The sequence below is a fragment of the Spinacia oleracea genome, chromosome 5 (genome assembly GCF_020520425.1).
Source record: "Spinacia oleracea cultivar Varoflay chromosome 5, BTI_SOV_V1, whole genome shotgun sequence".
In the NCBI taxonomy this organism is placed as follows: Eukaryota; Viridiplantae; Streptophyta; class Magnoliopsida; order Caryophyllales; family Amaranthaceae; genus Spinacia; species Spinacia oleracea.
In genome coordinates, this window is record NC_079491.1 from 13,461,967 (window position 1) to 13,606,145 (window position 144,179).

At 36.3% G+C, this 144,179-nt stretch overlaps 9 protein-coding genes and 1 non-coding gene across 14 annotated transcripts; 6 read left to right on the plus strand and 4 right to left on the minus strand.

The window, feature by feature from the left end:
* The first annotated feature begins 3,656 nt into the window (after positions 1 to 3,656).
* Positions 3,657 to 21,608, plus strand: LOC110794608 (truncated transcription factor CAULIFLOWER A). The gene is made up of 8 exons (XM_021999575.2): positions 3,657 to 4,140; positions 17,257 to 17,335; positions 17,524 to 17,588; positions 17,693 to 17,792; positions 20,326 to 20,367; positions 20,459 to 20,500; positions 20,928 to 21,037; positions 21,144 to 21,608. The coding sequence occupies exons 1-8, from the start codon at positions 3,956 to 3,958 to the stop codon at positions 21,256 to 21,258; spliced, it is 738 nt and encodes a 245-aa protein (XP_021855267.1). The 5' UTR covers positions 3,657 to 3,955; the 3' UTR covers positions 21,259 to 21,608.
* A 4,113-nt stretch (positions 21,609 to 25,721) lies between these two features.
* Positions 25,722 to 27,830, plus strand: LOC110794662 (uncharacterized). The gene is made up of 3 exons (XM_021999629.2): positions 25,722 to 26,216; positions 26,384 to 26,469; positions 27,220 to 27,830. Exons 1-3 carry the CDS (start codon positions 25,865 to 25,867, stop codon positions 27,496 to 27,498), a joined length of 717 nt encoding a protein of 238 aa, XP_021855321.1. The 5' UTR covers positions 25,722 to 25,864; the 3' UTR covers positions 27,499 to 27,830.
* A 3,841-nt stretch (positions 27,831 to 31,671) lies between these two features.
* Positions 31,672 to 47,236, minus strand: LOC110794610 (ADP,ATP carrier protein ER-ANT1). The gene is made up of 3 exons (XM_021999576.2): positions 46,755 to 47,236; positions 44,050 to 44,421; positions 31,672 to 32,246 (listed from the first exon to the last, which is right to left on the minus strand). The coding sequence occupies exons 1-3, from the start codon at positions 47,025 to 47,027 to the stop codon at positions 31,941 to 31,943; spliced, it is 951 nt and encodes a 316-aa protein (XP_021855268.1). The 5' UTR covers positions 47,028 to 47,236; the 3' UTR covers positions 31,672 to 31,940.
* Positions 47,237 to 55,010: 7,774 nt separating this feature from the next.
* Positions 55,011 to 61,149, plus strand: LOC110794611 (hexosyltransferase GAUT11). The gene is made up of 2 exons (XM_021999577.2): positions 55,011 to 55,636; positions 59,363 to 61,149. The coding sequence occupies exons 1-2, from the start codon at positions 55,487 to 55,489 to the stop codon at positions 60,812 to 60,814; spliced, it is 1,602 nt and encodes a 533-aa protein (XP_021855269.1). The 5' UTR covers positions 55,011 to 55,486; the 3' UTR covers positions 60,815 to 61,149.
* Positions 61,150 to 61,435: 286 nt separating this feature from the next.
* LOC110794612 (isoaspartyl peptidase/L-asparaginase 1) lies at positions 61,436 to 63,813 on the minus strand. The gene is made up of 4 exons (XM_021999578.2): positions 63,581 to 63,813; positions 62,676 to 62,909; positions 62,449 to 62,535; positions 61,436 to 62,170 (listed from the first exon to the last, which is right to left on the minus strand). Exons 1-4 carry the CDS (start codon positions 63,746 to 63,748, stop codon positions 61,703 to 61,705), a joined length of 957 nt encoding a protein of 318 aa, XP_021855270.1. The 5' UTR covers positions 63,749 to 63,813; the 3' UTR covers positions 61,436 to 61,702.
* Positions 63,814 to 63,911: 98 nt separating this feature from the next.
* On the plus strand, positions 63,912 to 63,985 carry TRNAI-AAU (transfer RNA isoleucine (anticodon AAU)). Its single transcript has one exon. It is a non-coding gene; the product is annotated as a tRNA-Ile (tRNA).
* Positions 63,986 to 64,469: 484 nt separating this feature from the next.
* LOC110794613 (uncharacterized) lies at positions 64,470 to 86,829 on the minus strand. Of its 4 annotated transcripts, XM_021999580.2 has the most exons (27): positions 86,524 to 86,824; positions 85,179 to 85,919; positions 83,288 to 83,396; positions 83,024 to 83,121; positions 80,711 to 80,836; positions 79,351 to 79,419; positions 79,080 to 79,202; positions 78,849 to 78,998; positions 77,190 to 77,318; positions 77,021 to 77,100; positions 76,746 to 76,840; positions 75,430 to 75,497; positions 75,185 to 75,286; positions 75,057 to 75,100; positions 74,149 to 74,256; positions 73,750 to 73,825; positions 72,946 to 73,082; positions 72,694 to 72,853; positions 72,367 to 72,546; positions 71,610 to 71,726; positions 71,202 to 71,357; positions 67,359 to 67,526; positions 67,147 to 67,259; positions 65,807 to 65,930; positions 65,258 to 65,353; positions 65,116 to 65,178; positions 64,470 to 64,987 (listed from the first exon to the last, which is right to left on the minus strand). In XM_021999580.2, the coding sequence occupies exons 1-27, from the start codon at positions 86,671 to 86,673 to the stop codon at positions 64,925 to 64,927; spliced, it is 3,645 nt and encodes a 1,214-aa protein (XP_021855272.1). In that variant the 5' UTR covers positions 86,674 to 86,824; the 3' UTR covers positions 64,470 to 64,924. The 4 variants fall into 4 exon arrangements, 1 of the variants encoding a protein (XP_021855272.1); XR_002535078.2 differs by lacking the exon at positions 64,470 to 64,987 and having other exon boundaries at positions 65,110 to 65,178; positions 65,258 to 65,382; positions 86,524 to 86,826; XR_002535079.2 differs by lacking the exons at positions 64,470 to 64,987; positions 65,116 to 65,178; positions 65,258 to 65,353 and adding an exon at positions 66,555 to 66,815 and having other exon boundaries at positions 86,524 to 86,826.
* A 12,539-nt stretch (positions 86,830 to 99,368) lies between these two features.
* Positions 99,369 to 101,255, plus strand: LOC130460887 (uncharacterized). Of its 2 annotated transcripts, XM_056828624.1 has the most exons (5): positions 99,369 to 100,086; positions 100,159 to 100,269; positions 100,356 to 100,637; positions 100,714 to 100,967; positions 101,060 to 101,255. In XM_056828624.1, exons 1-5 carry the CDS (start codon positions 99,508 to 99,510, stop codon positions 101,169 to 101,171), a joined length of 1,338 nt encoding a protein of 445 aa, XP_056684602.1. In that variant the 5' UTR covers positions 99,369 to 99,507; the 3' UTR covers positions 101,172 to 101,255. The 2 variants fall into 2 exon arrangements, with proteins under 2 accessions (XP_056684602.1, XP_056684601.1); XM_056828623.1 differs by having other exon boundaries at positions 99,369 to 100,269.
* A 145-nt stretch (positions 101,256 to 101,400) lies between these two features.
* Positions 101,401 to 105,996, minus strand: LOC110794614 (protein MICROTUBULE BINDING PROTEIN 2C). The gene is made up of 5 exons (XM_021999581.2): positions 105,563 to 105,996; positions 105,171 to 105,248; positions 104,168 to 104,488; positions 102,454 to 102,672; positions 101,401 to 101,954 (listed from the first exon to the last, which is right to left on the minus strand). The coding sequence occupies exons 1-5, from the start codon at positions 105,725 to 105,727 to the stop codon at positions 101,787 to 101,789; spliced, it is 951 nt and encodes a 316-aa protein (XP_021855273.1). The 5' UTR covers positions 105,728 to 105,996; the 3' UTR covers positions 101,401 to 101,786.
* Positions 105,997 to 140,171: 34,175 nt separating this feature from the next.
* LOC110794615 (dof zinc finger protein DOF5.4) lies at positions 140,172 to 141,876 on the plus strand. Its single transcript, XM_021999582.2, has one exon. The coding sequence runs from the start codon at positions 140,621 to 140,623 to the stop codon at positions 141,638 to 141,640; it is 1,020 nt and encodes a 339-aa protein (XP_021855274.1). The 5' UTR covers positions 140,172 to 140,620; the 3' UTR covers positions 141,641 to 141,876.
* The last annotated feature ends 2,303 nt before the right edge of the window (positions 141,877 to 144,179 follow it).

Genomic DNA, 144,179 nt, shown 5'->3' on the forward strand with positions numbered 1-144,179 from the left:
AAAATTAGGATTTTTTTGGTATTTACTACCTTAAAAATACACCACTTTTGTATTTACTACCTTATGAAAATTTTATTTTAAATTACTACCTTAAAGTTCCATTTTTTTTGTATTCACTGCCATTTTACAGTTTTCTCATTTTAAAATTGAGATATCTCTTTCGTTTCTTAATCATTTTAAGTGATTCAAAGCTCATTCTTCTCATTTATATGTAAGGATTCCATAGGGATCTTACCTTTTAACATTTCGTAAAAGTTTAAACAAATTAAATATTATTTTTAAAATTTTAAAATATTTATGAATTATCAAACGAATTTTTTTGAAATGACGTTCTCAATGATATCCCTATAGAAAAAGGAAAATAATGAACTTCGAATCACTTTAAACGATTAAGAAACGAAATAGATAACTTAATTTTAAAATGAGAAAACTATAAAGTGGTACTAAATAAAAAAAATCTGGAAGTTTAAGGCAGTAATTTAAAATAAAAATTTCATAAGGTAGTAAATACAAAAGTGGTGTATTTTAAAGGTAGTAAATACCAAAATTTCCGAAAAATTACGACAAAAATATTTGCCTTGATCGGCTTTTTTATATAGGTAAGACTCTATTAGATCTATAGGATAATATGGTGTTTATTGCGCATTTTCTCGTAGGGCTAAGCATGAGGGAAAATAGGGGGCTGGCGCCTGGCAGGGGCCGACCTCCTTATGATATGTTTAAAGTTTAAATACTCATTATAAAGCACATATTTAATACTCCATCCGTATTTTGATAGGGGTTACAATTACTACTTGCGGCAGTATTAAAGCATACTCAAAGCAATATACATTGTAATGTAACAAATTAAATTAGACTCAGAACGAGTTATATAATAATCTAAGTAATCCATATTTCAATTATACTAGGCATCGTCAGGGGCACTAACTAGTACTAAAATATTACATAGAGCTATAAGATATTATAGCCAAACAATGAGAAACTTTACAGCTTAAAATTATGGTAGTTAGAAATTTGATGTGACAAATTTAACTACACCACCTTATACCTAACCATTGAAGTTACTCTAATCATTCTTGACCAACTAACTTCCACCTCGACCACCAAGTTACACCTCAAATATCCATCGGTGAAATTTTCAATAAATCACTTCTTATTTATTATTTTACAACTTTTTTAAAAAAAATAAAAAAATAACTTTCTTTATGATGAAAAAAAAGCTTTTGGGAAATGTTAAAAAATATGACAATTGTTGTCATCCAATGAGGGGCGAATTTTTAGCAACACTCTCCTTTTTTTATATCTTATATGAGTTGTTGAGCCTCCAATTTGAGATGATTTTATGTGTCTTTGCGTCCTAATGAGATATTCTTTCTAAAGTTTGTCATATTCTTCAAACAACATGTCATGTTCTTATACAATGTCCAAAAATCATAATTAATATTCTTCCAGAATCATTATAATCAAATTAACATGTTCTATTCACTTGTTTTTTGAATTATTCTAGAAATATGGACCCGGCCTTGGGCATAAGATGTCGTGGCCTAAAGCCCAGGCTATTACATTTTAACTAAATACTTGAAATAGAGCATGATTGGCCCCTCCTAGCACGGGCCCTAGGTCATGTCACCTCTTGCCTATGTTCAGTCGGGTCTGTATTTATAGAACAGATGAAGTACATCGATAATAATACTACTTTCTCCATTCCACAATAGATGCATCATTTCTCATTTGCGCACTATTCATCAATCAACTTTGACAACGTTTCTTTCACTGTTGTATAAGAAAAAAACATAGTCAAGTGAGATCTTGTTAAATTCGTATTAATGCAAGGATTCCAAATATCAACTTTTTTTAATTTTTACTTATACACAATTAGAGATATTAATGTTCAAATAAGCGCGTTGGCATGTGTACAATTAGAAATGATGCATATATTGTGAAACGGAGGAAGTACGTTTTAGAAATTCACAAGACGAAGAACACTGGGACCGATCGAAGACCCGAAATCAAATTGTTGATAGAAAACTGGACCAAAATCACTTGCTATCGTTCGATTTCCGGCCCAGTCCAGTCCGGTTTCTGGTCCGATATAAAGTTTGCAGCTTTGCACATTCCTTTGAGTTTAGAGCACTGGTTTTTCGACACGTCTACACATAAAGCATTTTAAGCTATATACTTGGATTTTGTTATTGGATTCTTGTGGGTCCAACTGCAAATATCAAGAAGTTTTTATTATATGAAAATATATTCCAGACCCCAAAAAATCCATTATACGGAGTTTACGTTTCATTTTTAGTAACTCCGTATTTGGGAGGACAAAGTTCTGAATATTCTCCTAGTTTTTAAAAAATTATACTTGAGCTCTATTTTTTGAGCGATTTCCTTCAATATTGCATAAAGATCCAACAATTCCCTAAATACGTTACTTTTTAAGTTATTTCCCACCATACCGTCCACGTAAGCAAGGGAGAAAGAGAAGTAAATTTTTTTTTCCGGTTCAGCATTGAACCGCTATATGAGATAGCGGTTTCGTTTTAAAGCAAACCGCCATCTCAGATGGCGGTTCAATGTTATAAACCGCTATCTCAGATAGCGGTTTGTATTAAAACAAAACCGCTATCTCAGATGGCGGTTTACTTAATTGTAAATTATTTTTAACATGAATTACAGTTTAAATAGAAATATAATTTAGAAGTAACCTCTTATGACATCAATTGTGTCTGTAGCTCAGTGGATAGAGTGTATTGTTTCTACGCAGGAGGTCGTGGGTTCGAATCATACCTGATGTGTTTATTTCTTTTTAACCATTTATTAATATTAATTATAAACATTTCTAAATTTAACTTTTCAACATTAGTGTCTGTAGCTCAGCGGATAGAGTGTTTATTTCCTAACCAAAAGGTCGTGGGTTCGACCCCTAGCTGATGTAGTTTTTTTTTTTAACCATTTATAAATAGTACTACCTACGTGATTATAAACCGCTATCTCAGATAGCGGTTTGCTTAAGTCAACCGCTACCTGAGATAGCGGTTTAGTGTCGCTTCGTTAAAAAAAAAAAGACCGATTTTAATGCTGACGTGGACGGTATGGTGGGAATTAAGTTAAAAAGTGGCGCATTTTGGGAATTTGACGTTTTTTAAACAATATTGAAGGAAATCGCTCCTATTTTTTGGGATATTTTTTCTTCTCAATTTCAGTTCAGTTAAAGATTAATAAATTGAGTTCAGTTAAAGTTTACTATATCCAGTTCAAATCAATTTAATTTAAATACTACAAATTCAGTTCAGTTTAATTCAGAGATTTTCAATCTAATAGAACAAGGTCTTACTCTATCTTTATATCCCTCTTTGTATACACATTTTAACAATCAATACACGTAATTTATAAAAATTTAAGGATAGAGAGAATACGTATATGATTAAATAAAAACCGGTATATTTAATGGACCCTATAGGCCCGCTTTAATTTTCAATAAAAGCATAAAAAACCAGAAAAATCCAAAAGTTTAGACCAGCTAAAACAGTACTAACCAACCAGAACTCGACAACACATTTGACCAAACCACTCTGGTTTCCAAAAACCACTCATAAAACCACTCACTTTTCTCATGACCCCAAATCACAACTCTCCCTTTCATACTTAAATTTTGATTTTTAATTTTCCCCCAATTCGAAAAACTTGCATTCCATTCCCTCGTGTCTTCCTTCCTTGCCTCATATACTCCCTGCACATTTATCTGAAAGATTATAACATTACTACATTCATACCTTAATTAGCAATACTTATAGTACTATTTATCACCTATTAACATCCCTCTTTCTCCCTCACTCACACGATCACTTATTTTCTCTCTCTTCCTCCCTATCTATATATCGTGTCTATTCATAGTTTGCGTGTGAGGGAGAAAGAGGGATTGTTCCACGAAGAGAGAGAAAATAAGAAAGTGGAAAAAATGGGGAGAGGTAGGGTTCAGCTGAAGAGGATTGAAAACAAGATCAACCGGCAAGTGACGTTCTCCAAACGTCGTATCGGGTTGCTTAAAAAGGCGCACGAGATCTCGATACTCTGCGACGCTGATGTTGGTCTCATCATCTTCTCCACCAAAGGAAAACTGTTCGAGTATGCTTCTGATTCCTGGTATGTAACTATATCATCTTGCTAATTAGTTTGATTATATTATGTTTTTCTTCAATTATCTTGCTGACATAAACTGTGACAATTATTAAGTTCCAATTTTCTTGGGTGCAATTTTATGGTATGGAGGAGAGAGAAAGAGGATGAGTACGGAATAATGGGAAATGTTTAGTACGGATTACGGAGTATATTTATCCTAGGTAGCTAGATCAGGTGGTTTCTTGATTTCTTCTGTTAAACCTAAATTGTTCCATTTTTAGGCACCTATTAGATTTATACGAACCATATGGATTAATTAATTAATTTCCATGTCAAGAACATGATGTTTGAATTAATCCCAAATAATTTTGTTGATGTCAAATATACCCACATGAATTTTATTTTGATGGAAAATAGTTTATTACTACTTACTTATTTTAATACAAAATGCAAAAACATGTTAATTATATTTATTCATTATTTTTAGCTTTATTACTCATCCATAATGAAACGTTAAAACTATACATTCGTATTAGTTTCATTCGCTTAAAGTGTACCACAATTTAACACGAGTATTAAAAAAAAAGTTATAAAAAAAATAAAGAATACAACAAAGTACCACATATAATATAGAGTAATACTTGTATATTTAACTACAATTATATTAGTTAATATGAAGAATATTGAAATGCTTAAAGGTTAAAAATTAAAATAGGTGCCTATCTTAGTCATCCAAAACCAAGAATAAGTACTTTTATAACTTAATTATGTTTGTAATACTTCCCAAGAATAGGTACAATTGCAACACTCTATACCTCTGTGCGTATTGTAATGTCTTTTTTTCTATCAGTGTATGTATAATATTTCTTACCTATCTTCTTGAAATTGTTTGCTTAATTCGATACTAGAGCTATACATTTAACAAATGTCCTTCGTACTAAGTATTTTGGTTCGCCTTAACTTTATACCCATTATTATTCTTCCTTTCAATAAAAATAACATTGTAATGAATTCAATTATGTATAAATATTATTAATTGGGGACTTAGAGCACAATAATTTGGAATGAAGAATAACTTTTGGCCTTCAACAAATGATCTCAGTACGTATTTTCACATAAAATGAAAAGTATGATTACGTTTTGACCATATTGTCATATTGTAGGAGTAGTACGAATGACCGAAGCAGTGGTCCATTTATTTATAGTATATGACGTCGTACACATTCCCCCAGAATCTAAAAAGCTGTATATTACGGAGTACAAATGAATACCCCGTTTCGGATCTTCCAGAAATGTCGTCAAATCTTTAAATTTTGTTTCCTTTCAAATCATAGAAAATGTATTGTACGTACTCTCTAGTCAATTTTACTACTCCCTCCGTCCTTTAATACTCGCACCGTTTTGACTGAACACGCATGCCGATGCACAACTTTAACCACCAATATCTTTAACTACATATTATAAAAACTTATAAAAAATTTAATATTTTGAAAATATATATTAAGATGAAGCCAACACTATATTATATACTAACATTCTTTTTATATACTAGAAATAAAATAGGGTCAAAGTAAATTATGTGAATAGTGCAAAAAGTCAAAACAGTGCGAGTATTAAGGGACAGAGGGAGTAAAAAAGAAGTTGCATTGTTTTTTTTCTTAACCACTTTCCATTCACACATATTAGTTTAATTAGAATTTTGGCTTAAGGGTTAGCATTAACAGCTTGTGTACAGTAAGTCATAATTTATAGCTAAAAAGTGAGTTAAGGACTTAACGACAATAGCAATAGAAGAAACTTTAATGAAGTTTGTTCTCATGCCATATCATTATTTTACAAACCATGAATGTAATGATACTTATACCAATAATAGATAAACTATACGGTTTCCAGTTTGTATGTGGGACATGTTATCATTCATCTCATTTAAAGAAAAAAATAATTAATATGTTTCACATACATGGCAAACACAAACCACTTAAATTTTAGTAACCTTGAGTTTTGTAACTTTTCCTAACATTAATAATGTTTGCTACAAACCTCTAAAATTCAATACAAACATCTTGACAAACCTCTTATTGCCACAAATTATAAGGTACACCCGGTTGCATGTAGAGCTACATGCAACAAGGTCGTTTCGTAATTTTTTACCCCCTCAAGAAGCACAAATTTTAGTTGAAAAACACATTTTTACGGTTTAAAAACACATTTTTAAGATTAAAAGCACATTTTACAATTTCAATGCATATATGTTTTTTCAAATACTATAATACAGAGTACCTTCTTCCCAGTGGCGGACCTTGAACGGTTTTACGAGGGGGCCGGTAGAAAAAATTAAGCAATATACTATGTAATTATACAATTATATACAAAATTTAGGGGGGGCCGTAACTAAAAATACACTACAAAATTTTCCGGCCGGGGGGGCCAGGCGCACCCCAGCTTCTTCCAATTAAGAAAAAACCTAAATCTAAAAGGTGAGAAATGTGAAAAAAAAATATATATATATATAGTTGCTGAAAAATAGAAACTAACAAAATAGGAATTAGAATGAAAGGAGAACTGAGAAGGAGACATGAAAAATTCTTAAAGAGTACATAATGAGAAATGTGCACGGATTTTTATTTTGTTCCTTTAACAGAATATTGTAAAAAGAACAAATAAAGACTGAAAGAACAAATAGAGAGACTAAAAGAACAAGTCAAATAGCTTGGCCCACAACAATATGTGATTCTGAATCATCATTAGCATCATTCTGTTCTGAATTAGCAAACACATTATTCATAATATCTGAAAAAATATTAAGTTAACAAGTATAATAACAAGAAAAAGAACACAATCAAAAGACCAAAGGATAAATAGAAAATAGTACGAAAAATAACACCATAAAATAAAAAGAACAAATTATGAAATGAAGATGGTCTATTTTTCTACTATAATTAAATTTTTCTTTTAATACGAGCATATGTTCTTTAATTACGTGAAATTGTTCTTTACTGGAAGAAAAAAGTGTAATTACATAATCAAAATCTTCAAAATCAACGAAATCAATGAATGCAATGTGTAAGGATAAACAGAAAATAATACGAAAAATAACACAATAAAATAAAAAGAACAAATTATGAAGTGCAAATGAAATTGAAAATAATAGGAAAAAGAACACAATGAAATAAAAGAACAAATTATGAAATGCAAATTGTCAATTTTTCTACTATAATGAAATGTTCTTTTAATACGAGCATATGTTCTTCAAATACGTGAAACTGTTCTTTTTTGGGGAAAAAAGCGTAATTACATAATCAAAATCTTCAAAATCAACGAAATCAACGTGTTATTACATAATAAATCCATTAAAATCATCAAAATCATCAAAACACGATTATTACAAAATCAAATTCGTCAAAATCATCAAAAACCTGATTATTAGAAAATCCAAATCATAAAAAAAAACAATTTATTATTACAAAATTGAAAAATTACCTCCCAAAATCTGATTATCAGGTGCAGAATTCAGATTTGAAGAAGAAAAATCAATTGATTTGATTGCAAACTTTTATTACTTTCTCTCTCTAAAACCCATTTTAGAATACCTAGAAAATTCAAAAGCATAAAAATCCAGAAGAATATATACTCGCAAGAAGAATAACGAATCAAATAAAAACGCGAAAAATGGAGCTGAAAAGAACAGAGCCTTTAATGTTCTTTTGTAGGGATGTCAATGGGGCGGGGCGGATGCGGATGTAGGTCCCTCCATCCCCATCCCCACCTAAAATTTTCATCCCCATCCCCGCCCCATCACCCATGGCGGGTACAAAATTCATCCCCATCCCCGCCCCAACGGGTGTAAGCTAAAATCCATCCCCGCCCCGCCACCCAACTGGGTATCCATCCCCGTCTTATCCCCGCTTCATACCCGCGCTAATACCCGCCTAATTTTTCTTATTTAGCAAACATTTGCCATATATACGGAGTAATTAAAGTTAACTATAGAAAAAAATACCTTATGACTAAAGTAACCTATATAATAAAAAAAAATACTCGTCATAACAAAAAAAATCCAAACAAAAAACATAAAAATCTCACCTAAATTTATATTATCACCTAAATATGCAAATAAATCCAAACTCACCCCATCACCCATGGCGGGTATAAAGCGGGGCGAGTGGGGATGGGGCAGGGCGAGTGGGGATGGGGCGGGGCGGGCGGGGATGGGGCGGGTTCAACACAAAATCCACACCCGCCCCATCACCCATGGCGGGTACGAATTTTATACCCATCCCCGTCCCATCACCCGCCAAACCTACCTCCATCCCCGCCTACTTGGGGCGGATGCGGGGCGGGTCTCCCGCGAAACCCGCCCCACTGACATCCCTATTCTTTTGTTCAAGGAAATTGTTCTTTTGTTCAAGAGAATTGTTTTTTTTTTCTCATGATTTAATGAAAAACGCGCGTTTTGTGTATTTGTTACTCCCTCCTTCTTAAATATTAGTCATGTTTTGATTTTTCAACTCGTTTCAACTTAATATTTAAATGTAAATATCTTCAAATATGTATGTTAGAAAACTATAAAAATTTTATATTATTAAACTATACATTAAGACGAGCAAAATAAGATCTCACATGATTATGTTTGAAGTACGTATTGGAAATAAATCAAAAGATTCTCTTCATTTGTGAATAGTGTTAAGATTCCAAAAGGGACTAATATTCGAGAACAGAGGGAGTATGTCGTTTTGATCCTGGTGCACCTAGATCTATGTACACATGCCTGCACCATCAAATTTGCGAATTTAGCATATGAAATCTAAATATACATCCAAATCAAATTGGGGAAATAAAATTATTTCCTTTGTTCTTAGGAAAAATTGATGGAAATAAGTCAACCTTTAATGTGTCCGCAAAAGAATAAGTTTACCTTTTGATTATACCGGAATAACTCAACTTTTATATAGAGCTGGCAACGGGTTGGGTTGGGTCGAAATCAGGTCGACCCATTTATAAACGGGTTGAGATTTTCCCAACCCAACCCGACCTGTTTAATTAAACGGGTTGAGATTTTCAACCCAACCCAACCCAACAATAAACGGGTTGACCTGAAATTGACCCGTTTAAATTTATTTTCCACTTTTAAGTGTAAATTGACTTGACTATAGAATTGTGAGGTGATATTTTTGTGGTATATCTCATAGCAAAAAATAATACTTCAATATGTATTTGACATGAATCAAAACTTCAAATAATTGTTCAATGTTGAAGGAAAAATGAGAAATAAAATCTTTCAAATAACATTCAACAAATCTATATTACATACTTTCTTGAACTTAAACGGGTTAGGCGGGTTGTTTCCGGGTCGAACATTTCAACCTGACCCAACCCATTTAATTAAACGGGTTGGGTTGGGTTGACCCATTTAATTAAACGGGTTGAAAATCTTGACCCAACCCTTTATTATTGGGTTGGGTTCGGGTTGGGTTGGTGGGTTAGGTCAAATTTTGCCAGCTCTACTTTTATACCCCAACAATTTTAAACAAGTCAGATGACCGGCGACTTGTTGTATCTTCGTTCAATGGGTCAATTTTGATATTTTTCACGGTATTTTACAATTTTGAAGCTATTTTTTTTTGTTTTATTAATTTTTTAAGCTTGTTTTTTATATTCATCAACCTGATTTTTGAGTAATCATCTTAACACACTTTTCGAGGCATATTTTTGAAACATTTTTTGAGCCATATATAATTCTTGAGATGATATTTTAACACGTTCTTCAATGTACGTTCTTCGAGATGACTTTTTAAAACATGTGATACTTTTTTTGATGCAATTTTTTGACACGCTTTCAAATACTTTTTGGCACGGTTTTCGACGTGATTTTTTGACGCGATTTTTAAAGCGTATTTTTTACCCACTTTATGAGGCCACAATATATGAAACGATAAAACACCTTAAAAAATAAAACACGAAAATAATAAAAATCAAAATAAATGAATTTTGGGATCCCCCCCTCCCTCAAAACAGGCTTAGGTATCTTATTTTAAATATAAAAAGGAGAAAAACAACAATTACCTGTCACGTCATCATCCCAACTGTTTTTTTGAAGGTACATCACCATCCACCTCATATAACACGTTAAAATAAAAAGTGATTTGTTTAAATTAATAGTTTATAGAGGTCGACATAGTCAAGTAAAATCAAAAGGTTAACTTATTTTTGCGAAAGGCTCAAAGGTTGACTTATTACCATCAATTTTCCCTTTGTCTTATTCAGTTGACACGTATTGATTTTAGCACTATTCATACACCATTTTTTGACCGGCTTTTTTTACATTTATGCCTAAGGTATATAAAATATATGGCATGTGAAATCTTGTTAAGTTCGTATGAATAAATATTTTCAAAATATCAACTTTTTTTATTTTTTTATTTTACATAATTAAAGATATTAATAATAAAAAAATGTGCACCATACTTTGGTTTATTATTTCTTGCTATTTTTATTGTTACTTTTATCAGTTTTAAATTTTTAATATCCTGTGAATATGCATCCCTTAAATTGATTTTTTGTTCAGTACCATTAAAACAAATATCATGAATGACCCATGTTACTTCATGGTGCAAAATTTTCCACCAAAAATGTATTTCCTTCAAAAATTCCAACCTTAATAATTTTTTACTTCCTATTATTTTTTATGAATTGATTATGTATGAAAAACTAATATTGTTTTATAGATTATTGCAATAATAGATGTCACATAATAAAATTTTGCTAAATATGAATTTTTTAATATTTTATTCTAATCGATATACTCAATATTTTGTAAAAGTAACATATTCAACATATTAAATAAGTAATACTACCTACATAAATTGCATATTAGATGATTAAATTAGCATATTCAAGATTTGTTAATTTTTTTTTATAATCAAATTAATTTATTGATAAAAAGTTATATATCTAAATAAAGATTTGAATCTAACAAATACATAACAACCGAATCAAAAAACTTTCTTTCACCATAGCTACGATCGTAGTATATTAAACATTCTGTATACCCTCTTTTATATCGTTGTGATTTACAGCAATCCTCGACGAAGAGGTCTATAGATTTGTTGTAGCCATGACAAATATGATTTCCATCTGATTCGTCTTATTGTAGTCGAGAGATTGACCTTCTTTTCGACCACGCACAAATTTTTACCAAAGAAACAACCTGAACTAAACTAAACACACACAACTTAACTAGAATCAAACCTACCAAAGGGTATTAACTACACTGAAACTATGTAGTTTTATTGAGATCTATCGCAAAAAAATAAAACAGAATTGAAGAGAAGGGGCGGAAATAACCAAATTTCCGAAAAAAATTGGCTATTTCCGCCCTAAAAAACTCTAGTTTTTATAAACCTTAAAAAAATTTCAAGATTTGTAAATTATACGGCAGCTTAATGGAGAAAAACATACCAGTCAAATATTTAATTAAAAATGGTAAAATGAGATAAGTTTCATATTATTAGAAAATAGAGTTACTTCAATGTTAACAACTTTTTAACAGTTTTAAAATAATACTTCCGTAATATTATGTAAAACACAAAAGTTTTACTATATACTCACTATTTTGTGTTTTATACCAATCGACCGTTGGCATGAGTGGTTAAGGGCATCTTGTGCTGATGCCCTTAACCAAGGTCTTGGGTTCATGCCTTGGGTATAGAAAAAATCTCAACTGGGAGGAATGTTGTCCATCGAGGTACCCATGCAAACTTCCGCTAGAGATTAGTTCACTCGCCGAAGGTGGTAGAACTCCTCGTAGTAGAACAAAAACTATTTTGTGATTAAATTTGAGCAAGAACTACCACTAGACTTGAGCAAGAACTCTCATAAATTTTCGATCACATTCCATCTTTCTACCAATCCGAAAGATGTAATGTGAATATTAAATTTGACTCTCACATATCATGGCATGTGTTACAATGGGTACATACGGAGTATATGGAGTTTATTATGTGAATATTGTAATATCCTAGATATATACGAAATTACCTAATTAGCCTTCCTAATGTAATATATATACACCTTGAGACTTAATGAGAAATCAAGAGCTTGAGTATTATTTGTCATGGTATCATGAGCCTAGGTTAAAAACCCTAGTTTTTTTGTTTTTTTTCCGCACAAATTTGCTTGCAGTCAACGAGAATTTGTGGTTGATGCAAATTGGTGAGAATTGTTTGTGATTTCCATCATCAGTACGTCTGTATCTTTTATTTTCTTTGGTTTATCATGGGTGATGATGATACGTTATCCAAGCCAGAGGCTCCGATCGATCTCGACTACTACCTAGGATCGAGTGATGGTCCGGGAGTTGTGATTACGCCGGTCAAATTAAGGGATGCTTCGAACTATGATGAGTGGGCTAAGGCGGTGAGGCGCTCGATGATCTCCAAATTTAAATTTGGCTTTCTTGATGGTACGATTTGTGAACCAACGACTGATACGAACAAGATGAAACATTGGATAGCTATAAACTCCATGCTGGTGTCTTGGATTACGAATACCGTGGAGGAAACTTTGAGGTCCACGATTGAGGACTTTGACATTGCGGGTGAATTGTGGGCACATTTGAGAACGAGATTCTGTGTGGTGAGCGGCATACGTGTATGCCAAATCAAGACCGCTTTGAGTGAGTGCAAACAAGCCTCGACAGAAACTGTTACAGAGTTTTATGGTCGTCTGTCGAAGTTCTGGAAGGAGTATGTACAGTTTGCTCGTACCTGTTTATGCCAAAATTCGTATGGGGGCGACTTTCGGCTAGGGTCGACACTAACTAAGCAAAGAATCAACGACACAAATAAAGAGGCACGACACAGAGGAGTGTTGACGCGGAAAACCCAGGAACAAGGTAAAAAACCGCGGATAGCTATGAGGCTATCAATCCACTAAGTATTCTATATGATTGTTTATGCTTTTCTTTCTGAGAATCGATAACTAAAATCTCAAGTACAATAATGAATAATGAAACAGTTTATAACTTAAGAGTTTCGGTGCTTGAGTGAACGTGGCTTGCTTATCATTATCTTCGTCCTTTTATAGGGTATTCTCAACGGTCTAATCGGTTGAGAAAATCCCACAAAGATAGGAGTATCTTCATCACACGTCTCTTCAGCCTTCAACTGCTTCCGCGCTTCTCGCGTGAGTCTTGGACTCGTTCTTGCTAGCTTGACGGCGCTGCCTATCATGGGCTTTAGGTCAACTTATCTTCATCAGCCCGTTTCTCGAGGACGCGTCTCAGTTGCTTGTACTTTGTCGCCTGTCCTTCGTCGGCTATACCTCGTTGTATGATGCTACGTCGGACGTATCTCCCTGGAGCTGTGTTTACCTGCGACACGATATGACTTGGCTGACACGACATGACCAAACGTTAGAACGGTTATGTCGTTAGTCCAAAAAGTGGGATAACAGTACCCCGAAGTGTTCCTGTGGTTGTTGCAAGTGTAACATTGCTGGGCAGGTCGGTGTTATACGCGCCGAAGATCATCTGCACTTTTTCTTGATTGGACTTGAGAATCATGACGAGGCTATTCGTGCTCAGTTCTTGGAACAAGTACCTCTTCCTTCTCTTGATGAAGCCTATAATTCGGTGATTAATACCGAAAGTATGCGTGCAAAAGGAGTCAAGGGGCAGCAGAATGTAATGGCATTCAAGGTCGAATCAACGTCACGATATATGGATGCAAGTGACAAGTTAAGCGACAAGTTTTGCACTCATTGTAATCGAGAAGGGCATAATGTGGAGAGTTGTTACAGTTGATCGGATTTCCCGATTGGTGGGACGAAAAGAAGCGTGGAGGCAGAGGGCCCGGTCGTGGTGGCAGGGGGTCTGGTAGCTGCGGTACGCGAGGTGGCAGAGGCAGTAGTGCTCGAGCCAATGCTGTGACAACAGGAGTGTCTGGCACTAGCTGTGTCATGGACAACAACTCACAGACGCAAAATCACAGTGGTACAACAGCTTTCTTAAATGGAATTGCAGGAGTTTCCAATGAACAGGTGCAACAAATCATGGACATTTTGTCTAAACCGAAACCGAAGTTGCAAGGTAATGTAGACTTACGTTGGATTGTTGACACAGGTGCCTCGAATCATGTTACGGGTAATATTTCCTTAATGAGAAATATCATCACATCTGGCAATTGTCCGGTAGTGTTACCGGATGGTCAAACGGCAAACTCAAATCAATATGGCTCTGTGACATTGGAGGGTGGTTTGGTTCTTGATAATGTTTTACATGTGCCTAGATTAAACTGCAATTTAATTTCTGTAACTCAATTAAGTGACGAATTAAATTGTTCAGCTCAAATCAGATGGTGCACATTAGCAGCAACGTTCTGCGAGTGAAGCTCTGAGTGATGAGACAACAGCAGTGACTGAAACACAACATACAATTTCAGCAGAAATAAATAGGGATAATGTGGGTACGAGCAATACGGAGTTGAGTATGAGTATACATGTGGGTACCAGTAATACGGAGTTAAGTACGAGTAATACGGAGTTGGGTCGAGGCAAAAGAGAGAAATTTCCGTCTTCCAAATTACGTGAATACACAACATATACAATCCGGAAAAAATATAGTACTTCTGAAAGTCCACCAATGTCATCGTCTTCAGGTACTCCATATCCTATCACCTATTTTGTTAATTATGAACGTTTTTCGTCGAAACACAGAAATTTTATTGCAGCATTGTAGGAAGAAAAGGCACCTAAAACTTTTAAACATGCAATGCAACATCAAGGGTGGCGTGACGCAATGGCAGCCGAGATTGCTGCCCTAGAGGATCAGGGTACTTGGACATTGGAAAATTTGTCGGAAGGGAAGAAATCCCTCGGAAGTGAATGGGTGTATACTGAGAAGAGGGACGAAGACGGGAATTTGTTGCGTTTAAAGGCACGCTTAGTCTGTCTAGACAATCATCAGGAGGAGGGTCTAGATTATAATGAAACCTTCGCTCCCGTAGCAAAAATGGCTACAGTTCGTACTTTCCTTGCGGTGGCAGCTGTTAAGAATTGGGAGGTGCATCAGATGGATGTTCATAATGATTTTCTTCATGGAGATTTGGAGGACGAAATTTATATGAAAATACCACCTGGTTTCCAGAAACATAATTCGGACAAGGTGTGCAGAATGAGAAAATCGTTGTATGGATTGAAACAGGCCCCCCGGTGTTGGTTCGAGAAATTGTCTACGGCTCTGAAGAAATATGGCTTTCAACAGTCATACTCAGACTACTCTTTGTTTACGCTTTCCAAAGGTACGTTGCAGTTAAGTGTGTTGATTTATGTAGACGACAGATTATTGCAAGCAACAGTACTTTTGCGCTAGAAAGTTTTAAAGCATACTTGAGTGAATGCTTTAAGATGAAGGATTTGGGAGCTCTGAAGTATTTTTTGGGGCTGGAGGTGGCTCGTAGTAGTCATGGGTTCTATGTTTGTCAGAGAAAATATGCCTTGGATATAATTTCGGAGACTGGGTTGTTAGATGCAAAGCCTGCGGATTTTTCGATGGAGCAAAATCATAAATTAGCGTTGGCAGACGGGGCAGACTTTGCAGACGGTGAGAAGTACAGGCGCTTGATTGGGCGTCTGATCTATTTGGCAGTAACCAGACCATATTTGGCGTACTCGGTTCATATTCTTTCACAGTTCATGCAGTCACCCAAAGAGGAACATTGGGAGGCGGAGTTGCGAGTTGTGCGATACTTGAAAAAGTGCCCCGGACAAGGTATTCTACTTCGTTCTAATAGTGCTTTGCAGTTGGAGGGGTGGTGTGATTCAGATTGGGCGAGTTGTCCGTTGTCTCGTCGCTCCTTGTCGGGTTGGTTTGTGTTGCTTGGTCTTTCTCCGGTGTCTTGGAAAACCAAGAAACAACATACCATCTCTCGTTCGTCGGCAGAAGCAGAATATCGTTCGATGGCCGCATTGACGTGTGAATTAAAGTGGTTGAAGCAACTACTACAGGATTTGGGAGTGTCGCACAAGCAAGGTATGAGCATGTTCTGTGATAGCCAGTCTGCACTACATATTACACATAATCCAGTATTTCATGAGCGGAAGAAACATATTGAGTTAGATTGTCATTTTATTCGTGATGCAATCCAGCCATCCAGGAGGGGGTCATTTGTTCGTCGTATGTGTCAACAAAGGTCCAGTTGACGGATATTTTCACTAAAGCTTTGGGGAAGGCGCAATTTGAGTTTTTTTAGACAAGATGGGCATTCGAGATCTTCATGCTCCACCTTGAGAGGGATGTTACAATAGGTACATACGGAGTATACGGAGTTTATTATGTGAATATTGTAATATCCTAGATATATACGAAATTACCTAATTAGCCTTCCTAATGTAATATATATGTAATATATATACACGTTGAGACTTAATGAGAAATCAAGAGCTTGAGTATTATTTGTCGGCATGCAATATAATCCGAAGAATTGCATAAAAAATACTACGTACAAAATAACCCTTGAAAGCACAGTGGAACTCGAGTAAGCCAAAATCATGCATGATTAATCCTAAATGCTCTAAAACTAAATTAATTGAGACCAAATTACATCCAAAATATATACAGAGTACAAACTAAGACTTATCACTTTTGTATAATAAATTAAAGTACGTCTTAGATAAAACTAGAAAATAGGCTAACAATAGATGACAAATTTCTATATAAGTTGATAAAAATGCTTATAACCATGACATTAAGGGATTAATGTTTGCAAATAGGGTAAAGGTTAAGTATTTACTATTTAGGGTTAGGTTAACTAATTTTATTAGGTTTGATTAGATGATTCAGGATTAAGTTCTGTTTTAACAGATGTGGTCAGTTCAATATTAAAGCTCATATTTTGGAACTATTGAGTTATGGAGTAGCATGTCCTATGTTGGTTTTGTTGTTGTTGTAAAGAGAGCCACAAGAGCAATGATGTAGACGGGACTTTGACATCAACGTTAGTATATGTGGCATGTGGTTCTAGTATTGAATCTCGTCTAAACCATTGTCTATAGTTTTTGATCTGCTTCAAAAGTGGTTTGGATACTAATTTCCTATTTAAGTTGTTGAGATGGTTTATGTTGATGTGTTAATTGGTTGAACAGCATGGAGAAGATCCTGGAGCGCTATGAAAGATACTCGTATGCAGAGAAGCAGCTGACTGCTCCTGATCCTGAATCCCGTGTACGTATGCTCATTTCATTACTAAATCAATTAATGTTCCAACCTAATTAAATTAAATTAAATTAAATTAAATTAAATACTCCGTAGTAGAGCAGAGGTTTCATATTCAATATTCAATATTCAAATTAAAATGTGGTTCAGCTAGCTAGCTGATAAATGATGCATGCATGCATGCATAATACTATTAGGTAAGCTGGACACTGGAGCATGCAAAGCTCAAGGCTAGGCTCGAGATTCTGCAGAAAAATCAAAGGTAATTATTAATTAACTTTGAGACACAACATAGTATAGAGCTGCTAGCTTGATCAATTATCTGATGAAAATTCTAAGTTATTTTGGGTATGATATTAATTGCAGGAATTACATGGGAGAAGAACTTGATACCTTGAGCCTCAAGGAACTTCAGAATTTAGAGCATCAGCTTGACAGTGCTCTTAAACACATCAGGTCCAAAAAGGTACTTTCATACCTGCATTTCCTTAATTATGTTCTGAATTTAATTAGAGCACCAGCTTGACAGTTCTCTTAAACCCTATGTCCCTAAATGATATGACATACTTGATTTCAATGGTTTAAACATGCCTAGTTGTTAAAATATATTATTGATAGGGAAAATATAATATTGTGTTGTGTTGTATTGTGTTCATACGTTTCTATTTATAATACAAACTAGATCTCCTACTCTTCATAGGTTTCCTAATTCATATAGACTTCTACCTTATATCATATAGCCTAATTATAACATAACTCTACTATATTCAATATTCTATCATATAGGATAACTGCGTTATCCTCAATACTAGTACAAGATCTTAGAATTCCCAATAATTCTCAAAGGGGTTAGGAAAATAGGAATTTAAGTAAGCCCGAATGGAAGTGCATGACAGGAACAAAATGGTGGGCGGGTCTACGCCATTTAAATAAAGAAATAGTAGTGCCAAGTAATATAGGACAAAGGAATAAGGAAAGTGTGTCAAGTAAATGAGGATGAGGGGATTATATTTGTCTTGCCAATGGGATGTGATTTGATCTGGTAGTAGTATCACAGTTCACATAATAAAACACAAATATTAAATAAAAGATCTTTACTTGGCATTCTTATTATCAAAGTCCAAAAGATGACAACATTAGCCATTAGGACTTCAACTCTTCACTTTTCAGATACATTAAGTTTAAGAGATTACTGTAGAATTCTGCAGAGATAATCAATGATACAAAATATCATCATGCATGCAAACACTGAATATGAAATTAAGACTTGAGAGCCTCACCTAAGTCTTGATACACTTATATAATTGGATGATGGTTGACGTTGTTGGTGTTTTTGTTGCTGCTGTTGCGGCTAGCTGCTACTGTTCTATCAGCCTCACCTAAGCGTTGTTACTTATGTAATTGGGTGGTTGTTGGAGGTTTTGCTGTTGTTGTTGCTGATGTTGCTGCTGCGGCTGCATGCTGTTCTGCCAGCCTGACCAAGCCTCACCAGTAATAAGAATGGAGAAATCCATTCCCATGAAGTGACTTTACCTCACATCAATTTCTTCTTATCTTTTGTTTTATACAGAAACTAGATTAAATCCCGTGCACGTACGGATTATATATGAACGGTTGTTTACAAAATATTTAACTGAATATCCCAAACTACTGCATAATTATAAAGTTTTGAATATACTCATTTAAATTAATATGCTAATGTGACCAACATATTGAGTGAGTATGTTTTCCATATTAATATACCGATTTGACTAATATATTACCAAAATATATTTAGCAAAATTATTATTACGTACTATCTATTATTGCCAGGGGCGAAGCCAAATCTTTTGTACAAGGGGGGCCGGAATTTTGTATTGGAGTACTTGTCTAATTCCCTAAAATAAAATACTACAATTTCAATAATCAATTCAACTATCTTTTTGTTGTTGTTTATTATAGTAAAATATAAATTGACCAAATTTTTTTAATATTTGAAGATACGAATCCTAAAATACTTGAACACCATAAACAAAGAAGTTTTAAGTAACACCGGATAAGTACCGTTATGTTTAAAGTAGCTAGGTAACGAAAATTAAGTAACATCTATTAAGTATTAAACGTATATATATTTTGTTGGGCAACATACTTTTTATCTATTTCCATTGAATACTTCATGAAAAATCTAAAGCACTTAAAAAATGTAATGAAAACAATAAAAGAAGTTTGAGAAACGAACATAAGTTCAATGAATTTCGTAAACAAGAAACGATAGATTTATCAAATATTACAATAATTAAAAAAAAAAAAAACAAAACAAAAAAGAAATGCTAGCAACTGGATTCGAACATGGAACTAGCACTTAGGCAGCAAACATCAAATACCAACTCAGCCAAGGAAAGGTAAGTTGTTCATTAATGCAACTTTTACAATATATTTTAGAATCTTAGGGGGGGCCATGGCCTACCTAGGCCCCCACATAGCTTCGCCCCTGATTATTGCCATAATTTATAAACTAATATTTTTTTTCGATACATAAATAGTTTATAAGAAAGGATAGAGAATAAAAATAAAATAAAATAAAACATATATTTTGTTTAGGAAACATATTTGTAGACAAACATATTTGTGGGAAAAGAGCAATGAAACATAAACAATAAAAGGAAGAATAGAGTACATATTTAGATTTGGGAAACTGGTTGCTTGGACTAGGTTTGGTTCGGGTTAATTTAATAAAGCCATATTCGGATGATGAGTCGTTTTGTTCTATTCTGTTTCGGTTCAGAATACTTTGGTTCGAGTCATGTTCAAAGTTCAAGTCTATTGTGAGTACTTATTTTGAATGAATGGTCATTTTGGGTTGGTTTTATTCGGGTTGGGTCTCTTTGGTTTAGATCAAATCATGTCATATAGTTTCAAGTACAGTTTGAGTCTTGGTTTGGTAATACAAGAAACTGTTGTATAAATTTGTAATCGTTGAAGGAAAACAAAAGAGTTAACAAACCTGTTCATCTTTGCAGAACCAAGTGATGCATGAATCAATTTCTCAGCTTCAGAAGAAGGTATAAAGCCCTAGAGAGATCATGTAAACCCGAAAAAAAATGCCAAAAATTTGTAGCATGCATCCTATTTAACTTCATTTTTATACAACAGGACAAAGCATTACAGGAACACAACAACATGCTAATCAAGAAGGTACTCATAATATCGTCCAAATTTTATGTACTCAGACTCCGTTTGGTAGGGCGTAAAACGTTTTCATTGTGAAATGATTTTTCAAGGAAAACAAAATTCCAAAATAGTTTTCCTTTGTTTGGTAAACTTAAAGGAAAATGGGAGAAGATGGTGAAGATTAAGGGGAAGAAAGGAGAGGGAGGTAAGGAGGAAAGAAGGAAAAGTGGTTTCCCTCCCTTTCAAATGTAAAAGGGTTTTCCACCTTTGAGGGAGTCATGGAAAATTGTTTTACATCCCTTACCCAACCAAACAACGTAAAATGATTGAAAAGAGGAAAATCGTTTTCCATGAAAACGTTTTACGCCCTACTAAACCTGGAGCCTCAATTAACTTGTTTTCGAAACGTTGTGTTGCTAAAGATAAACAATGTACATTGAATCAAATACAGGTGAAGGAGAAAGAGAAGGCGTTGGCGAAGCAGTCAGAAACGGATCAAGAAACATATGACCTTAACTCATCTGGTTTTTTGTCTCAGGCTTTGCCTTCATTGAACACAGTGTCAGTCCTACTAACCTCTGATTAATTTCTGCTAATTATTCGTCTAATAATGTCAATGAAGTTATGATTATTTACTGAATATGTGCAATTAATGCTTGAAATGCAGAGGAACCTGCAGCAGTGCTGTAGAAGACGATCAAACAACACAGCAACCAAGTCGTACCAACAACAACTCTACCATTATGCCGTCCTGGATGCTCCGTCATATCTCCGAGCAGTAAAAGCAAACAGATGTCAACAATGGAGATTAGTCACCAAAAAAGGAAGCTAAGTTATAATGCATATGTGCAACTTTGTAAGAAAGTATTGGGTTAGTAGAATGATGATGATGATGCAAAAAGGGTATAAGAAAGAGAGGTGGTGATGGGTTTTGTATATTATTTCCGGGTAATGCTGAGACTTCCATGGAAGAGTTGAATGAGTAGTATTAGCTGAATTTGGATCCATGGGTATTGGAGAAATGGATGCAGCTTAAATAAAGGTACATTGTTGTTGGTACTCGATCAGCAGCATGATTAAGCTGATAATGTATATATATATATATCCATCTATTTAAGCTGTTTTTAATGTATTTTGCAGTCAATACGTACGTACATCTTGTAGTTGTTTGGTTTAAGATAACTAAGGAAATGAAATCAGTCACTTTGATGGAGTATTTAGTTAACAAAGGGATTGAATTAATCCCAAAAACCCAACTCAATCACCTGAAAGGCTGAAACCCTCCAATTAAAATTTGAAAATTTGTTACCTCGTCCGTTTAGACGTTTCTTGTACAAGATCAAGCGCGAATTTGAGTGTATTGTAAAATTAGCATCATCACGTAGTTTACGTATTCGCACGGGACTGCCATGGTATAAGGAAGTAAGGAAGTAATCAAAGTTCCCCCCTCAAAGGACAATGCCTTTTAGCATATGTGATGTGTGGGTGATCTCTTGTATGTAAGCAAATCATTGTAAGGAAATAACTAAGAATCCTATTGCTCGCTTCTGCGTAACTATGCATCCCCTTAGCCCTTAGCCCTTAGCCCTTAGCCCTTAGCCCTTAGGTTCCGTTCGGGATTATAAGATAGTTTCCACAAGCGACAAATAACTAACTTTAAAAAACATAAGAAATAAATTCTATAAATAACTTCAACTGAGTGGCCACACGCCTTTTTTCGACGAGAAACGAAACAGTTAAGGTCGTTCGAATCTGACTATGGCGCGCCTGTCTCGGCCGCGATAGCTCCATCACAGCCGCGACGGATGCCACACCTAAGTTCTCTTTTGTCCCGATATTTTCAAGAGGCGGCCATGTATTAGTTAGTTTTAAGCTTAAGTTAGGGTATTTAGAGAGAGAAATTCTCCATTTTCTAGAGACAGAAAGTGAGAGAAACTTGTTGAATGCTTGGATTTTGAAGAAGTATACTTGAAGATTTGGATACTCCTTGCAATATCAATGCGAATTTCTTATTCTCTCTTGTTGTATTGTTTAATTTACTTATTTTTTTGTATTGTTTCACTTTTACTTACCTATTTGTCTTAGATTAGTGTTCAATTTCACGTTAATAGTTGTAATATCTTTTTTTTAGGGGAATTAGTTGTATTATCTTTGTTCTTTCTATTTAGAATGATTTATTTTCTTTGTGTTACCACCCGGTTCACCCTCGGGGCTAATCCGGATTTGGGGCAAGTTCCGGTTAGATAATTTTAATCCCCTCCCAATTGTTGTTGCGGGGTTCGAACATGTGGCCGTCCTTACCAAGTTTAACCCCAATAACCACTGAACCAACAGACAATTTGTCTTTACAATGGTTTATGAATAGTTATTTTATTTGGGAATGGGTTAAAGCCATTGATGAGCTTATTAACCTATCAGCCATCCCACTCATTTTACTATGGAGTTAATTCCCCCATTATTTTACTACATACTCCATACTATACTACGTAATTCTTACTTTTTTCACCTTTCTCTCACACTCACCCTACTTTCCTTTAAGCATAAGGCTCCGTTTGGTAGGGCGTAAAACGTTTTCATTGAAAACGATTTTTCCCTTTTCAATCATTTTACGTTGTTTGGTTGGGTAAAGGATGAAAAACAATTTTCCATGACTCCCTCAAAGGTGGAAAACCCTTTTCCATTTGAAAGGGAGGGAAACCACTTTTCCTTCTTTCATCCTTACCTCTCTCCTTTCTTCCCCTCAATCTTCACCATCTTCTTCTATTTTCCTTTAAGTTACCAAACAAAGGAAAACTAGTTTGAAATTGTGTTTTCCATGGAAAATTATTTTACAATGAAAACGTTTTACGCCCTACCAAACGGAGCCTAAGTCAATAGTGGAGTATTTAGGTAGACTTTTGTAAATGGTTGAATTTAGGTATAAAACAGGAATACGGAGGGAAATAGATAGGATGCTACATTAATGGCTAAGGCCCGGAATTCTTTATATCTCGCCAAACTCATTCTACAAGGGATTATTCTTAACAAAATATAGAGTACAAAAAGAATTGCAAAACTGTGAAGCTAATAATATTCTTAGCCGGCTTTCCCGAAAACTAAACAGTATGAATGAAATGCCTAAAATTCAACCATTTACAAAATGTAGTCCATCCATAATTGTATTGACTTAATTGTGGAAATGTAATACTCCACTGTATGTATGAAAGGTTGTTGATTTTATTCAACAGGACACAAGCCTACCATCTGGTCAATACCGGCACAATGTATGTGCCTCCCATTCATTATACATTAAGAACGAAGAAGATTTAACTAAAGAGAGCACGCGCGTAACCAAATCATCCCTCATTTAATTACATTCACAAGTTCACAACTGTACTTGGATTTAGCTAGGGCAAGTCACTGTTTCATAAACGGTTTTCACAATATCTATTTTCATCGGTTATGCAAACTACTCAACATATTTTCTAAAATGTTATTAACTTCAGAATTTTCAACAAATTTGTGTTATTATATGATTCGCCTTAATTTGTTCAGTACTTTACTCCCTTCGACTCAAAAAATACTCGTACAATTGTGTTAGATCGGAGTGAACAACCTATGTTACGGAGTACTAAAATGTATGCTCGACTAAGCTTGTATATTATTCATACACCTACTTATTATATTAAATAATGAAATATGGTATGAGTGACAATTTGCAAGTCCTTGAATTGCAGGACGGTTTAATGAAGCTAAGTTTAGACTTTTTCAGAGCTTTTAAAAGGGGCAACGTATTTACCGGGTCTATTCAGGGGAGCTAGGGCACTTGTCCTATACTCCTAATCTCCTATACCCCAACTTAAGCAACTACTAGAAGTCAATAACCCACAAACATTACGTCTAATGGTACTAGCGTACGATTTAACCATGTTTGCTTCACAAGGTCAAAACTAAAGATGTTGTGGGTCAGGCTGAGTTGGAATTCGGGTCGAGCCCATGGGTCTAAATGGGGCTGGCCCACGCCAAACCCACTCTGTATCGTGCCAAGTCGGGTCAAAAAGTTCAAAACAGGCCCAGACCCATTGGCTGCCGACCGTCGCCTAAGCCTAATTTTACTAAATTTAGTGTGTTTGGTCATGTCATGTTGAGTTGTGTCATACCTTGTCGTGCTTTTTCAAAAAAATATGGTCCAGACCCAGCCCACAACTTCGTCCTCGTGCCGCGCCGTGCTTTTTTCATGCCCTTGCCAGGCCGGGCTTTTTCATGCAGATCGGGCCTCGGGCCGGCCCATAATTTCTTATCTACCATAGTCGCGTAAATCTATCTCTTTTCATGTAGTCCTAAAATAAAGAAGAATAAAGTCATAAATTACAAAAAGGGGCATCTATCCTTCCTTGTTTTGATAAGAACCAAACAGGAAGGTTCTTCAGTCAAAGCCAAGGAATGATAATATGGGTTCATTCATGCTGGTTCACAATTGACTTGTTTAGTTTAGACCCCCCAACATATTGCTTGTCGGGTAGGACCAACAGTTACTTCCCTTAATTATGTTCAAGATTCACGAATGTGTATATGCTCTCAAAGTCAATAGGATCGCAAAATGGGTTAGATTTGGCACCACCCAAACCCAAGTCCGGGCCAAGACCCGTCTTATATTAACTCCGACCCAAAAGGCCGAAACAATCTGTGGCCACCTCTATTAAATCAAGACAGTTAGTGGGTTTTAGTATTATATCATACACTTTAGCTGAGCTGTGCTTCTGCTGTACCAATTCAGTTGAAGGACACATCTACAAAGATTATTAAGATTATCTTGTATTCTATGATTAAGACTCGGAAAAATCACCGGAAAACTAAAGATTTTCAGAGGGGTAGGATGCACATCACGGTCGGAAAGGTCAAAAAAATGATTGAATAACAAAAACACAAAACTAATCAATCCAACTAAGAAAATTAAGCAGGCGTGGGGTTTGTGCTTACACCTATACCTTAATGGTTAGCACGTTTAATGGGTTATGTCCCACATTAAGGGAAAAAACCCTAAAGAAACAAAAACAACCAACCACAAAGTCACACCACAACTTAAACAATGGAGTCTCAAAGTCTTCACAGAATCTAAACACAATGGTGAGCACGTCTTTCGCCTCTAGATGTCTGCCTAACCACATTCTGTCCTTTTCTGTCTTTTCACTTACATAAACTTGACTTAGTCCCCCTAAATATGTACCATCTTCTAATACTAGTACTAATAATTGATTAACAGATTTTGTCCCCTCTGTAAAACTTATAACTATATATAGTATAGTTTTTTCGACATTCTTTCTGCTAATACTCAAATCTGAAAAACACAAATTTCTGTATTTTGAGTTCTGACACTGTCTTTTCCCTCTTGCACAAAAATAAGAGGAGATGGTGAGAGTACATACCAAAATTCCGGGTTCCTGTTTCGGAATAAGTACAGCTCAGACTCGAGTGCGTTCAGGTCGTTCACCACCGTTGCAATCCAATCCAGCTTATAATTCCATCAGAAGTCACAAGGATGAGTACTATGAAAATGAGTATGGGTCGAGCTTTTGCAGTGACACGCCCATAACCAGTGAAGAAAACTCTGAAAAGGGCGAACCCAAAGAGGGAAACAGGATCATGGTCGTTGTAGATGTAAGCCAACAAGCTAAGGGTGCTCTTCAATGGGCATTATCCCATACTGTTCAAAAAGAGGACACTGTTATTCTTCTGCATATAGCCAAGCCAACAAAATGCGGTAAATTTTACTCCATCTGTCATTAATAGTAGGTCATATTTCATTTGTCAAAAATGGAAATATGGAGTGTACGAAGTACTTATTCAGAGGAGGGAGTATCTGTTGAATAATACATACTATAATTCACAGCAGGTTTGTCTAATTATCAGCATTTATACTAAATGCAGATTCACAGTCTGAGAGTGACATCGATCCAAAAGCTTATGGACTTCTTTACTCTCTGAGAAGCGTCTGCCAATCCATAAAACCTGGGGTATGTCTTTTTAGTCTGATCAATTACTGTAGAACAACTTAGCCTAAATCATAACAAAAACATAAAATATAATAAAAGAAGATATAAAGTTTTCGTCAACAGATGACAAGAATCAACCCAGAGAACATATGCTCATCAACTGAAAGTTATTTTAGAAAATCTTAGGTCTGAAACTCTCACGGCCTCTTTGGTAGCTGGCCACAAAAAGGTGTCAATGGGAATGAATGTGTAAGTAAATTTTTAATGAAATTCAATATCTATTCCAATGGTGATACTAGTTCACTTTATCTATTTTTTCTTCATAAATTTTTCATTACCATCCATTACCATTTGGGGAATGGTATTGGGTGGGAATGCATATTTATGAAGAACACCAAGAAGGCTTCTTACTGTGGACATTGTGATGTTATTTTTCTTGCCAAATAACACTTAGATTTATTCTCAATCCTACCGGCTACGAAAACAGGCCATCACAGAATACAAATCTGGTACATCACAAGGAGTTACTTAGATTATTTGAAAATAAAATGACAGGAAACTAAAATGTTTATTCAGAGTCTTAGAGCATCAAAATCATCATATATATTCAGACATGTGTAAAACAAAACTGCTAAGCTCCACATTATCTCCAGCATTAACTACTCAGACAAATCCTCTCTTCCTTTGCTTTTAAATGGAATTATTTGGATGATACACCAGAACCTCAAATCAGGTTGTAATGGAGTCAATCTGGTTCATTTCACTGAGCAGGTACAGGTGGAAATAGTTGCATTGTCAGGGAAGGAGAAAGGTCCAACAATAGTGCACCAAGCAAAGGAACAGAAGGCGTCGTTACTGGTATTAGGCCACAGAAAGCGATCAAAGGCATGGAGATTTTGGATGAGGTGGACAGGCAGAAAAAGAAGCGTTGTGGATTACTGCATACAAAATGCCGATTGCATGACAGTCGCTGTAAGGAGGAAGAGCAAAAAACTAGGAGGGTATCTAATTACCACTAAGCGTCATAAAAATTTCTGGCTCTTGGCCTAGCTTTTTTTAATTCATAAACAGTAGCCTCAATGAATGTCTAACCTCGATTAAAAGAGGGTTAGGTGTCTATAGATGATCATTCTATTTGTAAATCTGAAAATTTCTTCAATAATCCTCTGTTCCATATTGAATGACTGACTTTCAAGGCTCAGGTCACTTATCAGTAAATATTTGAAAGAAGACATGGAGGGGTATTGGACCACTTATAAGCCTAAGTAGGGTTTAATCTTAAAATCACAAGCAGTGGGAAGAGAAACTCCCTAAACTTATGAGGTGGTTACGTCTCTCCTCTTCTCCAATTTGGGACAACTCGCAAGGGAAGAAGACATCTATTTGAGACTCGAGAACACCCCCCCCCCCCCCCCCCCCCCCCCCCGCCCTTACAAGAGAGTGCTTTAAACTTGAACAAACTAGAAAAGTAAGCAACAACTATCCTCATTGGGATGAACATCCAATAGAGGTCAATTCGTTCTCTAGTTGCATGATTAAATGTTCAAATTAACGAACCAACTTTGACTTTGAATCTCTCACTATGTTAAATCTTTGAAAGAAGATGTGGGCTTGGGCACAACCATGAAAGAAGAGAGTTGAACCACTTACACCACTTACATGCCCAAGGGAGAGATTCCAACTCCAAAATAATCGGCAAGGGGAGTAGTAAGGACTGAACTTATAAGGCGGGAGCAAATCAAGGAAAGAAATTTAAATAAAATTTTATAACCTTCAAATATTAAAAAACCAATAATAAATTTGATTAAGAAAGTAACTAGACAGATAAACTACTCAGATCCACAATAAGGTCAGCCTCACCAAAATGGGGCTCAGTAACCCTAATCAAGCGTTTTACAAGGCACATTTGGAAACTCCTATTAAATAAACTTAAACAAAAACTTAAGCTAAAGCTACTGAAAAGAGTAGCATGGATCAGTCTACTGCCAACTGTACTTCCTGAAAATATGATTAGATTTAACTCAGGTCTCTGGAAATCTAAAAGTGGGTTCTGTTTTATTTTATTTTATATGAAAGCATGTGTATGCAGTTCATATCCTTAACTCCTTCAGTTTAATTTCATCACTTTCTTTCCCATAGGCCAAGATGAGAAACTATAAATCCACATGTCCTATCCTCTTGATTTTTTTCGTCAATAAGGTCTTCAGCAAACAGCCATATAGTTTCTCTGTCTCCAGAATTTCCAACTCACTAGTCATTATTACTGAATACTGTTGCTGATATTAGGCCAAAGGCACTATCAGTGAAAACATCAATGTTGAGTTATGGCTTTATCGTTCCTCTATCAAGATAACTGTCAGAAACAAATTGACAACTACATAAATCACAATCCAAAGCGAGAGTGTGGAAACAAATGGGAAGTGGGGTCTGCTTTGGCATCAGTCACCAGTGACTTTTCGCTGCTGGTGTTTGGTCCTCGGGGCTACAAAGAAAAATTTATGAGCAGGTTTTTGGGTGTGCTTTTGGTTGTTAACAGGAATTACCTCAGTCTTCCCGCATTTTCTTGGGGTCAGTCACTGATCTGGACCCTCTGGATACTGGAGACAGAAGCCATTAAAAAAAACCACGCATAATTGGTGGTCAGAGAGGTTGATGAAGGTGAGGATGATGATATCAAGTGGGTCAGTCAAAAGCAACAGGACAAAAAGACACAGATTCGTTGGTTAGTGCTTTGTAGGTAAAGGAGGGGTAAAATAAGTGTCAACAATCCAACATATCACTGTTTGGAAAATCACATTCAACAACTATCTTTACTGAGGAATTCAAAAGTCAGGCCTATGTTACTGGGTTCAAATAATCTCCTATCGCAAGTACTAGAAGTGTTTAAAGAAGGCCCTATAAGAAGGCATCCTTGATGTCTTTTCCAGGTTTGCTAGGATGTAGTGAAAGAAGTTGTAGTTAAGGCGTCAAGAGTTTTGTGAGGCTGGAGTGGTGGGTAAGTATGAATTCGACATACATCACCCTCATTCCCAAAAAAAAGTAAGGTCTCTGCAAGTAAGGGATTATTGAACTGATAGCTTGCGCATTACTACACTCCACAATATATATCAGATCTCAGAAGGCTTTCCTTGTAGACTGAATACATTTAGAACCCTCCACCACGAAAAATGGGATTAATAACAATAGTTGTTAAACATCAGAATACTTCAAGCAGAATCACTTCTAGTCAAGGCCATAATCATCTAGATTCTAGAGTCTAAACGCGCTTTCACACAAGGGAAATCAGAACTGTAACCTACTCCGGCTGTCTAGCCGTCTAGGCATCCTACGGATGTTGAAATAGACAGAAGGAGGTTTTTGTATTTCTTGTAAGTTAAAGGAGATATCCAGCAAAGGAACTAAAGAATATACTGCCTCTCATTGTCTCGAGGAGTACTGGTCTACTGAATTTAGCAAACAGCCAGAGAATGGCAACCACATGAGACTTATTTCAATAGTTTTATGTGTCCCTTCTGTACAAGCCTCAGCCATTATATGAGCAATTTGACAAGCACCAATATGTTAACTGCAAGAACAAAATAACATATGATCTTCTGTCGCCAGAAAAATAAAAGGCTTCACATCAGAGAAATATGAAAATCTACTACCACGTCAAATAGTGAAATGTGCTTCTTTGAGCTTTTCAGAGCACGGCAAGTGTTAATTCTTTAGAAAAAGTCTGTGTTTAAGTTTTTCATCAAAACACCATCAGTATTTAGTCCGTAACAAAGCACAAATGGTTTCCAGTCCTTACTTTCAAAATCTATTCAGAGATTTTCCATTAACATAAGTACTAGTATGGTGTTATCAGTATGGGTGTGTTTAGGCCCTATTCTGTTCACCTTATTTCCACTTATTTCAGGAAAAAAAAGTTCAGATAAGTTCAGTTAAGTTCAGATAAGATAAGTTCAGGAAAAATATGGGTTGACCAAGTACAACTTATAACTAAAATAAGTTTTAATAAGTTCAGATAAGTTCAATTAAGTTCAGATAAGATAAGTTCAGAAAAAATAAGTGAAAATCACGTGAATAGAACGCACCCTTAGATAATTAGAAAGGCAACCAGATAAACATAAGAGGCAAAAAATGAGAGAGTGAATAAGAAAACGTCTTACCCGTCAACAAATCATATAAAGAGTCTCCAAAAGTTACCTTTTTGTACCTGAGACGTCAGCATGAAAAAGATACCAGATGAGTGGTAGTCTTGTGAAGCCTTCAACACTCAGAACTCCAGAAGACACTGCGATGTGAAACTCGTAATTATTATGAAGTGCAATGAGCACAGGACAAAAAATTATAAGATGTTCTTGAAACTGAAAAACAAATAATCATTTATGCTACAGAAGAAACTCACCCATGGTCCTTGGAAATTTTTCACATTCTATATCAAAATGTGGAGCAATTCTATTGACAGGTAGGCATAATACGAGGCTATTAATCTATAAGATGCTAAGAAAACCACCTTGACAATGTAAAATGCTTCAATAATATCTGCCAGTATGATCCACCCTTTACAAATCTGAAACCATAGTCCGTTGACACCCTTTTATATTTGATATTGTATCAATTACTACTGCAACTTCGGGTATGAAAACAAATATGCTGCTCCGCATCTCTTAGTAAATGAAGATGAGGTTACGCTACTTCTTACATCAAAGACAGCTATTATCTGCATATATCTAACTATAAGAATAGCTTTACTGCAGTCTACTGATCAAGAACGAGAGGCGGAAATAATCAATAAATGTTTCACATAACTATCTAAAGTAGAAGATCAGAAAGTTTAGATCAACAAAAATGAACCAAGTCTACCGGGAGTGACTACACAGAACAGACCATTTATAAAAGAAGTGCATTCAGGCGAATTTCAAATTAAAAAGAAACAAAAATGAAAAGCATCAGACATTAAGACAGTTTCATAATGAACCCCATGACTATCAAACACAAAACAGACGAATACATTACTTATGGAAATGAAGGAAACAATACAAATATTATAAGTTGACAACTATAGTCACTCCTGTCTTTAAGTACAAAATCTAGGCAGAAGATATAGATCGAACCCAAAACCCCTCCACAAATGAGGCACATCAGACAGGTTGTTTTGTTTCAGGAACATTATGATCCATCCGCAGCAAAACTAGCCAGATTATATTAATATGAACAAGGAAGCACACCAATGCATAAGGATAAATGAGAGGAAATTCCATTGATATAATCTGGTGAAACTATACAAATGATACAATTGGGAAGGCCTTTAAGTAAAGGGATCATGAACAAACATTTGTGGAAGGCATCAATAAAGAATATTCAATGAGTATGAGACTAACATTTTCTACACTTTTTGCTTTGATTTTCCTTCCATGTAGTTTAAACCCCTTTATGAATAATCAACTGGGATACAAAAAATAATTTTGGAGCTGTACAGGAATAAGAATTCTGTACACTTCATTTCACATTTTTTGGCAGGGCTCAAACCTATAGCCATGTCCATGAGCAATACGGTGCAACTTATCATAGCCTGCTAACACACCAGCCCCTGCCATACCCAAAAGGATGTTTGCACTGACACCCCGGAACAGAGCATAAAATCCTTCGTGACGAATAATCTCACGTAATGCATGGAATGCATTATGATACCTTACAGACTCCCCAGATGTAAGCATCATCCTCCGTCGCACGGTGTCAAATGGGTAGGCACAGATTCCAGATGTAGTTGTCACTCCCCAACCTAAGAAAAAGCTAGCAAAGAAATTATCCTGTAACAATCCAAAGGTAAAAAGAAATCAGAATTTAGAACTTCGATGGAGCATATGATAAGGTGGATATTTTAAAAGAATACCAGAAAGTACAACACTTGAACTACTTTGATATAAGAACTTATGGTGGCACCTGAACGAAAGTTAACAAAAAGAAGAACTACTCTTTTGGTCAGAACCGGTGTGTTTCAAATCCTGTCTTACAAGGAACTTAAAGATGACCTAACACGACAACATGCATGAACCGGAAAGAAATAAGTGGGTTAGCGTTGAGATTTTATGATACTATTAAATGAGTCAACATGATTAATACATTTATTTAAATGGGTTAGGTTAACGTGAATACATGTACAACATGCTCCAACCAATATAACTTGAACATATACTCCCTCGGTCTAAAAATAAATTTTTTTGTATACCTAGTCACTTTATATGACAATTTCACCCTTCTATCGTGTAAATTGGGTCTCATAAAAAGCTTTATGTTTCTTTTATACTACTATAGTACTATCTACCATAATTTTTTTATTGTTTCTTTTTACACAATCTACTATTAAGCCTACCCCTCCCTATTAAATCTCTTAATCTTGTAAAAGAAACAATAGAAAAAGTATGGTCATAAGCCTACCAAGTACCAATATAGTATGCTCACTTATCGTAGCACATAATTTTGGAAGGTAAATTGTTTTGTTTATCAAATGTTACTTTAACAAGAAAAGGTAGATGTGATAGAGATAGTGGGCATTATTATTATTATTGAATGGTTAGGGAGGTAGCACGGGAAGAAAAAGGTAATGAAAAACAATAGGCCGTTGCCTATTTAGAAATGGGAAAACTAAACTGGGACAAATGAGAAAGGAAAATGAGAAACTAAATTAGAATAAAGTGAGTAGTACATTTTAACACAAGGTAAAGGTAAGAGTAAGCATTCTTTGACTTATTTCTAGAAAATTTCAGTATACTCGAAGGTTAGGAGTAGCTAAACCTTAATTGATTTAATGATATAACATAATTAATTAATCATACAAGAGAAAATGATCCATTTGTTATGAGGCATAAGACGGTGCATGGTGAATGTCCTGCAAATTAATAGTAGCTCCCCATGTTTGACAATTCACTTAACAATTCACATTGTATCATTGTAGTAAATAGTCAAATTTGTCATACTACAATAGTAACAAGTTTCTCCTATAAATACTTACTTTCAGATTGTAATTTTTCCACACAACTAATACGAGTACTATATCTATATTTTGCTAACTTACTTTCTGATAGTAAATCTCTCGGTTTCTTTCTATTACCTCACAACACGTTATCAACACCTATTTTTCCTATATTTTACATGATACTCACAATTGAGAACGAGTGGTATATGTTTTTAACAAAATGTTTTTGAGGAGTATGCTCTATAATCGCCCAACTGTGGGACATTTTATATCAGAAACCCACAAAATAATTTTGAGTATGCTCTATAGTTGTCCATATTTGGGATCCTCTGTATCAGAAACTCTAAACACCCGTTTTAATCATCAAAGAGAGTTCACATTGCTATCGGTCTAATGAGCAACCTGGTAAAAGGAGAAAATGATTATGTATTATATTTATGGCACTTGGTGGTTGTTTTTTTCTTATTCATGCATAGTTGTATATATGCACCTTATGTACTTCTTGCATGCATAATAATATTAGTCATACATTACCATTACATAAATATACTATTTTTTTGCATGCCTACATGCATATAGCTAGGCTAGACTTAAAATAAAAACTAATTATTTTTATAAAAACGATGTAGCCTTTATATTCAGCTACATCTTTATTTTTGTTTTCGGACCCATGATCTCTTAAACGGATTAGGGTTCTCGGACCATTACGGCTTGCATCAAGCGGATATTCTTTTACAACTTTAAATCTATATATCTACTACTTTTTTCTCAAATTTACAGTGACACATTTTTTCAACAACAACAACAACAAAGCTTTAGTCCCAAAGTATTTTGGGATCGGCTAACATGAATCGTCGTAGGAGATCGTCATAGTCACCAACCAAACCAGAAAGGAGCGGGAAGTTAAAAGAATAAACAAGGAAGAGGGAGAAAGTGGAATTAATGAAAGTAATATATATATATATATAATATAATAAGGGATAATAAAAATAAGTAAAGTTTAACATAAATAAATAAATAAATAAGTACATTTAAAAATAAATTTTTTTTTTAAAAAAAAAAACGCAAGAAGTAAAAATAAGAAGAGTCAAAATGGAAGTTGTATAAGTCAAATGAACCCATCAATGTATATTCTCTCCCTCCACTCTGTCCTATCCAACGCCATATTTTCCTCAATCCCAAGAAGGCTCATATCGTGCTCAATCACCTTCCTCCAAGTTTCTTAGGTCTTCCCCTACCCCTTGCAATTCTATCACTTTGCCACCTTTCTAGCCTCCTAGCCGGGGCATCACTTGATCTTCTGCTTACATGCCCAAACCATCTTAAACGATTTTCCATCATCTTAAACTCAATCGGTGCAACCCCTACTTTCTTCCTAACAATCTCATTCCTCAAACGATCCTTTCTTGTATCACATCAACCGTAACATGCGAAACTCTGCCACATTCATCTTATGCACGTGATAATGTTTCACTGCCACTATTCCGTATCGTATAACAACGTCGGTCGAACTGTTTTGCGGTAAAATTTTCCCTTCATTCTTTTGGGAATGCCTGGATCCCATAGGAAACCCGTGGCACTTTTCCACTTCAACCAACCTGCTTTGATTCTATGAGCCATATCGCCATCCAATTTCCCATCCTTTTGGATAATAGATCCTAAATAACGGAACATTTCAGAGCCTCGGACATTTTTTCCATCTAAGGTTATCGCCCCTACCTCTCTGTCTTGGGCTCCACTAAACGTACACTCCATATATTTCGTCTTGTTTCTACTCAACCTAAAACCCCGAGATTCAAAACTCCAACTTACTTTCCACTCATTTTGTTTCATCAATCAAAACAATATCATCTACAAACATCATACACCAGGGTATACCATCTTGAATTGACCCTGTCAATTCGTCCATGACTATAGCAAAAAGAAACGGGCTAAGTGCAGAACCTCTTTAGACTATTATATACCAGTTTACTGTAACAAATTGTATATACAGTTATGATTTATCCTCTATAAAAGGAGATTACCCGTCCCATTTTCACCACACAACATCTTATCTCCTTCTTACTTTTTATCAAAAACCACACAAATTTTCCTACATTTTTTCCAATCAAACATGTTTCCGGCCGGCGACCCAAATCCTCCACATGTCTTCACCTTCAAGGAAGATTTAAGAAAATTAAAACAATATTTTGTTTTAATGATGGCTTTAGTAATCCTTCTTATGACAATAATGATTTTCATAATTTTTAACAAATGAAGATCTCCATTTCTGTTTCTTTCTGGCGAGTAGGAACAAAATGCATAATGTTTGTAGTACTTCAATTTTCCATTTTTGATGTATTAATTGCATTTTGTTGCACTTTAATTTTTACATGTAATATTATTATTATCATTGTTATCCTATTTATGCGTGTTTAATTAACGTTATTATCATGATTTACTTGATTATCTATGCATAATTCAATAAACTAAGGGGGAGAAGAAAAGATAACTTTTTCAATGATAGTTAATTATTATTGTGAATATGATTAATCTATAAGTTTGAATGATTCTTTGATTGTAGTTAAAATGGGAGATTTGATGAAAAGACAATTCAATGTGCTAGACTTGTCTAGGCACAATTTTCTAGAATGGACAGTTGATGCACGGATGAACTTAAAAGCCCGGGACCATGCCATAAAAGACATAATAGTTCCAGGCACCACAAAAATCAAAACTGCAACCGAGCAGCAAAAGGCCAAAGCCACAATCCTCATAAGGCATCATTTACATGACTGAAAACTGATTATCTTTTAATGAGAATCCCAAAGAGTTGTGGGACAGCCTTAAAAGAATGATATGGACACCATAAAAGGGTGCTCTGCCAAAGGCTCAATTTGACTGGACGAATCTGATGTTCCAGGATTTTAAATCGTCAGTGAATATAACTCCACGTTATTCAAAATTGTATCATTGCTAAAATATTGTGATCAAGCGGTCATCATGGATCGAAAATGTTGTATCGGTCGCAGTTGGGTTCGGTAGCGGTGTCTCGGTAACAGAAATGATGCGTTAGTCGCGGACGGGGTCGCGGTTGTCGCAGTAGGAATTTGATTTAATGACTTTTTAGGTGATTTTTTTAATAACTTAATTAACCCAATATTCTATTTAATTAAATGACTTAAATTCTAAGGAAAAAAACCTCAAACATAAGGCCTCGTTCAGTTTTTAGTTTTAGTTTTCTAAAATCAATTAAAAAAACTACAACAATAATAATAATAGTATAAGGAGATAGAGTAAAATTTATGTACACTTTTGTTGTTGTTACACCTGGCAGAAAATTCTCTCTAAGATATGGTGAACAGCCGGCAGCAAATTCTCTTTCTCTTTAAAATACAGAAAATGGTGAGAGGGAACAACCGGCACCAAACCAACAAGGCACGTGATAAACCTAATTCATCTTCACCCAAATAAATATTTCATTGTAGGCTTTAGAGTTTAGTCATAAAGCCCATGAATTAAGTCACCGCCGAGATACCGCACGTGAGAAATACGTTGTTCATTCTTCTTCTTCTTCTTCTTCATTACGCCGCCGCCATGGAGCTTCAAATTTCAATCTGTTTCTTCTTCTACAAAGTTCGCGAATCTTTTTCTTCTTCTTCTTCTTCTTTGCTTTATTCTTCCTTTTTTCAATCTAATTCTCAAGGATGTTGTCGATTCGTGATAATCACGTGCGTCAAAATGGCTATCATTTAGAAAAAATGACAGTGGATCAAAAGGAATATTTATGTGTGGAAAGAAACATATTCATGAGAAATTCCCAGCATATTCTTCGGGGCTATATCGTATAGATATACGACCAATTGAAATAAATATGATATCTAAGAAGTTAGATGACAAGAATTTTCTCCCCCACTATGGCATGGCCGTTTTTGTCATCTTGGAACAGGAATGATGCACAAGATATAGCAAATTCAATTGGGTATTCAATAAGAAATGTTAAAATACCCTGATCAAATGAATTGACATGCTCTGCATGCTCACTTGGCAAATTGATTATAAGGCCATCCAAAAATAAATTGTCACTGAATCTCCATCATTTTTAGAAAGAATTCAGGGATATATTTGTGGGCTAATTAATCCTGCAAGTGGACCATTTCGATATTTTGTATTGATCGATGCTTCAACACGATGGTCACATGTGAGTCTCTTGTCGAGTAGAAATGGTGTATTTGCATTCTACTTGCTCAGATTATCAAATTAAGAACTCAACTCCCATACCATACAATAAAGAAAATAAGAATCGACAATACTCGGGAATTTACATCTCAAACTTTTAATGATTATTGCATGTCGATTGGAATTATTGTTGAACATCAAGTGGCTCATGTGCATACACAAAATGGTCTCGCTGAGTCACTGGCCAAGAGACTGCAATTGATTGCAAGACCATTATTAATGCAATCCAAATTACCTTCATCTGCTTGGGCCATGCTATTTTACATGCGGCAGCATTAATGAGGCCGACAGCTTATCATGAGTTCTCACCACTAAAGTTGGTATATGGTCGAGAACCAAATGTCTCACATCTAAAAATATTTGGTTGTTCCGTGTATGTTCACATTGCTCCACCCCAACACATAAAAATGGGTCCACAAAAAAGGTTGGGAATTTATGTTGGGTATGATTCCCCCTCTATAATTAGATATCTTGAGCCAATGACCGGCAATTCATTTAAAGCAAGATTTGATGACTGTAATTTTAATGAGTCAGTATTCCCAACCTAAGGGGGAGAGAAAGTGGACCCACAGAAATGTGGAAGATCAATGTATGACAGTTAAGGAAAGTCATACACAATCAAATCATGATCAATCACAACCATGATTCTAGTAATTGGCAAAGTCAAAGATTATTGATTTGCCTTATTAGTCATCGTATATATTCTGTGATCTTCAATCATAGCCTTATTTGTATAGATTGTAATCAATCAATAGCTGTAATTATGCTCTTGTATTAGTATTTAAATACCTCTGCTTTCAATGAAATATTCAAGCTTTCTCATATCTCTATATGGTATCAAAGCCATTGATCTCTAAGTTTTTTTTTTTTCATCTTCTCTTCTTCTCTTGCCATCATGAATCAATCTGTTATTCCAAATGTCGAGGATCCCACCAAACCCTTAACCATCCTCTATCTCCATAATACCATCAAACTGAACTCTACAAATTATATAGCATGGAAAACACAAATGCAAGCCCAACTTCTCGGCTATGACTTATATAAGTCTGTCGACGGCACTTTTCCTTCTCCTCCTAACACCATCACCACTGAAGGAGGAGAATTTGTGGACAATCCGGCAGCCTCCACATGGTTTCGTCAAGATCGTCTTGTCTTTGGTGCTCTCGTTGGCTCACTTTCACAAGATCTTGTTCCTCTTGTTTCACAAACTCGAACTACTGAAGAGGCATGGAAGATTTTGGCCTCCACCTATGCCAATCCATCTCGGGGGCACTTGAAACAAATCAAGGATAACCTTGCTCATATTACTAAAGGTAATTTAACTATTACTAATTATATGCAGGCTATCAAACAATGCACTGATCGACTTGCCACTATGGGTAAGCCAATGGATCCAGAGGATATTATCGACAAAATTTTACAAGGTCTTGATTATGAAACCTACAAGCCTATTATTGATGCTGTGAATGCTAGGGACTCCATAATCTCATTTGAGGAGCTACATGAAAAATTAATCACACGAGAGCTCACTGCCAAAAACAATCTCGTGGCCTCCTCAACTTCTTTCCCTGCCACTGTCTTGGCTGCTCATTATCGCCCCAACAACAAAGGCAAACAACAATGGGCTCCACCCTCACCTGCTCTCTTGCCCACTCCTTCGCCTCCTCAACAAGGTTCTCGCCCACAACGTCCCTTTCTTGGAAAATGTCAGTGGTGTAGAGGTGCTGGCCATGCTCTCAACCAATGCCCAATGTTCAAGGCTCAATTTCCATCAATACAGGTTCCAACACCAACCCAAGCCCGGGCTGTTCAAGTTGGTTTACAACCTCCTCCCTTTACACCACAAGCTTATATGGCAGCTACTGCTGCTCTCACTCCGTCAAATGCGTGGCTCCTGGACAGTGGAGCCTCTCACCATGTGACAAATGATCTCAACAATTTATCTCTCCATGCTCCTTATGATGGCACTGAAGAATTGGTTATTGGTGATGGATCGTCTCTCCCCATCTCGAACGCTGGTTCTTTCTCTCTCTCTACCCCTACTAAAAATTTCAGTTTCTCTAATGTTCTACATGTTCCTAACATTTCCCGTAATATCTTGTCCATTTCTAAATTTTGTCAAGAAAATAATACTAGCATTGAGTTCTTACCTTTCCTTTTCCGTGTTAAGGAGCTTTCGAAGGGAACAACTCTTCTCCAGGGTCCAACTAAAGCTGGGGTATATGAGTGGAATCCGGGTCCTCCTCGAGTCTTCACAAGTTTCAAAAAGCCCATTCACTATTGGCACCATCGGCTAGGGCATCCCTCTATTAATGTTCTTAGAACTTTAAAATCAAAATTTTCTCTTCCAATATCAGATTACTATCTCTCTGATTGTAATGCTTGCAATATCAATAAAAGCCACAAAGCCACAATGCTTGCAATCCAAAAAGGAGATTGAAATAATATGGAATTAAGAACAACTGTCAATATTTGATCTACGAACAAATTCACGTGAACAAGAAGCCAAGAAAATTGTTCATTCAAAAAGTGTTGTAAATCAATTGCGTGATGCATCCACGGATACAAAGAAAGTGACAAAGTCACACATACCAGCAGAGAATGCACCTGCACGCATTAAAATCCCAATTGATAATAAGGCTATCAAAAATGAGTCTATAGCACGACGAAAACGTGGAAGGTCATTTGGTTCAAAAGATTCTAAAGCAAGAAAAGCAAAAAGGCCCGATGGAGTAGCAAATGAAATCAATGTAGATCCTCCAAGAGAAGGTCATGAAAGACCAAATGAGAGGAAAATAAAGATAAAGATGATTCTCCTAAAGAGGAGGAAGAAACCATAAAAAAGTCGATAATGATGAATTTTTTTTTCAATAAACTATGTTTCAACCAAGAAACATTATAACCGGAAAAATATTATCGTAGATCAAATATTTGCTTACTCCTTGCAATTGAATTGATATCTGATGATGATGATCCTGAACCAAAAACAGTGGAAGAATGCTGTCGCAGACATGATTGGCCAAAATGGAAAGAGGCAATTCAGGCAGAATTGAAATCCCGTGAAAAACGAGAAGTTTCGAGAAAACATCCACTACACCAAAGGGTGTAAAATCCATCGAACACAAGTGGGTATTTGTGAAAAAAAGAAATGAGAACAATAAGGTTACAAGACACAAGGCAAGGCTAGTTGCCCATGATTTTTCTCAAATACCAAGGATTGATTATGAGGAGACATATTCTATAGTAGTTGATGCAACTACACTAAGATTTCCGGTAAACTTGACAGTTTCGAAAGAACTGCAAATGCGAGAAATGGATGTTGTAACCGCATATTTATATGGGTCACTTGACACGGATATTTATATAAAGTTCCTGAAGGACTAAAATTACCAGAAAACCACAAGCCTAAATAAATACTTTCCATAAAGCTGCGAAGGCCACTTTATGGGCTAAAACAATCTGGAAGTATGTGGTATAATCGTCTTAGTGAATACCTTGTGAAAGAAGGATTCAAAAACAACCAAATCAATCCTTGTGTTTTCACTAAACGATCCCAGTCAGGATTCGCTATCATTGCAGTATGTGGATGATCTAAATATCATTAGAACTCCAAGAGAACTTGAACAAACTGCAAAATACTTGATGAAAGAATTTGAAATAAAATATCTTGGAAAAACCAGATTTTGTCTTGGACTACAAATTGAGCACTTGAAAGATGGAATTTGTGCCCATCAATCAAATTACATAGAAAGGGTTCTAAAACGCTTTTACATGGACAAAGCACATCCAATGAATTCTCCAATGATCGTCCGATCTTTGAATATGAAAGATGATCCATTCAGACTTCGAGATGAAAATGAAGAAATTCTTGGTTCTGAAGTACTATATCTAAGTGCAATTGGCGCTTTAATGTACTTAGCTAACAATACTAGACCCGATATTGCTTTTTCTGTGAACCTGTTAGCCAGATATAGCAATTCGCCAACAAAGAGACACTGGAATGAAATAAGACATTTATTCTGTTATCTACGAGGAAAACCGGATTTTTGTCTACTCTATCAGTCAAGAAAAGATGTTACTCTCATTGGATATGCACATGTTGGATACTTATCGGATCCACAAAAGGCCAAGTCACAAACTGGATATTTGTTCACTAATTGAGGTATTGCAATATCTTGGAAATCAACGAAACAAACATTGACCGCCACATCATCAAACCATGCGGAATTAATTGCTCATTATGAAGATGGTAGAGAATGTGTATGACTTAGATCAATGATCAGTAATATCCAAGGAGAATATGGAATTAACTCAGTAAGTAACAGAAAATCCAACCATCATCTACGAAGACAATATTGCATGCATCGCACAGGTAACTGAAAGGGTACATCAAAGGCGATCGAACAAAAAACATATCCCCAAAGTTGTTCTTCAAACACGACCTCCAGAAAGAAGGAAAGATAGACGTCCAAACAGATTCAATCATGTGATAATCTTGGAGATTTGGTCTCTTCCTTCAAAGAGGTTTGAGCAGCTGGTACACAAAATTGGAATGCGTCATCTTCGTGAGCTATATTAAATTGAGGGGGAGTATTATATGCACTGCACTATTTTTTCCTTCGATCAGGTTTTTGTCCCAGTGGGTTTTTCCTGACAAGGTTTTTGATGAGACAGTATGCCAAAGCATATAATCACAAAAATTGTACTATTTTCCCTAGCTATGGTTTTTGTCCCACTGGGTTTTACCAAGCAAGGTTTTTAATGAGACAACTAATACGTCGTAAGGATGGACATTTAAGGGGGAGTGTTATGAGGCATAGGACGGTGCATGGAGAATGTCCTGCAAATTAATAGTAGCTCCCCATGTTTGACAATTCAATTGACAATTCACATTGTATTATTGTAGTAAATAATCAAATTTGTCATACTACAATAGTAACAAGTTTCTCCTATAAAAACTTACCTTCGGATTGTAATTTTTCCACACAACTCATACGAGTAATATATCTGTGTTTTGCAAACTTACTTTCTAATAGTAAATTTCTCAGTTTCTTTCTATTACCTCACAACACCATTATTAAAAGGAAAAATTGACACCAGCAGTCCAGGCCGCTCATCTTTAAAAGGTCTCAACTTTTGATTATTCAAAGGCGGTTCCAACTTTAGGGGTCTCCACTTTAAACGGTCCCCAACAAAAATTAACCTCCTAAACCGGTTAATTGTGCCATGTGTCAGGTTCATTTTGGTTGTTTATTTTTATAATAAAAAATTATTTTTTATTTCATGTAAAATATATTTTAAACTAAAAAAAAAAATTGAAGTTTCTTTTAAAAAAATATTTTAAGTGTTAAATTTTTTTATTTTAGAAAAAAAAATTAAGCCCCTTTCGTGACTAAAAACTCCATATGATTTATATAAATAATTTAAATAAGGTCTCAACCGGAAGTAAAAAAATAAGCCCCTAATCAAAAAAAATTTAAAAAATACTCCTTAATAATAAAGCCTCGGTCCAAACTTATAAATAAAAAATTAAGTTCCTTATCGGAACTTTAAAAAATTACTCTGCTTTCGGCTCTTTTTTTTAAAATAATTAAAAAAAATTAATATATATTATTTTTTAAAAAAATATCTAAATTAATAATTTTTTTAAAATCATTTAAGTTTTAAAAATTAACAACCAATGATATCGCGCCACGTGTATAGGAAATAAAAAAAACAAAAGGAAAAAAACTTGTTAACAAGTCACGAAACCCATTTAAAATTGACACCCCTTAAAGTTGGGACCGCCCAGGAATTATCAAAAATTGAGACCTTTTAATGAAGAACGGTCATAGACTCATAGTTGGGACTGGTGGCGTCAATTTTTCCTTACTAAAATTTTCTTGATATTTTAAACAAGCTATATAGGTCAACATAGCTAATCCACTTAATAAAACGGGTCGGTTTAGTCTCGAAATTTAATTAAACATGTTATGTTAGTATCAAGGTTTTCATTTTACATGTTTATTTTGTGACACATACATGAATTTGGCATGGCACGGCCCATATGTCAACTCTGACTTGCGGAGAGGTCCAATAATATCAATATCAAATCCAACGATTCCAAAAGGATGATTGTTGCCAACAACGGCCGAACATGGAGTAAAATGGCATTCCATGAGTCGCACACATTAATCTTTTTCCTCCAAACTAATCAACCGATAAACAACAAGAAAAAAGAGAGGTCCAAACACATTGAATACAAAAATCTTTTTTCTGCCACTAATATTTGGCTCACAGTTCCAAGCATTAATATTTTCCATTCACCAGATAGGAGCAAACTTTAGGCTGCATCAAAGGTCTCCCCAGTATAACACAACTAAGAAGACAACTGAAGGAGAAATAAAATGCTCTGCGAAAAGAAAAGTAGAGTAACTAACCTCCAGCGGCCCGATCAAAACAAGGGGCTTCAAAGTGTCATATATCCCAAAGTACAAACCCCGATAAAGGGTAATTCCAAAAATTGATACTCCAAATCCTCGATAAAGCCCTCCAATTCCATCGGTTGACAATGTTTTACGGTAAACATCAACCAATCCTTTAAACCGCCGTTGTCCATTCATAGAAGTCCCCAGTGCATCAGTAGCAAGCCGTGTACGTGCATAATCCAGATGATAGAGAAAGACTGAAGTTGTTGCTCCAGCAGCACTTCCAGAAGCCACATTTCCAGCAAACCATCTGATGTAGCCATCTCTTTCCTTAGAACGTCCAAAAAGACTCTTGAAATACCCTCTGAATGCAAAATTGAAAGCCTGCATGCATCAGAAATCCCAGTTCACTAGGTTTTAAATGAATAGAAAATAGAACACATGAAGGATTGCAAGCATGTTTCAACTCCACTTTGATCATTACTTTTTCTGATTTCAGGGAAGGCAGGGGGTCAGCACTGCAATGACATCATAACTTCTAAATATTTGTTATTCCAAGATAACTCCCAGTCTCCAACCAAATGCAGGGACATCAACACAAAATAAAACAGGCAATGACCATTGTAAGAAAAATGAGATTCATTCTCTGCATATCTAAACTAGGACTTCTCGATCCAAACTTTAAAACATTGAGTGGACTTCCATGGAATGGAGAATCACACACAGAAATAAGCTGAAAATTTCTCATGCATGAATTACAGCCTAGGTGAAGGCCAGGAAGAACAAACAGATATTTGGTTATACCCTTCAGACATTAGCAACCAGAGTTGGCGAAAACCCAGCTTGAATACAACTCAAAAAGCCAAAACCCAATCTAAAGAAAATGGTGGATGGCAAAGAAAGGAAAAAATTTGAAAAAAATTTGTGTTAGTCTGTTAGCCTCAAATCCACAACTTTCTCCAAAATCATGTTGTACACTTCAACTAATCCCAAATCAAGCTTAAGCCTTGACCAATTGTAAGATATTGAAGCCCATACAAGCAATAAAACCTAACCTGCAACTTTTCAAAGTAAAATAATCTAGACCTCCGCCCTTGATTCTTCAATCTTTTCCAGAAATATTGTTACCTTATCTACCAAATCCTCAAGCAATTTGAGAAAATCCATCAAAATGAGCCTCAATTGAAGTCTTATGTGAATCACTGAATCCTAAATACAAGTTTCTGAAATTATACACCTTCATCGAAGGGAAGAAAGTTTCCACTAAAGCAACTTCCATCTTTTGCACTCTCCAAAACCCAAGTTTCCTGCAACAATTTGCTTCCGCCTATCCACCTATGCAGCTAATTGCAGCTTGCTTGTTTCTATTACCTCTTTTAAGTAATGTGTTAACATAATATGACTATTTTTCTACTGACACAAGTTTTTCACCTCTGATTTTCTAGGTTTTTGTTTAAAGGACCACTTGGGATCAACATCTACAAGTGGAAGCATATTGAAATTTTTCTTTACAATATACAATTCATTCAAGAATCGCCAACTAGAGAAATAAGATTCCCAACTAAAACTAATTCAAAGCTCGTGAAGAAGTGTGAGTCTCTAAGTAGCACTTCCCCTTTTTTTTATTGATAAGAAAAAGGATACATTAGGAGGCCCTCCGCTCGAGGGTGACTCCTAAGTAAATAAGTAGCACTTCCTTACTTCAACTAAGCCTGGTCGTATAAAAACAAACTTAAAGTACTTCCTGTCCAACAACTATAATCAACCCACATCTCAATACACTTGTCTAAACATAAAGTCATTTCAACCAAATCTAGTTAAGGTAAATAACTTTTGACCCCTAACTTCAACTCTTTTCCGATCAATGATCAATCTGTTAGCAACAATCTCATCGTGTGAGAAATCTAAAGTTTTTCCCTAACTTTAACTCCTTTTCTTATCGATATGTTAGGAATAGCCTCGTTGTATGAGAAATCTAGTGTTCAACCAAAGACCCTACCCTTCCTTAGGTCGCACCCAACATGATATACACGACAAAAGGTCACATTGTTACCTAAGACGGCTAAGAACATCTATCAACCAAAAACTACAAGTCCAAGACAAAAATACATAAATCCCATCTCCTACATTCCTTGGTACTTCTATTCATCAAGTGAAAACGAAATTGAATTTCAGCAACACCCAGTCACCCACATCCTAAATTTTTAATCTTTCCTTTGCTAGCGGAAATCTACACTTATCCACATCATTACAATTAATGAACTGACAAACAGATCAATATCCACATCCTAATTTCAAATTGACAGCAAATCTATACCTGGTACTTCATACGAAAAACAAACCTAAAGGTACACTGTTAATCGTTCTTCATTCTGTTTTCTCTCCCCTAAATCATCTCCTTCCCCATTTCCTTCCCTATCTCATGTTTACAGTTTTTCTCCCTTCTATTCATAAATTCATAAGACTAATTTTATGTAATGTATTCTTCCTGACTTCCTATCTCCACAAATCCCACAAAAATCAATTGAAAACAGTATGAATAACCCCCATTTAGCACGTCCTCATTTTCCATATCTTCCCATGTTTCATCCCATTAAAGAATGCCGTCAAAAATTAACATCAAACAGATCACAAAACCCAAAAACTAACATCAAACAAATCATAAAACCCGGAAATAAATTCCCATTTCCAGCAAACATTAAGTAGAGAGAAAGTACCTGGGTAGGAAAGTAGCGGATGACATTGGCTTGATTACCCCTCCACAAAGCGAGAACACCTTCTTCACGGAGAACCCTTTTAAAGCAATCGGAAATACCGAGATAAGGAGTTTGAAGACGGCCTTGCTTTACCAATTCGCCTTGGTTTTGTAACAGCAGCTTAACTCTTTCAATTGGTGATGCCGCTGTCTTTGCCACCACCGCCGCTGTGCCTCCCATTACCCAATCTGCCGAGAACTTCTCTCTTGTTTTTATTGTTGTGGTTGTGGTCATTTTTTTCGCCGCCGTAACTCTCTCTCCTCCTCGGTGATGTGAGGTGAGGAGGTGGAGCGGGAAAAATGACGGCTGCGAATTAGTGCGCCACCGAACGATGACGGGCAATGTTTACCATGAATTTGAGTTCATGGTGAATTGGTGATGTATGGCCCCAGACTCCCGGGCTTAACTTTTGGTTGTTTCTTTTTTATGAAAAATTATCCGCGCTATCAAAAGAATGCTGCAAATAATTTATAAAAACAAAAAAAAAATGCTGCAAATAAGCAATCTCATGCAGGAGATTAGTCCACTCGTAAAAAGAGCGGTGAAAATGAAAACTCCTCATAATACAACCAAAAATAAAAAGACTGCGGTAAATTTGTGTAAACCCAAAACACAAATACACAATGCATACAGGTTGGTATTTCTCTGAGAGGGTCTAACACTCTAACCTGGTTTTCTTTATCCTTATGAAAAAAAGCTGATCAAAATTCGGGTCGGTTGGGGTTTAACACAAAATATCATGCCTAAACCCATAAATTTGATGTGGGCTTTGCTGGCTGAAATGGAGTTTCGGGCCGAGCTCCGATTTTGGTCTAAAAATACATATTTTATGCTACCCAAACCGTACTTTTCGGGTCGGATCAGGCCAACGGGTCGGACTATAGATGATCAGGTCTAGTCAATCCTTGTTTAGCTTCAAGATCAGTTTGATAGCATCCGTTTGATTGTTAGGTTTTAAGGGTTTGTGACTTTGTGATGATCGGATCAAGTTTGGTATACATAAATAACCATTGAGTTAGAACTGATGTTTGCCTACCTTGAAATTCAGTCAACGTCCAGTTAGTTTGGTGCTTTTTATCACATTAGAATTTGAGCAACTTTTGCCATGAATATGAAGGTAGAATCAATTGTGGCACACAAACAAATCTCTCTTTCTCACACACACACACAAAAGACACCAACAAATCTCTCGGTCTCATTTCTTTAAATTAAGAAAGCTCTTGTTTCCAGCCATAAGCTCGTGCCTCCACTTCGTAAATTCAATTTGGTGAAGGGGGTGAAAATGCTAGATTGTGCTTCAACAGGGATGACACAACTAGTATTCTCAACTTAGATAATCAGCTTGACAAAATTATTAAAGAACGTTGATAATGAACTAGTAGGGATATCTACATATAGAGCTCTTAATCCCAGGCCCGGCTATAGGGCGGTCCAACTGGAGCTACATCACAGGGCCACAAAATTTTGAAGCCCAAAATTGTTGGTTAAACCCAACACATCATACGGTTATACTTGCATCTTTTTAGCTTCTTTAATAAACAACAAAACAACTTTGTCCTAGTTGGTAGGGAGGCAAAATTAGGGATACAAAAGGTCTTGCGCGCACAAGGTGTACAATAAATTTATTGTACACCAAGATAACTTTAACCCATTTTTTTATAACTTTAACCTAGTTTTGATTAACTTTTATATTAGTAAAAAAAAGTTGATAGATAAACATTTTAATGGGTTAAATGATTAATGTTAGTGATTTTGAAGAAATAAGTTTTACTAAAATGAAAAAATTTATCACTAAAAAATAGATAACTTTTACATATATAAGCTTAACTTTTACTTTGGTGTACAATATTTATTGTACGCCCATTGTAAATAAGAATTTGTGTTAGGGATATGGCAACCCGAGTTCGAGACCCAACAACCTTCTCCTTCTCGCTTTATTCTAGTTTTCCTTAATAAAAAATCACCTTTTATCAAACATTTTCATTCTTTTCTCAAACTACCCTCGTAAAATGTTATACATATTATATATTATCAATACGACACTATATTTTGTATTAAAAAAAATTAATATTCTAAAATTTTCCCTAAAAATTAATAGGGGCCCAATATCTGTATTTAGCATAGTGCCACCGACCAAATAGTCGGAGACGACCCTGCTTAAATCTTAATCCATAATATGTCCTTCGTTTGTCTGCCACATCAAAGCCAATCAAGGAAATTCTTGATGACAATTATGTTTTCACCTCTGTCTAATCTCTTACCTTGTCACAAAAATGTGTTCTCTATATGTGAATTGGACTTCTACAAGTCACCAAGCTACTCTCAAGGATTTTATTACGAGCCACCAGAAAAGTATCATTTTTTTGGTAAAAGGTAAGAATTATATTAATAAGCGCAAAAATATGACAAGCCTACGAGGCCTAGGCCCAGAAGACAACATAAACTGTTTACAACCAAAACAACAAGAGCCCAAACTATTACAAAGAAGTAGGGGTGTCAATTCTCAATCCGACCCAGTGAACCCGATGGGTTTGTCCGACCGTTTAGAATCCGAACCGTTTAGAACCCGCGAGTTAAAATTCGAAATCCGATCCGATCCGATTATATTCAACCCGAATCCGACCCAACCCGTTAGTATTGATCCGATTAAGATCTGAATCCGTTAACAGACCGATCCGTGACAATCCGGATCCATTTAATCCGATCCGAAGCGATCCGAAACCCGTTTATGATCCGATCCGTTTCAATCCGAATCCGTTCCAACCCGAGGAATATCCGTTTAATCCGATCCATTTTTAATCTATGACCCGTTTAATCCGACTCGTTTCAACCCGTGACCCGTTTAATCCGATCCGTTTTTAATCCGATCCGTTTTTAATCCGTGACCTGTTTAATCCGAACTAATTCCAACCATCGATATAATAATATATTCAATAACTTATATTACTAATCTTAAATTCTTATTACTTTTAAAAGTTAGTTATTATTTTCGTCCCCTAATTAAGTCATCGATATGATAATATATAATTTGGAACTAAACTGAACCAAATTCCAACCCGCTACCAAATAACCCGATCCGATAATTACCCGAACCAATATAAAACTGAATCCAATGTAACCAGGCTAAATTAGTTTCAATCCAACCCGTTTTAGTCTGTTACCGATTAATCCGATCCGATATGAATCCGATCCGAAATGAATCCGATCCGATATGAATCACCCGAACCCGTTATAGTCCGACTAAACCCGTTAACAATCCGTCGTATTCCAATCCGATCCGATCCGACCCAAACCGACTACAATCCGACCCGTTTACAACCCGATCCGATATGAATCCGTGAATAAAAACTCCGACCCGATCCGGTCCGTTAAGTTTTCAATCCGATCCGATCCGACCCGTTAGCCAAATTAATCCGTTCCAATCCGATCCGTTTCAACCCGAATCCGATGAGTCGGACCCAAACCCAATCCGTTGATCCGATTTGACACCCCTACAAAGAAGCAATCCAAGATCTATCTATAGCAGATATTTTCTTGGGTAGAACAACCCGAACTCTACCCTTCATCAAGTCTTTGATGTGTTTAACAGTAGCCTCCACTGTAGGGATCCTAAAATTCCAAAAGCCGTCATTTCGTACTTTCCAAATCTGGTATAAGCAAGCTATAACAGCAGCAAAACATACTTGCTTCCTAACATTAGAGCATCTCCTTCTGAGACCCAATTACACCAAGGTACTAACTGCATATTAGTACAACAACCATGGCCAATAAATGTGCATGCCAAATTGAAACTACTCGAGATTTGACTGAACCCGCTTGACTATATTACGAGCTACTGAATTTATATCTTAAAGCATAGGGAGTATGACTTGATCATATATGTTAGGTGTCTTAAATAACAAATAAAGTCACAAAAAGAAGACATATTAATTATAAATAATTGTTTTAAATAATCCAACCTTTCAACAATTTTCCGTTAATACTTTAACCTTTGTTTTATTATATATGTTCCAAAAGGGAATTCCTAAGGTCATTATCATAAATGATCTTTTGGTGTCCCAGAATAGTCTAAAACACCCTTACTACTAACAAGTAATATTAACATCAATTGAAAAATAAAATAAAAAGTATAAAAGGAATTAGTCAATCAAACTTAATGTTACTTAAAAATTATATTAACATTAATTATAAAATAAAATAAATAGGCCTACAAAATTTAGTCGATCATATTTAATCATAACAGACAAAAAGTCAAAAACAAAAAAGAAAACTCACATTCAAACACTAACCACAACCAAATGCACTCCTCATCAATCACATAATTTATTAAGTTTCCTTTCAAATACTTTATTAAGCCACATTTTCGTATTATCACAAATAAATATTTTAATTATTTTTTCTTAAACAAAATTCAATCAAAAAATATTCCTTAATAAAAATAAATCCCCCAATTATTTTGATGTCTACTTTTTCTGTAAACAAACTTTGCGAATTATTTTTTTCTACATAACATAATGTTTCTTCCTCGTTTCTCCTCCGCCTTCGCCTCTGCCTCCACTCTATCCCCCCCCCCCCCCCCCTTCGTTAAAAATCCAAAGAATTTGATTTGTATAAAAAAGGGTAAAATGGTGTAAATGAAAATGTAGATTTTGGGTTTTTACTTTGGTTTGGAGAGATTAATGAACGTGATCGAATATCTTTTAATTATTGTTATTATTATTATCAAACATTATGCTTCACTGCTTTGGGGATGGGAGATTGGGACTAGCAGTGGCGGAGCCACGTAGGTGCGGTGGACCCCCCAAAGAAAAATTGAAAAAAAAAAAAACTATAGCTGAGATCTAAGAGAACAATTACAATATAGAACCGATCGCTTAGGTGATACTAAAACAACCAGCCTTTTGAAGCAACTTGTCTCTTAGATTTTTGAATAACCACGGGGTAATCCTAAGAGACCGGCCTTTAGAATCAACTGGTCTCTTAGGGTTTTGAATAAGGAATCAGCCCCCGGATTCAATTCAAATTAAAGAGATTAGTGATTTAAACCCCTCCTCTCTTAAATTAAGTTATTCTTTTCACTACGCATATGAAACTCGTAGAGAATTGTAATAATTTTGTAGGTATTTGATTGTAATAAGAATATTTATTATTTTTAGGACGATACATTTTTTTAAGTAATATTTATTGTGTGTTGTGGAAGATCACCAGATACAACACTCTAATAGTCCTGGATACGCCACTACCGACACCCCGAACAAAAAATCCTGGCTCCGCCACTGATTGGGAGGGAAGAGAGATCAGATCAAGTTATGGAGGTAAAAAGGAGGAGGAAGGAGGTAGAAAAAAATTAGAAGTAATAATTAAAAGTTGACCTTTTTTGTAATACCTCGTATTTTTCTAAATTTATAAATATATTTTTATGTATTTATAAAGTATTCTTACGATTTTTAGAATTTAAATTGCATTTAATATGCATTTAAGTATGGTTTAAATTAAATTAAATATTTATTATTATTATTATTATTATTATTATTATTATTTAATTTCGAAATAAAATTAAACAAATTTATTATTTTATTATTCAAGTCGGGAATTTATTGGTTCGTATTTCAAAACTATTTAAATCAAATTCTGAACCCAATCCATTCAGTTGGTGAACCCAACAAAGCTTTTAAGCATTTAATCCTAATTAAACCCAATTGCTAATCCCAATGCAAAAACCCTAACCTAAGCCCACTAGGGATTAGGAACCTATAAATATAACCCCTCCCTTCACTTGATCCCTTCTCTCCTCTCTTTGCTACCTCTCTCGTCCGGCTCTCTCTGTTGCTCGCAAGCACGAGCACCCTCGTTCCTTGCCTTGATCGTGTGTGCCGCGCCCAGCCTTCAATTCGCACACCCTCGTGCCTCGCTGCACACTCGCCTCCCGTCTCTCTTTCTCTCGTGCCTCACGCACAACCTCCCTCTCTCGCTTGCGTCGCACAACAGCACAGACGTGCTGTCGTTGTGCGTTGTTGTTGTTGTAACGAGTGCTCGCTCAGCGTCGCCCTCGCTTGCCCTCACTTTCCCTCACTCGCACTCGCCTCTCCTTGCCCGCGCTCGTGCGCGCCGCCCCTGTGTTGTCGCCGCCTTCACCTCACGCACACACGACCTTCGTGTGTGTCGTGTGTTTGTGTTTCGTATACTCCGTATACTTTTATCCCTATTTTAATTTCGTATTTAAATTATATTATTATTACTATTGTTTTAATTAATTAAACTTCTGGGAACGGTTATGAACACCGTATTATGATGTTTTGCGTATTTGGATTCATGAATATGATTTTAATTAAAAGAGTTATTATTTTTAGATTTGGTTATTTATTAAAGCTTGGATTTTTAATGTCTAAACGTGATTTTTATGGTTAATCAAGATTAGAGTTTTAATCTTAATATAATGGTTAATCAAGAATGCAGACATAAGAAATAGGTTGTGTTTGGTGATCCGGAAATTGAATCCTCACATTCAATTTCAAATATAATATTTGTGAAGTAGTAACCATCAATAACAAAATTAAATATATTTATACTATACTAAAGTAAAATCCACCAAAACATATTTTTCCTCATAATCACATTAATTAAGTTAAACTAACTAAATGATATCTTCGGGCCCGACTCTCTCTCATCTCATTCACGGTCAATCGAGATGATAAATCTTCAACATCATCCTCTCTCTCTCTCCCCATTTTCTCCCTTCTCTCTCACCGTCTAGGGTTTCAGTTTAATTTCTTGGCCGTTTAGGCTGGAAATAGTCTCATTTTTTCGGAAATTAGACTATTTCCGACCCTTCTTCTTGGTTTTTCATTGTTTTCTCTTTATATTTTGTCTTTTTTTGTTTATTTTCCGTTAGTTTGTTCCCAATTTATTCTTGGGTTGTTCCCAATTTATTCTTGGGTTGTTCCCAATTTATTTGGGGTTTTCCTAGACTTTTCTAGGTTCTTAATTCTCATCAATGGATGTGAATTTTATTTTTAGAGTTTCAATAATTGGGAAGGAGCTTTGGATTCATATAGGTTTAGGGTTTTTCATCAACTCGTCCACCTGGACAATTCGTGCTTAGATTGTGAAGGGCTCTACTTAGAAGATGCGAAAGCATCGAAAATCAATGCTCGCATCAAGCTAGAAGCGGCGGAGTACGAGATGAGTTTTAGGATGCATAATAGTAATTTTTTTGATCGTAAAAGTTATGTATTTTCTTTGAATTTGTGGTATGCAAACGAACATTTTTACGCATGCAATGCACGGGAGCATTATATATATCATAAAGTATGAAAAATTTACATCGCTCGACATACTATTTTTAGATATCATAAAATATAATTATTTATGGTACATTCACAAATATTTAGTTAGTGGAAGATATAGGGGTGAGCACAACAGGGTACCCTGTCAAATTTCCAGTAACCGGAACCGGAACCTGTTGCAACAAGTTCCTGAAAATGAGAACCGGAACCGGAACCTGTTGCAACAGGTTCCTGAAAATGAGAACCGGAACCGGAACTTGTTGTAACAGGTTCCGATTCAGGGTACCCTGTCATTTTAAAATTTAAATAAATTGTTGTTAATTTATTGAAGAAAAAGCTATGACCGATTAAGCACTAGAGCATCATCCAATTAAGCTATGACCTTTTACATGTTATTTTTGCAAAATTAGTATTAATATAATACAGAAAAATTATGTTGTGAAAACAATTCAAACATAATTTCATTAAATAATATAGTAATCAAGACTCCGTTTGGTTGGGTATAAAACGTTTTCATGGAAAACGAATTTTCCCCTTTCAATCATTTTACGTTGTTTGGTTTGGCAATGAATAAAAAACAAATTTCCATAACTCTCTCAAAGGTGAAAAAACTTTTTCCATTTGAAAGGGAGGGAACCTACTTTTCCACCTTTTCTCTTACCTCCCTCTCCCTTCTTCCCCTCAATCTTCAGTTCTTCACTATCTTCTCCCATAATTTCTTCTAAGGAGCCAACCTAAGTAAAACTAATTTGGAATTGTATTTTTCCTTGAAATTTTTTTTCTATGAAAAATCATTTTACACTGAAAATATTTTACAACAAAACCAAACATAGGTTAATTATTATTCATATAATAATCCAGGCATCGCCAAGTCCAAATACTAGTTATTTGTATAGGAAGGACATAGAGCCATAGACTACTAGACTTGTCAATAGAGATGGCCAAAGAGCACATGTATTCATGTGATGTGGAGAGGCCCTTCTTCCTCCTTCCCTTCCCCGCCAATGTGAAGAAACCACACTCATAACAATAAGACCAATTTCAACATTTTTTTCTCTTTTAAATAAATAAATAAAGTTGGAGAAATCTCATTCCATATCTGTACTTTCTTCTTTTTCTCTTCAAAATCATTTGCTGCTCATAAACCCAAGTTAAACGAAAAGTAAAGAAAACGGACCAACTTTAAACCCCACATTTGATCATTCATATCTGGGTGTAATTTTCATCAAATTTTGCGAATTCAGACTTTTCGGCACAATTTTCAACAAAAATACTGTATTGGGTATTGTTTATTTTGAGTTTTTGATCAAATTCGGTGCTCTGAGTTGGTGATTTCACTCTTGATTGATGGTGGGTTCAGCTTAGATTGTCCAGTTTTCGGGGTGATATTTTTACCTGGGGCGGAAAATGCGGAGACGGGCAATCGGCCGCCCGGTTCGAAGACGGATTTCGAATTGGATCTGGGCACTTCTTGGATTGTTCTTCTTTGCTGGAATTTTTTTGTTTGTTGTTCAACATAATCATCATTATCAGGATCTTGTCTCACAGCCGACAGTGGTAATTTTTGACTTCTGAATCCAAATTTACTTATTTTTGTTAATCAAATTAGTTATGATTGCATATGTTGGAGTTAAATGCTTGTCATATGAAGTTGGATGTTGAATTTTTGATAGATTAAAAGTTTATTTGGATTTTTTGTTGTCACAATTTGTTGGTAGGTCAATGGTTATTTTATTGGCAGTATCTTGATAGGTGAGATGTCATAGAAGTAGTGATGGATTATTATAAACTCATTTCTTGGCAGTTGTTCATCCCAAGTCTTAGGAATCCGTTGGAAACTTTTATTGTGCTAGATTTGTATAAGATATGTATCCAAGTTCAGTTAATTAGATTGATATAGTTTGAGATGCTCTTTTGTATTGATGTCAAATTTTGAATACAGTGTGAATGGTTGATGGTAGCATACTATCATTTGAATGATTTCTTATATACAATCCTTCACTTAGATTAGTTGTGTGGATTTTGGGCGGTTTTGCCTTGCTCATCCGTTTGTTGGATGGATGGATTTCGACTATTTTTCAAATCGGAGCTTTGTGCTGCCTTTAAGGCTTCAAGATTTGGTAAAGTTTCTCTTAAAATGGGTGATGATATCATACGATTCGTTGCTTTTGCTTTCGGGTGTATTTTTAATAATGTTCTTCTATAGTTTATTATGCTTTCATAAGAGATGTCATGTTCTCTGATTTTGGATTTTTATTTGCAAATAATTCCTTTTGTCATGTTAGGATTTTGTGCTTTCTAATGTATACTCAAGCCTACTGCGTCACCATCTGAAATGGTTGGTTGAAAAATATTCAGTCATCTAGACATGATTCACATTAAGAGAGCTTCCTGTAGCTGTAGCCTGTAGATTGGTGTAATTTGGTTTTAGGGTATGGAAAGAGATGCTAAAGGATGTAAAGTTCACGCCTTAAGAGTTTCATTTTATCATTCTGTTCAGCTGTTCTGTTCGGTGGTTATAATTATGATGCTTCATGAATATTTCTTCCCCTGTGTGAACAAAGTTTTGTTTCACTGAATTTCACGGAGTATGTTTAAAGTAGTAAAATACTGTCCCTCCTTTTATGAAAAGTTTAATGCCTTCATTGGTAGCTTCCGTTTAGGTCTAGGGTTTAACTGGTCTTTGTATCAGGCACTGCCTATTACCCTTCTCTAACACTCATTGAAGCCCTGCTATCTTGTGAACTTTTAGTGGTTCTTACTTCACTTGATCTCTTTTATTTTCCCAGTCTATTACTTTTCTTGTAAGAATGATCTAGGAATGAGAAAGAGAATGCTTGATCGTAGTGTATCTTTCGTGCCATTTTTCTCTTGTTCTTATACCTCAGAGTGGTAGTTATGCCAAAGTAGTGCCAAACTCTAGCTCAGTATATGTATATGTATATAGCTACTATAGTTACTCTATAATATCACAACGGCAAAAACAATGATAAAGCCTTAATCCCAGAAGGATTGGGAGTTACTCTATAATGTCAATATTCTAAATTCAAGCTCTAGGAATTCCAGTTAGTAATAACAGCTTGATGAATGCTAAGTCTTCATTCCTATCGAACTTCTCTACTGTAGCAGAAAACTCTTGTGTATTGATAATTTGAGATGGTTTCTTGATATCTGAAAATGATTTCTTCTACCACTATCTACTCCTCTTCTTACAATGAGAGATGCATACAAGGAAATGAGTGCCTGTTATTCATTCCTTTGATTAGTAATGGCTACTTTAACTTCAACTAAGTCCATATCCTCACTTTTAGTATTCTTAGTCATATTGTCATAATGAATTGGGTCATTCCCTTAACTATTGTTACATATAGAACCAAATTCAGCAACCTATATATTATATGTGGCACAGGTATCAAGAACCAACCAACAGTCTCTGAGGGTGTGAAAATGGTAACCTCTGCAAAGGAGAGATTTTAAACGTGCTATTTTCACTATACACACCCATTTGTCTTTTTTCTTTTGTTTTCGCCGAACTACACAACTCTTTGCTTGTTATCTCATTCCACCTAAATAAATGACTTTTACCCCCCATTTAGATTTTATTCTTAATGATTGCTACTAAACATGTCCATATAGTGGAGTTTCCCAATTAACTGTTTACTCCCTCCAGGTCTCCACCCCCAGTAAGCTTCCCGTTTCTCCCGAGCACAAGTTTTTAGGAGAGAAATTGCAGCGGGGTTTTGTTGATTAAAAGTGAATAATTAAAAAAGGTAATGGGTATAGTTTAATTCCGAGGGTCTCATAGGAGAGGTGAGAGAAAGTAGGGATCAAAAGTGAGGAGGGAAGAGGATTGGAAACAATATTTTTTTGTGGACCCACCCAAAATGAGAAATTGTAAGTTAAATAGGGAGCACACATTTTGTGGAAAATGGGAAGTTTACTGGCTGGTGGAGAGAGTAGTTCTATTGCGCATTCTTGGCTTAGATAAATCATGCACCTATAATCATTTCAAGGGCTTGTGTTGGATTTCCAAAGAAATGCAACGCTTGATAATTCTTGGTGTGAGGGTACCTATATTCTTCACCCCCTTCATGTTGCATATGCTGTGAATCAGGATTTTGGAAGTATGAAATAAATTTCTCGTGACCCACAAATCCACAATTTTTCTGTAATGTCGACATTGATCACTATTATCATTTACCTGGATGTCCTGGAAGCTTGTTACTCATAATTCGAAGTTTTATGTATTATCCAATTATTTAGGGTTTACTTTTCTCTTCTGTATGAACCATTGAACCCCTTATCAATTAGATTTCCCAATATGTATTTGGTTTCCCAAACTAAAGCTTTTTGGCAATATTTTTTATTCATGTGTACTTCAAGGACATGAGTTGAGCTACTCGAAATTAATATAGCTTGACCTTGAATCTATGTTTGCACCATATTGATCGCTCTTGCTGACAATCCAGATTTTTCTAGAGCTTTTCCTTCTCTTAAGTCGTGGTTGTACGGTGCATAATTGTATCTACACCATCTTGACCTTTATGCAAACCACCTTCTTACTGTTATGCATTTTCTCTCTGTGTGAAATGCATGTGTTATGTTTGATTCAGATATAGCTTAGCTTTGTGCATTGAAACCTCAAAAGCTAAATTTTCATGTACTCAACCTTTGGTTAATTAATTAGTTTTAGACAGTGGTAAAAGATTGCTTGCTGATACGCAATGGATGAAATTAATATGAAATGAAATGAGACGCAATAGTTATTTTTTGTGAATATTGAAAGAGATTTTAACATGATTCTAGAGCCCATATGATAGAGTGAAATATATAATTCGTGGTAATGCAATGCATGGTGTATCCGAAATTTTGCAATGCATCTTCAATAGCAATCATTTTTTTTTTTTTTTAAATGTCCTTTCCACACCTCTACACTCTTGGTAGAAATGTCCTTCATTGTAAGTTAATAAAGAAAAATACATACTTGGAGTCTTGGGCTTCCATAATCCTTACATGACCTTGTGCTTGGCATTTACCTGAATTAGTGGAAAATACATATACGTTGTTGGTCTGAATCAGTACAAATCTTGTATGTTTTTCTCGTCCAATTTGTATTAAAATATTGTATGTGATTATACACTACTAAAATCAAAACCATGAAAGTACGTGGTCATTCCCATCTAATTGCCAAATGTGCCTGTAATTATCTGGAATAGTTTCAGCGTTGCAATTAGCCTATTACTTGGCAGTGTCTTACCAGTGGCCAATGACTTGATATGGCAGGAAAAAGATGATGTAGTAGAGCCTATTCGGGAGCGACTAAACTTTACCGACCAGTTATTAAGCTCAAATTCAGTTGCAAGGCAATTAGCTGATCAAATGACCCTTGCCAAGGCGTATGTTATCATTGCAAAAGAGCACAACAACCTTCAGCTTGCTTGGGAACTCAGCTCAAGGATCCGAAGCTGCCAGCTTCTGCTTTCAAAAGCTGCTATGAAAGGAGAGGCTATATCACTTGATGAAGCAGAACCAATAATTAAAAGCCTGTCATCTCTCATCTTCAAGTCACAGGATGCACACTACGACATAGCTACCACAATAATGACTATGAAATCTCACATCCAAGCACTCGAGGAGCGTGCACATGCAGCAACTGTTCAGAGTACAATTTTCGGGCAGCTGGCTGCTGAATCTTTACCAAAGAGCCTACATTGCTTGAACATCAAACTGATGGCTGATTGGTTGAAGAAGCCACCTCTACAGCCACTAGCAGAGGAGAACAAGAACTTTCCTCGTCTTGTGGACAACAATCTGTATCATTTCTGCATATTTTCTGATAATTTGCTTGGCGTCTCAGTGGTTGTCAACTCTACCGTCTCCAATGCTGACCATCCAAAGCAGCTAGTCTTCCATATAGTTACAAATGGTATCACGTATGGTGCTATGCAGACTTGGTTTCTTAATAATGACTTCAAAGGTGCAACCATAGAGGTTCAGAACATCAAAGAGTTCACTTGGCTAAATTCTTCTTACTCTCCTGTCCTCAGACAGCTGCTTGACCCTGATTCACGGGCCTACTACTTTGATGGGTCACAAGATTTTGGGGTTGAAACTAAGTTTAGGAACCCAAAATACCTTTCATTATTAAACCACCTTCGATTCTACGTACCTGACATATACCCCCATCTGGAGAAAGTAGTTTTTCTTGATGATGATGTAGTTGTCCAGAAGGATCTGACACCACTCTTCTCATTGGACTTGCATGGAAACGTGAATGGAGCTGTCGAAACCTGCCTTGAAGCTTTTCATCGGTACTATAAATATCTCAATTTTTCAAATTCAATAATCAGCTCGAAATTTGATCCTCAGGCTTGTGGATGGGCATTTGGCATGAACGTGTTCGACTTGATTGCATGGAAAAAAGCAAATGTGACTACGCGCTATCACTACTGGATGGAGCAAAATTTTGACCGATCATTGTGGAAGCTAGGTACTCTCCCTCCTGGACTTCTCAGTTTCTATGGATTGACAGAACCACTTGATCGAAGATGGCATGTACTTGGATTAGGATATGATCCAAACATCGATAACCGTCTGATAGAGAGTGCAGCTGTTGTTCACTTCAATGGGAACATGAAGCCATGGCTAAAATTGGCCATTAACCGGTATAAACCTTTGTGGGATCGTTATGTGAACCAGAGCAGTACATACCTTCAGGAGTGTGTCACAGGTTGATTAGCAGATACTTTGTTTTCTTTTTTCTTGGACGTTTTGCTGGTAATCTCTGTAGCCTGCACAACTCAACCGATTGTAGAGTCAGAAACAGGATTTTTGTCTTCATTAGGATCTTTTATTGGTACACTTTAGTTCCTCAGATATATGTTTTCTAATAGAGGAAGTTGGTTTTACTGATACAGGGGGGCCACAAATTGTACTGGGGGAAAAATTGGTGCTGGTTATTCTTTTTTGGCTGGTGGTGAATCTTAATTTTTTGGCCTTTGATATAGTTAGTAGATTCTTATTGAATTTTGTAGCAATGTGTAATAAATTCATAGCAATTTTGGTTTCAATTGTAACTGTTCTCTGATAGATGGTACTCATGGTAGCTATTTGCTTTAGAGATGTCAAATTGACCGTACACTGGTTTGGCAGTTCCTCTGTACTGTATTGTGCTTGAATTTTGGGATGTTATGCTCATTCTCCACTAGATGGAAGATTAGCACCGATCGAGGATGGAAGTTGATGGTATCAGATCACTAATGAGGGTGGTTTTAAAATTGACAGTTCGCGAGCTTTGAAACTAAATTACTTGCACAGAAGTTCTGATATCACTAGCATTAACTTGAATTCGGAGTATAACAACAACATCCTGAATTTCATTTGCAATGAAAACAATGTCATATGAAGAGTACAATATGATTACATGTTCAGGTCAAATGGAAATAAATCTAAGTCTGCATAATTTCATTCCTTCCAGCTGGTTTGCTATGCCAACTGATGAACCACTAAGCTGTCTGTTTCAGAAAATCTCCATTAGTCCTGTAAAGAAGAACACCTCTACAAGACTAAAGATACATATATTTTTAACACAGAAAGCCCCTTTATCTTGAATTATTAGGTCATTCAATGTATTGCAATCTCAAAGGAACCATTTTGAGTGGCACAAGCACGAAACATCCCAGCAGTATTGAATGGCATAGCAACCTCTCCTGTGGCTGATACAGCAATTAGCCCAAACGTACCTTCCGGGCCACCATTTTTCACGACATAAGCAGCTGCTTCTTTCAAAGAAAGACCTTTGTATTCCATAAGTGCAGCCACATCTCGAGCAACTGTACCACGTATGATGGTTTCCCCACGCCCCGTGGCAGAAACAGCACAATAGGTGTTTGCATAAGTGCCTGCACCAATTATTGGGGTGTCTCCAACCCTTCCTACCATCTTGTTCACAAGCCCCCCTGTTGATGTAGCAGCAGCCAAGTTACCATCACCGTCAACTGCCACACATCCAACTGTGCCTAATTGGCTGTCACCATTTTCATCGGGCGTTTCTACTTCCACTTCTTTCTTGATGGGTTGAGTGTAGTCTAACTACAAAAACACATGTATCATCCATAAGTCATCAAACTGGAAGCAACAATGCTCAGCTGGATGAGTATTTAGATTTATTTTTTTACAAAAATTTAGATGGTTTAGCTTTTATACTCACAAACCACAATCATGTTAAAATGATTGAAAGATAATCTACTCAAGTTTTTAAGGATTGTTCAGAGGATTGTGCCAATATGTGGTGCAACCATTTTACTAGAACTTTTCCAGAAATCAACCATTTTAAGAAGTTTGGTATTAAAAGAGACACATGATTATACCTGCACCCTGTCTGCTTCTTTAGCTTGTTTTAGCCTTGCAACATTTGCCGGAGTGATAAAATGACTTGGTTCCAGAGTTTCAACACCCTGCTTGAATAAACTGAATCAGGAGTATGAAGATGGTCAATCAAATTAACTGAAAACTGACCTCGCTAAGCTAGATGCTTAAAACGTACACCAGTGCAGAAACAAAAATGGCAGAAAAAGAAGGAAATGGGCGCACTCACTTGTTCCCTAGCAAAAGCCTCGGCGCCTTCAAATGCAAGATATACATGAGGAGTCTTCTCCATAACTAGGCGTGCAAGAGAAATGGCATTTACAACAGTCTTAAGACCAGAAACAGCACCACATTTCTTGGTGTTACCATCCATAATACACGCTTCCATTTCGACAGAGCCATCAGTGGTCAAGACTGAACCCAGACCAGCATTAAATAAAGGATGGTTTTCGAGTTCACGTACCTGTTAAAGATCACATAACATCAACATTGTCCTAGTTTTGTACCAATATAACCAAAGTAATAAGGGGATTAAAAGGCCCTTTTCCTGCATAATAATATTATGAAATCATCTGTTTCACTTAATTAAACACAGTAATCAAGAAATGAAATCATCCATAAAAATTATTAAAGTAAAAAGAAAAGGAACTTAATCAAGATTTATCAGAACTACCCGATTACAATTTCAAACCATTGCACCTTCAGCCCCGTTCATCCGGGATTAGTTGTCACATTGTTCCCAATTTCTCTTAATTTAGAATACAAGACGATTTAACAACCTTTATTTTCTCCTGATAAACTCATCGGGTCATATACAAGCTCATACAAGAAAAGAGACTAGCCACATATAAGCCTAGTGAGTTATATTCTATAACCAATTGGTGGTGGCTCATCAATCTTATATACCAAGTAATAGTCAATGAAACTCTATTTCTTTCACGTGGGATCATTAGTCCAACTCATATATGGGATAATCTTCTTAAATAAGATCTAATAAGTTTCAATGAGTTCAAATAAGTTCAGATAGATTCAGTTCAGATAAGTTCAAGAGATTTCAAGTTAAAGGACCGCAACTGAACTATACGTCTACACATCAGACAAGACATGAAAATACTGTAAAGAGAGAAAAGTTACCACAAGTTCGACGACATCAAGAGGAGAGTGGCCATGGGTAGCTTGAAGAGCAGTAACGGCAATATCGAGGCAATGTTTAAGGGCAGTTTCGCGGGCTTGTCGTATTTCTGGAGGAAGATTAAGAGGGATGTCGCCTGCTCCTCCGTGCACAGCGATTGCCCACCCCATCACCTTTCCTCCCTCTCTCTCACGTTTCCCTATAAAAAAGTTCGCAGTTTTGCAGAGATCAAATCGTAAACTCAGCTTTGATAATGGTTATATTAGTTTGGAAATCAGTGCCTAAGTATATATATATATATATTATGTTTAACTACCGATTTTGTTCACAACTGGCCCATTAGCTCAGCTGGTTAGAGCGTCGTGCTAATAACGCGAAGGTCGCAGGTTCGAGACCTGCATGGGCCATTATTTTTGTTTATTTTGGGTATTTCTTCCTTCCTTTTTTCCTTTTTGTTTGTTTATTTTGGGTATTTCTTCCTCTATTTTTTTTTTTTTTTTTTTTGTTTTTTCGGGTGTTTTTTTGTATTTTTGGGTATTTCCTCCTTTCCCTTTTTATTTACTTTGGGTACTTCTTCCTTTTAACATACTTCGTACTCCATATGTTATATGATGTAGCATAATGTAGATCTTGATTTGTCATCCACTTAAATATATATTTGATTTAGCATAATGTGGATTTTGATTTGTCATCCACTTAAATATATATTTGATTTAGCATAAAGTAGATCTTGATTTGTCATCCACTTAAATATATATATTTGATTTAGCATAATGTATATCTTCATTTGTCATCCACTTAAATATATATACATGTAGATATTGTCGTAAATATAGGCAGAACAAATGTGGATTCACGGAGTCAAAAGTGAATGTTTTGGACGATTGAATGTTAATAAAAAGTTATGAAAAGCAACTATGTACATTCATCTCAACCAGATAGGAGTAAAAATAATTTGGACAAATATATACCATTTTAATTGAGTGAATGAACCTGAAAACTCATATGTACACCTGGTCTGTAAAAATATATATTCTGACAACACTTCCAAGTAAGTAAATTTGATCTTGTACCATTATACTTTGTACAGTTCAGGTAAGACACATGTGTATGTTTTTGTAGTTTGGCAAACAGGCGGTGACCCAACAGATTTGTCAGTGAAATATCGAGGCAGTTTGTCCGGTCAGTTGCTTGTATTCCGATGAAACACTCTGGAAATAGATCTGCTCGAGAGGTCAAGCGTAAACTTTTCAGAACCAAATATCTTTTGCAAGAGTTGAGGATTCATATATTACTTGTCAAGCTGCTGAGGATGGCATACACACACCAAAGGCAAACATCCGAACTCATGTAGTTTCTGCGGGGCCAGGATCTTGTCGCCAGTACAAGTCTTCCGCCTCTAAAACACCCTGCATAAGTGTTTTTTTTTTTTTTTTTTTAGGGGGGGGGAGGCAGAATGGAATATAGCAACAACAATATTTGTTAGTGATCAAACTTGAAAACATAGTTTCTCACTGACTGCAGAGATCAGGCTAACCTTGATAATCATGATTGCAGCATCCTTGTGCAACAGTTCATTATACTCTTGACAGGCGAGTGTCTGTTACGATGCAGATATGAAGTTAATGAAATTGCAGTTAAAATGAGAGTTTAAAGAACATATTGGAAATTTGACATACTTGGACACAGTTGGGGCAACCAACATCTTCAGAACAGTAGCATGATGTAAGCATATCCAAAGCAGAAGTCAGCAAATCATTGAAAAGTGGTTGAATCTACCCCATATGAAAACACCATACATTAGCTGGAATCAAACATGAAACTCCTGTAAAGAGCAATTCCTATTTGGCAAACTGAAAATTGCTAATATAGCGAGAGAAAGTGTAATGGAAGATACAGACATCAGAGAGTCCATTTCCAGTCTATTGTCCAAAATCAAGTGTATATTATATACTGAAAAAAAGAACACGATGATTATCTAGAACAGTTTCTTCTTTTCCTTAGTATTAATGTTACCAGTACAATACCCTATCAAGAAATATCTACATAGTATGAGGGAGTTAGGGATAACAAACAGAACCATCTTCTCAATACAGATGTATGACATTCCCTCAAAAAAACAGAAAAGATAGGACATATCTGCACATCTTTTACTCTTACTATCCATTACGAGGTACTGTTTGCTAATTTTTAAAAGTAAGAAGTTATGAAAAAAATATGTCAATTACCCGCATTGAAAGTCCTGTTCCTCCAGGACGTTGGTCATATAATAAGATTCTTTCTGGTATATAACGGGTTTCATGAGGATTTGCACACTCTGGAGCTAAATCCGAGGAGTCGCAGATTATGTACCTACACATTTACAAGAGAATAAATCAAGGTAACAGAAAGTTTATGGAAGAGCACAGAAACTAAATTGTCCTTTAGAAGAAGAAAAGAAGAAAACAAAAGAAAATGAGGAAGCAGGCTTTAGGAGTACATTTTGAACAAACTCTTCATTTCAAAATCTATTATGATCTGTAGCCCTAATTTATGCAGGCATTGCAGCTCCTTTTGAAATATTAGATGAGGAGCCAACAATGATTATAAGGGCACAAAAGGTTCAGGCAACTATTATCACCTTGTTTAGAATTATATAGACAGACAACCTATGTTACCCGGACTCCTCATTTTACCTCAAGTAGCCTATCCTCCACATTCCGACATGGGTATGGACACCCCAACCCTTAAGTTTGGGCTAAATCATGGAAAATTTTCACAATTCTGCAGGGAATACGTACCCGTGTTTCACACTAGTACCCTAAGTCGAGTAATATAGGACACAACTCATTGCAAAGGCAAGGCACTGTTTGTTATCACTAGTGGATACAGTCCACCTAAAGTATCAACAAGGTGCAAAAGATCAGGATAAATAAATGTAAACCTAGCTCTTAAACAGTTAATCTCCTATAACATAATGCAATTAGGTCCACTTACCCCCCACCGGCTCACCCCCTTGCCAAAGAAAGATACTTTTTTGTTTTTTTAGAAATAGTTTTGAGCACCCGCTTAGCATAACCCTTCACTGGGCTGAAGTTAAAGTTTGGCAACGGAAGCACCTAGGTCTTGAAGCCCTTGATCCTCACCCTTACACCAACATAAGGAAGAGGAACATATCGGTTGCTTCAGTTTATTAATTTGAGAAATGCTGGGTAGAAACTGAGATAGTCTGGAATATATGCTTGAAATTTTCACTACCTGTCAAATATTCTGAAGATTAGATAATTGGATGACTGAGAGTGGTTGGTTCATAAATTTGAAAAGCTATAAAGAACTTTGACTTGAGAGTCAAACTGTACCCACATTGGAGAGTTAGAAACAGTAACTCTTGAAGACAAGTGAGGAAAACAAGAGAAATAAAAAAAAAATCACATGATTCAAAATCCATGTTTCTGTTTCAAACAAATACCCACAACAGCTATATTGTGCCTTCTATCTTTTAACTTGGGGTCTTTCTGTCTTGCAGCTTAAAAATAAATAATCTGAAGAAAGGTGAACTACAGAACATGAAGGTTTGACGACGACTTACAATGGAACAACATTGAGGATAGCATGAGACGCAGCATGTAACCCGGAACGAAAAGAAAATCCCTTTTGCTCCACTGCTGTTTTTAAAGACGTGGGAACTCGAATCCAGACAGCCTGTCACAAAAACTTTTGTGGTTGCATGAAAAGACTCCAAGACGTGAAATAAACAAGAGGCTAAAGTTAAGACACGAAAAGATTTGAGCTTGTATGCACCTGTGATTCATATGAATATTTGGGAAGTACAAGATCAACTGTGTCAAGTACTTTACTGGTTCGCTTACAGATTTGACGAAAACCAAACCAAGTGGTGGTTACTGTGCAGGAGTTTGTTAGGGCAGTTGTTCCATGAAACTGCATCTTTGAAGCTCTCATCTGATATGCCTATAAGATCATGGATGCAGTTAGTCAGCAACATTTAAGTAAAGGCACATCTAAAATTATCAAAGGGAAAACAAGGCCAATGATGTATAGGGCATGTGAAGTACGAGTAGGGAATGGGCACAGTTTGCAAGTTCATTCAGACTCTAAAGCTAATCAAAGTGGCAAATTTTTAAAAGAAGCTTCAATTAAAATGTCTGTCTCAGGAATAATGGGATTAATTGGTAATGACGAAGAAGAGGGGAGGTTGAAGGTGCTGGTAGTGTGGCCGAGGTTGAAGGTGCTGGTGCTGAACTGCTGATAGTCGGACCCCTATGTGATTGAAAAGTTTCAAGACTCTCCTCTATGATCTTGCTACCTTGGCTTCAGCCTTCAGCTAACTGGTGAACCCTGCTGTGTCTGTAGAATAAAGGAATAGCCATGTCTTTGTTGAACTGTGTATGTGTTAATGTTGAAAATAAGAAATCATAAATAACGTACTTATATTAGCGTTGATAAAATTAACTGTTGAAAGAATGAAGGGAGGTTCTTTATTTCCAACACTCCTCCATGAAGAACTTCCTGTGAACACCAAGCTTTTACCTTAGGCGGTCGAAATTTTCTTTCGGAAGCGTTTTAGTGAATATATCGGCTATTTTCTGAACTGCAGTGAATAACTATGATTTTTCCTTCACTTTCAGCTTCACGGACAAAGTGATGTTTTGTTTTCAATGCAACTAAGATGAAAATTATTGGTTGGACTTACACAAAAGACTAAAAACTATTTTTTGTAGAAATACCAATATTCATTCTTGCAGTACAAATATATCTATCAAATCATAGGAAATTTCTAAAACATAAAGAAGGAACAGAAAAGTAACATTTGCAAATGAAAAATTAACCCAGAGGCCACCATTATATCCCACCAAAGGCGTATGCATTTCCAACATCCAGATCCTTTTAGGAAAAGAGACAGAAATTTCACGAATAGAAACAAAAAGAGAAGGTGAAGAATTATTCTTGCCTTGGCTATTTAAGGCACCTACGGCCCCGGTCGGTATCGTTTTTTGTTTCCAGTGTTCAGTTTTTTACAAAACTAAAAACCAAAACATGCAAACCACAAAAAGCAATTTCCTGATTTTTGTAGTCAGTTTCCAAAATCAATATGATTACTATAAGTATGACTATCTTTTAGTTAATTTTTTTTTCTTTTTGATAAACATCTTTTAGTTAATAATTCAATCTAAATCACATGACTTTTACAACCAAAAACAAAAAACTGGAAACTGGCAGTGGTACCAAACTATTCTTAGAGTTATTCGAGAATAAAAAAGTCCACACCACATATTAAAGAGGTACTACTAAGTGATGACCACACAAAGTCTTGTCATCACTCTTCAGCCAAAATCTTATAGATACTGTTGAATCTAGCCTCAAATTTTGAACCTTAGTTGTCCTTAATCAAATACTCAGTACAATGATAACTCTATGTTGCTATCAGCTTTGCAGTATCTATGGTTCCAAACTTTCTCCCACGGCAGCGGCTATGTTGACTAGAAATTGGATCAACTTCTAACCTCCACACAGAGAAACAAACCCCAATCCTCAATATCAGTCCCAAATGAACAACGCTTAATGTCATTACTCAAAGTAATTCTTCCTGACCCTCCAACGTTCAATCTTAATACCCCAAAAATTTAACCATTGAACCTGTTAAAAGAAATTGTCTCAAACCTTTCATTCTCATTTTGTCTGCCAAAGCCTTGAATGCATTTTCAAGAATATTCTAATTTTGATCAAGATCCCTGACCATCAACATCCACCTTGTGTATGTTGTCAAACTCCCTGTCTCCCTCATTTGAAAACTCACATCCCCAAACACCTCTTCAACTACATACACACGAAGCATGAAGAAAATAAACCATGCCCAGTGGATGTACAATTATTTTATCATTCATATTCCGTACAAGGACGCATGCATGAAAAGCCTTGGAATGTGGGACTAAATAAATGAAAGTTATACTGGAGAGTTCAAGTTACCTAGATGTGCTCGTCAGATCAAAATATTCATCCAATTAATTTAAGCAACAATTATAGAGGAATTAAATCTTATACGGCGGTTGGTGACTAATTCACAGTGGCGGATCCAAGATCTGAAAAATGGGGTTACGAATAAAATTTCCTATTGAAATTCGACAAAAAATTGGGTCGAATTTCGCTATAAAAAAGGTCCAGTTTACATTCGTTGTAATAGTTCGTTCCAAATAATTAAAATCCAAACCCACAATATACTTCATTTTTGTTGTCAACCATTTATTAGTGTGTTTGCGCATCTCAAATAAATAATAGAAAAATTAAAAAAACAAAGGGAGTAGTAGGTATAAGAACCACTAAAATGAAATTGAGAGCCTGTTAAAAATCAATAGAATTTAAAGATGATACTACGTGTCTGACATCTAGCATTGTGTACATGATTTATATTTTAGAGAAAACTATATAACCAATACAAGTATGCAACTAAGTTCAGCTACATATAAAAGTGAAGTTCATCACAATATATACCGCTACTTTTTTAAACGAGTGAAATAAGGAAATACAAATTTATACCGCTATTTCTTTATATATTAGGTGCCTTGAAGTATTAAAGAATTGAAAAAATAGAAAACTAAAATAGTTAGACAATGGAAGAGTAAAATCATTCTATAAATGGGAGAGAAAATCATTTAAGTGTTAAACAATGGGATAGAAAGACATAAGAGCTAAAAAATTCAAAAGGAAGACAGTGAAAGAATGGGGGAAAAACAGCTACAAAGGGATCGAACCTTAGATCTCCCTTTCAGTGTTTACATGTGCAGAACCTTATACCAACTGAGACAAGCCTGTTTTTTGAAAGATTTAGTAGCGGATTTATTACATGAACTATTAGTTTATTAAGCTGTTTCGTTATGTATTTTGTTCGCGGATTCAGGGAATGGGGGGGCAACTGTACCCCTTGTACCCCCTAAATCCGCCACTGCTAATTCATTGCTAAAAATGTCTGGCTTATTGGCGATACAATCTCAAACTTTTAGAATGTAAACAGGGTCTGAAGAAAAAGAAGTACACAGTTCCTAGTAATACACAAAGTTCCAAAAAGATGCACAGTATTTAGATTGTTTCACACACAAAAAAGGTCGTACCCAGTGCACAAGGCTCCCACTATTTAGCGCAGGGTCTGGGGAAGGTCCAAATGTACACAACCTTAACCTTATTTCCACATAAATAGAAATCAAAGTAGACTTCAAAAATTGTGAATTGGCTTTAACAATTCAAACATGAAACTTCATAGTAACATATTCCAGCCGATATACTTGACACTCTTTTTCCAATTTCCAATAAAATGATGTAGTAAGGGAAAACGTGGACCTACATTACATGGGGAAGGGATTTTTTTACAAAAACAGATCACTGGAAGATAAGGCCGGACATCAGGAAGTATTGAAGACGGTACTTATTGAAGTATTGAACAGAGGGAGAATGACGCTAGCATGACAATGGCACCTTAATTGACGAACAGAAGCAACTCAAGAAATTGAGGGGGAAAAAAAAAAAAAAAAAGGAAGCTGGCTGATGAAATATTGAACCTAATGCACATGTATGTAAGAACAGTGAGTAACATTGACCAAAAACATCAGAGTAGGGAGCTGAAGTTCAACATACAAGATCACCTCCAATGACATCAATGTCAGTGTAGTCACGAGTCTGTGTATAGTACTTTACATCTGCTCTCTGGCAAACTGCAATCTTACTCGATAAACCCAACTCCTTCACTAAATAAGTCTTCCCCTGATTCATGTAGATTGCCCCTTCATATACCTGGGTGTTACAAAGATTTAATAAAAAAGTTGCATAAGAACGTATAGCCGGGTAGCAGGCATGTAAACCAAAGATAACCATCATAGCATCAACCAAAGGTCCATGTCAAAGAAGTATTATTTAAAATAGTAGTGTAAGGTTCATTTATTTGACAGTCATGGATATTTTCCCCTTCAAGTTCCCAAGCAAGAAGTAAAAAAAAGTATCCTTACAGAAAAAAAGGTACAAAAAGTATGATCAAGTACAGCTAACCTGGAAAAAAGCCCTGCTCTCTTCAATCTCTTCAAGAACTTCATTTGTTTTCCCATCAATTACTTTGTATTTCTCAGACTCAATTGCGCGGATACTAATTGAATGAGAAGGTGATTTCTGGTAAGATAAAATGAACAAATATAAAACAAGGTTTGACAAGCTGTTATTTTGTTTAGAAATATCACCCGCAAGATGGAAACATAAACAGATATCCGTATGAAGAAAACCAAATATTTTTCAATCAACCCCCCACCCCCTCTTATAAAATCCACAACTCATCAAGTCAAGTCATTCACAGGATTTTCAACAAAAAGACAAGCATCTACATGGAAAGGCTCTGATAAAATTTGTTATTTATGTCAGTTCCTACTATATATAAGTCTATAACACTAAGGTGAGGAACCGATCAAAGAAAATAGGAGAATCAAAGAGAGCACACAAGAAGAGAGGAACATAAAGAGTAAGCATTAACAAAATAAAACAATCAGTGTTACTATATGGATGCCACACAATCACACAATGTTTATATAGCATACTTCCCCTATGTACACGAAAGTTGCCTTTGTTTATGATAATCTTGCCATCTAAAAATTTCTTTCCCAATCAATATTCACGACTCAATTTAGATATTGGCCTTACCAGCCCGACAGTTCACAAAATGGGCCTCAACGAATTCACGATCCTCGTAAATCGTAATAATTCAAAATATTTGATTTGGTTTAGGGGGTAGCTATGAACTAAGACCTGAGCACCATACCTCTTGGCCAATGTAGCTCCATATCTTTGCTGTTGACGTGCGAGAGGGATCAGCAGATAAATATCCCCTGGTTTCAAGCGCTGTAACTGCATTATTTAAACCAGAACCAAAATACTTTCCATCATATATCAAACTCAGAGGATGCTCTATGGCAGCACAAATGAGGTGCTGCTCAAGAACCTGCATGAAGGACATGATCAAAGAGGTCAGCATCAAGCTTGTGATTCTGAGAGGAAAATAAAAGTTAACTAGCTATAATAGTACTAACTGGAGTACTAAATGTTGCACATTCAGAACATAAATTTGTTATTGCAGATTTGCAGATACCTTTGGGTTTTGAGCATCTACATGGCAGCATTCTACAGGGCTTTGAAATAGTTTTAGAGGAAACTTCATGAAATACTGATCCAGAGGTCCTTCAAATGCAACGTAAACAGCAAGTGATGGTTGTCCCCTTCTTCCAGACCTACCTGCTTGCTGCCGCAGACTGAAAAATATGACGAAGCAATATATCAGAATAAAACAATAACACCAAGTTACATAGATAATATAGTAACAATTAACGATGACAGACTTTACCTAGAAATACTACCAGGAAAACCTAGATGCAATGTCACATCAATGTGTCCAACATCAATACCCAACTCAAGAGCATTAGTTGCGGCAACTCCACAGAGCTTCCCATCAAAGAAGTCACTCTCTATCCTTCTCCTATCCTGCTTCATCAAAAGACCAGTCATAAGAGAGGACGATGTTGAGAAATAATAAGCACAGATACAAAAATAGGAATTTCATGTAACTATTTTTTGTAGTTTGGCCTGCATTTACAGACCAGCTGAATGGTGTTCACAATTATCAACTGCAATAAGATCTGGCCTCATTAACCCCTTTTTAACAATATACCACCCCTGAATACACCCACAAGAACTCTCAAGGGTCCAAGAAGAAATAAATGATCAACCACGGCAGTAGCTGACTCAGACAAAAACAATAACTAAATTGATTGTAGATTATTCATTACCCAATCCTCTAGAAGCTTCCAAAAATTTCCGTAAAATAAATACCAAAATGATCAATGCATGCTCAGGGTATAACAGATTCACAATTATCTCCTCCAAAAGTTTGCTTCTTTGAACTGCCAACATATTCATTCTGCGAATAAGTTCCTTTAACATCAAAGGTGTCCTCGAGTTTGATGGTGAGACTCTTCAATTGACCATTAGCCTAGCACCCTCTAGGCTTTAGGACAGCACTGGTTTGGTCAAGGAATCAGTGCAAGGAAAATATTTTGGTATGCCTCAACATAAATGAACTTTTTCTTCTTTTTCCTAAAGACTTGTTTGATAACAGAAAACACCGAAATAAAAATCTAAGTACACTAACCTCAGCAACATAGCCACCACGATAAGCACAAATGGAATTGGCAAGATGAGGTGCTGTATCTTGAAGAATCTCACGTCTGCCAGAGAATAAAAGTTAAAATAAAACAGCCCAATCATTTGCATCACTATGGATAGAAAAACCCAAAACACATCAAGATGCATCTTAATGCTATAACAAAAAGGCACAAACATCATATTGAAATCAATGCATGAAGTCATGAACAGGTCCTTTTTGCAAGAACCATGTACAACCTCTTCATACTTGCATATTTACATACTTACATATACCTAAACAACAAAATGAACATAAAAAATCCACAAAATTAGACTTTCAGATGCTTTACAAAAGGATATTCTGGAACATGTAACAGATACACAAAAGCATATGAGATTGACTTACGTGTAAGATAAGACGAGTTCACAAAGTTTGCGTGTTTTGCAGAATGCAATGCTACGAAGTCCATGCTGCACCATTTCAGCAAAGAGTTGTGAAACCTCAAGTATAGGGCTGCAAATACAACAGACAAAAGATGCTTACCAGATCTCAAGAGGTTCACAAACTAATATTGATACTAAGGAAGCAGCATGAGCCCAAAAGAATAGTCAATATTAATTTCTGGAAAATTTGTCACTTACTGCCTAGCAAATTAGACACTTTACACTTACTACCTTTTGAAAAAAAGGTTGTGAGTTACGACCTTTTATACCACTTTGGGATTACTGTCGCTCCATATGTCCTTTTAAAGTTAGTTTATCCGGCAATGACGTCATAAAACGACTATTTTTAAATTAGTCGTTCTATTAATAAATTAGAAAAGGGGGAAAAAAAAGAAACCATTTGACTTCTAACTAAAAATCTCAACTATCCATTGTTTATTAGTTTACAGAAAAGATAAACAATGGGGTAGATAATTAGGGGTTAAATGTTTTTTTTGTTTTGTCTTTTTTAAAAGTTAGGGTGTTATTTATTAAAAAGTGCAATACAGATTAAATTACAAAGCCTTTTATGATGTCATCTCTAAGCTAAAATAATTGGAAAAGGACATAACACATAAGGTATTAACAACAAGAAGGGTTTCAAAAGGTAGTAGTTCACATTCTTTTTTTCCCAAAAGGTGGCAAATTGACTAGTTTTCTAGGTAGTAAGTGACAAATTTTCTTTTTTTGTCGAAAAGGAAAAAATATCTGGTCCAACAAGTAAGAGTTGTATTACAGCCAACTACTTGAAGCCAGGTCTTAAATACAGATAGAAATGCTTTGTCCAACCCAATATCCACCATTTCATAGTACTAAGAACTTAAATTTTACCTAGACCTTTTTGTGATAACGGTTTTGGTTCTTGTGCCAGTCACCTGGAATTCAGAAGAAACATGATCAGCATCATATCATAAAACTGCCCACTACAATAAAGATCTCAAAGACCATAGAGCACTGACAGTTTTTGGACACAAAGGTGGATTCCAAAGAGTAAAGAGCTTTGGAGCTGAAGGACTACCATCTTTGTCAATCAACTCCATTGTTGGTAAATTTGCAAGCTCCTGAATAAATAATGATAAAAAAATATTAAAATTAAACTAACTACATAATAGGGAAAGAAAGAGAACTGACATAACTTTGAAACTAACAACTGAATTAGAAAACAACCAGATTGATGAAGCCACCAAAATACAGATAAAATTACCATTGCATGCTCACGGGGGTTGGCAGAAGTTGCGGTAGAAAAGACAAAAGAAGGATCAGAGCCATACACTGCACGAGGAAGGCAATTCTGGATTACTATTGATGCTCCTATTCTTATAGGTCTATACCAGCTGAGAATAGGATGCAAATTCTATAGTCATAAAGGAACCTTAAACCGATTACATGAAACACATTAGTTATTACTCCTTATCCACATTATATGATAAATTCATTATATGTCACACCAACTTCTTTTGATCCAGTAAAGTCAGTTGTTGACTTTCATAAAAGTGATGACAAGTAAAATAAATTAATACGGTCATTATAACTAATTTTGACCTATTACTATAAGTTATCATTTATTTAGTAGATTAAAGCTCTAAAAGAAAGTGAGGCTATTTAAATGGTGACGGCCATTAAGCCCATCTAGTTGGCTACTTGGAACCCTAAATCTTGGAAAGCCTTATCATCAGAGCTCTTCAATTACATTTTTCCATATTCATAAAAACCAAAGCTACCCAAGATAACACAAATACTCTCCAGAGCTACCGATCTACATCAAAATTCCAGTATAGAAAGAAGAAGAAGAAGAAGAACAAGAACCGGAATATCGTATCGTTCCATTCTACACGACCCTCCTTTATTGAGATCAAGCCCCGGTGGCCCTCAATCAAGAAACCCATATTGGCGTTACAAGATCGTCAAATTAATTTGTGGAGAAACATATTAGAGATTCTCGTTATAACACAGTTTATTTAATGAATTCAATACAAATATAATTATGATGAATTGCAATATAATGAGTATTTGGGTACAATCTCTAATATGTTACTCCACCGAGTTATCTAGACAACTATTTGGATGCATCACTAATTGATTTGACGATCTTTTAACGCCGATTTTAGTATCTTGATTGAGGGATATGGGGCATGATTTCATCAATGATGGCCGTATAAAATGGAATAGCACGTTGATTTACTGCTTCTTGTTCTTCTTCTAAACAAGAATTTTGATGTAGATCAGTAGCTTAGGTTACTTTTTTCTCTTGAATAGCTTTGGTTTCTATGTATATGAAAAAAATGAAATGGAAGTTCTCTATTTATAGAGCTTTCGCACCTAATGGCCATCCCTGTTAAATATCCCCACTTTTTTATATAAGGCTTTTTAACCTACTAAATAATTACAATAATTAAATAATTACAATAATAGGAAAAGGTAAGTTATTAAGACCATATTAATTGGTTTTACTTGTCATTTTACTCGATCAAAAAAAAAAAAGATGATGTGGCATAAAAAAATCTGCTTACAAATACATACCATGCGAACATAAGCGGCGTAGTCTCCTCAATATAAGGGAAGTATGGCATCCAAATGCTCCCTTATAAGCATGTGCTTCATCAAAGACTACAAACCTGTTTGGTTAACCAAGAATCACAGCATTAGAGAATTTATAACAAATACTTTCAACGTCCATGTGTAAAACAGTGAAAGAGTAATAGAAGTTAAATGCGCCAGAATAAAGATAAGCAGATGAAAATTGCATAATAGATAAGAGGATAAAGAACAGTTATCAACAAAGATTTACTCCTTACTTAAGATTTGATAAAATTCGCTGAAACTGTCCATGAAATGGCAAGATTGACATATGCAGCATATCTGGATTGGTGATCAGCTGTAACAAGGGTGAGAAGACTATCATCATCAGACAGCCCGGTGATAACAGCATCCACGATCTTACAAAGTTAAAAATAGTTGGAGTACCAGTCTGGCATTGTCACGAAGCTGATTCCTCTCATGTTGAGGTGTGTCACCATCATACACACCAACTTTGACATGTTCAAAGTTTCTAGTCATAGACAGCAATGCTCGCCACTGATCCTGGGCTAAGGCCTGGAAGCATTACCGAATCAGATTATCTAGTTGGACATAAAGCAGCTAAATGCATTAGTCAGTAAACTATGAACTCTAATCAGAGCATGACATGGATAAATGTGACTTAAAACTAGATGCATGGCACTGAGTAAAAAAATGCAGCAATTGGATGAACGAGTATTTGTGTGTCAACAACTCCACATATGACACTCTTACATAACGGCTGATATGGTAAGATAAAAGTCTATAACCGGTATCATGTGATTTAAAACATGTTATGAGAAGACTTTTCACAGAATAGCAAGTAGAAAATCTGCTATGAAACGGGCTTACGTAACGGAACATCCTTGCTGCATGGAACTCCCATAACCTTTACACTCCATCACCTAATCCAAGGTGCTCCAACTAACCCTTTAAGTGGGCATATTAAAAAACCGGGACCACTTAACAGAAAAACAGAAAACCCTAGTGTTGATCTGAGGTGAGGATGGCTCAGTGCATTTAACTTGGCTAAACATTTGCAGCAGAAGTAGAACCAGATCCTTAAGCTGAGCTAGCCTGAAATGAGAGAAGGCCCATCCTCTAGGAAATTGAGCTATTGAAGTCTTAACTTGGATAATATGATTAGCACATTAAATAGGATCACATTTGGAAAATGTAACAGCTGGAAACTTCCTCTATTAATCCAGTTAAACTTTTTCCATTCCATATCATTTCAATGTGCTGAACTACGCAGAGCTCTTAAGTGGTAGCCCAGCTCTGGAAAACCAGTGATGATTAGGCCATTTTTTTATCAGAGAAAATGGGTGGTGGAGTGTCGGACGTACGGGCTTTGGAGAGATCCACCACCATTTGCGTTTCCACCCCTTGAAAAATTAAGGTGTTATCCACCCCATAGAGATCGATGGAATAAGAGAATCAATCTCCCATCATCACCGCTACTGAGATACATTACTATGGATAGGCCTGGGAGAACTTGAACCCATTCCAATATTACTTTTGATGTCAAAAACTGTCTCATCTAGTCATCCAACTCACCTCAGTCAAATAAAAGAGCATAGAATATTTTAATCTCCTATTGAAGTCCCTAATCCAACAAGGGATCCCCTACATGGGGAATTATTTGAAGAAGAAAAACTTTGAAGCAAGAAAAATTCTCATATGACAACCCAGTTAGCCCAACAAACATATTCAACAAAAGCTTTAAGGGAAAGTTTATAAAGATAGAGGAGTAGACAGAAAATGTGATCCATCCTCTCTCCAATGGACACCGATTATTATGGAGAGCCTACCATTAAACACATCAAGAAAAATCAACACTTGTCAATTGTAGACACAATCTTGCCAAGAACACAGTACAAAAAAATCAAGCAGATGAAGTAAAGCAAGTAGTTCATCCAACTCCCACCCATAAGCATGCCCAGTAAAGTGGAGATGTTAACACATACTTGGTATATGTGACTGTATGCTCACGTGTTTGGCCATTTGGGTGTATAATTGGGTACATGCTTGTATAGTTGTATGTACACGAGAAAACACAGTGTTTACCTTAGTAGGAAACAAATATAGCGCACATGATAGCCAATTTTGGGATAATGCTTCAAGTACTGGTATATTGTAGCAAAGAGATTTCCCGCTAGATGTCATGGTGGCTACTACTACATTTTTGTCACACAAAGAAGCCCTTATAGACTCGACCTGAAAAAGGAAAAATTAATCCATACTAGGATTCACAACTTTAAGCAAAACATTATAAGACCCCCATACTGCCATGCAGACCTGGTGGCTATACAGCTTTGTAATTCCCAGAGTCTGCAGAGCAGATTTTGCATTTTCTGATAATTCATTAGGGATGTCAGTGTAGTCTGCTACTCTTGGTTTAATTTCTTCTACATGTACTATCTGCATCCAAACAAGAGCCCATAGCAATTAACAAGGCTGAGTAACAAGCTTTAAGAACATTATCAAAGTGCCCATTCAGCAAACTGCAAATCTTTAAAGGCTTTACAAGCTTCTTATAAAAATTGCCTCCATACATTAATGAATATACCTGTCCTCTAGACCCGATGCCCTTCCTAAGATGTTCAAGCATCAACGTGGGTGAAAGCGGATGAGTCTCCTGCACAGCCAAGCTAACTGATTATCAAAATAAAGAGTAAACCATATTATATAGAGTAAAGAAATAGGAGCTGGCTTCCATAAAAACACAAAGCAAAGATGACAAGTTTGTGCGAGGTGAGCCGTTGAACTCTTTTCACACAAGAAAATCCAAGAGTCATAAGTTCATAACTGAGAAGGGTAGGGATGAGAAAGGTCTAGGCGGGACTGTTGACCAGCATCAAGGCATAAGAAGAGCGAAAAAAACATAATACTTAAATAAAATTCTGAAAAGATCGGTTTTCAACTTGTTCTAATACCATTCTTCAACTTATTCATAATCAACAATTAATTGCCAAAAAGATTTCCCTTTGAAACACAAATAAGAAGTAAAGATGAGAAAGAGTCCAACTCTATCCCAAAAGTGAATGCACATTGGACACTTACACATGCTGCCCCTTCATCTTTCTACCAAGATTACTGGGAGGGGGGGGGGGGGGGGGGGGGGGGGGGAGGTGATGCAAAACACTTCCATGAAAACCTTTCTGACTCAATTACACAAGACCAACAGAATCACACTGATTCACACATCAATTTGTCATTGAAACTAGACAAAACCACAAGTCACGGAAAGAATAAAACGAGGCGAACAAGTGATACCTTGGTAGTAGCTATCGTAAGGAACCAATTGGTTACATAGTTACATTAAATATGTACAACGAATAAATGCCAGAACAAACATTTAGTAGCTAACATAAGGAACCAATTGGTTACATAGTTACATTAAATATGTACAACGAATAAATGCCAGAACAAACATTTAGAGCCTCATGATGGTGTAGTGTCAACAACAAACCTTCAATCAAGATAGCTCTTTGTCAAAAAGGTGAAAAGGAGCCTGAGAAACAAGAATTAAGATGCACCAAAGACTGCTAAGGCTACACTCTCTAGAAAAATTAACAGCAACCAATGTTGAAGTATGAGAAAAAGAAACATACTGGAAAAAGTAGTTTTTCTCTTAAACTTCTCAGCTTAAAACAACATACTAGAAAAAACTAGTTAGTTTATCTCTTAAAAACTTGAAGAATAAAAGTATCCTGGCACACTTAAGAGAGGGCAAAGGGGATTGGCACAGTGATGCAACACCCACTCCAGTTCCCAAGAACTTGGGTAAGAGTACCCAATCAAGCACTTCCCTATGAACAACACCCCTCCTAGAACAATCCATGTCATATCACTGTATAAATAAGAAATAACAAAGCAAAAAAGTGTCTTAGGTGGTGTCCTTAAAGGAGAGTAAGAGGAAAACATACACAACACCGCACTGTAACAGCGCTCCTACTTTTTGATGCTGTTGTTCCATATGAGGATAGATCAGTTTTCTTTACAGATGAGATAAGCTCCTCCAGCGAAAAAGCTTTCTCATAGATTCCATCAGGCTGCATAACAAGATTCGTAACTGGATTACAGCTTTAATAATAAGCAAATTGGCATCTTAGAATAGCATGCAAATGCATAAAAATAATGAAGAATGCTTCAAACACGCTTAGAAGACAACATGATAAGAGGTGGCCTATCTTAGATGTTATGAATGATAAATTATTCTAACACTCATATACATGAATAAACCCCTTTGGCGAGGATTTTGAAGATCATCTCGAGGTAAAGAAGTACTTCTTCGTCCCAAAGGGCCAACCTTTTTCTTCTTTTCAGTCATTCATTACATGAGAAATCACTACAAGCGATGAGGGTACATGATTAAAAGAACAGAGAATCCAATATTTCAAAATTGTATCTAGAAGGACAACAATCGGGCATAACTATTATGGGGAGCCCGCATGGCCTAATGCCTAACACTTTAAGTCAAAACCAGTTTTTGATCATTTTTTCAGGTTAATCTTACCTTCCTCCCCAATTCCCCATGCATTTTTAGGGCCACTGTAGAAGTACTAAGTATTGGACGTATGATGATTGTCATGTGAAAGCGCAAAAGCTTACAAAAGACCCAGATCTTGAATCTCCGACAAAGATTAAAAATGAATGAAAAATATCTAACTTATATTGAAACTGTCCTTTGCAAGATGTGGAAATTTCAAGAAGATTGTGGCACTAGGAACTCTATTATCCTACTATCATCATAGCATGTCAACCTATCTTCATAAGATAAATCCATCCACTATATTTGTTATCAAAAAGGACTTCACCCCAAACCATCCTACAAATGATTAGAACTATTGCCCATAAAAAGTGTCCCCATAACCTCTAATTTTTAAATAAAACTCCAACTCCTCAGGTGAATTTCAAGTCCTTCAAAGCAACAGAATATCTCCCACTTCATCCCGCTTCTCTTACACAATTTTCTCCAGAACTTGCTCTTAGACAAAATACTATAATTAAAGTTATGGTCAAACTAATTTATCTCCACCTTATCTTGTCTCTTAAGCTAAAAATTATAAACCCCAGGTTGTAAAAGCTCCTATTCTCAACTTCCCGAGCATTCAAGGATTGATCCCAAACTACCCTGCCAGGCTAACAGTCAGGCCCTGTTCTATTCACTTGATTTCTACTAAGCTGATATTTGTACTGATTAAACTGATTTTACTGATTGAACTAATTTTTACTCATCCACTAGTATACTGTGTTGTATTAAGTTACTAAATATTACTGATTAAGACTAAGTTTTACTGATCGAAACTGAATTTTACTGATTACTCCCTCCGTCCCGGAATACTTGACCTGTTTTCCTTATCGGGTCGTCCCTTAATACTTGACCTGTTTCTAAAAATGGAAATATTATAACAATATTATATTATTTCTCATTCCACCCCTATTAACCCACCTACCCCCTACTCCATACAAAAAATAATTAAAAATTCAACCCCTACTCTCCCCCAACCCCACCTTTTAACCCATCTCCCACTAACTACATTAAAATAATACCCCACTATCAACTACTACCTATTAAATTAAATAAGTCAATTCAAGTCCCTTAAACTCTGTGCCGGTCAAACTGGGTCGAGTATTCCGGGACGGAGGGAGTAGAACTTATTCTTTTAAGGGTGAAGAGAACTGAGCCTAAGTTGATTACCAAACAATTGTTAATTTGATTGAATATAAGAAAAGGACCATTATACTTCTCAAGATTTGCAATTCCCGTAACCTTCTTCATTTGGAAAGTGTAAAAAAGTTGTTTTCCATGGAAAATTCCACTTATATAGAGAGACTAGATATGAACTCACTATATGAAAAATTTCACTGTTTTTTTTATCTAAAGTGAAATCTCAAAGAGTTCAATATTGTGGATCCCTTAACTGAGGTATAATGATGATCAGAGTCTACAACAACAATATACACTATACAGTGCTAACTGTAGCAATAACAAGAACAAAAGAAACAATAATAACATGCATAGACCATAGTAAGTTAGTAACATATGAAACTCCGTTTGCAAAAAATAGGCGTATGAAGAACATGGAAGCTTGGAAGTCAAAAATGCAATTTATATCATTGTATTTCTTTGGTCAGAAGTACCACAATTTTTTTCAAAAGTTTCACCAAATAAACCATCCAAAAGGACCAAAACATAAAAAAAATTGAGCAATATAAAGGCTCTTATACTTACATACCACAAGTAATCTGAGACCTTCCTTTAAAGTTGTTCTGAAGAGTATCTGTCTTCTCTTTATCGAACTGATTATCTTTGTGACAGGAACCAGTTTTCGAGCTTTGAACATGAAGAAATAAGGAAATTCAATATCCTGTGCTATCATATAAAGAGATTATTCTATATTCTGGAATCTGAAGCAGAAATAAGGAGTTTGAGGAATGTAAAAACACATATCACTCAGGAAAACAACAAAGACAAGGATCTCAATGTTCAAAAACTTTACCTTTCACATTGCTTTTAATTTTGTCAGTCTTTTCTCTTGATAAATTAACAATCACAATAACATCAAGTGACATGTTACTTTCTGCTTCTTGGTCAATAAAATGCACAACCTGGAATCAAACAACACTTCACAGTTAAGGACTGTGGATAAACCAACACAATAGTGGATGTTAGTTAGCTTAGAGGATACAACCTCCAAGGGGATAGTAACAAAGACATTGTCTAAAACTTACCTACATCTCTGACCAAGGTGTTTCATACATTCATGCATTAACAAAGTATGAACAATGGAATCAAAGGCCACGTCATAGTAAAATCATGTATATGCCACAAATTTATCCATACACATGCATGGGGAGATCATGTAAAGTGATATAAGACAATATTATATCCATCAGAAGAATGTTCAGCAAGCTAATAATAAAAAAAATAGCTATAATGAAAGGTTTCATTTTCCTAGGGGACTCAAATAATCCCGAACACTGATTGACCCAGATACCGCAAAAAAAAAAAAGCACAGAAGGCCAAAGCAGGCTCCACAAAATCTTAAATCCATTTCTTTTTACTTGACCCATATCGACTTTTGCACTATTCACATACTCTCCTTTGACCGCTTTTTGTGATTTATCAGTAAGAAAATATATAGCCATCTGGGATCTTGTTAGATTCGTCTCAATAAATGCTATCTAAATATCAACTTTTACTTGTTGATATTAATGGTTAAAGTTATGCATTGATAAGTGTGATAAATGAAACAGGTCGAGTAAAAAGAAATGGATGAAGTATTTACTAGTGATATTCAATTGTTAAGGACCTTGGAAATAGTCACACTGGCATAATGAATCTCATATTAGTCGCGGTCTTTCACATGAAAGACAGAAAGAAAGTTTATTTTACTGTGATCCTTGGGCAGCAAAAGGGGGACTTCACTGTATGTGCAAAGCCATCTCAAAAAGAATCTCAGAAATATGACCATGGGTATACTATGTAAAACCAATGAATTTGAGAAAGCAGGCCTCCATGGATCCATGTCTAGTTAAACCAGAACATCTACGTAATCCTTAAGTAGTGACTAATGCATGAATCAATGGACTGCTTCTGATATTGGTAAATGGTAAACTTAAAGTGTGGATCCAGCACATTCATTCAATTACTAGGACAAAGATTGAAACAATGCACTAAGTTGGTTACAAGTTGACACCTAACTAGGTCTTGTTAGCTAATTGAGATAAGAAGCTGATTCTAAACTACCATCCTCATTTCTGCTGACATGCCAGTTAGAATCTTTCTTATAGGAAGTCGTAAATGCACAAGGCTAACTGATCCTTCAGACTTGTGCTGCGCTCGTTTGAATCAACTTCTATTTTTTTCCCATTATAGCCAGACTTAGACCTCAATTTTTATGACACTGATTTTCCATCAGAAACATCTTCGTGAATATATGTAAAGCTTTAAAAAGCACCTGGTCAAATACATATTAATTTTGCAGGATGGTCGAACACATAATAAAAGTGACAAGAACACCAAGCCCTCAGGACCCACGTCAAATCTCTTGGAGAATGAGCAAGCAAATAAAACCTACACAAGAAAACTGTAATTTGTCTGCAAATTTGACAGCCGTTATCGTAGTATAACTGCATATAATCATATACAAACACTTACAATAAAACACAAAATACAAACACTGCACAAAAATTCTACAGCTGAGAAAGCATACATAAGCTTGTCCTGTCTTTACCAACAAACAAACTAAGAGAAAGTTGGCTGTGTGCAAAAACAACGAAAATAAACCAGGAAACACATTCTTAACAATGCACAATAAAAATAGCAGGGGTTGTATCACAGAAGACCTAATAAATTGGCAACAAATGCAAATAAGTCTGCTAACAAACCTTAGGGCAGAGATCTGGTAGGCGCTTCAAATCTTCTACACTAGCACAGAAACCAAGTTCACGAAGTCCATCAAGTGAATTCTTGACAAGGTCAAATGTAACTGTTTCATAATTCACTTGTAGAAATCCAGCAAGAACGTTCAAGAATGTAAACGACTTCATCATTACTGTTAACCATGTTGGGCAAAGGCATGAACAAGAGGGCTGGGCTGGTTGGGAATCCTCCTGCATGTCAACCTTACTCAACAGCATACACTTCCCAGTTTCTGCATCCGAAAAGCAACCTATATACTCCAAAACCTTAAGGAACTTTTCACAAACGTCTTTATCTAGAACATGCTGTTTTGAGGAATGCAATAAACTAGATACAAGATCTTCAGGAATCCCCGCCTTACTTTCAACTTGGGAAATCTTTCTACGCTTTCTTGCATAATTACTTGTATGATTCTCGTCCATCATATCACCTTTACTTTTATCAGAAAAACAATCTGACAAACAACCAGGTTGTTCTTCAGAAATCACTGAATTGCTTAGATAAGACAAATCTTCCATCATATCACACCAAGCTGATTCTGCTAGGTTTGAAGTTTCACTTTGTGGAGTAGTCTTCGAGGCAACTCCAGATCCCTCAGATTGTAGATTTTGTGATTTTTCTTTCTTTGTAAACGGCATAAGAGCAATAAAATCTCCTGAGCTAATGGAGTGACTTCCTATTTGACTCTTAATACCTAGTTTCATACCCTGACATACACAAAGGATATCCAACAGAAATGAGCATCAACAACATAATTCTCCATAAAAAGCGCTTCAAAGGTAGCATATTAAATCACATAGTACTTGACAACTTGTCAATATCCCATGCTTGAATTCCTTTCTTTGATCTCATAATCTCTAATTTCAAATACGTTTTCCCATAAATTGTTTTCCCTTATTCCACAAGACTATAAAAATGAGACCGAGTATCATATGTTATCCATAAAAATCACTAACCGAGCTCATCATCTCATAGCATTAATGGGGTCACTATAATCCTTAAACATGATCAACCATTCAATCCCCTAGGCAATCACCCGTTTCCCCGGGCGAGGGTTCGCACTATTGGGTTAGAACTTAACCTAACCCAAATGTCATTAGCTAATTCACATTCAGTCCTCAATAAAGTTTGCTAATTTTGACAAATGAATAAACAAATGCATTTGCACAATGCTCTACAATTAACCTATGTAACCATTGGAAGCAACAAATCCCATATTTCAACTTATAAACCAAAAGCATGAAATTTTTATAGATTTATACTACCAACAAGAGTAACACCAACAAGAATAACAGCAAAATTGAAGAGTACTCTGAGGAAAAGGTGGAAGTCAGACGACGAGGCAGGAGGAAAGCGGTGTTTCAAGATGAGTTTGAGGTCTGCAATTGTTTTGGTAGACGAAATTGAAATGGTGATGGATTCTCCGCTTAGGCTGCGCACCAGGATTTCTCTCTCCTCCATTCTCAGCGCGCGCGCTCGGTCTCTCTGTCCTCTGTTACTGTGGCCTCTGGGTGTTTAGGTTTTGGCGGGGAAGTCAGGACGGTGCCCGGCGTTTAACGGCTTGGGAGAACTTGTTTGGTTAGCCAAAATATAGGAACTAGAAATTTTATGAATTCTTGTTTGTTTTTTTTTTTTTTTAACAAAAGCTAACTAAACAAAATTACGGAAAATTTGAAAAGCAAATTAAATCTCGTGAAGTCGTGATGCTCCAGTTGCAAGATTATGAGCTCGATCCACCCTCTCCCGCTCCACTTTGAGAATGCTGCACCAAGAGAAAATCTTACCAAGGGTCTTGATTTCTGCTATGGTCCAACGAATCTGCATATCCTATGAATTCTTGTTAAAAACAACAAACCATGTCAACAACTCTAATCTATTCTACTATCACTCAAATAAAAAATCTATTCTACTAATGTTGCAACAATTTACACTATATGTTAACATTTTAATTAAATACTTTGTATTAAGTAAGGGTATTATTCACATTTTACATGGATATCAAAGTGCTCAAGAGTTGACTTATACTCCGTATAATAGAGATAGAGATATTACAATTTAATTAGTAACTTAATGATGGTATTGTAGTCTTTTTACGTGGAAAGTAAGTTATGCCTTCTTCCCTTCTTAAAGATGATTCGATGGTTAAGTGTCAAACCGTTCGGTTTTCTTGGTAAATAACAATTGACTAGTTTTTGAACTCGTGCATGTTAATAAAAAGTTGATTGAGTAGTCTATATAATTTATTTATTTATTTTTAAAAAGAATAACGAAAACAAAATTTTGATGAAATATTTTATTGAAATTGGGACGTAAACTAATCAAAATAATTGTTTGGAAGTACATAAAAAGTAATTTCCGTTAGAAAAGAAGAGGAAAAGCTACGTAAATACGGAGGAGTAACATTCATGAGAGGAAATGACGAGGGATAATGAGGAAAAGAAATTATTATTCCAACAACAACAAAAGTGACACATGTGGTAAAAAAAACAACATTTCCTAATAAGTACTACTCCTAGGAGTACGAAATAGTTCGTATATTTAATCAAACGAACACTTTATATACTAGTGGAAGGCACGTGCGTTTAGAGATGGCAACGGGTAGGATCTGGACCGGATCCTCTAGGATCCAGATCCAAATCCGTTTTTTAGGCAAGGATCCAGATCCTACCCGGATCCGTTGGATAATGAAATTGAGGATCCAGATCCAGATCCGACGGATCCTACGGATCCGGGTCCAAAACGGATCCAAAACGGATCCTAACTTGTTTTTTCATCAAACGTCCCTAATTTTAATTTCAACCTTAAAACATAGTTTAATAATTCTTCAATAACAACGCTACTTGTCCATAGTTCATACAAGCATTCACTAAAATCAAATTTAACAATCCAACATAAATAATATTAAAAGTTCAACAAACTAATTCTTAATCCTTAACAAACTACAATATTACATCTTTCATTCTTCACTTGATCTACCAAGAGTACCAACTCCAAGAGGGCTATTCTTCATCACTACTAACATCATCAATATCCTAAAACAAAGAAGAAAAACAACAAAATGAGCAATGACATATTGACATATTAGTAAAAAATTATAGACAAAAAAAAATGATGACATACTACACACCATGTCAATGATATCTTGAGCTTCATTATCGTAATCACAATCTTCATTCATTGTGTATGACGAGTTCTTCCAATCAAGTGTGCCTTTGCATTTATAAACCAAATAAAAAGTATATTAGAGAAAAATATAAGTTATATAATAAACGTAAGAGAAAAAAGATAAATATATAACTCTAAATATTACCTTTCACATCATCAATCAACCAACTTTGCAAGCACATCAAAGCCTCCACGATTTGAGAATGAAGCCTAGAACGGTGAGCACTAATCACTCTTCCACCCATGCTAAAAGCACTTTCCGAAGCAACCGAAGACACGGGAATAGCAAGAATGTCCTTGGCAATTTTTCTCAAAGTTGGATAATTTGTGTCTCTTTTCCACCAATTAAGAACATTAAATTCACTATCCTCCGCCATAGTAGCACTCTCCAAGTAGTTATCAACCTCACTCCTTAATGGCGTTGTTACTTTTTGTCTCTTTGATCTAGCAAAATCATCTTCATCAACACACTCATTAAATCCTCTCTTTAATGGTGATGGTTGTCCATTCAATACATCATTCTTACTTTCAAACTCACGAACAAGTTTATCAAGGGTCCTTCTCACTCTTGCCATTTCACTATTGGCTTCATCTCCATATAATTTTTTAAAATAATGAGCCACACAATCCATTTTGTTTCTAGGATCTAGAATAGCCGCAATGGCCAAAATCCCATTAATTTCCTTCCAATATTTGTCAAACTTATCAACCATACCCATAGCCATTGTCTTAATGACCTCATTACTATCATCTTGCACCCAATGATTCAAAGCAACCCTAATCTCACAAATTGTTCGGAAAAACAAATTAGCCGTAGGATGATTTCTATTGGAGAAAACTTTGGTGGCCTTGTAGAATATTTCTAACTTTTGACAAACAATAGTAGCCATCTTCCAATCATGGTCACTAGGAACGGAAAACTTAAGCCTTTTATTTAGACGTTTTAATTTATTAAAAACATCTTTGAAAGGCAAACTAGATTCAAGCATCAAGTAAGTAGAATTCCACCTAGTTTTCACATCAAGACCAATCCTATTTATTTTAGTCATATTCAAAACACGACATGCATCCTCAAATTTCTCAATTCTTTTAGGGGTAGACATCCAAAAAGCAACACACTCTCTTACTTTGGAAATAGCATGATCTATGACTTGTAAACCATCTTTGACAATCAAGTTTAGAATATGAGCACTACACCTCATATGCAAAAATTCTCCATTTAACACCAAACAACTAGTCTCCAATTTGTCCAACAACACATTTATCATTGCATCATTTGTGCTACAATTATCAACAACTACAGAAGAAATTTTGTTTTCCAAAGAATATTGAGACAAACTTTCCATAAGAATCTTAGCAATGACCCCATTTGTATGCGGACTTGGAACATAACAAAACCTATATAATCATGACAAAACCAAGATTAAGAACATAAAAAATCAAAACTCTAAAATGTTAACCATTATAAATGCAAATAGGCAAATAACATAAGTTGGAACAAAAGAAAATTACCTTATTGTTCGATTATGCAAAATCCATTTAGCATCAATGAAATGGGCTGTCACGGCCATATACCCCTTCTTTTGGTTGGAGGCAGTCCACATATCAGTTGTTACCGCCACTCTACCCTCGTTAGCAACTAACAAAGCCTTAAGAGAACCTCTCTCATTGTTGAACATCTTCACCACATCACTTCTCAAAGTGTTCCTCGAAATCATCTTGAAATCATCATTCAAACTCTTGACAAAACTCCTAAAACCAATGTGATCCACAATTGACAAAGGATATTCATGTATTACTACCATCTTAACCAACTCTCGCCTTGAAACATCTTGATCAAATGTCACTTTCTTTACCTTTTCCTTAAGTGCCAAAGAAGTGGTGCCATCATCTTCTTTCTTAAACTTCAATTGTGATTGACCACTTGCAAGCCTCAAATGCTTTCCCGTACAATGGTTTTTGGCATGTTTGTTGAGGTGTGAAGTTCCATTGGCTCCCGAGTATGAAAGTAAGCTATTACAATCCTTACACTTGGCCTTTTTAATACCATTAACTACCACCACATTAAAAGTTTCCCAAGCTGCAGAAGTCAATTTCTTACTTTTCTTATTACCACCAGATTGTTCTTCCTTGCTAGTATCAACCCCAACCTCAACAAACCCTTCCAAATCATCCTCTTTATCAGAATCAGCCAACATAACAAATGGTTCCTCATCAGGGTGACTAGAACCAGCATCACTATCTTTATATGACATTTTATCATCCATAATTATGATTTACAAACAATAATCTGAAAAACACAACAATAAATTCAGCAAATAACCAATCAAATAACTATCCTTATTAAATGTGATTACATTGCCGTGTTAGTTTCAGTGTGGGTTTTGTATTGCAATTTGATGCATAGTTTTTTTTTAACTCTACAGTATCTGCATTATATCGTTCAAATTAGTATGTTCGCAGCTCTATAGTCCGTAGCAAGTTCTACAATCATTCTTTCTCTATCCATACGAGTAAATAAATAAGCAAAATAATTCGAGTAAATAACGAACAAATCGAGGCAACAACATAAATCGAAACAATTTGAGTAAATTCATCAAAATAATTCAAGGAAATAAGAAAAATAAATCGAACAAAAACTAAATGCACAACCTAGCTTCGGTACACTATGCAATGAAATTTAACGGTTGATAATACACACTTGTAACTAGTCAATTTAAAGGGGATACAAAAAACTAATAATGTTATTGAACACTTTAACATATTTTTGCTATTACCGTAAAACACTTGACACCTAGCTCATCAGTATTTGTTCCGTAAAAAACAACGATTTTGGTTCGAATCAATCCATATAAGCTTGATCTTGATAGACTAACAATTTTCATAGTTCTTCCAAACAATAGACATGATGGTCAATTATTTTTCGTATTATTCGTCGTTTTATTTATTGATAAATCAATTACATTATCAAATAATATATGATTATCATAAATATTCTAAAATTTGTGTGGTGTAGATATCATCGATCATGTTATAATAGTAATTAAGGTATGTTCACCTGATTCCGGCTCGCTGGTTCGTGGCTCGCTGGTTCGTGGCTGGTGTTGTTCGGTTCAGGCTCGCTGGTGTTGTTCGGTTCCGGTAGTGGAGTTCCGGCAATGGTGAGAATGAGTGAATGACGAGAGTCAGAGACTCAGGGAGATACACGAAAGAGAGAGAAACGAAAGAGAGGGTGAAGGTGTGAAGCACTGGTGAACGGCGCAATGGACAAAAAATTTTAGGGTTTCATTTTACCACTTAATTTTATATTTTAATTTTTTTTAAAAAAACGGGTAAACGGATTCGGATCCGGGTAATGACTTAGGACCCGATCCAGATCCGTTTTAAAAACCAAGGATCCAGATCCTACCCGGATCCGTCGGGTCCAAAAATTGAGGATCCATATCCGCTGAAAACGGATCTGGATCCACGGATCCGGGTCGGGTCCATTACCCATTGCCATCCCTACGTGCGTTACAAGTTGAGTAAGATACTAAAATTTGTACATTATGCAAAATATATTACAGTTCATCATTATTGATTACATTGACTTAGTTTTTCTTACATACAAAAGTATGGTTAGAAGAAGCTTAATGATACAAGACATTCACAGTGTAACACCTAGTCATATTTCTTTTATGCCACAACATAAGTTGTTTCTTTGGGCATTTTGCAACAAAATATTTTTCTTCATTCCAAAACATCCCACAACTTGGACTTGCAGCATATCCAAATTAGTGTGTGGGGTACATGTTAAAAGGAGCTTAATAATGCTTATTCAAGGTGTACACCGTCAAAAAAAAAATTAGCATTGAAGCGGTATATTGAATTAAATCTATAGAGTCACGTTGATTCCGCTTCATGCATCATTTGCTTCAATAGTATTAATCTGAAACAAAAATAATTTAACATAATTGTTATCAGCATATAGAACTGAAAAACTTTAATACCTCATTTTTAGATACTTCGTAGAGTAAGTACTTCATATTAAATAATTTTGTATGGAAGAACACTTCTTTTTACATTTTTACTAATATCTATATATATATATATATATATATATATATATATATATATATATATATATATATATATATATATATATATATATATATATATATCACTATAAGAATAATATTGTGTGTCGTAGATGATAATCAAGCACAAAATTGACCGACAATACTACCACCGAATTTTCATTCAAATATGTAAAATAAGAATTCCGTACTATTAAAAAATGGGGTGTTGGTGCTATGGTGGTCAGTGAGACGAAGAATAATTGTTAGAAGAGGAGAGGGAAAAAATGGAGAGAGAGAACTTCATGAAGTGAGAGTTAGTGATTAGATAGAGGGATAAACACAAGGAGAGAGTCAATAGAGAAAGCAAAAATGAAAATCCAGGCTTTTTTTCATAAGTTTGTAAAATCAGAATAATGTGGCAAGTAAAAAGAACGTACCTAGGTGGCGGTTACTTTAGAAGTATCATCTTCTTTCTCTTGGTGGGTGGAAGTTGTTAATTATTTCATTATCTTCTTGTTTGAGGAGGGTCATTTTTTATGCTTCTACTCTATGATCTTGTTGTAGTTTTTCCAAAGCTTTTATGTGATGTATTGATTTTCGTTGTTTTTGTTCGGCTTTAGTTGGAAGTAGTACTCTTCAGTGGATGAGCGAATCCCCACAGATGATATATCAATGTTATCATCCTGTGTTTGCAGCAGAGTTAGTAGAGTTAGTTAGTGTTTGAACTTCATGTAAAAATAAAGGAAGTTAGTGATATTAAATACCTTGTCACTAAGTTGCATGAGTTTTCTGAGCTTCCATTGCGAATATTTCTTCTGCAGTCTTTCCAAAAATGGTTGCTGAGATGTTACTAGTTGAGTCTTTGAGTTCTATGGAGAAGAGACATATGTGGATATAACTAAGGATGTAAGTCATATATATAAAGCAATTAAGTTTAAGGTTTTGTGGAATCAGTAAGCATTGATAACTAACTGATATTTTATATTCAACGGTCAATTAAATAGCCAATACAATTGTTGTTCCAAGGATGAATTATGAGACTCTGATTATAAATTATAATTGACACTAAAGATAAATTTTTTTTACAATAAAGTACTCAGTATTTTGAGAGAAAGTGAGGATAGTGGTCATCATTCGCCAATAGACGAAGAAACTAACTCTCCACAAATAATCGAACATACATACTGCATACATTTCGGTTTTAGCACTTGTTATGCGATCCTAACAGCAAAACATGACACATAATCCAAAATAGCAACAACTAGACAAAAATCATTTTTGAATCATCACTTAATAGTGTGCCATCCTCTATCATATCAAGCATTTCAGCAAACATATGACAGAAAACAATTATGTGAATCCCCTATTGATCTATAGACTAAATTCTCAAATCTTCAATAAGGACAACTATAAACATAACAAATCAATGATTAAATGCAAACGAATTAAACAATATAGCTATAGAATCATTTTATGAGCATTTTAGCAAATTGTTTGCGCTACTGTGTATACCTTGCTTCTACTACACGCTCTTGCCCCGAGAAGTTTCTACAGTTGGGGTTTGCAATTGAAGCACATGCCTTTAATCCAAAATGATGATGTATTATGTACAAGTTTCAATTTAAAAATATAACTTTTCTTCCCTTAAAATGTAAACATCTTGTATAGTTGAGTTGTTCCTTTACCTTTTTAGATGTCAAAAGTGAGTTGATTGAGATAATATCCTATGAAGTCGGCTATTTCATTAAGGGTTCAAGAGGGGCATTAGAATTATCGTGAATCATAATTTCAATTTTGTCCTCATTTTGTAGTAATCTGTGTAATCACATTAGTTGGTTGGGGAAGAAATATATAACAAATGAAGGGAGTTATTTATTACCACTCTCGAAGAGCCTCACTTTTTGGAATGCTGACAATTATGAGGAAAGTGCTTGAAGATCTTGTCGCAAAAGACGTGACTTGAAAACATGAAGAAGTGATATGTTAGTTACAGTTGGTTCTTCCAAAAAATATCACAAAGAGTTATTACCTTGTTACAAGACATGAATCTTAGCTATCTTGAATTCCCATGTTAAAGCCCATTGTGGAGGGTATTCACCATATAATATACATAAATGTCACACAAGATGTCATGTGTTAGGAGCCTTTAACATTCAAGGATACAAATATTGTATGTGTAGGTGTAGTAATAGTACGAGTTTAACATGATAAGAAACAATTTTCAAGCGCATCCCAGTAATGACCGGCTTTGTTTGGATGATCTGAGTGATTTTTTGTCCCTCGTTAGAAGCAAAATCATCCTATAATGTCAGGATCACAGGCTTCACTCTGGGAAAAATCAAAGAAAACAACATGAAATTAGTTAGTTTAATTATAACAAATGTATAGATACATGTGCTTGTAGTATATATTACTTACCCTTGATCAATTATGATAACTTCTTGGAATTTTGTTCCAGGGTGTAGTGTTTTGACAGGGAACACAACGATTGTTGCGGCTACAACATCTGATACAGAATATGAAATTAGTGATGTGTAATTTTTTTCCCCCAAATTGTATGTGTTTGTCACTCTTACCAACTTGCAACGTAGAATCCTTATACTATTCAAGCTCACTAAATGACACGAGGCTAAAAGAGGCAGGGATGGTTTTATCCTCTGTTTCGTTCTCTGGAACCTCGCTTACATGAGTTCTTGTGGTGATTATCCATAGGTATTTGTGGTTGACAATGCGGTGTTTCTCAGCAATGGGCTTAACTATTGCATTCGAAATATAGTACTTATCAAGGATGTCTAAAGTTTTTACAAATGAAGCAGTGTCCCGACCAAAAATGGTAGCTTGAACCCGTGTTCCCTACAAAGTACAAAGGTGGTAAAAGTTATTCGAACTTACCTCTAGATGTTATGGCATAAATGGAGTACTTGGCACAATCAAATTGAAATGTATGATGAAAAGGAGAATGAATATTTGCACCTTTCCATCAATAAAGATTAGTCTTTGATAATTATGTGTCGTATTGAAAGATGGTCGCTCATGACTTTTTCATTACTCTTACTTTGACAGTCCAAATTTCTTTATTGGGGAGTAATGTTGTTGATGTAGTTACATTTACGTGACATGGTTTTTGTACCTGTAGCAATAAAGGTAGACGTATAGGTCAAGTTCAAAAGGTCATAGTGAACTAATATTAATGTCAAGAAAAGAAGAAATAACACACCTGCTAAAATAATTATTAAGGAACACAATTTAGACATATGCAATATCAAACTAAACAATTTTTGCAAGAATTAATATTTCTTTGTATACTACGTTTCTTGTGCAACCAGTAATAGAGAAGTTGTGCTTCACTTGGAATTGCAAGAACTTTGATGTTGTCGGAGGTTTTGACCCGTGATAGTGCAACATATAGTTGTCCGTGCGCAAATGCGTTATTTTTTGGTAAGTAAATCATTTATGTGATCAACCTCGTTATTTTTTGGTGTTAGTATAGCTCGATTGATTGATAGTTCTGGAGATGAGACAAGTCTGTCTAAATGTGGAAACACATACTCAATCAAATGATTTAAAGAGGTTTTTCATCTTTGAACGGCACAACCATAGGAGGAGGAAGTTTTATCATATCAATCTTTAATAAGTAGGCACTAAAAGAGGGGTCTAAGCCTCTCATATTTTCCGTTAGGCTTATTTTTTTGTAGGGTGTGCCATAATTTAGATCTGGCTAAACTCGTCTCTATAAGTTCTTCTTTTGATGCTTTAGGTATTACAGACAGTACTTGGCGGAAGTCGCCTCCGAATATTATAACTTTCCCTCCAAAAGGAAGATTAGAATCATTTATGTCTTGTAATACTTGATCTAGAGTTTCTATTGTTTTTTGGTTGCTATTGTAGCTTCATCCCATATAATTACTTTTGTAGCACGTAATAATTTTCCGAGTCCTTTTTGTTTACGAATGTTGGAAGAATTTATTTCATCGATGTTGATAGGTATTTTGAACCTTGAATGTGATGTTCTAGCAAAAGGAAGATTGGATGCCGCAACTCCAGAAGTTGCAGTAGGTAGGGCTATTAATCCTTTGATCTCCCAGCAGCAAGAATTTCTACGTACAGATATGTCAAACTTGCAACACTAAGGGCTTGTTTGGTTGACATGAAAATTTAATTTCTATAGTAAGTTGTAATTCAAAGGAAAATACTTCCCTTGTCAAAAACATGAGAATTTCCTTAAATTGTGTGGTTGACAACATGGAAATTAGGTAATTGACCAAGAGGAGCTAGGTAATTTACTTCCCATGTTTTGTAGAAATTTCAATTTCACATGAATTTCAACTTCCTCTATTTTTTATTTTGTTTTTTGTCAACCAAACAACTTCACCATCTGTAAATTCTCATGGATTCTCATTTCCCCCGTTTTTAGTTGTCAACCAAATAACCCTTAGAATTATACGAAGTACAACGATTAGTTAACATTGATTTTTAATGAAAGCCCTCAAAAATCGCACTCTTGATTGACACACAATAAATCTTAAAAGAAAAGTTTAAAAAACTGTCCAACTTAATACACCTAAAAAATGGAAAAATTAAGTTCATTGATATATTTAGGAAAATAATAATATAAAATACACGTAAAAACAAAGATAAAATAAGAAATATTAAATTAAATCTCACATTAGTAATGTCAACCGACACTTAACTTTGTCATGCATTCCTAATTAATTCAATCTTTTATTAAAAAAAAAGTGTGTCGTGGGATCTTTTGTGGTGATGACGTGTCACGCGTTCCTCGGAGGTATCAAGTATGCGCTGGCACGATCTTCCTGCAACCTGCAAAACAAGAATATTCTCGTAGGAATATTCCCTCCGATGCCTAAGTAAGTATAGGCTAGAGAGAGAAGTAACTTTTAGAGAGAAGACAGAGCAAAGATAGTTTAATGTAGGTGGGAATGAATTGAATGCCCCTTTCACCTTGGAAATTGGACTATATATAGGGCTAGGGTTTTGCGGAAGTGCCCAAAAATCCTAGCTATATGACTGGCTGACCTTTAGAGATGAAAACATGTGTCCTTATCTGGTACATTTTGAAATAAAGGGCTTTAAAGTGCCTTTTTAGGACTGGCCCTGTCAAACAAGTTGGGCCTTTGTGTCTAAACAAGTAGAGATACATTCGAGCATCTTGCATATCTGTTGGGGCAAGTTTTGAGATGCCACGTGTCATTATGTGAGAGGTCCACGGTGGATTCCAACGAAGTCACACTTTTTTGGCATTTATGGAGGACATGTGTCAAGCTATCATTGGGACACGTCATAAAAAAATATGTATTTAAGTCTCGTCCCGTCATAAAAAAATAATAATAAAAAAGCATCTAAGAGTTGTAAACAACGACAACAAAGCTTTTAGTCCCAAAATGTTTTGGGTCTTCTAACATGAATCGTCGTAGGAGATCGTCATTGTCACCAATCAAACCAGAAAGGAGCGGGAAATTAAAAGAATAAACAAGGAAGATGGATAAAGTGGAATTAATGAAAGTAAGATGAGGGAAAATATAAATATATTACAGAAAAAATATTACAACTCTCAACTCATCTAAGACTTGTATGTATCAGAATTTAAAAAAAATGTATCATATGCTTATAATTAATCAACTAAAATGGAAACAAAATCAATCAAAATTTTTATCTAATAGTCCAGTTTCCTTTATTTCAAACATAACATTATACAAATTCATTAGGGAATCGTTAACTTTCACTTACTCCATATATGATTCGCTATCATAAAAATCCCCCAAAAAATGAAAAATGTTACCCCATTTATACTTAGATTTGCTTGGATTTTTAAATTTTCATATCATTTTGGAATGTAAGATATGGAAAACAAATCACAATAAAATACTTTTTCTCAAATTTTTATCTTCCATAAGTTCTCTTACGAGCGACCAAACAAACATGCTAAAACTAAAAACTAACAGTCCTACAACTTTTATGGAGAACTTTGCAATTCTGCATAAAAGATCGCTCCCAGCATTGTTTCTGTTAGCACTTCCAATCTTATGATTAAACTTGTGAAAAAATGATTAGCATCACTAATTAGGTTTTAAACACAAAGTTACTAATGATATTTAAGCCCTTGATTTGCTAACTTTTTTTTTAAAACCATTTCTAGACCTTAATTAGCTAACTAATAATTGAGGAAATCTGAATTACCCATTTATTAGTTGTTAAACTCTAATAATTATATGCAATTATTCAAATTCAAATATCCAAACCCTCTTAATCACGTAGTTTTACCGTTAGAATTAAACTCCCATTTCTTGTTGCTACCATTTCAATTTCTTTCATCCTCTCCAACATAAGTGAAGAAAACAATAAAACGAAAAATGATTCATAATGTGTAGACGTTGGATGATCAAGAAGTTAGCCAAGAAGTTGCAAGCCAAAGGTAACCATTTTCACATTATATTATTGTATACTCGTTCGTTCTTTTAGTTCTACCCACTTTTGTTTTCATCTATACTCCGTATTATTATAAGAACTACTATATGCATATATAAAGTCTGTATGGAACTGTAGTTAAAACTGAGAGTTTGTGTATGACAGCTCACATTAGAATCTTCACTTTCTAATTTGTAATTAATTTTTTGTAATTTATAGTATCATCATGGCTCATTCGCGCGCAAAAAAAAATTCTATGGCATTTGGATGAAACCATGGAAGGTGAAAGTGTGAAACATTTAAGGGCAATTTTTTTTTTCTTTTTAATAACGGAATTTTATAATATGAAAGTCTTAATAATCATCATTAGTTTTAATAATCAGTTGTGGTCATCAACCATTTCTTCTAAGAAATTATTTTAAGAGTTTTATTGTTTTATATTCAGTTCTTTTAAACAATCTTTCAGCAGAATTCAACTGAATTTTATGAACACCATTATTCTAAACATGTCACCCACAACTCAAAAAACTGAGGCAATTTAGACAAAAAACAAAGAAAAGACAGCAAAAATATTGATGATAGATTCTGTAAATTCATCCTGAAAATACACAAGAAGAGAGAAAATACAGTCCATTTTCTCATCTGAATGCATTACCATTCATTCCTTTTCTCAGTGATGTGCAAATGTTCATATCTGAATGATGAAGAATTGAAAAACCAGAGAAACAGAATTGCTCTTCCTTCCTCGGCTTCATCCTCTCGAGTCACAACACCGACTAACCGGGTTTCTTCCCCTTCATCATCAGCTTCTCAAAGAGAGGTTTCCACCACATTCTTCTCTTCTTCACCAAGAACAACACCAGAGGCAGAGGCAAGAGTTGACACTAGTCCTAAAATCTCATTATTATCAACGCGACAATCAGAAGCGCTGGAAGCCGCCAAATTAACAGGTTGGATAGAGAAGGATGATGCTAGGAGTGGTGGTAACAACACCAACACCAACAACAACACCAACACTCCTAGGTTATTCCTCTCTAAACTTAAACCAAGGAAGCTTAAAAGGCGCATTAATATTGGCTCCACACTCTCTACTAGTAGTGGTTCAGGTGATGTTGAGGAGCCTGATTGGCCACCTTTTGCTGATGAAGACTACATTGTTTTCTGCTTTGAAGAGGATGGTGCATTTCATGTTATTGAAGACAGCCCCACCACTATCAGTCCAAAGGTTAGCTTTTTTTACAGTATGTTTGTACATGACTCAACATTAGAATCTGATCTAATATTTTCTGATGAGCAGCTTCGATGTGAAGAACATGGGAATCTCGCCTGCGCGTGTAGTGGGAAGAACAAGGATGTAAATCATCTTAGCCTTATAAACAGAAGAGACTGTCTGTTACCAAATAAAGAGGTCTGGTGTAAATTCCTTCAGAAAATGTCAGGAGTAAATTTTGCAGGTTATTTGCTGATGATGATGACATTGGTGATTGGTTGCAGGCTGAGGAAGAAATGAGTCCAAAGTTGAACCACAGCAGAACTGATGTTAGTGATCATCTGTTGGCAAACAACAAATTCGTACATGAAATTGATTTGACTGAATCGATGGATTGCAGAAATGGATCAGTTGAATCAACAGAGTCTAGTCAGTTGGATTATGAAGAGCATTTCCAGAATGAACATAACCCTGAAGAAGTTGAACATTCATCATCACCCTGGAACAATGTGAATGTCAATGCTCTCCTGGCTTTTAGGAGAGACTGTTTATTATCCAACACAGAGGTAAGAATAACTATTTTCTTACAAGAATTAAACTTTTATGGCCCTTTTTCATTATTATTTTTGTTTCGAGTTTTAGATTGATGAGGACGATGTCTTTTTAAGTCCGAAAGCTAAATTGGGAGTGATGATTAGTATTGACGAACTATTGAAAGGAGATAATGACATATCGAGCATAGAGTCTGATCAATCTAGTGGCTTCAGTGGATCAGACTCTAGAGGTGATCAAGACGATCAACTCGAGGGGAATGAAGAAGAGCTTGCTTCAGAGTCTGCTAAATCAAGCATCTCGAATCAATCAAATATCAGCTCAACCTCCTTTGAATTCCCAGTGTAAGTTGATCATTACATTGCTCAAAAGAAGAACAGATTCAAGATTATTGAAAGGATCCTGACAAGATGAATACTGATACAAATTTTTGCAGGTTGGAATGGGCATGGATGGGCAGTCCAGTTACATGGCCAAGATCAGGGAGGATTCATTTCAGAAAGCACAAATCTAGGCCTCCTGCATGTCTCAGATGTTGTAAATTCTGAATAATGTCCTCAGATTTACTTTCTTTTTTCCCTCGAAACCCCCCTGCTAGTCTACTAAATATAGAAAATTATTGCCAGAGAAATTATGTTTATGTGCTTCATTCTTTATATCCATGGTGTTCATATTTTCATCTAGTATACTGAAGTACAATTTTTTGCAAGAAATAATATCCAAACCGGAAATTGGATCTTTTTTTTCTTTTCTTTTTACTGCAATTAGAAATTGGAATTCAGCATTTGCAATTTCTTCAATGAGTAAATTTTCACCATTCATAAATCAGAATGCGCACAGTTTACACACTAAAAACAAATTTCACACAGTTGAAACATGACAATGCAATGCTCTACCTTTCTTTTCTGTAGCATATAAACAATGTGATTAAAAAGCCAAACAAAGAAAGAGCTGCTTGATCTTATTGTGTGCAAAATGATGGTGACAATCCACAGCACAATCCTGAAGACAGTGTCAAATACTTCTTGACTTCAACCCATGCGCGTGTACTGCCTTGCATGATAAAGATGTGATCACCACAAGCATGCCTGCATAATTTTATAATACAGTAGTGGCTGGCAACCACCTTCGGTTTTCGGTGGACTGGTTAACGGCATTGTACGTTAAGACTCGGCATTGGTCCTGAAAACAATTGACTGAAGGTGTAATCTTGCTCTAGAGGCAGCAAGAAGTGATTCCTCGTCTTGCTTCTCTTTTGCCATAGCAACTGCATCAACATAAGCTTCTCTTGCCTCCTCCATCTTTTGCATCTCATTTTCATCAATATGGTCCTATTAAAATCAAGATATGTATACGTAAATCAATTTTCAGGTTGGGCCAATATCAAGTCATGTAATTTCAGTCTTCGGATACAGTTTGTGTTTCAGTCACATAATATCAAGTCAATTCTCTTTAGATCTCCGGGTATGGGGTCAGTTTTGCTAGATCTATTCTACGGATATACTCCCTCATTTCCTAAAAGATTGTCCCAATTGGATCCCGGCTAAAGAGCCAAAACTCTAACCATGAGTACTCACCGATATATATATATGAAAAAACATACTCATACGGGATCTTGTTAGATTCACCTCAATGAGTAGTTTCGAAATATTAACTTTTCATAATTTTAATAACAGTTAACTGTAGATACTGTTGCTTTAAGATGTGCATTGAAAACTGTGAGGAAAAAAATGGGACAATCTTTTAGGGAAAGAGGGAGTATGTGAACAAGATATAAAAGATTCAACATAGAAATAGGATGAAGGTGGAACTCGGAAATCGCAGACTTACTATGTCAGGTAGATGAACCGCATAGTCTGGTGTAGTGTCATAATCCTCAGAAGGTGAGACGGCGTCATCGTTTGACAAGCCTTCAAATATATGCATTAGTGATGAAATCTGTGATTGCGTGGAATCTAATTCATCTTGGAGTCTCTCCGCCTTCTGATTGGATGTCTTTGCTTCCCACTGTAACTTCTCGACAGCTGCTTGTTTGTCTGCTAGCTTTATCTGAGAGGGAAGAACAGGATAATATTCATTGAAGTATGGAAAACCTGAAGATGCACTTTTATAAAACACGACGATAACTAGAAGTTGTATAACCTTAAAAGTTAAAAGTTCTCCTTAAAAGTTCTCATGACAGGAGGAGCATAACTTTGGCTCACATGCACGATTTTATTTGAAGAACGTATTACCAAAACTAACAAGCTCAAACTCAGTGCCTGCGGAACTATTATAAAGTCAAATGATAACATGTTACACCATGAAGACAGAAGACCAGCCCAATATTTTCCCCAAACTATCTTCTGCAACAAAAATGAGCAACACAGCAATCTGCTAAACTAAGTAAGGAATACTCCCTTAGTAAATACAAAGTACACAACTATGTATGACCTTGCTTATTGAATCAATCAACAACATATGCAAAACATTACAAGAATTTCCTCTTTCATTGAAGACCTGTCTATCAATGACTTCATATAAACAAATAATCACAATTGCTAACAGACATTAGTTACTTGTCATACTACAATGCAACCAATTATTACTTGCGGAAACACACTAGCCTCTTACTGCCCTCCTACCTTCTCCCTATCCTCTCATCGGTGACATTACAGCTAGAGCAAGAAGCACGTCCTGTAAATAACTCCTCTTGCCTGCCTCAACATCATATTATGTCTCCAGAATTACATACATAAAGTTCTAAACGGCAAGCTCTAGGAAATAATTTTGTTTCAACACAAATGTCCACTTTCCCAATAGATTGAGCTGTATGTTTGGAAACAAATATTACAACCTGCATTACTTTCTCATTTGTGCCAATTAACTTTTCACCAGCTTTTTCCTCCTTTATACTGATGGTTGTAATTTTCCATTAATGGGTATCCCATCGCAATTTGATCAATTACATTTACTTCTACTCTAGCAACACCCATATTACCCCAAGCTTCCAACTCCAGCAAACTGGTGACAATTAAATCCTATAAGTAACCTCGGTAATATCTAGGTAATGAAAGGAAGTCCTCCACTCCTCAAGGCCTCTGCACTAGACTCCCGACAGTGTGAAGTTTGAATTTTACAGGTTAGCAATTATAGCCTGGGTCAAGATAGCGGAAACGGTTTGGCAGATAATAGAAAAGCAGTAGTAGCCCTTCCCATTGCCTTGATGCTTGAAAGGCGTCTACTAGAACCTTTTCAAATGACATCGATGCTACCATAATATCCCCATTTTATTCCCATGGAATCTCAGTATAGCTCATAAACTCAAACAGGAATGAGTTAACTCCACACTCAACAGCTTACCAAACTTCAAGCAGTGTGAATAAATGCCAGTCAAAATTCTATCAGAGGAGCATTCCGTCAAGTTTTAAACCGACTTGTCCACAAGTATTATGAAGTTCACAAAAACAACATAACTTATTAGCAACATGCAAAAAGACAAGAAAATCCAAGTATAATTCCATGTGTGAAACAGCACCATAAATAAAACCAATCAGAGTAATACCTTGGCATCATTAAGTTGTGATTGACTTGACCTAAAAAGAGAATCTTTTTCAGAGGCAAATTGCTTCAGCTCGTTAACTTGTGATTGTATCAAATTAATCTGACTCTTAGCATTTTCTGCTGCTTTTAGGAGTTCATCTTTTTCGGACAATTGCTGGCGTAGATCCTCCAGCTGCTCCCTCAGAGAGTTCAACTCTTCTTTTTCTGCAGCCATACTTGCTGATGAAACTGATTGATCATTTGGAGATCCATCTGTATCATTCTTAGAACACTTGTCTTGTACTTTGTCTGCATGCTTAGACTTAACTCCATTCTTACCATTCTGCTGAAAGCAAAATAAAACCACTTAAAAGTAACTCAAGCACATAACTTTTACAATAATCTACACCAAGACTTTTGAACAAATTGGGTAACATCAACTTCATACTTCATGGCATTACTTAAGATCTATAGACCACAATAATAACTTCTATTACCCAGCAGAATGAACTCAAGCCGATACAATCAGAAGCATACGCAAGCAACACGACTCTCTAAGGTGAATCTACTTCTTAAATAATTACATATTATCCTGAAACTTTGAACAAAGTTGGAGTACCTCATGCATCGAGCCATCGACATCCTACCTTAATCATTAATTTCTTCATACATCGGAAATTCATCATATCATCCTCGCGTTTGCATTCTCAACAAAATTTCACATTAGCATACACATTTTCCAATCACATTGAACCCAATCCCCCACAACCACAACAAGCAAAATGCTCAGCACCTCAGGGAAAACATTGAGGAACTTCATTCACACAACTAACAAATTAAACTACATTTTTCCTCATCATACTACATCCCAATAGTCTAATACGCATAACTCCTAAGAGATGTGGATGCCAACTAGATTAGTTGGTTAAAGCCGTGGGGGTTGTACCCAAAACCAGGGATCAAATCCGTCTACATAACTTCCTTTGACAACTTACCAATACAACCAAACAAACACAAAAAATTACCTTCTTGGAATCTCTAGAAGGAGTCTTGGTATATATCATGGAACCCCTTCTGGTAAATGAGCTGGTAGCATTCCGATCCTAAAATTCAATTCAAAATCAAATTAAATAAAATAAACAACAAACTCCCTCAAAAACATAAACAACAAAATTACACAAAAAATTCCCAGAAATTAGGGCAATGTAGAAAATTAACAATTCCCAAATCAAAGAAAAAAATACCAAGGACGAACAATTGCCACAGAAAGCGAGACAAAATCTCGAAATTTTCCCCATAATAATGATAATAGTTTTCTCTTCTTCCTCCACATTTCGCGGTTTCAAAAAAATTAAATTCCAAATAAAAATTGGGGAAGAAAAAAAATATGAGGATAGAGAGAAAGAGAGAAAATTACGATGAGGGATTGAACGAGAGGAACGATTTCAACAAGGTCATTGTACAAAACCCGATCCACATCGTTGGGTCCGGATTTGTTAATCGGGTGGTCGCCATTAAAAGTTTCCAAAGACCTCTCCTCCATTTCCGCGTACTCTTCTCCTTCTCTTCTTGCTGAGTACATTTTCTCTTTCCTCGAATCCGGATGTTGCGAGTGACTCACTGATTTGGGGCGAGTGATTGAGTGACTGAATGAGTGAGAGTGAAGAGGGAGCTGGTTTGAATTTTGAGTGTTGGATGAAGAGAAGAATCTTCCGCCGCCGGTGGAGTGAGAAGTGAGAACGAGACTACGAGAGTGACAGTCGCGCAATTGACTGAAATACCCCTCTTTTTCTCTCACTATTTCTCCCTCTCTTTCTATTTGAAATCGCTAATATTTATTTGTGTATTGATATTCGACGTCCGCGGTTATTAAAATTGCCGTATTTCAAGCGTGAAAGTTCAATATTAACCTCTTGCGATAGAGTATATCGAGGATAGGTCTAGTACTATGTTAGAGTTGGAATATGCGTATACTACTAACTGGACAGTGAGAGTAATACGTGTTTTTTATGAGGGAAACCATACGGCGGATTGGTTGGCGAGTCAAGGTATGATCTAAGACAATCACATCAACACTATAAAGTTTATCCCAATAGATTTATTTCGTATTTTAAATGAGGAATTGAGGACGTTAGAGGTGTGGCTTTCCCACGCCTAGTTCCTCCTCAGTTGTTTGATCCTTTCCGGTAATATAGTTGTTTGTTGTTCTTTTACTCATTTTTCTTGTTTTTGAAGCTCTGCTTCTTCTCATGAATCAAAAAAAAAGTTAGAGTTAGAATAAGAGTATGTTATCTATCACTGAGTTAGTGTTAGAATAGGAATATACTACATAGAATATGTACTATATATATTAACGTTTATCAATAATAATAATAATAATAATAATAATAATAATAATAATAATAATAATAATAATAATAATAATAATAATAATAATAATAAGGTGGCTTTTGGAGTTAATTTGGCATGGTATCATGAGCTTAGGTTACGAAATCTGATTCTTTTTCCGCAAAAATAAACGAGAGAAAACATTGAGTAGTTATTGTTCGGTTTGTACGATACTTGAAAGGGTGTCTGGGGCAAGGGATTCTTCTGCGTGCTGATTGTAACCTTACTTTTTCTGATTGGCGCGATTCTGATTGGGCGAGTTGTCCTTTGACTCGGCGATCCCTCACAGGCTGGCTCGTTTTCTTCGGTTGCTCTCCCGTGTCTTGGAAAACCAAGAAGCAACATATTGTTTCTCGTTCTTCTGCAGAGGTCGAGTATCATGCTATAGCAACCATTAATTCAGAGTTGAAGTGGCTTAAGGCCTTACTTCAGAGTCTCGGGGTCGATCACCCTAGAGCCAAGGCCTTATTTTGTGATAGTAAGTCCGCTCTTCACATTACTCAAAATCCCGTTTTTTTATGAGCGTATAAAGGATATTGAGATTGATTGTAACTATGGCAGAGATGTTATACAAGAAGGGGTTATTACTATACGAGCCATGTCTCCACCGATGACCAGCTCGGCGACATCTTCACGAAAGCATTGGGCAAGCGCAAATTGTGGTATTTACTCCGTAAGTTGGGAATTTGTGATCTCCATGCTCCAACTTGAGGGAGGGTATTACGGTTAATAGGTTAATGTATACCTGGGCCTTATTAGTTAAGCTTGTAATACTCTAGCCTAGTTGAAGCCCATAACATAGTAGTTGTATATAACTCAAATTGATATGCAAATACAAGGCAAGAAAAAAATAGCCCTAATAAACTTGCCAAAAACATTAAAGATGAATCGCTTTTCTCTTGCGTTGAATTTAATTGTCGGAGTTTAGTTTTTGTGAATCAGAAAATTAAGATTGTAGAAGACAAAACTGACAAAGAGGCTTCGAAATTTAAAGAGGAACTGAGTTTGATTTTGGATGGTGGAAGAATCGACGGTCTTAATGGAGTTGCAACCCTAAGCTGAGAAGAATACGGGAAGCCGAGAATAAGGGAGTTGAATTTTAGTGTTCTTAGTTTTGGGGTAAAATGTTTAGATGAAGAGAGAGAAAATTTAGGATTTGAAAATTAGGGTTCTTAATTATGTGAGGAGACTCAGGAGAGAGAAAATAAATGTGTATGACTAGTGTCCAACCCAGAACAGAAGAAAGGAGAATAAAATTGGGACTCGTTAAGTTGATTAGATCTATCCCTTTAAGGTCCCAGCCCAGCCCTTCAACTACCATTAAAACTCAAATCTTTTGGGGGGAGTTTGGTTCGCAAAGTGGTATTGGGTTGGAATCAGGAATGATATCAATATGGTATGGGTTTGGAACTTGATTCTTAATACCATGTGTTTGGTTCATATCGAGAATGATTTTTTGTCCTTTAATTTGATACCTATAGTAAAGGTATGAGCCAAATCCACCTCCTTCTCAAGGTTTCTAAACCCCATACCTTGAGGGTTTGAGGTATGGGTTTACAACTCTTAAAATTACCAACCAAACACATGGTATGGGTTTAGACCATTCTAAACTCATACCTCATACCTAAAGTTCACGAACAATACACCCCCTAAGAGCTCTACTCTTTTATAAAAGTAAAGGGCTTTACCCTATTTAAAACGGGTTGCATTCGGGCTATTGATGGCCCCTAGCCCGTTGAACAGATCTAGTACACCATATGGTATTTTATTATTACTATTATTCTTATTCATTTACCCGTTGCACATAATTTTTTAACGTTTTCACCAACAAAAATGTTTATTATCGGCCATTAAGGCTCTGTTTGATAACCCCTTTCAGTCACCTTAAATAAATAGGTGATGATAGTTTAAGTCACCTTAAATAATTAGGACTTTAGGAGCATTTGGTAGGGAACCGAAGTAAGATTTAAGGGGGATTGATCGACTGAAATAGAGACATTATCGAAACTAACGTCTAGAAATCAGGCGCTGAAATTCATTTTTCATCCGTAGAGAAAACATCAGAATGCTATGCTCCCAAAGCACTGCAAAACGCGATAATACAGAACCCAGAAAAATTCTTGTTGCATCAAAGAGATGACAAACTTGATAATGCCAAAAACCCAAAAAATTCTCGTACTACCGCAGATATTGCAAATCGTGAGTCTTCAATTTTTTTCAATGAAGAGAACCAGAAGGAGACATGAAAGAAGAAGGGACTAGAAGATGGAAAGGGAGAGAGGAAATTCATGTGTTGTTGGATTGGTCGGGACATTACTGCCGTAACTCCCTCTTGGGAATTACAAGGCAACCATCAAACATAAGCTATTAAATTCCAAGATTAACATAATGATCCTTTTTAAATCCTTAATAAAAGTACTTAACTTAATCCAGAATCTTTACTTAAACTTGTTACAACTTAACATTGACTTAGGTGAACATGGTAATGGTGAAATCCTCGCCACTACTCGTTTCCGTGGTCCCCAGCAGTACCTAAAACGGAAAACAAAACGGTGAGCCGAAGACTCAGTAACAAGTTACCCTAGCATCGTAATATGATTTCAATTCATTTTATTTAATAAACAGGGAGAATAGAATATAGTAAAACATTTAATAAATCATTATCATTTCAAAAACATCATTTCAGGAACATTAATTTCAGGAACGTCATTTCATTAATCTTTTTCCTTTTAACAGTATTTATTCTGGTCGTCATGACTTTACAGGAAAACATGGCAGGACGTCTCCTACGAACAGGGGAAGCCAGTGCTTCATAACAAGGGGAGTCAATGCTCCATAACAGGGGAAGCCAGTGCTTCATTTCAGGGGGAACCTTGGTTCCATATCAGGGGAAGCCAGTGCTTCTTATCAGGGGGAACCTTGGTTCCATATCAGGGGAAGCCAGTGCTTCTTATCAGGGGGAGCCTGGGCTCCATATCAGGGGAACTTGACCAGTTCATAAACTTTCATTTATCATGTTTACATTTCTTTAGTTGAACATTAATCAGGAAAATCTCAATCATTCAGGGTGGTTCAATAAACCATTAAATCTCGTTATTTCATAAAATCGTTTCTTTCAGGAATAATAATCCATTAAATCAATACTTTGCATAAAGCTGCATTATCGTAAAACAATTCAATCAAATCATACTTGTAATCCCGCAAATCATACAACATCATTATAAAACATCAATCATTCATAACATCATTCATAAATACATTTCGAAGGGATTGCGGGTACTAGCAATAACCATCACCTCAATTCCACGATTTGCTAAGCCTTTTTCCCTGGTTCGTTCGTCCTGAGCCCCGAGTCCAATTTCTTTCAAAATATCGAATTATTGAATTAATAACTAAAGCGATAAATAATTTAAAATCAATATTTTATAAATACAGAATTTATAGATAGTGAATTTTAAAATAATAAATTTAATAAAAATATATTGAAATTTATAAAATCTTCAAAATATTATTAAACGACATTTTAATCAAAATACATATATTTCATATATAGATTTACATGAAATATTATTTAAATTTCATAATTTAACGAAAATATTATTTAAATTAAAATTTCAGTCAAAGTATGTATTTCAAATCATCATTTAAAATCTATATTATCACAATATTGAGTTTTGTAATAATTTATGTTCATAAAACATTAATACTTAATTAAAGAAATAATACTCACTTTGAAGTATTGGGTCAAGGAAAGGATATTGGGCTTGGCTTGGAGGATGGGTTTAGAATCAGTAAAACCACTTGGGTTTTTTTTTTTTTTTTTTTTTTTTGTTTCGTTCCCTGGGGTTTTCGAACAGAAACAGGGGAAGCAGAGGAACAGGGGAGGCGGAAGCACGAAGGGGAGAGAAGAGAGAAGGGAGGGGGCGGCTGAGCTCGGGTTTCCCGGTGTCGCCGGGTTGTACTGGAGAAGGCGACGGTGGTGGTGGGGTTCCGCAGCGGCGGAGAACCAAGGAAGGGGAGAGGGTGGTCGAATCAGAGGAGGGGAAAGCAGGGGAGTTGATTGAGGAGGGAGGCAGGGGAGGCTGACGCCTAGGAGGCACGGTGGCGCAATAAAGCAACGGAGATGGTGGTGGTTGTGCGACGGTGGAGTAGCGAGAGGGAAAGACGAGGGAGGCAGGGGGGGCGGCGGCTCTGCGGGCCAGTTTGGTCGAAGGAAAAGGGTGGAATTTGTGGCGGGGGTGGTCGACTACGGCAGTCGGGCGGTGTAGCTGGGTGTCTATGGTGATGATGTTCAGTAGGTGGTGATGGTGGTCGATGGTGGTTGGCACGGTGGTGGTTGGTTCAGATCAAGGAAAACAAGGAGGGGTGATTTTCATATTTTTGGTTAACTGATTATTGATTTAGAAAAATGGAAGAAAATGGTGGTTTATAGTGAAAAGTAGAGTGAAAAAGAAGAATGAAGACCTTGGAGGCCAAGGCATGAACATGGACTGATTTAAGGGAAGAGAGGGAGGAAGGAGTTACGTGAAGACAAAGGAGGAGGAAGCAAGATGCCAATTTTGCTCTTAGGGGTATTTTGGTAATTTCCTTTAGTTAGGAAAATTTCTGAAAATTTGGTTTCTATTTTAGGAAATTAATTAAAATAGTAATGTTTAATTAAAATCAAGTTTCCAAATAATCTTTTGTTACGAAAAATAAAATTTAGTTTTCGAATAAAATAAAAACGTTTCGAAATTATTAAAAATTCGAAATAAACAAGATTTAAAAAGGTAGTTTAAGCTCGTAAAAATTAAATTATAAAATCTGAAAAATAAATAAATCGTGTAACGATATTAAAACTTAATCGCAATAAAACTTCGTTAATTAAAATAAAGTTTAAAATTAGGATTTAAAACGGTTTTAAGCCAAATGAAAAAAATTAGCATAATTAATCAAGCTTTAAAAATTCGGGGTATTACATCACCTTATTTCAGGACCTTATTACTTATTTCAGATTTAATCAGATCAGATCAGACCAGACTAGATCAGATCAGATCAGAAAAAATAAGTTCAGATCAGATCAGATCAGACCAGATCAGACCAAATTATTATGATGATGATTTTTATTATTATTTATATCTTTGTTATTATATTTAATATTTATTACTATTATTGCTTTAATAAAAAAGAATTTTGTTGTCGGTGCAATTAAAATCTATTACTTAAGGCATAAAAAAACATTAACAAAAAATTCAAATTCATCATGTCCAAATTAAACCATTAAGTCCAGATCAGAAACGATATGATCAGGTCATGTCCATATCAAAACTGATTTTTATAGATCAAAACTATTACGGAGTATATATCTAGACCAGAACAGATAGAATCAGATAATATCCATATCATAACTGATCTGTACAGATCATGTCCAGATCATGTTCAAATCTGCAAAGATCTTGTCTACATCAGAACCAATTCTTACATAACCAATATGTTCAGATCAAAACCGATTTGTACAGATCATGTCCAGATCAGAATCCATATGTCCAGATTATAACTGGTCTAGATATCGACTCTGTACAAATTATGTTCAGATCGGAATTGATCGGCAAAGATCATGTCCATATCAGAATTGATTAATAGTGATCATGACCAGATCAGAACTAGTCTGTACAGATCATGACCAGATCAGAACTAATATGTACAGATGATTGTTAGGTTATGATACATATGACAATTCATAAATCATGCGGAAAAAACCATTTAGCCAGGAATACATATTATTTACACATAATCATATAGCATAGTTTAGATGCATACTCTTTGTTGCGTGCCTTCCCTAGCTGCGCCCGAACCGAACAAGAACAAGTCTTTAGGACTCCAAGTGTCGTCCCTCCGTAGATAGTCCACAGCACGTCCGGATCCGCCTTAAGATTGACCAACTAGAATCGCCCTTAAGGTACTAAAGATTTTCGGCACTCTTAGGTAAGAAATGTGTTTGAATTTTCTCTCAAAAACTCACTTTGAATACTTGAATAATCTATGAAAATATGTGACCCTAGGCACGTATTTATAGAGTTATGGAAAGGGTTTTGGAATCCTATTAGGATACTAATTTATTTAATTATAACCCTACTAGGACTCTAATTAAATAATCATTATCTAATAGTTTTAGGATTTAATCACACTTCGAATTCTGATTGCTTCAGGATTCCCGCACATGCAATGCACGAGCACCGTACACCCGCGCAAGCCTTGCGGCCCACGCTAGGCGCACAACGCTCGGCCCGTTGCTGCGCTCCGCGCGCGCGCGCCCAAGGCCTTGGCTGGGCCTGGCCTTGCGCTGGGCCTGGTCGAGGCTTGGCGTGCGCTGGTGTGCGTTGGCTCGCTGGGCGACGGCCTGGCTTCGTGCTGGGCCTTCGTCTAGCGGGCCTCGTCCGATGCTAATTCGTACGATACGCTTCCGATTAAATTCCCGATTCCGGAATTCATTTCCGATACGAACAATATTTAATATTTCCGATTCCGGAATAAATTTCCGTTTCGAACAAATATTTAATATTTCCATTTCCGGAATTATTTTCCGATTCCGATAATATTTCCGATTCTGACAATATTTCCGTTTCCGGCAATATTTCCGATTCTGGCAATATTTCCATTTCCGATAATATTTTCCGATACGTACCATGTTTCTGTTTCCGGCAACATCTACGACTTGGATAATATTTATATTTCCGATACGATCCATATTTCCGTTTCCGGCAATATCATCGTTTCCGGAGTATTCATTTCTTGCCTGTGACGATCTCAGCTCCCACTGAAACCAAGATCCGTCGATTCCGAATATCCATAGATGGAGTATCTAATGCCATTAAATACTTGATCCGTTTACGTACTATTTGTGTGACCCTACGGGTTCAGTCAAGAGTAAGCTGTGGATTAATATCATTAATTCCACTTGAACTGAAGCGGCCTCTAGCTAGGCATTCAGCTCACTTGATCTCACTGAATTATTAACTTGTTAATTAATACTGAACCGTATTTATTAGACTTAACATAGAATGCATACTTGGACCAAGGGCATTATTTCCTTCAGTCTCCCACTTGTCCTTAGGGACAAGTGTGCATTTCCTAATTCCTTTGTCGCTCGATGCTTGCTCTTGAACATAAGGTAAGAGTTGTCATCCTTATTATGTCCAGAGGTGTTCCTCGGTTTCAGAGTTCAACTGATCAAATAAACAGATAATCATAGCCTATGATTCATCCGAGCACGGCCATGCATTTCACAGTTTCTAGCTCTCCGAGTGGCCTTGTACAACTTTTAAGCATCTCATCCCGATTTATGGGAGGACAATCCCAATCTTGCGATCTTGAGATTAGACTTCGTTTGATAGGTGATTACCTGAGCGTTGCCTTTATAGCCTCCTTTTACGGTGCGACGGTTGATCAACGTCAAAGCAACCAGTTCTCAAACAAGTAATCTCAAATCACTCAGGTATTGAGGATTTAGTGTCTAATAATTTTAATGAAATTTACTTATGACAGATTTTCATCTCTTACAGTAAAGTTTCATAGGTCTTGTCCGATACTAGTCTTCCCAAAGTAAGTATCTATGCAAATGATTATGACATTGCCATGTCCACATAGTTCAAGAAACAGAACTACTAGTCATCTTGCATTCTAATCGTCTAACGTTTTCTATGCGTCCAATTTTATAGAAAACTCCGACCAGGGACCTTTTTCAACCTTTGACATTCAAGTTCACTTGATAGACATTTCTTAGTCACAGGACTGGTCCTGACAGTCTATCTTGAATATATCGTCAAATTGAAGGGACTCATCATTTAATAAACCACAAATTAAATGGAAAAATGAATTCTTTTCATTTATTGTGAATGATTAACCAATAATGTTTTACAAAGATTTAAACTCTAAAACTTTAAAACATTAAACAGAGACATCAAAGCCATTCTCCAATATGCTTGATTCCCATAGCTGCAGTGTGCGAGTTGTGCTTCGCTTGCGGCAGAGGTTTAGTCAATGGATCTGATATGTTGTCATCAGTTCCAATTTTTCTTATCTCGACTTCTTTTCTTTCAACGAACTCTCGTAGAAGGTGAAATCTACGAAGTACATGCTTGACTCTCTGGTGGTGTCTAGGCTCCTTTGCCTGTGCAATAGCTCCGTTATTGTCACAATACAGGGCTATTGGTCCTTTAATGGAGGGGACTACACCAAGTTCACCTATGAACTTCCTTAGCCATATAGCTTCCTTTGCTGCTTCATGTGCAGCAATGTACTCCGCTTCAGTTGTAGAATCCGCAATGGTGCTTTGCTTAGCACTTTTCCAACTTACTGCTCCTCCGTTGAGGCAGAAGACAAACCCAGACTGTGATCTGAAATCATCTTTGTCGGTTTGGAAACTTGCGTCCGTATAGCCTTTAACAATTAATTCATCATCTCCACCATAGACCAGGAAGTCATCTTTGTGCCTTTTCAGGTACTTCAGAATATTCTTGGCAGCAGTCCAATGCGCCTCTCCTGGGTCTGACTGGTATCTGCTCGTAGCACTGAGTGCGTACGCAACATCCGGGCGTGTACATATCATAGCATACATTATTGAACCAAACAATGATGCATATGGAATCCCATTCATTCGTCTACGCTCATCAAGTGTTTTTGGGCACTGAGTCTTGCTTAGAGTCATTCCATGAGACATGGGTAGGTAGCCTCGCTTGGAGTCCGCCATCTTGAACCTATCAAGCACCTTACTGATATAAGTGCTTTGACTAAGTCCAATCATCCTTTTAGATCTATCTCTGTAAATCTTGATGCCGAATATGTACTGTTCTTCTCCTAGATCCTTCATCGAAAAACATTTCCCAAGCCAAATCTTGACAGAGTTCAACATAGGAATGTCATTTCCGATAAGTAATATGTCGTCGACATATAATACTAGGAAAGCAATTTTGCTCCCACTGACCTTCTTGTATACACAAGATTCGTCTGCATTCTTGATGAAACCAAAGTCACTGACTGCTTCATCAAAACGTATATTCCAGCTCCTGGATGCCTGCTTCAATCCGTAGATTGACTTCTTTAGCTTGCATACCTTTTTAGCATTCTTTGGATCCTCAAAACCTTCAGGCTGTGTCATAAACACAGTTTCTGTTAAAACGCCGTTTAAGAAAGCAGTTTTGACATCCATCTGCCATATTTCGTAATCGTAATATGCAGCGATTGCTAACATTATCCGAATAGACTTTAGCATTGCAACTGGTGAAAAGGTTTCATCGTAATCCACACCGTGGACTTGCCTGTAACCTTTTGCAACCAATCTAGCTTTGAAAACTTCAAGTTTCCCATCCTTGTCCTTTTTCAGTTTGAAAACCCATTTGCTTCCAATGGCTTGGTAGCCATCTGGCAAATCGACCAAATCCCATACTTGGTTTTCAGACATGGAGTCTAATTCAGATTGCATGGCTTCTTGCCATTGCTTGGAGCTAGGGCTCGTCATAGCTTGTTTGTAAGTCGCTGGTTCATCACTTTCAAGTAATAGAACGTCATAGCTCTCGTTCGTCAAAATACCTAAGTACCTTTCCGGTTGAGATCTATATCTTTGCGATCTACGCGGGGCAACATTTCTAGTTTGACCATGATTCTCACCAGATTCTTCTAAAGATCTCTGAGTTTCATCCTGAATGTCATCTTGAGCATTCTCTAGAGTTTGTTGTTCGACTCGAAATTCTTCGAGGTCTACTTTTCTCCCACTTGTCATTTTGGAAATGTGATCTTTCTCCAAAAAGACACCATCTCGAGCAACAAACACCTTGTTCTCAGATGTATTGTAGAAGTAATACCCCTTTGTTTCCTTTGGATAGCCCACAAGGATACATTTGTCAGATTTTGGATGAAGTTTGTCTGAAATTAATCGTTTGACGTATACTTCACATCCCCAAATCTTAAGAAAAGACACATTTGGAGGCTTTCCAAACCATAATTCGTATGGAGTCTTTTCGACAGCTTTAGACGGAGCTCTATTTATAGTGAGTCCAGCTGTATTTAGTGCATGTCCCCAAAATTCTAATGGAAGTTCGGCCTGACCCATCATTGACCTGACCATGTCTAGCAAGGTTCTGTTCCTCCGTTCCGACACACCGTTCCATTGTGGTGTTCCAGGAGGAGTCAATTCTGATAGAATTCCTACATTCTTTCAGATGGTCATCAAATTCATAGCTCAGATATTCACCGCCTCTATCAGACCGCAGTGCCTTAATCTTCTTGCCTAATTGATTCTCTACTTCACTCTGAAATTCCTTGAATTTGTCAAAGGATTCAGACTTATGCTTCATTAGGTAGACATAACCATACCTACTGAAGTCATCAGTGAAAGTGATAAAGTAGCTGAAACCACCTCTAGCATTTGTATTCATTGGTCCACATACATCTGTATGGATTAAACCCAATAGTTCATTTGCTCTTTCTCCAACTTTAGAGAAAGGTTGCTTTGTCATTTTGCCAAGTAAACATGATTCGCATTTACCATAATCCTCTAAGTCAAATGGTTCTAGAATTCCTTCATTTTGAAGTCTTTCTAAGCGTTTCAAGTTTATATGGCCTAATCGACAATGCCACAGATAGGTGAGATCTGAATCATCCTTTTTGGCCTTTTTGGTATTTATGTTATATACTTGTTTGTCGTGATCTAATAAATAAAGTCCATTGACTAATCTAGCAGATCCATAAAACATCTCTTTAAAATAAAACGAACAACTATTGTCTTTTATTAAAAAGGAAAATCCCTTAGCATCTAAGCAAGAAACTGAAATGATGTTTTTAGTAAGACTTGGAACATGGAAACATTCTTCCAGTTCCAAAACTAGCCCGGAGGGCAACGACAAATAGTAAGTTCCTACAGCTAATGCAGCAATCCGTGCTCCATTTCCCACTCGTAGGTCGACTTCACCCTTGCTTAACTTTCTACTTCTTCTTAGTCCCTGTGGATTGGAACATAAGTGTGAGCCACAACCTGTATCTAATACCCAAGAAGTTGAATTAGCAAGTATACAGTCTATAACGAAAATACCTGAAGATGGAACGACTGTTCCGTTCTTCTGATCTTCCTTTAGCTTTGGACATTCTCTTTTGTAATGGCCTATTCCATCACAATAAAGACAGCTTGATGTGGACTTGTCCTGCTTTGATTTAGCATTGCCCTTGGACTTTCCACCTTTCTTGAACGGTCTCCTTCTAGCCTTGAGTAAATCTTTGGCTTCACAGTCCAGTATTATTTCAGCCTTTCTGACAAGGTGAACAAATTCTGCAACTGTTTCTTCTCTTGGTTCACTTAGGTATAGTTGCTTGAAGCGACCAAACCCACTGTGTAGTGAATTGAGCAAGATAGAGACTGCCATCCTTTCGCTTATTGGTGTTCCTAGTAGACTTAGGCGATCAAAGTATGAACGCATAAGATCCACATGGAACCTCAGTGGGACGCCTACCCTCTGTTTAGTGCGAAGGAGTTGAACATGTGTTTCTTGGACCTCCATCCTATAACACCTGTTGGGAGAACTAACCTTTAGACCAGACATTGATTCAACCAACTCATGGACGTTCAGGTCCCTGTCCTCCGTGCTTCCACGACAGATATCCCTCAGATTCTTGATGAGCGTAAAAGGTTCATAGGCTACAAACCTTCTAGCCCAATCATCAGGGATATTGTTCAGCATGAGACTCATAACCTTTTTGAGATCCGCATCCCAGGCGTAAAATCTCTCAGGGGTCATGTCTCTGGCATAGTAGCTTGGCATGGGATGTGACAGTACATACTCAAGTCCATTGAGTTTGACTATTTCAACTAGCTTAGCTTCCCATTCAAGAAAATTTGCCAGGTTCAGCTTGACCATAAGCTCAGAACCTATGATGATGTTTTGATTGTTGTTTGCCATATTTAAAACTACAATTGAAAAGAATAAACAAATAAATAACCATTCACAGTTTCTCTTAATAAACTTAAATTCTAGCATACATGCATAATTCAATGTTTATTAAGCATTTTATTCAAGTTATGTGTTCCGGCAGGTGTGAATAAAATGATTCCAAGATCCTAAAATCATTGAAGAACTAAGCACAGTTTGTCGACTTAATCCTAAAACATCTTAGGTAAGCAAAAACCTTTTGCTAATAGTCTAGAAACTATTCTTGGTTGATAGGTACGTCTAAGAACTTATTAGGTAAACCTATCGATTTTGCCACGACATAAAAGGACTCCTTACTTATATCGTTGAGTTTCACCAAAACTAACATGTACTCACAATTATTTGTGTACCTTGCCCCTTTAGGACCAATAAGTAACACCTCGCTGAGCGAAAACTATTACTAGATTGATGTAAAGGATATCCAAGCAAGTGTATATTTTGGCATGGCACCTTTTAACTCAATTTTTAAGTTTGGAACTTAAGGCTCTTACTATGTTGGTTAGATTTTAAGTGAACTAAAATCCTTAATCATGCAACATAATCAAGCCACAATCTTATACATAATTAAGACATATTTAAAGCAATAAATAACTTAAAGCATGCACAAGATAAATGTGATCTAGTATGGCCCGACTTCATCTTGAAGCTTTGACTTCAAAGTCCGTCTTGAAAATCTCCGTGGGAGGCACCATTTTCTTCAAATAGGATAAGCTATAACTAATTACAACTATTTGATGGTACGCAGACCATATTTGAATTGAAAAACAGCTTTGGTACTTTAGACCAATTACATTCAAATTAATGGTACGCAGACCATATTTTCTATCCTATTTGGGCCATACTAGTCACTTATAACCTGCAAAACAGTACATATACAATATATACCATTCACCCATTCATTATCATGAATGGCCCACATAGCTGGTTAGTAAAACACATTATGCATCACGTAAACATTTGCAGCAATTAATCAAGGGCACCAATAATCTACCAATTATTCAGTCCTTATTAATTCTAATCAAGTTGTTTTAACCTTAAGGATTTGTAGACCTAATCAAGAGTTTATGACTAAAAGGGCTCCCACTTAAACCAATAAATTCATATGCTTTACTAATTTTAAACATAAAAATGTATTTCAAGTCTAACCGGAAACATACAAATTTAATTAAAATTTAAAGCTCATATAAATTTATAATTGAATCCAAAAAGTTTAATTTAATTTCAGTCGTATTTAAATTAATTCATGATTTTAATTTTAGTAAAATAATTTGAATAAATAAAATTTATTATAATTACAATATTCAAAATTAAAATCCAAGAAAATAATTTAAATTATTAATTTTAAAAATTAATTAAAATTACGTAAACTGAAAAATTTCAAATTAAACATTCAAAACGATCTAATCACAGCGCAAACACCCTACGCATCGCACGCCCATGGGCCACACGCACACAGCCATCGCTGGCCATGTGCGCGCAGCCCATGCGCTCGTCGCATAGCTGCTGCATCTTCCATCGCAAGCCATCGCACGCTGTGGTGCTCGCTACGCGCGCTCCAGCGCTCGATGCACGCGAGCCATCGCTCGCTGTGCGCGCTCGCCAGTGCTCGCTGCGCGCGCTCCAGCGCTCGATGCACGCGAGCCATCGCTCGTTGTGCGCCCTCGCCAGCGCTCGCTGTGCGCGCTCGCCAGCGCTCGCTGTGCGCGAGCCATCGCTCGCTGTGCGCGAGCCATCGCTCGCTGGGCGCGAGCCATCGCTCGCTAGGCGCGAGCCATCGCTCGCTGGGCGCGAGCCATCGCTCGCTGGGCGCGAGCCATCGCTCGCTGGGCGCAGCACTCGTGGCACGCGAGCTTGCGCTCGCTGCGCGCGAGGCTGCGCGCGCTTGCGCGAGGCAGTGCGCGTTGTGGCTCAGCTCGCTTGATGCCCACAAGCGACTGCCGTGCCTTGCCTTCGCCCATGCCCATTCATTCATAGCTCGTGGCCCACGACACAAGGCAGGGCTGCTGCCTTGTGCTCGTGCACCATGCCCTTGCTCATTGCATTCGTGCCGCATGGGCGACGAGCTCCCTTGCTCGTCGTCGCATGCCCGCACTATACAACACCCCTTAAGGGTAACACGAAGCGTCCATTGCTTTGTGCGTGCAAGTTATATGAACGAATCGCATAAAAATTTAAAATTTATATTTAAAATTAATGACAAATTAATAAATAATATTAATTTCATAATTTTAGGGCGAAAAATCGAAAATTTATTATTCAATTGATTTCCGATTATCATGGATTCAAGTCTAGGTCATAAAAATTTAAAATTTATCATAAATTTACAATTTTTATGGTGGTTTTTAATCATAGGTATCTAATTAAATTATAATTAATTATGAAAATCAAATTAATTCTAAATTATTCTAATTTTCAACAAATTAATCATAATTACAAATTAGATTGCATAATTAACAAGGCTAGGCATTCAAACTTGTTAAACATATACAGTAGGTCAATCAAAAATTCAAGATTTATCAACAAGAATCGCAAATATTTAATTTAACATCTTAAATTTACGAAATTTTGCATTCGAAAAACTAAAACCTTCGAAAAGTCATAGTTAGGCTTCGAATTTGAGAATTCTGGGTTCGGCAGAAAAAAACTATTTTTGTCAAAATTTTAGAATGCCTTTTACATGCGGAATTGACACAAAAATCACTCGATTTGGATGAGTAACGAAGAAACTGCCGAAAAACTGCGTACGTATAATTAAATAAACGCAATTTGCAATTAATTAACAATTACGAAAATTAATCACCCCTTTTAATTCATGCAAATTTGTAATATTTAACCATGTTCATGCAATTTAGATTATGAAAATAATAAGGGGCTCGTGATACCACTGTTAGGTTATGATACATATGACAATTCATAAATCATGCGGAAAAAACCATTTAGCTAGGAATACATATTATTTACACATAATCATATAGCATAGTTTAGATGCATACTCTTTGTTGCGTGCCTTCCCTAGCTGCGCCCGAACCGAACAAGAACAAGTCTTTAGGACTCCAAGTGTCGTCCCTCCGTAGATAGTCCACAGCACGTCCGGATCCGCCTTAAGATTGACCAACTAGAATCGCCCTTAAGGTACTAAAGATTTTCGGCACTCTTAGGTAAGAAATGTGTTTGAATTTTCTCTCAAAAACTCACTTTGAATACTTGAATAATCTATGAAAATATGTGACCCTAGGCACGTATTTATAGAGTTATGGAAAGGGTTTTGGAATCCTATTAGGATACTAATTTATTTAATTATAACCCTACTAGGACTCTAATTAAATAATCATTATCTAATAGTTTTAGGATTTAATCACACTTCGAATTCTGATTGCTTCAGGATTCCCGCACATGCAATGCACGAGCACCGTACACCCGCGCAAGCCTTGCGGCCCACGCTAGGCGCACAGCGCTCGGCCCGTTGCTGCGCTCCGCGCGCGCGCGCCCAAGGCCTTGGCTGGGCCTGGCCTTGCGCTGGGCCTGGTCGAGGCTTGGCGTGCGCTGGTGTGCGTTGGCTCGCTGGGCGACGGCCTGGCTTCGTGCTGGGCCATCGTCTAGCGGGCCTCGTCCGATGCTAATTCGTACGATACGCTTCCGATTAAATTCCCGATTCCGGAATTCATTTCCGATACGAACAATATTTAATATTTCCGATTCCGGAATAAATTTCCGTTTCGAAAAAATATTTAATATTTCCATTTCCGGAATTATTTTCCGATTCCGATAATATTTCCGATTCTGACAATATTTCCGTTTCCGGCAATATTTCCGATTCTGGCAATATTTCCATTTCCGATAATATTTTCCGATACGTACCATGTTTCTGTTTCCGGCAACATCTACGACTTGGATAATATTTATATTTCCGATACGATCCATATTTCCGTTTCCGGCAATATCATCGTTTCCGGAGTATTCATTTCTTGCCTGTGACGATCTCAGCTCCCACTGAAACCAAGATCCGTCGATTCCGAATATCCATAGATGGAGTATCTAATGCCATTAAATACTTGATCCGTTTACGTACTATTTGTGTGACCCTACGGGTTCAGTCAAGAGTAAGCTGTGGATTAATATCATTAATTCCACTTGAACTGAAGCGGCCTCTAGCTAGGCATTCAGCTCACTTGATCTCACTGAATTATTAACTTGTTAATTAATACTGAACCGTATTTATTAGACTTAACATAGAATGCATACTTGGACCAAGGGCATTATTTCCTTCAATGATATCTAGATCAGAAATGATTTGTACAGATCATGTCCAGATCTGATCTAATTTGTACAGATCATGTCCAGATCAGACCTGATCTGTACAGATCATGTCCAGATCAGAACTGAAATGTACAGCTCATGTCCAGATCAGAACTGGTCTGTACAGATCATGTCCAGATCAAAATTGGTGTGAACAAATCATGTCCAGATCAGAACTGATCTGTACAGATTATGTCCAGATCAAAACTGGACTGTACAGATCATGTCCAGATCAGAACTGAACTGTACAGATCATGTCCAGATCAGAACTGATCATGTCCAAACAGAACAGATCTGTACAAATCATGTCCAAATCAGAATCGATCTGTACAAATTATGCCCAGATCAGAATCGATCTGTACAGATCATACCAGATCAGAACTTATACTTATAGATCATAACCGATCTATCTAGATCATGTCTAGGTCTATCTAATATAAGGAATAGTTAAATCATGAGCAAAGTCAAATAAATAATATCAATATTATAAATTTGTGTAACATTTATTTTACACGTAAGTCGTTTAATATTAATAAATGTAGATTTTTGTTTAAACTTAATTATGAAGAATCAGATCAGATCAGACCAGATCAGATCAGATCAGAAAAAATAAGTTCAGATCAGACCATACCAGATCAGATCAGGAGAAATAAGGTGAACTAAACAGGGCCTAAATGAGATTGAGTTTTATTAGTAACTATATGCACAACATAAACTTTAGATATGAAAGTTTATAAATATAAATACTAAAATATTTCAGGTACTTAAGAAACTAGTTTTACCAACATTTAATGAAATAATTTTCGTATCAATTTCAGCACCTTATCAGTTTCATGTGCTATTTTATCAATATCAGTTAACTTATCAGTTCCAGCTTAATTTCAGTTAGAATCGTCAAACAGACATAGGTAATCGGCCACATTATACAAAAATACCTTTTTTTTGTTGTTCTCATTTTCCCTTGAGCTCTTTCGAAACTTATATTATGAAACGAATTTTTGAATCTTGAAGCATGGTTTGATGTGATTTCGAAAATTCAAAGACTGAGATTGAATTTGATAGCGCCTTGTGTGAGATTTGACAATTGAAGTCGGTATTAACAAAAGGACATTTTTTCTTATTTGTCAATATTTTCCACAAGAAACCAACGTTATTTTTCATGATTTGTTTGTACTTCGTATAATATTACGGAGTATAAGGTTTACTATATATTTCATGATTTGTATTGTTATGAAAGAAACATTATAATCGCATGACCCATGCATAGTGATATAGGACGTTGATACTTTGTAATTTGTATTTTTGTTTTCTCAGCCTGTCACTTGCATAACTAATTAACTATCAAACGATTTCATGTGATGTTCATTTTGTAGCTATTACTCACCGATCATAAATCACAAGTCCATAACTCTTAAATCATAAGACATTTACTTTTTATCATTGGGTACTGCACTTTGTTGTTGGAAAGTTATGAGATTTTTCGTCTAATGTGTTTCATGTTTAAAAAAAACTATTTAAAAAAAAATGGACAAGGAATGTTATATACAACTACAATGATAACTTTTGCCATGTGTAACGCAAAAGATGAATTGTAAGAAAGCAAACAAAAATAGAATTGGTAAAAGGACATTATTATAACATTATTTTTATGCCTTGACCTTGCACATGGATCTTCTTCGTTCCCTAGAAAAATAAACGGCCTATTTCTTAAATCAAGGGTTATGAATGGATAAAAGAGAATGGGTGTGGGGTGTTAGAAAATGGATGGGAAAAAATAGAGTACAAGTACACACTTGTTGATTCTAATTTTGAGTTTTTCTTGATTTATATTGCTATAGTAATCGAGTTCTACTCGAGTTAATACCACTGATTAAACATTGAATTTTTACAAGGAAATTCATTTTTTTTATTGAGCAAGCATCCTTTATAAAATAAATAAATAAATAAATAAACTAGGTTACCAAATTAAGATGTACCTTAAAACAATAAAAGTATATTTCTTTTTCTAAAGGGCTAAAAGCAATTCAAAAGATGGACAACTAGTTATAAATACTCATTATGATTTATGAGCCTATAAGGTAATAAGGATCCATCAACCATAATTAAAATGGAGAAAAAAAATCCAAAAATAAAAAAAGATCTCAATACTATGAAGTTAAAGAATTCATATTCCAATAACGTGCATTGAAGAAGACGAGCATATTTTCATGAAAAAGGTTAAACTAACCTAACCAATTGACAAACTCAAGCTTTGCTAACTAGAGTGAAAAGTTGAAAACCATGCTAAATGGGTGGTGGGCTGGTGGGGCATGCCCAAGCCCGTCACCACAAATGGGGGCCCATCTTTCAGTGAGTGTCACTCCACCAACCGACTAGGCCGCAGTAGATGGAGGGCTTAGCCACACGCCCACACATGTTGATGTACGGTGGTGGGTTTAGATAGTAACATCCATTTTATGTTTACTACATTTTTACATTTTTCTATTTTTTCTAAAAGAAAGAAATTTCAAAACAACTTACGTAGTACGTAGTACTTAGTACTTGTAATCTTGTATTGTATACTTGCAAATAAATCAATTATTGTACTTCGTAATCATTATGTCACCTTGTTTGAAAGGTGAAGTTAATTTGAAGTGTGGTGTGAATTTTATAAAATTGCGGAAGTTAAATGGAGAGCAGATGGTAGTGGTACAATCAGTTTTCTCCCTTTTATGTCAGCATGACAATCACCTCACCATCCACCTTCAGATCGGTAAGAACTCAATACAACATTCAAAATGCACCGTATAACTTTTTGTTTTTGCTATTTTATATACAAATCACCCTTTTTAACATAACTCAAAAGAATACAAGAATAAATGTTGTTTTCTTATAAAACAAACCCTAAAATTACTATAGATAGTGACCTATTTAAAGACAACAACAACAACACATAGCACATATCTTTTCCAATCTTCTAGGATAAAGAAAGTTGGAAGTAAAAATAGTGTGAAGAAATAGTAATTGAAATGAACTTAGGATGCAACAAACAATACATAATCAATCCAAAAGGATTTTTGCTTAGCCAAAGAAAGGAACTAAATGGTTCATATATATGGAAAATGTAATTTAGGAGAGAGAAAGATGTGGACATATACCAGAAGACCTATAAGTTAAGGGCATATGCATAGCCCCCACATACCGTCCCATGTGATTGTGGGCAATGGGCATCAATAGTGTGTTCATTCAAGCAATGCCATATGTCATATGTCATCTTGATTAGTTTTGATTTTGTTGATCATCACTATGAAATTTGAATCGATGCCTTTCAAGTTTCAACATGGTATGATCATATCAATTGAATTTTAAGTCAAGCTACCGCCGAATAACACCGGTTGATCTCGATCTTCAATCCGTATAGGGTGTACTATCGGGTTGGAACTTTGCATATGCATACATATCAATCCAGTCCGATTTAGTAGACAAGACTTCAGTATACCACTATTCCACTAGTGGAGATTCATCCCAACTACTTTAATGTCTACGAGATACAATCATTTCTACTAGATCGATCACTATGTTACTCCAATTTTTACTCAATGATCCTGCTATAAATTGATGTTAATGAATTTAATTTGTGTAGCTTAGAATTTGTTGAGAATATTTTTGGGAATGCTACTATTCTGTATGTCAAAGATTTTTAAGTTGTACAATCACAAGTTCTTAGGCAAAAAGGGAGTTATTTAATTTAATAATTTGTATGTACCTTGTGAAAATTTGTATTTACTTTAGACAAAAAGGGACTTGTTTAATTTGTATGAATAATCACAAGTCCTTGGGTTTGCAAGGAGTCATATGAATCTCCATCTATGTTATAGGCTTGGTCAATGAAGAATTTATTTGTAATTATTATTGAGATAGTTTTTTCACAAAGAAAATAACTTATTTAAAAGTACAATACAATCTATTCATCGATTGTTTTTATTAAAAATATGATTTTTTAATGAAACATCTTGAACTTTAATCGGATTCACCATTTACAACTTTTATAAATATAATCATCGTGAAGGTGTGGTATGAGCCAATTAATGTCCTAATCGTTACATTATTATCCCAACTTTAACTATGTCAATTTTCTCCGCCTCACCGTAAAGAACCCGCCTAGCTACTTCTCATTTCACTACAAGAATTTGTATCTTTAACGACAACCTAATTACGACGGGTCAAAAATCCCGTCGCAAAAACCTTTTGCGACGGGGCTAACAACCAAACAATGACGAGAATAACCGTCGCAAATGTCTTTTACGACGGGTTTACGACGGATTTACGACGGGATTTCTATTAACGACGGCCCCCTTTTATGACGGGTTCGCGACAGGAAATCCCGTCGTTAATCAACGATTATTGGCCTTTCGCGACGGATTTCCCGTCGTTAATAGTACAATTTCTTGTAGTGTTTCCCTGGAAACTCATGTGTTTCTGTTAAGATATGTTAAGATATTAGATATTATTCTGTGAATATTCTGTAGAGTCCTAACTATGGTGAGTTACCTAATGTGTACCTAGGGTTTAGGTAACTGAGTTGTACTATATATACGTGTGTTATTAATGAGAATATACGAGATTGCACAATATTTGACATGGTATCATGAGCCTAGGTTAAAAACCTTAGATTTTTTTTTCCGCAAGAAATTTGAGAGAGTGTGGCCGAGTATTGAGAACAGCGACTTTCTTCGCTTGTTGAGTATTGAGATTAGGAGCTAACAATTCCTTAAGTGTCACCATGAGTTCCGATGAGGAGGCACCACCAAAGGTCATCGCCGCCGCCGTCGACCTAGACTACTATCTCGGGTCAGGCGACGGCCCCGGTATTGTTATCACCCCTGTGAAACTGAGAGGAGCATCGAACTACGATGAATGGGCCAAAGCCGTTCGTCGCTCGATGATTTCAAAATTCAAATTTGGTTTTCTTGATGGGTCTGTGAAGGAGCCCATTACGGACGAGACGAAGATGAAACATTGGGTTGCGGTCAATTCGATGGTGGTGTCTTGGATCACAAACACCATTGACGAGAGTTTGCGTTCGAATCTGGAGGACTTTGATATTGCTCACGAGTTATGGAGTCATTTGAGGACGCGGTACTGCGTCGTGTCGGGCACCAGGGTCTGCCATATTAAAATGGCTCTGAGTGGTTGCAAGCAGGGTACGTCTGAGGGCGTCATGGAGTACTATGGCCGCTTGTCGAAGGTATGGAAGGAGTACGTACAGTATGCACGAGTTCCCAGGTGTGTATGTGCGGGTTGTACGTGTAATATAGCGAAGCAGGTGGGGGACATTCATGATGAAGATCGTCTGCACTATTTCCTAATTGGCCTGGATGATCACTATGAAGCCATTCGTGCACAACTGTTAGCACGATCGCCGTTGCCAGGACTCGACGAGGCGTACCAGACGGTTATGAATACCGAGACCATGCGCGCCAAGGCTGCGAGAGGTCCGGAGAGTGTCATGGCGTTCAAGGTCGAGACTAAGGCTCGGTCGAGGTCGGGAGATGTCAGTGGCAGATTTTGTGGTCATTGCAATCGTGAGGGTCATGAGGAAGAAACTTGTTATCAGCTGATTGGATTTCCTGAATGGTGGGATGAGAAAAAACGAGGTGGACGAGGGCCTGGTCGAGGAGGCAGGACGTCGATTAGAGGAGGCAGAGTAGCTCGCGGGGCAGCGTCGTCGACCAGTGGTGTCGCTCGTGCCAATGCCGTGAGCAATGCCACAGGAGGGGCGACAACCACTGTGACGAGTGGAGACGGATCGCATGGTGCAGTGACGACAACCAATCATGAGCTTGTTGGGGTGACGAAGGAGCAAGTCCAGCAAATAGTTGACATCTTGTCACGACCTTCAAACAAGTTGCAAGGTAATCTTGATTTACGTTGGATTGTTGACAGTGGGGCATCACGTCATGTGACGGGTGATATTTCAATCCTGTGAAATATCAAGACATCAAGAAATCAACAGGTTGTGTTGCCGGACGGTCAACCTGCAAATTCAAACCAATATGGTTCGGTGGTCTTGGAGGATGGTTTCGTGCTCGATAATGTTCTATTTGTGCCTAAATTGAACTGCAATTTAATTTCTGTAACTCAATTAAGTGACGAATTACATTGTGCTGCTCAATTTACTAACAAAATATGTGTTCTTCAGGACCGCTCGACGAGGATGGTGATTGGCGTAGGTGATCGACAGGAAGGACTATATTTTTTCCGTGGGGCTCCAAAGGTTCGTGTGCTAGCAGTGGAGTGTGTGGTCGACTTGTGGCATCAACGGATGGGGCATCCGTCGGAAAAAGTGTTGCAGTTACTTCCTCATGTGAGTCATAAGATTAGGAAGAATAAAACAATTTGTGATGTATGTCCGCGGGCGAGACAATGTAGGGAGAGTTTTCCAGTTAGTGTTAGTCGTGCTAGTCGCACATTTGAATTGGTTCATCTTGATTTATGGGGACCCTACAAGACTCCCTCGTCTTGTGGGGCAAAGTATTTTTTTACCATTGTTGACGATTATTCTAGAGGTGTGTGGATTTATTTACTGAATAATAAAATGGAGGTTGCATCGACATTTCTTAATTTTGTTGCCATGATTAAGTGTCAGTTTAATAGATCCCTTCGAGTAGTACGCAGTGATAATGGTACTGAATTCAATTGCTTACAAAATTATTTTCGTCAACATGGGATTCTGTTTGAGTCGTCGTGTGTTGGGACGCCTCAACAAAATGGGAGAGTCGAGAGAAAACACCAACATATTTTGAATGTTGGGAGGGCGTTACGTTTTCAAGGAAATCTTCCAATAAAATTTTGGGGGGAATGTATTTTGGCCGCCTGTTACTTGATAAACCGTACACCTACCCCGATCCTTGACAATAAAACACCTTATGAGATGTTGTTTGGTAAACCACCATCGTATGTGCCTATCCGCGTGTTTGGGTGTCTGTGTTATGCATATAATCTCCGGTGTAAAGGGGATAAGTTTGAGTCTCGGAGTCGCCGATGTGTGTTTTTGGGTTATCCGTTTGGCAGGAAGGAATGGCAACTTTATGATCTAGAGACACATGAGTTCTTCGTCTCACGGGATGTCAAGTTTCATGAAGGGACGTTTCCTTTTGTAGATGAATCGGATGTGTTGCCACTGGTGCATGATGGTCATGGGGGGCTTGACCATTGGAGTTTGGATGAGAGTGGGACTACGGGTCCTGAGACCGTGTCGTCGCCTGCAGGTGATACTGCTGGGGTGTCGCCGCCTACAGGTGATACTGAGGGAGTGTTGTCGCTTCCGGGAGCTGATGAGGGGGTGTCATTGACCAGTGGTGACGACAAGGGAGTGTCGTCGCCTGTGAAGGAGGAACAACAACATGAAACACCTAGTCGAGTGGATTCAGACGTCGTCTCCTCACAGACAGGTGTAGAGGAGACGACGGGTAGTGACGAGAGTGAGACAAGGCAGTGTGTGGAGGATACGGAGTTAGGAAGGGGGAAGCGTGCGAAGTTTCCGTCGACAAAGCTGAAAGACTGTGTGATACATACAATACGGGAAAAATATAGTACTTCCGACAAAACACCTACGGCGTCATCACTCTCAGGTACTCCTTATCCTATCACATATTTTGTTAATTATGAGCGTTTTTCGTCAAAGCACAGGCATTATATAGCAGCATTGCAAGAAGGGCAAGTTCCTAAGAGTTTTAAACAAGCGATGCAGCATGAGGGGTGGCGTCAGGCAATGGCTGCTGAAATCGACGCGTTGGAGGAACAGGGGACATGGACGTTGGAAAATTTACCGGAAGGGAAGAAAGCACTGGGGAGTAAATGGGTGTATACTGAGAAGCGTGATGAGGATGGGAATTTGTTGAGACTGAAGGCTCGATTGGTATGTTTAGGGAATCATCAGGAGGAAGGGTTGGATTATAATGAGACATTTGCTCCCGTCGCGAAGATGGCGACAGTTCGAACTTTCCTAGCTGTCGCAGCTGTCAAACAGTGGGACGTGCATCAGATGGACGTCCACAATGCGTTCTTGCACGGTGACTTGGAGGAGGAGATCTATATGAATATTCCTCCTGGATTCCAGAAGAATCACTCTGACAAAGTGTGTCGAATGAGAAAGTCGTTGTATGGGTTGAAACAAGCACCTAGATGTTGGTTCCAGAAGTTGTCGACGGCATTGACGCACTATGGATTTCGACAGTCGCTGTCCGATTATTCGCTCTTTACTCTGTCTAAAGGTACGTTGGAGCTGAGTGTGCTCATTTATGTGGACGACATGATTATCGCGGGCAATAACAAGTTTGCGCTTGAGAGTTTTAAGGCATACTTGAAGGAGTGTTTTAAAATGAAAGACCTCGGGGCTCTGAAGTACTTCCTTGGGTTAGAGGTGGCACGAAGTAGTCAAGGGTTCTATGTATGTCAGAGAAAATATGCCCTCGACATCATCTCAGAGGCCGGATTGTTGGGAGCAAAGCCTGTGGACTTTCCCATGGAACAGAATCATAGGTTGGCATTGGCAGACGGGCCAGACCTGTCGGACGGTGAGCAGTATAGGCGTCTGATCGGACGTCTGGTTTATTTGGCTGTCACGCGACCAGACGTTGCCTACTCTGTACATGTCCTATCTCAATTTATGCAAGCACCAAAGGAGGCACATTGGGAAGCAGCTTTGCGAGTAGTGAGATATTTGAAGAAGTGTCCGGGTCAAGGTATACTACTTCGGTCGGACAGTGCGTTGCAGTTGGAGGGGTGGTGCGACTCGGATTGGGCAGGGTGTCCAATGACGCGTCGGTCGGTGACTGGATGGTTTGTGTCACTTGGTATGTCGCCAGTTTCTTGGAAGACCAAGAAACAGCATACTGTTTCTCGGTCGTCTGCTGAGGCAGAATATCGGTCGATGGCAGCTCTGACGTGTGAGTTGAAGTGGTTGAAACAACTACTACGCGACTTGGGGGTGACACACGACCAAGGCATGAGGATGTATTGCGATAGTCAGTCTGCGTTGCATATTGCACAGAATCCGGTGTTCCATGAAAGGACAAAACACATCGAGTCAGATTGTCATTTCATTCGAGATGCAATCAAGGAAGGGATCATCAGTCCGTCGTACGTGTCGACGAAGGTTCAGTTAGCAGATATCTTCACCAAAGCGTTGGGGAAGGCGCAATTTGAGTTTTTTTTGAACATGATGGGCATTCGAGATCTACATGCTCCACCTTAAGGGGGGATGTTAAGATATGTTAAGATATTAGATATTATTCTGTGAATATTCTGTAGAGTCCTAACTATGGTGAGTTACCTAATGTGTACCTAGGGTTTAGGTAACTGAGTTGTACTATATATACGTGTGTTATTAATGAGAATATACGAGATTGCACAATATTTGACAGTTTCACCCACGACGTAGACCATAGGTTAACTCGTCTAGCTACCTCTCGGTTCCTCCATTTGGCTCACCCACCGTATATGAACCAACACAACCTACCCAACACCAGCTATATCACGAGCTCATGACCATTAAACTTTAAAGTCCAAAATCACTCTCCCATATCCTCCTAAACGTTTTATGTCAGACGACGACTTAGCCCCAATAACATACTAGCTCGACCAAATTATACCTATAATTAGGTGATACTTAAGTGTATTGTATTGCTTTTGGGTAGTGTTCTTAACAAATTGTCTAGAATAGATTAAAGTTTACGAGACCACGTGACTTGTACTTAACAAATGGTTAAACGGAGGCATAAAGATTGTTTGATACTTGAACCCATTTTAATACCCATAAATAAAGACCTTCGAACAACTAATCTTCTACTCTGTACTAAAAAGCAAGATTAATGGGTTTTGTTTTAAGACTTTCTTCATATGACATGTCATCATTTCACCATTATTAAATAATTAAACTAGTGTGTGGTATGGGAGATGCTCCGATTGCTACATTGAATAGTTAAAGTTTTAGATTTTTCTCGAGCTGATAAAATACATGTATACTATAAGTGAAAAACATCCATCAAGTTCGTCAACTACACAAACACACTACATCATTTATCATGAGAAATAGTTTTCCATTGCATCATCTTACAATTTGTATAATTTGTTTTCTAGTGGAACTAAGTGATTCAAATTAATAAACACCAAATTAGATATATGCAACCATGCAAGGCATTTATGTAGTTGTTTATGAGACTTGTGACATCATATTTATTCATGGGTTATCTTAATTCTTTGATTATTATTATTTTCCAAAATAGTCAATAGAAAAAAGAAAAAAAAAGTCACATAAAAATTTAGTTTTTTTAAATTTCATGTTAACATTGATTTATAAATTAATGTGAATAGATAAACCATATATAATTGGTTATTGGTTAAGATGGTAATGACTAATGAGAGTTACCATCGACACTTGAGGTCTAGAGTTCAAACCACATTGTACGTATTGATTTTTGGTTGTCCGATATATTTTTCTCAACGGCTTTTAATATATTAGAATAAATTGTTGATGTTTCCTTAAGATTCACTCAAATTTAGCACTTCACCAATTCAAATATTTAAAACTTGTATATTTATGCACCATATATTATTTTATTGTTTTATTCAACTCATATCAGGAGTCTTAAGTTGAGTCAAGCTTTTCAAGACTTAATTTAAGACTTTGTTACTACTCGTCCGCTTCAATGCAATAATTCATTGTATCTGATCTTAAAATTGATGAGTCATATTGTTGGTTTACACTCTACTGCAGGAGCTGCTACTAAGAGGATGCATGCTCATGCAGTCAGCAACAACATGGATTATTCTAGAAGACTTCACACTCAACAACTTCCCCTACATTTCCGGAAGTTTGTTAGAGATTCAGTTACATGATTCCATTTGTAATAAGCCACCTCAGCTAGCCTAGGTGTACATGTAACTTATTATGATAGGATCTTCATTACTAGCTTGCTTCTCATTGGTTAAAGCAGCTCATGTAATCAGTCTATAAATAGACTTAGTTGCTGTAATATCTATTCAATAATTCAATAATTCAATTGCTTCAGCTTGAAGCTATTCTTTTCTCTCAATGTTTCAGTATTATTCTTACTGATTTTCATGTTGAGAACATGAAAATTAACATGGTATCAGAGCAGATCGAGTAATTCTGCTAAGATTTCTTCAAGTTTCTTCTGATTTCTTGAATGCAGACATTTTCTCAATTCGTTTGTTCTTCATCAAACTCTTGGTAATTGTCTCAATTTTTCTTGAAATTGTGATTCATTCTATTCAAAATGCCTGCAGATCAGAATGTTGATTCTTCTCTTAATCCTAATTCCGCATATTTTCTTAGTAACCATGATGTTAATGTTTCAAAACTAGTCAGCATAATTTTTGATGGAAAATGCTTCAATGATTGGAAACGGTCCATGATCATTGCATTATCAGCTAGAAATAAGCTTTGTTTTGTTGATGGATCTTTAAATCAACCTGCTGTTGGTCATCAAAATCATAGAATCTGGTCTAGATGTAATGATTTAGTGATTTCATGGATTCTGGCATCTCTTGAACCTTCAATTGCAAGAAGTGTTCTATATTTGAAAACAGCAAGAGAGATCTGGTTGGATTTAGAGGATAGGTTCCACCAATCTTCTGGTCCTCAACTGTTTTCTATTCAATTGAAGCTGTACAATCTTAATCAAGATGATGATGAAGAAATATCAGGTTTCTTCACCAAGATTAAGCTGCTGTGGGACCAACTTGATGGTCTAGATCCTTTACCTTTCTGTTCTTGTACTGGTTGTAGTTGTACACTCACTCAAAAGTTACTTAAGTCACAGCAAGACCAAAGACTGATTCAGTTTCTGATGAAGCTTAATTCGAAATATGAACATCCTAAGAGCACAATCCTCATGATGAATCCTTTGCCTACTATTTCTAAAGCATATGGTCTGTTGCTTCAAGATGAACAGCAGAGGGAAGTGCAGAATAGTAGAGGTCACATGAATACAGAATCAATTGTGTTCACTGCTAGGAAGTTCAGTGATAACAAGTACAACTCAAATGCTAACTCTCAGAACACATATTTTGGAAGTCAATCAAGGAATAACACAAGAAACAATCTGTTCTGTGAACACTGCAAGATGAAAAACCATACAGTTGAAAAATGTTGGAAACTGCATGGATATCCCAAAGACTTTAAAGGAAAAGGCAAAAGAGTTGCAGCAGCTGTTCAAATGGAAGACACTTTTACTTCTGAGAGATCAAATCAAGAAGAAACAGGTCTGGTTCATGCTACATTCACTGAGGAGCAATACAATCAGTTAATGAAGCATCTCAGCACTTGTCAAGTTGCTAACCAAGTTGCTAACCAAGTTGAGACTCATGGATCTAACTCTCTTAGTTTAGCAACAAGTTCTCAAGCTCAAGGTACTTTCTGTTTTTTATCTAACTTCAAAGAAAAATGGATATTAGACAGTGGTGCAAGTGATCATATGTGTTCAGAATTGAGCATGTTTAGTAATCTTGAAACTCTTCCTGATAAACAACATTCAATCACCATACCTGATGGTACAGAATTTCAAGTAAAACACAGAGGCCTTGTTCACTTAGGTGAAAACATTGTTCTCAAAAATGTGTTGTATGTACCAGGTTTTCAGTTCAATCTTATTTCTATTTCACAGCTTTGTCATGATGCTGACTGCTCTATTTCATTCAATGATGATGAATGTATTATTCAGGACCATTCCAAGAAAAAGCACACTGTGCTTGGTAAACTAAATAAGGGACTTTACAGTTTGAATGAGAGCCTAATTGGACCTGCCAACAAGACAATCTCAAGAGATCATGCCTTATCAAGCACTTCTTTTACTGCAGTTGAAGAAGCCAAATTGTGGCACCTTAGATTAGGCCATATTTCATTTGGCAGAATAAAGAACATCAGTGGAATTGATGTCAAGGGATGTTTAGCAGAGTGTTTCTGTCAAATATGTCCACTAGCTAAACAGTCTAGGTTCCCTTTTCAAGCAGTAGTATTAAAACTACAGAAGCTTTTCAACTATTGCATATAGATGTGTGGGGCCCATATTATGTACTGGATTCTACTAAGTGTAACCAGTTTCTCACCATTGTAGATGATTTTACAAGGATGACTTGGACACATTTAATGAAGAGCAAAACTGATTCTGTTCAGATTATGACTCAATTCTTGTCTTATGTTGAAACTCAATTTGGAACTTCTGTTAAGAGCATCAGATCAGATAATGCACCTGATCTAACAGAGGGAAGTATGAAACAATTATTTCTTAAGAAGGGAATTTTACAACAGAAGAGTTGTAGTCACACACCACAGCAAAATGGTGTTGTGGAGAGAAAACACAAACACCTTCTTGAGACTGCTCGAGCACTATCAGGTGGTGTTTTGAAGAGCTTTTCATAAGGTGTAGCAAATTGGATACTTTTAAGAGGCATCCTGTTGATCAGATATGTTGCAGTTAGGATACAATCACCCCAAAATTTATGAGGGAGTGTTTGGTTGTCTTTGCTACATGACAACCCCCAAGGTTAGCAGAACCAAATTTGATGCCAGAGCTAATCCTTGTGTGTTAATTGGATATCCACCTTCCCAAAAGGCATACAAAGTTCTTAACCTAGCTACAAACAAAACTGTTATCACCAGAGATTTGACCTTTCATGAAAAACATTTTCCATTCCACATATCTTCATCTCCATACTCAACTTATTCTACCCAATTTTTCTTGCCTGTTATCACTCCTTTCTCTTTAGATGACTCACCTTCTTTATTTGTTCCCTCAGACTCTATCTCTCAATCTCTTTCTCACCTCTCATCTCCACAATCTTCTTGTTCACCACAATCTTCTCCTTCACCTCCACCAGAAAACTCTCCCTCACCAGAAAACTCTCCCTCACCAGAAAACTCTCAATCATCTGACATTTCTCAACCTCAACCAACATTTCCAATTGCCACAAGAAAATCAACTAGAACTGTCAAACCTCCATCACATTTGAAGGATTTTGTATGTCAGAAACCAAAACATTGGTGCAATTTAGTTGCTTTTGACAGCTTACCAGAAAAACACAAATTGCTCATTGCTGCTCACATGGAATGCATTGAACCTACTTCTTACAGAGAAGCTATTACTGATCCTAAATGGATTGATGCAATGGATAAAGAGATTTCTGCTCTCCAACACAACAAAACATGGGATTTTGTTGTTTTGCCAAAAGGAAAGAAGACCATAGGGTGTAAATGGGTTTACAGAATAAAAAATAATGCTGATGGTTCCATTGAAAGATACAAGGCAAGATTGGTTGCTAAAGGGTTCACACAAAAGTATGGCATTGATTACACAGAAACTTTTTCTCCTGTAGTGAAAATGTCTACCATCAGATGTCTCATTTCCATTGCAGCTCACAAGAACTGGAAATTGTTTCAACTTGACATCAACAATGATTTTCTTCATGGCACTCTTGATGAAGAAGTTTATATGAAAGTACCAGAAGGAGTTACTGCACCACCAGGCCATGTATGCAAGTTAACCAAATCCCTATATGGTCTAAAACAAGCCTCTAGGCAATGGTTTGCTAAATTGCTTGATGAACTCAGATCCCAAGGTTTCACTCAGTCAAAAAATGATTATTCTTTGTTTCTCAACAAAGACTCTCAGGATCTTACTGTGGTTGCTGTTTATGTTGATGATATCATCATCACAGGCTCAAATGAAACTAAGATCAATGCACTCAAAGCTCATTTACATCAAACTTTCAGCATTAAGGATTTAGGGGTTCTGAATTATTTCCTTGGTATGGAAATTAGTCATACTGATGAAGGGTATATTCTCACACAAAAGAAATATACTAAGGAATTTCTGGATGAATGTGAATTTGATATCACTAAGCCAGCTATCACCCCTTTACCTCTGAATTTCAAGTTTTCAGTTGACAGCACTCCCTTTCCCAAACCAGAGCTTTATAGATGTTATGTGGGAAAGCTGAACTTTCTAACTCATACAAGACCTGATATTGCATTTGCTGTACAGTCATTAAGTCAGTTTATGCATTCTCCTCAAGTTCAGCATGTGGAGGCTTTAACTCATACACTCAGATACATCTCCCATACTGCAGGGCAAGGTATTTTGCTCAAAGCTACTGATCAGTTGACTCTTCAAGCATTTTCTGATTCTGATTGGGCAGCTTGTCCCACCACCAGAAGATCAGTCACTGGTTACATCTTGTTACTTGGTCATTCCCCAATTAGTTGGAAATCCAAAAAGCAATCCACCATTTCTAGAAGTTCCTTTGAGGCAGAATATAGGGCCATGTCACAAGCTGCAAGTGAGGTCACCTGGATTGTCAGACTTTTAGAAGAACTGGGGGTGAACTCTTTAAAACCAGTTGAACTACATTGTGACAATCAATCAGCAATTCACATTGCCAAAAATCCAATCTTTCATGAGAGAACTAAACATATAGAAGTGGATTGCCACTTCACAAGAGACAAAGTTCTTGATGGTCTCATCACCTTAAGTTATCTACCCACTCAACATCAACTTGCTGACATACTCACCAAGATCTTACCTGGTGTTCAACACAGAAATCTATCATCCAAACTAGGAATGGTCAATGTGTTCCCTATTCCTAGTTTGAGGGGGGGGGGTGTTGGTTTACACTCTACTGCAGGAGCTGCTACTAAGAGGATGCATGCTCATGCAGTCAGCAACAACATGGATTATTCTAGAAGACTTCACACTCAACAACTTCCCCTACATTTCCGGAAGTTTGTTAGAGATTCAGTTACATGATTCCATTTGTAATAAGCCACCTCAACTAGCCTAGGTGTACATGTAACTTATTATGATAGGATCTTCATTACTAGCTTGCTTCTCATTGGTTAAAGCAGCTCATGTAATCAGTCTATAAATAGACTTAGTTGCTGTAATATCTATTCAATAATTCAATAATTCAATTGCTTCAGCTTGAAGCTATTCTTTTCTCTCAATGTTTCAGTATTATTCTTACTGATTTTCATGCTGAGAACATAAAAATTAACACATATGCCACATCATCACAATTCAAGTCGTAAGATTTGCGGTGATCAATTGATCATACTCTAAGCATATATAGAAATACGGAGTAGTATTTTGTCATTGACCATTTTCTCTGACCAGCCCGAGACAAATTACTCTTTCATATAGGTCACCAAAACCTTATTCATCATTGGTTCATTTCAAGCTACTCATTTTGTCTATAGCTATTTTAACCTGAAACACAATTCACACCAATTTGTCAAAGTACTCATCCCTCTGGATTTATTTATTTTTGTTGTTGTTGTTGTTTATGTTCACTTTCTATTATAGATTTGTTTTTGGTTTTATTCGTTTTCATTTTATTGTATTTTTGAGAAACATCTTTACAATATCACTCTCTTAATATCTTATCCGTACCAACTTTTTCAAAGAATACAAGTACGAATATTAATTGACATGATTCAAATTAAATACCACAGAGTACAAGTAATATGTACCTAAGTTAACTACTCCGCTGAAATTGCGAATTACACTTGGTTGTTAAACAGGGTTATTCATTGGTTTGAGGTTAGAGTTAATCAAGCTAAAAGATTTTTACTAGATAGAGTTTATGGGGTAATAGTTAAAATTATTATTGGACATGGTTAATATTAGGATCAAAATTAAATACCTAATAATTTTGAAATCTAAGTACATAGTAGTTACTCCCTCCGTCCCGGAATACTCGATCCGGTTTGACCGGCACAGAGTTTAAGGGACTTGAATTGACTTATTTAATTTAATAGGTAGTAGTTGATAGTGGGGTATTATTTTAATGTAGTCAGTGGGAGGTGGGTTAAGAGGTGGGGTTGGGGTGAGTATGGATTGAATTTTTAATTATTTTTTGTATGGAGTAGGGGGTATGTGGGTTAATAGGGGTGGAGTGAGATATAATATAATATTGTTAGAATATTTCCATTTTTAGAAACAAGTCAAGTATTAAGGGACGGCCCGATAAGGAAAACATGTCAAGTATTCCGGGATGGAGGGAGTATGATGAAAAATAATTAGATGTATATAGCTTTGGGTTCTTTTGTGCTCACCTTTGTGGCTTTGTGTATCTCCTTTCTTATTTTTCTTTGCTCGTTTATTGGCCCGTCATTAAACCTTAACTCATTTTGACCCACCCCACTATCGATCATTTTCAATGTAATTCTTTAATGATTTAATCCTATCCTATTTAAGATAAATTACAGGTTCATATCTCCGTTATCCGTTCTAATTATATTTTGCATGAACAACCTTTGAAAACGATTAAAAATAAGGAATCAAATACAGCCGACGTGCCAGTATTTCATCCATGTTTGAAACCCCATTCCTCCATTTACACTACTCCGTATCTCACTCTACAATCCCCAACTACAGTCATTAGTCATTACATCGTTTCTTCTCTCTCTCTCTCTTTCCCTCTTAAGGTGGCCGACAACTCGACAATCCTTGATTTGTGGACATCACAAGCCCCTCCTCTTCATCCATCCGTCCACGTGTCCTCTACCGACGGCTTACCCTAACTCATCCCCCTCTCATCACGGCTTGTACGGCCCCAATCCCACTCCTCTCCTCTCTACTCTACTCCCATCATCACCCTCTCCTCATCATTAACTGTTTTCTCTCTCCTCCCTAAACCAATTCCCATTAAAGCCTTATGGAGTACTATACTCATGTCAAACCAAAATAAACTAATTCGTCTCTCTCATATAAAATCCAAAAGGTTTTCCTACGTCCACTCCCTTCGTTCTCTTTTAATTGCAACGTTTACCAATGCAAGACGTACAATCTTTCAACGGTGGCGTTGTCGGCGGAAGGTTATTGCTAAAGCGGCTTAACCTCCAGCCGCAACAGGAACAAATTAACAATAGTATTAACAACTATCAGTTCCAGCATCAGCCTCAGCCGCAGCCGCAACCGCAACAGGCGGTGTTGAAATGTCCGAGGTGTGACTCCTTAAACACAAAATTCTGCTACTACAACAACTACAATTTGTCTCAACCTCGTCACTTTTGTAAGAACTGCCGCCGTTACTGGACCAAAGGCGGTGTTCTTCGTAACGTCCCTGTTGGTGGCGGCTGCCGTAAATCGTCCAAACGCTCATCATCAAAACCTAAATCGTCGAGCAATAGTAACAATTCTCTCACCTCGAAAAAAATTGTTCAGAGTTCTCGATCGAGTAGCGAGAGTTCCTCCACGCCTCCTCCCGCCGTAGGCGGTGTTGGATTGTTTCAAATTCCGGAGGTGGAGAATTTCGGAGTGTCGTCGGATTTAGAACCGCTGGTTGATTCCACCGCCAATGATATATTTTCCGGCGATATTGGAGGGTTTATGAGCTTAATTACCAATAATAGTAATAATACTGAGAATGCTAATAATAGTAATAACAGTGTCGTTGTTGATGAAGGGAATGCGGCTGCAACGGCGTCGTTTACTGAGTTTCTGCAGAATCAACAGGCAGTTCAGGAGTGGGATATGGAGAAGATTTGTGGGGGCCACCATGAGGAAGATAAGATTGCGAGATCAGTTGATCTGGTGGTGGATCCGACGGTTGGGATTGAGGATTTGTTGCAGAACAGGGGAAGTAATGTGGGGTTTACAACACTAGATTGGCATCTAACGGTTGGTGATAACAGTGACGACAACAATAATCAAGGTTTATATGATGTTCCTGATAGTTCTACTGTTGATCATCAAGCTTATTGGAGTCATTCAACGACAGCCGTTCATCATCATGATGATCATCAATGGTCTGATTCTACTTCTAGCCACCTCCCCCTCTTTCTTCCTTAATTTAATTTTTCTCGTTTAACATCCAATAATTAATATATTAACTACAAAATGAGTTCTTTTTTTAATTGTTTTTTAAGAAAAAGACTCGAAATGTAAATTTGTTTACTACTCTGTACCTGTTTTTACCCCTTTATTTGTTGGGGCGGTTGATTAGGGTTGATTAATATTCAAAAGGATAATTCATGTTGTTCGGTTGGTTTTTATCAAACAAGGATGATATGGGTGTTTGATTTGTACTTGGTGTGCTACATATAATTTTTTACCAACTTATTTTGTCACCATTATTTTTATTTCAAGTTTGAATGAAATCTAATGATGTTTTTAGATTATTACTTTTTCAACTAAATAGATATAAATTGTGTTGTTTGTTCATTACTTGGTACAGTTGAATGTCTGATTACTATTTTTAGGATTGTACAAAATAACTTGGAAATCCCATCAAGTGAAGATATGCATGTGAATATTTATCATCCAACCAAATATATGGTTGCAATTTGATTATTGTGATTAGATATAGTTAGTGTTGAATAATGGTGATTTGAAAACCAAATATATTTTGATGCATGTTGTAGATGTATTAACCTATGTAATAATGGCTAAAACCTCGGATAATAGAAAAGGATTCCGACATGGTAGTATGATAATGTTCGAAAGTCAAATTCTAACATGAGGCCATTTCAATTGTTTTTTTAATTTTTTTTTTGAGTGGTATGGAAAAATATATTAGGAAGCGCTTTTTTTGAGCGAGGGTAACACCTAAGTACCGTTATTAAAAATTGAGAGGAATTGCGTACTATTACAAGTATCAATATACATAGTAGAACTAACTAAATAACCAACATTTTCTGTCCACTTTGATGCTCGATTAATGGAAATGACCATATATTTCAATAAAAGACATTCAATAATACTTAAGTGAATTATTTGAAGTTCACCTTTGTATAGTTACATCCCACTCATACAAAAACTACCCTTTGGCCATATCTTAGCATGTATTTGTCTCATACAATAATTGTATTGTACTATTGGGCAAGATTCTTTTCTAAAGGGATATTTTGTCAAATGGCATATGAAATTTGAACATGCATAAGTTAAAAATTGACCCTATTTTTGAATAATCTTACCTCGGTCCAAAAACCGTGTTGAATGTTAGGTTAAAATGACATTAATCTAAAAATCAATTCAAAATCGTTAAAAATATCCAAAGTTAACTCACTGGGAATTAAACTTCATCTACAAGCAAGGTTTGCTTGAGTATAAACATTGTTAACATCTTGCTTTATGTAATTGATTATGAAGTATGAACCCTAAAAAAATACTTCATACTACGTACGAAGAATATGGGACTCTTGAAGATCATTTTGAGTCATAATTCTAACTAACTAGTTAGAATTTATTAATTGGATTATTAGTTGGGCCACATTTTGATGTTTTTTTTTATTTGTATGTTATTTATATTGATGCTTATGTAACTTGTTTTTTCATTTTATTTATTTTATTGCTTATGTTACTTGATTTTGATCCGTGTTTTATCGACCGTGCATTTTGTTTTATATTGATTTTGGTCCGTGTTTTATCCTACGTGAGAGTACCATTAGGAACATATATACTCATGGGAGTACTACTCAGTAATTGGTTACTCAACATGCTAATCAAATTAACATAACATACAAAAAGCAAACATGTGAACTGGAACTGTGTTAATTAACAAAAATAGATTTAGTAATGTGATAAGAGAAATTATCTGAGAGATCAACAAGTAATTCTCAAACACGAATTTCATTATCTACATTAGGAGTCAAAAGTTAAATTTGAAATAAGGTTGTATTCTATTCACCTAGCTGATTTTCACTTATCTAAACTTATCTGAACTTATCAAAATTTATTAGAACTTATCAAAACTTATTTTAGTTATAAATTGTACTTGGCTAACCCTTATTTTTCCTAAACTTATCTTATCTGAACTTATGTGAACTTAACCGAACTTATCTAAACTTATCTGAACTTATTTTTCCTGAAATAAGTGGAAATAAAGTGAACAGAACATGGCCTAAGTATTGGTTTTTATTAGACTGCTCACTAAAACGTATACGAATTTTTATCTTTGTTATATAATGATTCTAATTTAAAACGTAGTTTTCATTAAGAAGTGGACAAAATAAAAATATTAAATTAACGAGATATCTTTCATTTCTTTCTTTTTGTTTGCCTCATGTATGAAATTGAGAAAAATAAAAGTGGTGATACTCGATTGGTTCGAGCCTGTGATTATTTTTATTAATGGAACAATCTTGTATACTCCATAAGCATGATTGATCAAAGACGCAAAATGGGTCAAATAGAGGGATGGAGGGAATAGATAGAAATATAGAATACGTTGGCCATTAGGAGCAAAGAGTGGTAGATAGTGTACGGACTATTTAGGCAGAGGAGCATGGGAAAGTCCATATGCGGCAGGTAATGGCCCACATAGGTCCTGATGGCCCCACCATACCAACTACTTTTGACAAGTTCCTTCGTAAGACGATGTGTGTTGGTT

Bases quoted from the DNA above. Each gene is read 5' to 3' on its own strand.
- LOC110794615 (XM_021999582.2), top strand. From the start codon at position 140,621: ATGCAAGACGTACAATCTTTCAACGGTGGCGTTGTCGGCGGAAGGTTA.
- LOC110794613 (XM_021999580.2), bottom strand. From the start codon at position 86,673: ATGGAGGAGAGAGAAATCCTGGTGCGCAGCCTAAGCGGAGAATCCATC. The intron at 79,203-79,350 runs GTATATTCATTA...GTTTGGATGCAG, and splicing joins GCATCGGGTCTAGAGGACAG to ATAGTACATGTAGAAGAAAT. The intron at 74,257-75,056 runs GTAAAATTTAAG...TTGTATTTGCAG, and splicing joins GTTATCACAAAAAGGTCTAG to CCCTATACTTGAGGTTTCAC.
- LOC110794662 (XM_021999629.2), top strand. From the start codon at position 25,865: ATGGTGAGAGTACATACCAAAATTCCGGGTTCCTGTTTCGGAATAAGT. The intron at 26,217-26,383 runs GTAAATTTTACT...TACTAAATGCAG, and splicing joins AGCCAAGCCAACAAAATGCG to ATTCACAGTCTGAGAGTGAC. The intron at 26,470-27,219 runs GTATGTCTTTTT...TTCACTGAGCAG, and splicing joins GCCAATCCATAAAACCTGGG to GTACAGGTGGAAATAGTTGC.
- LOC110794611 (XM_021999577.2), top strand. From the start codon at position 55,487: ATGCGGAGACGGGCAATCGGCCGCCCGGTTCGAAGACGGATTTCGAAT. The intron at 55,637-59,362 runs GTAATTTTTGAC...TTGATATGGCAG, and splicing joins TTGTCTCACAGCCGACAGTG to GAAAAAGATGATGTAGTAGA.
- LOC110794614 (XM_021999581.2), bottom strand. From the start codon at position 105,727: ATGTACTCAGCAAGAAGAGAAGGAGAAGAGTACGCGGAAATGGAGGAG. The intron at 105,249-105,562 runs GTAATTTTCTCT...ATTGAATTTTAG, and splicing joins CTCTCGTTCAATCCCTCATC to GATCGGAATGCTACCAGCTC. The intron at 104,489-105,170 runs GTAATTTTTTGT...TGCTTTCAGCAG, and splicing joins CTTCTAGAGATTCCAAGAAG to AATGGTAAGAATGGAGTTAA.
- LOC130460887 (XM_056828623.1), top strand. From the start codon at position 99,508: ATGCATTACCATTCATTCCTTTTCTCAGTGATGTGCAAATGTTCATAT. The intron at 100,270-100,355 runs GTCTGGTGTAAA...GATTGGTTGCAG, and splicing joins GTCTGTTACCAAATAAAGAG to GCTGAGGAAGAAATGAGTCC. The intron at 100,638-100,713 runs GTAAGAATAACT...TTCGAGTTTTAG, and splicing joins GTTTATTATCCAACACAGAG to ATTGATGAGGACGATGTCTT.
- LOC110794608 (XM_021999575.2), top strand. From the start codon at position 3,956: ATGGGGAGAGGTAGGGTTCAGCTGAAGAGGATTGAAAACAAGATCAAC. The intron at 4,141-17,256 runs GTATGTAACTAT...TTGGTTGAACAG, and splicing joins GAGTATGCTTCTGATTCCTG to CATGGAGAAGATCCTGGAGC. The intron at 21,038-21,143 runs GTCAGTCCTACT...CTTGAAATGCAG, and splicing joins TTGCCTTCATTGAACACAGT to AGGAACCTGCAGCAGTGCTG.
- LOC110794612 (XM_021999578.2), bottom strand. From the start codon at position 63,748: ATGGGGTGGGCAATCGCTGTGCACGGAGGAGCAGGCGACATCCCTCTT. The intron at 62,536-62,675 runs GTGAGTGCGCCC...TTATTCAAGCAG, and splicing joins AGGCTTTTGCTAGGGAACAA to GGTGTTGAAACTCTGGAACC. The intron at 62,171-62,448 runs GTATAATCATGT...GTGTTTTTGTAG, and splicing joins AAGAAGCAGACAGGGTGCAG to TTAGACTACACTCAACCCAT.
- LOC110794610 (XM_021999576.2), bottom strand. From the start codon at position 47,027: ATGACCACAACCACAACAATAAAAACAAGAGAGAAGTTCTCGGCAGAT. The intron at 44,422-46,754 runs GTACTTTCTCTC...TGATGCATGCAG, and splicing joins TCCGCTACTTTCCTACCCAG to GCTTTCAATTTTGCATTCAG. The intron at 32,247-44,049 runs GTTAGTTACTCT...GGATTGTTACAG, and splicing joins TTTTGATCGGGCCGCTGGAG to GATAATTTCTTTGCTAGCTT.